Raw genomic sequence first — 121,896 nt, 5'->3', positions numbered from 1 at the left:
ATGGTCATCCAGCTACATGAAGATCGGAGTGGCCAGGTCAGACACAACAACAACCTCTCAGAACCCTTCCCAATAGGCAACGGAGTAAAGCAAGGCTGCATCCTTGCACCGACTCTCTTCACCATCTTCTTCAACATGATGCTCGAAAGGGCCACAGAAGACCTTGATGACGAGGACGGTGTTTACATCCGATACCGCACCGATGGCAGCCTGTTCAACCTGAGGCGATGACAGTCCCACACCAAGACATTGGAGCAACTCCTCCGAGAGCTACTCTTCGCCAATGATGTTGCCCTTATTGCCCACACAGAGACAGCCCTGCAGCGTATAACATCCTGCTTCACAGATGCTGCCGAGCTCTTCAGACTGGAAGTCAGCTTGAAGAAGACAGAAGTTCTCCATCGGCCCGCACCTCAGGAAGATTACCACCCTCCCCGCATCACCATTGGTGAGGTAGAGCTGAAGACAGTTCACCAGTTCAGCTACCTGGGGTGCACCATCTCGTCAGATGCCAAGATCGACAATGAGATTGACAACAGACTGCCAAAGGCAAACAGCACATTCGGCAGGCTGTACAAAACAGTCTGGAACAACAAGCATTTGAAGAAAGGCATAAAGATCAGTACGTACAGAGACATTGTACTGACCACCCTCCTGTATGGCTCGGAGTCATGGGTCACCTACCGTCACCACCTACGACACCTTGAGCGTTTCCACCAGCGCTGCCTCCTCACCATCCTCAGCATCCACTGGAGTGACTTCGTCATCAACATCAAAGTCCTCGAACAGGCGGAGGTCACCAGCATTGAGGCCATGCTGTTGAAGACGCAGCTGTGCCGGGCAGGGCACATCCCCAGGATGGAGGATCATCGCCTGCCCAAGATTGTGCTGTATGGTGAACTCTCCACTGGCCATCGTGACAGAGGGGCACCGAAGAAGAGGTACAAGGACTCTCTGAAGAAATCCCTTGGTACCTGTCACATTGACCATCACCAGTGGTCTAGTCTAGTCTCTGATCATGAAGCCTGGTCATTCACCAGTCTGTCTCCTCCTTCGAGAACACGCGTAGGGCTGGCATTGGGGACAAAAGGAGAAGGAGGAAGAACCGTGACACAGCAGCACCAAACCCAAAACAGAATTTCCCTTGCAGCCGCTGTGGCTGGACCTGCCTGTCCTGTATTGGCCTCATCAGCCACCAGCAAGCCTGCAGCAGATGTGGGCAGCCCCCTTCCTAAATCTTCGTTCGCGAAGCCAAACTATGATGATGTTACATATTTCACAATAGTTTTCACCACATTGTGGAAGGTGAGACACATGTTCACTGTTGCAGCAACATGACCTTCAATAGTTCAACCATTGTTTCACATACCCTATGAGTGCACTCCTATAGCCATCAATGCTTGTAAAAACAGACATTCTGTCTTTCCTGCTCAACCCTGAGAAGTAATAAGATTAACATGTGATGTCGCTTAACAACAGCTTCCCAATGATTAGTCAACTTCTCAAGACAAGATTGAATTTGTAAGACAATTTCTCTAATTTTCATAAGATTATTAATTGATGGCATTAATCTTTTAATTTTGTTCACATTTGTTTCATACTCCTTCCCAAAACCTTAAATTAGATTAGCCTTAGCTATGGCTTTAATTTCTCTTTTGTAGCCCTGACTCCAGATTCGTTGGTGCCAAATCCATGCTTTGATGCACTCATGTTACTTTGTCTAGCTGCCCAACTCTTAATTAACTCTTTGTTCACTCTCAGCACTGGTGATATTCAATTCAATAATTGTAGGCAACAAACAAGTTTGTTATGCATCCACAGTGCTTAAACCAGACCAAACAAATGGCATTCAATTCAAATGTCAGATGTCAGTTGGGGAATTATTTCAGCACTTCAATAAAACAAAACAACGAACCCTTAAGTAAACTCCAGATGATCAAGCAATGGTTCCCAATGGACAGGCAGCACTGACCATTCAAAATTGTATTCAAACCACAGATACACCGCACAAATCAAGAAAGCTCACTGATAATCCTACTGCAAGCAGCTCGAGGTTCCAACATGTTGTTCTCGTGCTGCGATTACAATTTTGCCAACAGGTCCAAAGCAAACCTTTGCCATAGATGGGTGTTCATTTGGTATATCTATTTTTTGTTGACAAAAATGTAGCAGTTACCTTAAAACAAACCAAAACTGCTGAGAGGCTGAAGCCAGGGAGTCAACACTGTATGACGTGCTTCCAAATAATGAAGCTTCAAATTGAAACTTCCTTTATTACAAAACCAGAAAGATGAATGATCTTATAGCGATTAAAAACCTAACAAAACTATATTAGCGATATAGTGATCTTAGCATTCAAATTACTGTAAATAAGCAGTTTAATTAGCAATATAGCAATCTTAATCATCTAATTAGTGGACTTCACGATCTAACTAGAGATATAACTAAGAGATCCTGGTCAACAAAAAAATCCCCAGCTACCTCTGACCAGCAACTAGTTAGGACAAATCATGAAAACTTAACTATACTCATTTGCATCTACCACAGCCCACCCATGCAACAGATTACCATAATAAACGCACCACAAAATACAATACAGGCAGGAAATAGGTACATGGCTCCTAGCAAGAGTTTGGTGGTCTCCCAGAATTCCCACATCTTACACAAAAAACGAAACACAGACCCTGGAGCCATTCTTACTACCCCAACTATACACCAACAGATGAAGAATAAGCAAGAAAAAGCTTGCCAGATACTTAGGTTGCCCACACCTGTTTTTGCCTGAAGCCGAAGTCTCCCCACCCTGACACTGCCCTGCTCCAACAATGCTGCTCCTCTCGCCCCGCCTTATTTTTATTTGACCTTGCTAATGAATCCTGGACTCTGTTTGGCCACTGTTCAAGCTCCGGAAAACCAGCTATGGAGCACCGATTTTTTAAAGCTCTCTCATTGACCTGAGTGAAGACACCATTACATTTGCCTCAAAACTCTGGCTGCTGTTCAAGCTCCGAAAAACCGGCTACGAAGCACTGATTTTTAAAGCTGCTTCCTTGGCCTGGGTGAAGACACTGTTACTTTACCCCTCTGAAATCCAAATGGCCACTCTTCAAGCTCATAATATTCTCCCCCATCAAGATTGCAGCTCCCCTCCTCCCTTGCCTATAGCATCCATATCCAGGGACATTGAGCTGCCAGTCCTGATCCTCTTTCAGCCATGTTTCCATTCTGACTGCAATGTCCCATTCTACATATCAATCCATATTCTGAGTTCATCTGCCTTACTTGTCAGGCTTCTTACCTTAAAATATATGCAGTTTGATCTATCGGCTTACTTGCTCCTGCTCACCCTGCCTTCTGAAGTTGCTCACTTTAACACCTATTTGCTTCACCATGCTCATCTGCCACACTACTGATCGGGGTGTCTTCTAAAAGACATTAGCAGATCTCCCTGCCAGGAGTTCGGTTTCCCTCCCGTGCCCGCTCCCCACCTAGATCAGGGGCAACCCGTCCTGCTCGTCCAGATCACTTGTGCCTCAGAAGGTCCAAGGACTTCAACCCTTCCCTCCTACACCAGCTCATCAGTCACACATACCTCTGCCCTACTTCCCTATTCTCGCCCTCGCTAGCACGCAGTACTGGAAGTAATCTCCTGCTCATCCTCCCCCTTGGAAACATACTGCAACTGCTCAAAGACACCACTGATCGTGGAACCCAGGAAGCAGCACACCATCCTGCAGCCGGGTCTGCGGCCACAGGAGCTCCCGTCTGTACCCCTGTCGTCTCTCTCACTGCAGCCACAACCACCCCCCTTGTCTCCCCCATTCCCTGTCATGCATTGGAGCCCTAGTGATTGTGTCTCTCCCCTGGAAATAAATTCAGCCACCAGAATGCACATTGGCAGTCTCCCTGCTCTCTCACAGCTTGCAGGAGGAACCTGCAACCACCCTGACTGCCATCTCTAAGCTGGTAAGACTGGAGAGGAAGGTGAAAGATCTTACCTGGTTCTACCTTACCACAGCTCAGCTTCCTTGATGAAGCCTCTGAATCAGAATCAGAATCAGGTTTATTATCACCAGAGTGTGTTGTGAAACTTGTTAACTTAGCAGCAGCAGTTCAATACAATACATAATATAGAAGAAGAAAAATAATAATATTAATTGTTTGTATATAAACACACATATTGAATAGATTAAAAATCATGCAAAAAACAGAAATAATATATATTTTAAAAGTGAGGTAGCGTTCTTTAGTCCAAAGTCTCAACACTTATACCTCAAATACAGAACTTTGACCTTAAAAGCAGACACCGTCACCATGGCCTCTCCGCTAAAGCCTCAAATCCTATAAATATTCGCTCTGGGGTTCTCAAAGTGGCCCTACCCCTATATCTACTTCTCCTGTAATAACTCTCACTCACTGTGCACTTTTGGATCAGAAACCAGCTCAGCGCTACCTCTCCTCTGCACAATTACACTTCTTGCTTCCGTATCCACTCACTGTGCATGTTGGGACCAGAAACCATCTCAGCCTTACCTCTCCTCTGCACAATTACACTACTTGCTTCCGGGTGCACCCACTATATATGCTGGGACGAAAACACAGATCAGCCTAACCCTATTTAGGAGCATTTTTTTAAAACAACACTAGAGGTCCTTCTTTGCTAGTTTATACCTAAATTATTTTTGCAGGACCTTATCTCTTTCGTTACCCACGTCATTAGTACCAACCTGGACTATGACTGCTGGCTGTCCCCACCCCACCCTTTCAAAATGTTCTGTACCTGCTACAAGGCACCTTTGACCCTAGCACCAGAGACGAAACATGGAATCTCATCAGTGGCCCACAGAAATAGCTGTCTCTACCCCAGATGATCAAGTCTCCCGCCACTACTATGCATCAAGTCTTGGTCCTTCCCTGCTGCACAACAAAGCCAGTCGCAGAGCAACCCATTTGGCTGCAGTTGCTTTTCCCCCGCAAGAGTATCCTACGTAGTATTGAGAGAGGAATAAATACAGTGGTCTCTTGCACTGCCTGCCGGCCCCTTCAGGCAGATACCTGCCTACTCTTTGGCTGAACCTGCAGTGTGACCACCTCACTGAAACATCTATCTAGAACACATTGCCTCGTGTATATTCCTGAGGGAGTCCGACTGCCCCTCCAACCAATGGATGAGGTCTAAGAGGAGCATCAGTGGACATACTTCCTGAAAAACATAGACCTCGGGGACATTTGACTTCTCCCTGATTGCTCACACAGGAGGAGCTTAGCACTCCACCGGCTGCCATTACTATGCCTTCTAACTTCTGATGTAAGTGCACAGGAATGACCTTACCTTGCATTACTATATCTCCACTCACAGTCCCTCTGAAGATTCATTTATTTATGTTCCAATGAACGTGTGATAACTAAATAAATGTGAATCTGAACAGGTACTGCTGGTCCCATTGCATTCTGCAGCTTCACTTCACTTCCTCCTGCAGTCTTGAGAACCAAACTTACGTATGTTGTAGATTCACTGACCTTTGCCCTTACACTTTGGAGGTTTATGGATCTTTATTCAAAAATCTCTTTCCTCTTTTAACCCATTTAACTTATTAACTTTTAGTGAATGAATTAACCATATTTTTCCATTTTCCAATATTTTCTTCTCTGCAGAGAGACGGAGTTGCAGGTAGCAATATAAAAAGAAACCCAGTTTTTGAAATCAGACCCAAGTTTTGAGGTAATGGAAGCATGTAACTGTTGTCTGTTTTACTTGGGTTAAATATTCACATAAGAATCTAAGTGTCATGGTCCAGTCCGTGAAGTCCACATTCAGGTTCACTGTCCAGTCCATCAATCCTTATTCCAGGTTTTCCTTGTTTTGTTGGTGCCTTAATTGAGGCATACGATTCTCATCTTGGGCTGGCTACATAAACAGCTCCTGGGTTCAGCCTTGGTTGCTGGACTGTTCCCTTCACCTTCTGCCTGAAGCCTTGGCTTGAAGACTTGCCTGTATCTCTGTCAAGTTCTACTGCTGGAGCAAGACCAGAGCCTTGCTGTGCCTAGATAAGGAACTGTCTCTGTGTCCACGCCTTCGCTAGGTAGGTCCGGCCGTTTGCCGCTACCTAGTGTTGGGAACTGTCTCGTTGTGTTCAGCATTCTGTGTATGGGTCCTGGCCCTACGTCCTGTTCCCAAGGAGGGGTCCCGGCTCTGTGTTCCATGTTCCTGTCCCTCCCTTGATCAAGGCTCTGCGTCCCTGTCCCTCCCTCAACCAAGTCAAGGCTTCTTGTTCTCGTCCTGTCCATGTGCCTCGCCCAGCCCAGGAGTACCTCACCCAGTCCGGAGCTGGGGTTCCCTCGTCCTGTCCAGGAGTCTCTCGTCCTGTCCAGGAGTCTATAGTCCTGTCCAAGCCACATCCAAGAACCTCGTCCTGTCCAAGTCAAGGCTTTGTGTTCTTTTCCTGTCCATGTGCCTCATCCTATGCAGGAGTTCCACGTCCTGTTCGGTAGCCACGTCCTGTCCTTGCCAAGATCCTAGTCCTGAGTCCTAGCCTAGACCCGGGTTCCGGTTCCGAGTCAAGACCCAGGTTCTGGGTCCCAACCAAGACCCAGGTTCTGGATCCTTGTCCAGGCTCTGGTTCCGGAGTTCCATGTCACTAGTCCAGGCTCCTAGTTCCCATTTGCTTGTTTCTTGTCCATGTCCTAGCCCAGGCCCTGCATCCTAGTCTCGTCCACGGCCTGTGTCAATGTCCAGTGTCCTTTCTTCCCCACTTCCCTTGCTTGCTAAACTCTAGTCCTTGTCCTGTTCCTAGTACTTCAGTGTCTGTGTCTTGCATCTGGGTCTGCTCCCAGCGCCCCTGTATAACACTAAGCAAATAAACTTTTGGACCATAGGTCTTATTATACCATAGGACAATGTCCTTGTATTCTGAGGCTGTGCTATTATTTCTGTTTTTTGTATGATTTTTAATCTATTCAATATACGTATACTGTAAGTAATTTACTTATTTTTTTCTACTATATTATGTATTGCATTGAACTGCTGCTGCTAAGTTAACAAATTTCACAACACATGCTGGTGATAATAAACCTGATTCTGATTCTAGACTCCACCACTATAGGAAACATCTTCTTCATGTTCACTCTATCTAAGCCTTTCAATATTCAATGAGTTTCATGAGATTTCCCAAACCCCCAACCACACCCCCAGCTCTTCATTCTTCTAAACTTCAATGAGTATAGTTTTAGAGCCATCAAATATTCCTCACATGTTAACCCTCTCATTCCTGGGATCATTCCCAGGAACCTCCTCTGCACCTTCTCGTTTACCACTACTTTTACAAACAACCAAAGAAGGCAACACAGCTTGGTAGTGGTACAACTTACTCAAATTGAAAATGAAAATAGAAAAAAGATTAATGAACTATAAAGGTTAAAAACTTGTGGAGGCTGGAAATTAGAAATAAAAACAGAAAATGCCACAGATGCTTAGCTGGTCAGGCAGCATCTGTCGAGAAAGGAACAGCTAATGAAGGGTTCTGTAGCTGAAACAGAAGAGAAATGCTGGAAAAGCCCTGTCAGTCCTGATGGACGGTCTTGGAGCTGAAATGTTAACTGTTTTCGCTTTCAGTAGATCTTGCCTAACTTGAGTCCTTCCAGCAAGAGAAAATCTGCAGATGCTGGAAATCCAAGCAAAACACACACAAAACGCTGGAGGAACCCAGCAAGCCAGGCAGCATTTACGGGGGGAAAAAAAGTGCAGTCGACGTTTCGGGCAGAGACCCTTCGGCAGGACAGTTCTTCCAGCATTTGTGTTTCAGATGCAAATACTGTGCCTGGGGGAAAACAGTGAACTGTTTTCACGGAAGAGAAGTTCCGGCGCTGGCCGTTTCAATTTGTGAAGTATGGGAGCTCAGCTCCTGTAGGGGGCGCAATGGGAGATGCTGTTGGTCATCCGAGCTTGCGGGCGTATTTCCCGCTGCTCCAGGAAGACCTCTCTCTATAACCTTTAAACACTTCGCCGAGAAGCGATAGCTGCAACCTTATTTCTGACCATGGCTGGATCGTCCTTGAACAATTTCAGACAGTTAATCCGAGGTTTGACAGGAGGAAAGGGCTTCGATCGAATTTTGAGCAAGGTGAATCGCTGACGCTGTGAATTTGTGAATGTAACCAGCATTGCAGGAAACTTCCAGCACTCCACAGCTTAGGCCAAATTTCTGCAAAGATAAGCTTTATGAAAAATGATTTACGCGACATTTCGTCAGATGTTCATAGCTGTTGGTTAGAATTGAATCCGAACCATTATTCCTGTTGTTCTAAATTGATTAAGGGAAATATTAGGTGCAGTAGTTAATATTTTAGTAAAGCGTGTCGTAAACGACAGTACAGGTCAAAGACTATTCACAATTAGTCATTTTTATATCATATTTTAAAGCGCGCTTTGATACTGAGAACGATAAACACAAGTTAATGACATTTGATGAAAGAAAGAATATTTTGCCTTCGAGCTCTGGAATGTGAAATTTTCCCTCTGATGGAAAAATGGCATTGGATTTGAGCAACATCAATTAATCCATTTCCCAATGAGTATGATTTGAGTCTCCTTCAGATTTCATGGCCTTAGGCACTGGCTTCAGTCATTTACAACATTTACTGAGTGTTATATGTGGAAACACTCTGTAAAGATGGTGCAACAGTTTGATTAAACTATCAGCATTTCCACACTGAAATCCCAGGAACTGATGCAGAAAGAATATTAATGCTATAGTGTAATGTTTAAAACAACACATTTTCCCCTTATGAATATGATAAATTAGTTTATTTTTCCTGGTAATAAACCTGAGTAAATATTTCTTGTCCAAAACATTTTGTGTCCACAGGAAGAAATGTGAAAAGCAAGTCATTCAGCTGCTTTTATGTTCTGCCATTCGATTAGATTGTAACCGGATTCATAAGAAATAATATGCTTAGGCTTTTTTACCTGTTACATTCACTAATATCACGGAGGATATACAGAAACTCTGTGATTTGTCTGTATTCCTTAATACTTTTTCTCTAAACCTATCAGTTATTAGGTGTTCAGTTGATCTGAGAGAGAGAAAAAAAGAAAAACAGAGCAGATATCCACCATCCTTTGTCTGAGGGTTCCCTGACTGCTCCTGAATAGCTTAGCACAGATTCTATGTTAATGTTTTCTAGTTCTGGACATCTGTACCAGAAAAAATGGTCATCACTGGTGATCTTGGAAATCTTAGTTAGATCAAGGTTTATAATATTGAAGCAACACATGAGAAGAGAAAACAAAGCAAGGACATACATTATAAATTGAGATTTGCTGAGAAGTTTAGAAGAACAGTAGTCTTGGAGGACATAGAGTCCCATTGGCCTGCACCAGGTCCATAGCCCTCCGTATCCCTACTATCCATGTACCTATCCAAACTTCTCTTGAAATTCAGTTCACATAGACCACTGGTGCTGGCAGCTTATTCCACACCCTCACAATCCTCCGAGTGAAGAGGTTTCCCCTCAAGTGACCCTTAAGCTTCTCACCTTTCACCCTTTAAGCCATGTCCTCTTGTTGTAGTCCCACCCAACCTCAGTGGAAAGAGCCTACTTGCATTTACCCTCTCTATACCACTCACAATGGCCACAGATCTCTGGAGGTACCTAGACAGATTGATAAGATAGCTTTGAAACCACACAGAAACCTTTCCATTGCAGGATAAGGCACTGAACAGAGCAATGTGATCAAATTAAGGTTTCCAGAACATTAGTTAACCATAGTTAGAGTTCTGCAGGAAGGGTATCATTGCATTGAGCATGAAAAATAACTTTAGGTTGCTAGGACTGCTGAATAATAGTCATAGTGAGAAATTATCAAGTCTTGTGTCATTTCCTTTGGAATAAAGGAGTGATGAGAGACATAACTGAAGTCCTTTAGCATGAGTGCCCTGGACAGGGTGTAAATGAAGGCGGATAGAACAAGGACAAAGAAGCATAGATTTAAGTTACACACACAAAATGCTGGATGAACTCAGTAGTCGGACTGCATCCATGGAGATGAATAAACAGCCAGTGTTTCGGGCTGAGAATGTTCTTCAGGACTGAGAAGGAGGGGAGAAGATGCTAGAATAAAAAAGGTGGAGGAGAGGAAGGAGGTTATCTGGAAGGTGAAAGGTGGGTGGGAAAGGTCAAAGACTGAAGAAGGAGAGGAGAAAGGACCATAGGAGAAAAGGGGGGGGGGGGCGGGAGCCAGGGTGAAGTAGTAGGCAGGTGAGAAGAGGTAAAAGGTTAGAGTGGGGAATAGAGGAAGGGTGGAGGGAAATTTGTTTACTGGAAGGAGAAACCAATGTTCATGCCATCAGGTTGGAAGCTATTCAGATTGAATATAAGGTGTCGCTCCTCCACCATGATGGCGGCCTCACCTTGGCACAAGAGGAGACCTTGAACCGACATGTCAGAATGGAAATCGGAATTAAAGTATTTTGCCACCGGGAGATTTAAGTTAATTGGTTGAAAGAGTAAGGGGGACTAAAGAGAAATATTTTTCACAAGTAATTGAGGTCCAGAACATACTACTTGAAAGTAAAGTGGAGGCAGAAACCTTTACCCATGTATAAACAATTTTATACATGAGTATTGGAAGTGTCATGATGTAAAAGGCCATACACCAACATGCATTAATGTAAACAGTAAATCTTCGGCTGGCAGGGACGGTATGAGTTTAATTAGCTCCTTCTGGGCATAAATCTCTATGGCGTTGCAACCGAGTATACAAAAAAGCAAGTGCAATCTTTCTTTCTTCCTCAATTGCATACATATAACATCTGGATGAAATCAGCAGGGCAGAAATACAATTTGCATTTTTGATTCAATTCATTGATTTAACCTGACTTTGTTATGGTTAAGAAGAATGTGTTATTTGGACAAACCTTTGTGGTTGTGGCTATGTCACGGGAGAAACTGGTAGGTGTGGAATGTCTTTGTCGTCATGACAAGCAGAAATTCCTTTTGACGTCCTCTCAGTAAAATCTCCCATAATTCTTTAACTCCTGAATCCCTAAAACCCACAGACTAAATACATAATAGTATTAAACGGATAGTTATCAATACTGAAATGGATGTAACCTATTAACACCAATTTCAATTATTGATAAGGTGCATTATTATTGAGAAATAAGCAATATTTTGTCAGGATTTTGGTCTTCAAATATATGCTAGCCAAGACCAGGCAGAACTTGCCTCATTCCAATGAGACCAGAAAGATAGTTTCAGCTCTACTTTTTATTGGATTCTGCTTCAGAGGTCAAGAAATTTGGTTGCAATGCAATATAATCCCACTTGAAGGCTTCAAGATGCTGGGCACTTTCTCTCCCACGAACTTGAAGATTTATGTAAGTTTATACAAACAATGCATCATGAAATAAGTTGTATCTTGGGTGATAAGAATTATTTCTACCTCAGAGTTAGTAGATTATCCTAGGCACATTGTCAGTAATTTCATTCTTACCGCTTTTGCAAAGACATGGAATTCCTGCCAGCTGCTCAAGTGTGTTGCCAACAATCATTGAATTCTCATGGCGTTCCATTCAAACATGTCAGTATTTTAAATTAGCTTCTCTGTATTTCCCAGAAGTCTCCAGATCTTTACATTTTTTGGTTGCATAATTTTCCCTGGCAAATATATCCACACAGAATAGAGATAGATTGGGAGTTAAGAGCAGGGAGCATGGTATGCTTTGAAATTGGTTTCATTTCCTGTCTAAATAGACACAACTGTATAGAAGTTGGTGATATTTAGAATAGAGCAAGTTTCTTCTATTTGATTGATATATGTGGCCTTCTGAACTCTGTCTACAGGGTTCAACTATTTCTATCTTCTCTTCATTTAAGACATTTACAAGCTAATGTGGTAGCAATAAGGTCTAAGATCATCAGACTTGTCATTCATTAATGTCTTGAACTGAAAGTTTCATAATTTAGGTTGGATACAAAAGTGCATGATTTTCTCCATTATCACAGTATCAAAACATGCTTAAAATTCCCACTAAATCTTAACATGTACCTTGAAGAAGATCAATGACTTCAGCAGTACGTTCCCATTCCCTTTCCACTGCTGATCCCTCGCTGAGGACTGGTGTGCGTGCCCTTTTCTGAAGTCCACAGTCAATTCCTCAGTCTTACTGACGTTGAGTGCAAGATTGTTGTTGTGACACCAGTACGCCCCCTCATCACGATCTGAAATTCTGCCAACAACAGTTGTGTCATCAGCAAATTTATAGATGGCGTTTGAGCTGTGTCTAGCCGCACAGTCACGGGCGTAGAGAGCGTAGGGCAGTGCGCTAAGCATACATCCTTGAGATGTGCCAGTGTTGGTTATCAGCAAGGAGGGATCGTGCTTAGTGGAATCAATAGTTGTAAAAAGATTTCAGAGGATTTTGGTCTGTGCTTAAAGTTTTTCTATCTTCCTGGCCATTTAATTAATTTCCACAGATTACATTTTCTTTAGGTAGAAATCTGGAGGAAATGAAAGGTCCTAATGTACTAGCAGTACTCAGAGTTTTTATCTCTGGGCCTTGTTTTGTGTTAGCTGCTGACTGGACCTCCTGCAAGCAGCCAAATCAGGTAGTGCTTGTCCTGAAGATGATCCTTGAATTTCATGGTGAGTCACCAAGACTGGAACTTGCTCTGAGTGAAATGTGGCATTATTACATACTAGCATTGCACTCACTTGCCTCTCCTGTGCCAAAACTATTCAAGGCCTAATTACACACGGGCCAGCCTCTTAAACACACTCCTTACCAGCCACCATTTTTACTGCAAAAGTTCCAGAAATCTATGCAAAGCCCTTTAGACTTTCACCTCATGATTGCAAGGCTCCATAATGTTTCTTAACATGCTTGTTCTGCCTTTTATTCTAAAAGACCCTCTCCTAGGAGCCTTTATATGCTGAGAACATCCCTTATACTATTTGGCATAATGCAAGGAGTGGCACAGTAGTGCAGCACTCTACAGTGCCACAATCTTGATTCAATCCTCCCTGTCTGTAAGGAGTTTTTATGTTCTCCAAATGACCATGTGGGTTTCCTCCACGTGCACTGGTTTCCTCCCACATTCCAAAAACATACGAGTTAGAGTTAGTAGCTTGTGAGCATGCTGTGTTAACGCCAGAAGCATGGCGACATTTGCAGGCTGCCCTCAGCACATCCTTGGACTCTTGTTGGTTGTAGACACAAATAACATATTTCACTGTATGTTTCAATGCACATTTGGCAAAGAAAGCCAATTATTTAATAATCAATATATTTTAAAATCAGTCTAATTAAGTTACAATTACACTTTTTTCCAGATGGCTGTTGTTACAACTAGCCCTGGAAAAATTGTCTGCCAAATGAAAGTAGAGGAGGAACATGTGAATCGGGCGGGCAACCTACATGGTGGAGTGACAGCAACACTAGTGGATGTGGTATCAACTACAGCCTTGCTTAGCACTGAACGGGCATTACCAGGAGTTAGTGTGGACATGAATATAACGTATGTACAGTTTTTGGTACCTTGGAAATTTAACAAACTGTGTCTAATCATTCAATAGCAGAACCAAATGATGATGCACAACTAAAATCACTGGCAATGATTTATAGGAACCACATGCAAGATTGTTTTCAAATCGTAAACAGTGTTGTGAACTGTTCATTTATAAAGTATTTATCAGCACTATAGAAGAAAACCATTTGATCTCATTTGCCTGTGAGCTATCAATGTTCATTACTGATGTTGAAAATGTTATCGCCAGTTGCACTAAGCAGTGTGCCGAATTAGAGAAAATATAACATTTTGGACTATAAATCATCAGTGACACATTTGCCTTTTTGCAAATAATGCTCCAGGTTGTGTTGTAGTCACTCCAAGGAGAAAAGGAGTCTTAGTTTGGGATTTCACACTAAAGATCATCTTTAAAGTGGAACAGCTCCTCAGTACTGCACTGAGCGTGGCAGCAAATTGTGTCCTCGTATCTCAGGTCTGAGGTTCGTGAGGCATGAACATGACCGGTTAAGCTAATAGCTGGTACTCAGCATGAACATAATTAGAATAGCAAATATGTGCTATGTGGAGATTGACTACTTTCATTTAATCAATTACAGCAGATGGTACTTTGCTGACAATGACAATTCTTCTTCTTCTTATCGTGTCCACAATGACAATGGCAGGGTACCTTAGCCAGAAAAAGAATGTAGATGAAATGTCATTAAATAAATGTCTTTGCTTTTCAGAATGACATATATCCAATTGCAATAATATACTTGATAACTGAAAATGTATGTGACTTATTACTTCTTTTAGGTATATGAATGCAGCAAAACTGGGAGAGGATATTATCATAACTGCTGAGGTGCTGAAGGAAGGTAAATCTCTTGCATTTACAACTGTGGACGTGACAAACAAAGAAACAGGGAAACTCTTGGCTCAAGGACGGCACACAAAATACCTTGGCACTTAAAAAATTTAAACCATTTTTGTACAATTACTTCATTTGAGGAAAATTTAACAAATAAAAGATTTTAATTTCAAATATTGTAAATTGTGCTTTCAATTCAATTATAAGCTGTTCTGCAGATTAATTTTCAACTTGTTTGAGATGAAGGGCAGTGCAATACTGTGTAAATGCTGCATTGTCACAAGTGATGTCTTTTATGGTAAGACACTAAGATCTCATCAACGAACATCACTTACTCTTGTTCAAAGAATATTTGTGTCAGTACTTATAACTATAACCCGCTTTAAATGGTAATGTTTGACATTGTGGAATCTTGCTTATACAGTTACCTATTGCTAATGCAGTCATGGCTACATGCCAATACTTCTTGGTTGTAAAATATCTTTGTTCCGGCAGTAAAGAAAATAAAAGTAATTTGAATATGCATTTTGTTCATTGTTCCAGTGCAAGTTGTTCTATTCCTCGAGTCTAATCTTGATGTTACGTGTGTCCTAACTATATATACAAAAGTATGAGAAAATGAACACAGGAATTTGAAAACCTTGGTCAATAGAAGAATGGTGAAAAATTAGTGATTGGGTCCGTAATTTAAATTTTGCAAGATTTGAGATTTCTTTCATAACTTGATTTTGTCCAATGCTAATTTCATTATGCAGTAAAATAAGGATATCAATATCAAAGTTCAAAGTACTTTGAACTTTGAGATGAGCAATTGAATCTGTAATCTAAAATTCAACCATTTGTCCCTATGCTATCGTGGAATATATTAGATGATAGAATTGTAGAGCTAATCTCATGCAATAGAGACAGGATCCCACGAATTACTGAATCACAGCCACCCTATTTCTGGAGATTATAAAATGACATTATCATCATGAACCATTTCATTGTGGTTTGTGAGATTTCCATATCTTAAGTTTTTTTCATTTGCCTAAAAGTAACTCAGTCTAATTTTATTATTCAGTAAAACTGTACCAATATTAAGTGGTATTAAACAAGATTTAATGCTATATTCAAGACCACAGTTAATTTACAGATTACGTGGTTCCATCGGAAGAAATCTGGAGGACAGGTCCTAATGTATTAGCCGTATTCAAAGCTTTTCTCTCCAGGCCTATGAACCTGAAACCCCTTCCTCCTCGTTTTGCATAGCTCAGGCTAGATCTCCTCTAAGCAGTCAAAACCTGAAGATAATCCTTCCAGCTCATGGTCAGTCACCAAGACTGGAACTTCCTCTGAATGAAATGTGGCATTTCTTTTTACTTTTACATTCCACCCACTTCCTCATGATTACCTGAGTAGCTGAAACGCCTCTCTGTTGATGTTAGCAAATACCGCGCAGGAGTACAAACAAATCCTCATGGGTAGCTAACATGAAAACGTTTCACCCAGCTTGACTTGGATTCTTGATGCTTATATCAGACATGTTTCATTGCTGTCTGCATTCAATTGCCTTGAGGTCTTTTTACTTGGTGGGATTTACTTTGCTAAGAGGTTAATACATTTTCTGGTGTGGAAATGGCAGGTATTTTGTTTTTATTCAAGCATCATTAACTCAAAGTATTGTTAACACAGTTACAGTATTTTGAATGATAAAAACAATTCTGAATATGGATTAAAGATTTATTTTCATTTTCCCAATTTCAACAGAAGGTGAATACAAATTTCCTACTGATTAGCCTTGTTCTTAACTGAAGTAGCAGGCATGCATAAATAAGCTCAGGAAGCTCACAATTCTTACAGCTTCAGAGAAATGCTTTCTTTCCCCCCTTTGATTCATTTTGCAGCCTGCCTTGCATTAATTATGCAAGTTCAAAATCATGTCTTACAAGTAATGACCTTAATAACCCAACTGAAACACTCCAGAATTTTTAAAGAAGCAATTTTAAGTGCATTTTCTTGAACGCAAGTTATGGTATTTCTTCATTATTTTATTAACTTTACAGAGTTGTATCAGCAATCAGCATATTTTTACACAATCAAAAACTGACTTTATACCTTCATCCATTTTTAGTCCCAACCTCCCTTTCTAGGTAAATAAGCTACTTCAGCTACAGGAAAGTTTTTTAAAGATTCCAGTAACATTGAACTTCAGTGACAATCTTGTAGCTGTTTCGCTACTTTAGACTCCAGTTATTTACTGAGTCTAACCTGCCATTATTAACCTGCTAAAATCTCCCCAAAGAATAGAAGAAAAATTCCTTTGTACATTTATATAGCAACTAAGGGAATAAGATCCAAAAAGAACATGCCAGCAAACTTAAATGTAGACTACATGGTGGTGATAGCCTACATTACACAGATACCAAAATGGGTACTAAAGATCCTCCCCCCGCTACCTCTTTTGCTTGCTTGCCATCCTCTTATGAACAGTTTGTGCTCAACAGCTATGCGTGTCGGACCATGTGTTATTCAGGTTTGAAGCCCTTCATTTGTACAACACATCCAAGATGAATCCTTTACTTGAACTCTTTATCAAATGCAGAACTCGCCCAACATTACATCTCAAAACAATGCAGTGTGTCAGGTTACATAACCAGCAGAAACAAGATTAATCATGTACTTTTCAGATATTTTTGCAGTTCAAAACAAGCTTCAAATTTCACCTTTGTTTTCCATGTGGAACTGACAATGTAGATCTAAGCAGCCTATTGGTGAATATGCAGGCAGTAATGTAAAAAAAATAAAGTTTGAGATATGCATGACTAGAAAGAAAATTTCAAGTAGAGTATGCTTTGTAACAGACTGTTCTTTTTCACAAGTAGTTAATCATCTTAAAATCAGGAAATAAAGATGAAATACAAGTTCACTGTTGTTGACACTTTTGGTCTTCCCTATATTGCTGGCCGATGCCCCTAATCTGGCATGTAGGGACGGAGATGGTCCTCAATGGTTCCAACTCCCCAGTGGGTGAGCTGATCCTGTGGCAGGTAAAGACAGACACTGCATAACTTGAAAATTATGGCCTTGGTTTTTGGAGTCTGCAAAATAAAACATGACACCTTCATTGTTCACCATTACACATAAGAAATCATAAGCTGTAACACAGATATGCAATAAATATGAAGCAAAACTGAAGGTACTTTGAAAATGAGTTTTCAAAAGTCAATGCATTCATGCACATCTTCAAAGGTAAAGTATTTTCAATGTCACATATACTGTGCTTACTCAAACTTAGTATGACATGTTTTGTTTTTAAATTTTAAATAGCTATGCATCATGAATCACCCAAAGTTTGTGTTTTTGACTTACTATGGATGGACTTTGAGTTCAAGTTTATCAATATCCACTTTTTCAATATGGGACAATTAACCATGCAAGTCTTATTGGAGATATGAAAAATAACTTTCTTTACTGCTCTGGGTGACATAAGCTTGTCCTTTGAGGGTGAAGAATACCACCTCCAGCCTCAAAAACCCAAGTTTTACTATACCAGTCATCAGAAACTAAATCTCTATCCATGGAGGAAAAAAAGATAGAAGCTCCAGAGACAAGGTGCATTTAGATTAGTTGCAACTGAATGTATTCTATCCAAATCAAAATATGCTTACTCTTTGAACATATACAGATCAACAGTTTTGTGAACTATGACATTTGGTTTCTCCAAACCTACAAAACACTCATATTTTTTCCACATTGAAAGCTCTTGTTTTTCTTCAGGCCACCATCCTCATTAAATTAAAAAAGGTCAAATCTACTGTATTTGAATTAATGCAATAGCACTATTTTTGCATTTCTTTAATTTTGAAATTTGCTTTGAATTGCTAAATGTAGCTACATTACACTGAATTCTTATGCAGTGAAGCATTTAGTTTGAAATTACTTTCAGTGTGATTGTTTCTTCACACTAATGTTTCCAGAAACTGAGACCATCTTCTACTACCTCTTCATCTTAAGAGTCAGTGGGGATGTTGAACTTCAAGGAATCTTGAAGCATGTCCTTAAATCTTTTGTCTGGAAATCTTTTCTCCTGACAGAGCTGTACTACTGCTCTGATCTTTCTCAATTTTTTTCTGGCACAATTTATGCCTAACTTCCTGTGGGATGTATTTAAACTTCAGAAGTTACGGAAAACCATTCAACCAGACTTCAGAAAGAGATCACCAAGGCCTCAGTACTCAAACTGCAGTATCCAGATGAGACTTGTGCACCTGCAGCTAAGCTACGTCATTGATCTGTTCACCAAAGCACAAGGATGGTACTTGTACTCAACATCTGCAACACCAAGAAGCTCTATCTACCGGCCCCTGCTGCAAGATATTCCCCCTCTCAATAATGAAGATTCATTACTGAGACCTTTTCTTCAAGATCAAGATCACAGACCTGAAACAAACCTCATGGTTGGCCAGACAGCTGTGACATCTGCTCCCCATTTCCTAAGATCTGGTTATCTACAGGAAGCATTTTAAGCCACTCTATGCAAAATTTCCAAGTTCACTGGACCCTTAACAATCTTAGGTCAGCATTCACTTCCAAGCCAAGATTCCCAGCACTGAGGCTCCAGTTAGTCTCAGTTCGCAACATCCGACAGATATGTCATTTACACGTTTCACACCAGTACTGCCTCTATAAATGTCACTTTAAGTTAACGGCTTGACTGACTACTCTGGCTATAAACAGCAAAATCTCCCATGGGTGAAAATTGCATTTTTGGTAATATGCCACGTTACCTGTTAAGGAGATTACAACAGACTTAATCTCATCTTGCCTGATGTCAATATGGTGGACAAAGCAAATAATACTGATTTTATTTTCCAACTCCAATAGTATGGAGCTAAGTTCAGGACTAAGTACAGATTTAAGATCCAAAGTTATAAGTAGATTCATTTCAAAAATTTTGAGCTCACCAAACAATGAGTTTACAATGCAATGATTATTTCCATACAATGAGCAAATCTGTACTCTGCAGATTTTCAGAGCATACGATAACTCAAATCAATCAAATAACTTTCAAATTTAACTACCTTGCAATAGTCCTAAAAGTAAATCTACCAAGATCTGTAGGCAGTCGTGCAGAGAGCCAAAGAATCACTGTATATAGCAGTGCACAGTTCACAAAGACTTATTTCAAGAACACAAAGCAATATTAAGTTAGCAGCAAGAAAGGGAAAAATAATCATGCCAAATTTCACCGGTAAACCTCTGGCAATGTTCCACATTTTTTCACCCAAACAGATGGGACCAAATAAGTTTAGGAAAGTAAAGGCCCACAATTATATTCACCTGCAAGTGCTGACGATTAATGAACAGAAAGATGGACTGGGTAGGGTTGTTTACGATGAGTCCTGCCTTATCCTTCCGGCTAATTAAGTGCAGAAACTGTTTCTCATAATCGCCATGATGAAACTCAAACTTGGCCTGCGTAAACAGTAAGAACTTTCAAATATTAGAAAACAAGATTTGTTGCTTAATTTCATGTTCAGCAAGCACTCAGAAATTATCTGCCAAGATCTGAAAGATCTAGTTTTATTCCTTTTAGGTTTATTAGATGCATAGATTTTATAATTGGCCTTGGTAATTCTGCTAAGATTTGACAGGACCCCTGCTATTGGTCCCAATCCGACATCTTCATTATAAGTTCTTGTGGACTCAAGACAATCAAAGGGCTAAGCTTGGTTCTGAAGTACCACAGGCAAACAAAATGCTTCTGGTTTATGCATAAATAACCCTTTTAATTACTGTGCTTGGTGTGTATTGGGTGTCCAGGGAGGGGTAGCACCTTTGGTGAAGGGGCTTGTTGTGTCCATTCTGGGGCAGCTCACTCACTTTTGGTCCCCACCAGAAACTCAGCTCTCACCTATGGCTCCAAGTAGCTGTCTGCATGTGATAGTGGCCACACCCCAGTACACCACTTCAACAGGCAAGGGTGAGGGTAGCCAGCGGCCCTCATACCCGGTGAGATAGGGATATGCCTGTCCTAGCACGCTAAGTCAGCTCTGGCTGACTGGGCAGATGAGATCTACAGTGACATCCAACAGCCAGGAAGGCAGTACTGCAATGCTCCGTGGAAAGCAAAGAGCATGACAAGGCACAGAAGACACCATGGTCATCCACTGCAACAAAAGGAAGACCCCAGTTCGTGACACTTGTTTGTACCACTGAACCCGGACTTCTGGGGTCAAGAGAGGAACTGCCCCAGTGCAGTGGCCTATCCACTTTAAAAACTCTCCCACACAGGTCTCCTGTCATTGCTGCACATGAGAGACAACCACTGTTACTGTGCTAATGCTGACAGTATACTTATCACAATTGATTTGATTTGCAGTTTGCCAAGCCCATTGAGTTTCTACTTTTATGCTGGTTTGGTGATGCACAACACAAATGTGAACCCAACACAATGTTAAGATCGCTAGAGGGAAAAACAAGAAACAAGGCATCCATAAAAGCAAAGAACAAAGCCTATCAAGATTTGTCGTTACACAGATGACTGAGAGACAACTGAAATGAAACCCATATACTACGAATTAATCACAATGTCAAACTAAAAATACATAATGTCTGAACAAAACCAAAGATCCAGGCAAATCATCAAACCAACACAGAACCATAAAAACTATCAACAAGCTTGGCAAACTGCAAGTCAAATCAATTGTGATAGGCATCCAAAAGTTTGGCTCATGTTTATGTACAAACAGTACCTGAACAGGCCTGAAAGGCTCACCATCTGTACCCTTCCACTTGGAGAAAAGGAGACAGACCATCTTCTCTATATCATTCCGTGGCCAAAGGATAAAGTCCATCTCCTGTGTACAGCCAATTACATCCTAAAATAGGTCAGGAAATGAGAGAAATTCCAATAGAGATATTAAATGGATTCCACATCAAGAAACACAAAAACAAAGATTCTGACTTTATGAAGAATGATAATTTTGGTTGTGGATCAAGAGTTACAAGGCATTATAATACAAGGCAAGAAGTCAAAAGAATGTGAACTGCTAACAACTTCCAGTTTCCATACTTACCCTTTGCTCTAAATAACTAAAATCGTCATCTTTCAATGCCAGTCTAATATAGCTTAGAAAGAAAATAACAAGAACTTCTAAAGGCATTAAACCACAAAAGAATATTTGCATTAATGAGGATAAATTGATCCCTGCAGATGATCATATCTACCACAGCCAGATTTCCTTTGTTGCATTGCATTTTCAGCCATGGAACCAACTTTTCTGTATTGCCTTCCCACAACTAAATAAGCATATCTAAACAGTTTTAAAAGCTAATCTATAAAGTAACATTTACAATAATTTGAAATGACATATAGAAGAGAATCTAATAAATATATTACATCAAAACACTTAAACATCAGTTGATTTAACAAATGAGTTTAAATCTAATATTTCAAATCTATGAATCGTTACCAAACCAAAGTCCAGGAGAACCTCTATTATCACATTTGAAGTTCCATCTTACAAGATCCATTAGATCATAAGCTCGAAGGCAAGTAGTCAGCTTTTCAGTTAAAATTGAAGCGAGTGCAAGAAACTATTGGCATCACCAAATTAAGTTTACACGATGCTGATCAGTAAATGGAATAAAACCAGTCACAAGAAAAATGATCAGCCTTAAGCAAGATGATTCCATATTAGTACAAATCAAAAGACCTTAGCATATCAAAATCAGGTTTATATTTAAGCCAATAAATAATTACAAGTCCATGGATATTAATACGTCTGACTGAGGATCTTTGACCTGAAACTGTTTCTTGCTCCCACTACTCTGTTGCCAGACCTTTTGAGTATTTTATTACTTCTAGCGTTTACAGTGTTGAAGAGTATCAATGATTGTTTTGGCTGTGAACATTGCAGAAAAATTGGTTATCTATGTACAAACAACTACAAACCTTTTTCCCTCTTACGATAAAGGAAGTTGCTATTATTAATTGAACGTTTTGATGTGACATATTCTACCACTCTGTGTCATTCCAAGCAAACCTTCAATTTATATAATTCTTCTGAAGTACTTACCCTGCGCATGGATTGGTAGCGTGGTGCATGAAGCTGCACTACATCCTTCTGCAGCAGCTCTGTGGAACTGTCCAGGGAGTAGCTGGACTCCCGTACACCTTTGAGGATATTTTCTTCATAGTTATTGGTCATAACTGGTACAACTTCAGCCACTTCGAATAGTGCCGACTTTTTCTTCTTAAATCATAACATCAGAATCATAATTCTTAACATAAAACATTTTCTATGCTACTTCTTTTAAATTATTACTGCCAAGTTGCATTTAAAAATGTAAGCTCTTCATTTCACAGGACAATAAAAACAGGGACTATACACACTATACCTATTATATACAGGATAATAATTTCTGAAGTGAAATTTCTAAAATGTTGGGGAAAATCTGAAATGCAAGAAGAAAAATATCAAAGCAAGAAATTTTTTTTTTAAATTCAACTTTAAAAATACTTAAAATTATTGAATCCTTGTTAAGCAGAAATCATGTTCTTACAAATTTAAATAAGTTATATTAAAAATATAATGCACACAAGCATGAATATAAACAAATCACCATCAAAAATGATCCAAATGTCAGCAGGAGACAGTCAACTGGGATTAATGTAATTGAAAACTAACAATTAATCAAGCCTTGTTTTGAGGAAGGATGGAATATGCCTCCTAACTCAACTAGCCAACATTAGGGTAGTAGTCCTATTATCAAGTGCCTATTTTCTATTCCCATATTGCTTAAGTTGCCTTTACTTCCAACTACCTACAGATGTCTATTAAAAACTCTGATGTGACCTTTGCCTCAGTATTTAGATCAAATTTTCAAGGGAGCAGATACCTAATCAAATGCTGCCAACAAGAGTCCAATCTAACCAGTATATTCCCCATTCTCCTTTCCTTGAGATCCCCATGAAACCATTGTCAACCACAGATATAGACAGCAAGCAGAAATGAGTGATATTGTAAAAATGATTTGGACAATAGAAAAAAAATCGCAAAGAATATTTGAATGAAACCAACTGATCAATAATATTCATTTTTCATACTGTTCACATGCTCAAATGCATTTCACTTTAACCAAGTAGCATGATGAGGTTGAATAAAATTATTCCAGATACAACAGCTTGTGTTCTTGGTCTCAATTTAAAGTGTCTGTGAAGTGTTAGTGTATACTGAGGAGTGTCGTATAAACATTAATTAGCAACCAAATGACTAAAGGGATATTGAAATGAGGGATAAGAAAAATTAAGGACAGAGTAAAACTTCAGTTCAGAGTTCTAACAACTGTTCAGTTGTTCAGAAATTCAGCTCACACTTGGAACTCGGCAGGGCCCAAGGTCCCACAGCACTTTGAAACATCCATTTCCATTTCAAGCATTAATTTTAAACTCACTTGGTACATTGAAAAATTAATTAGTCCACTACATAACATCAGACAGAGAACTAGAAGTGTGTAGGTGTATAGTATCTGATAGTCCAGAAAACTTGCTTGCCCAACACCAGAGCCCTACACAAACTGGATTACAGAGTTTCACTGGGGTGGGATTAATCATGGTAGTCATTTACAGGATAAGCAAATGTGGACAAGCTAACATTTTACCTCACTTATTGTAAAGATAAAGCAAATAAACTTTCATATCCCTGTCAAATGACAATGCAAATCCCAAAATAATCCGAAGGAAGCAGAGTGAGAATCCTTGGAAGGGCTAACTGTAACTATCAAGTGTGTCATATTAACCTCAGTTTCCAAAGTGATTAAGAAATTCTGTACAACCCTTAAGTTTATGATAAAGAGACAACCACAGCAGTTATTTTCTCAGCTTTCCAGGAAAGTCTGCCCATATCAGAACAGCATAGAATTAAAACAAATGGAGGCCAGTTAGCCCTTTGTGCCTGTGCTGGGTATCCTGCAGTGAATGACTTACCTCCTGACATTCAAGGCCTTTCATAGAAGCCAGTAATGCGATGGAATACTCTCCACATGCTAGACAAATGCAAGTCCAACAACACTCATCCAGGATTATTCTAGGTTTAAATCTGTGCCTTCTGGTTTTGTCTCTTTAGTGAGGGGTATATTTAGGTACCTTCTATTCACCTATCCAAAGCCGTCAATTTCACATTTTTTAGTCTCTCCTTAGCCTCTATATTGATGAAGAAAATAACCCCAACCTATCTAATCTTCCCGTGTTGGCAACAGGTTTCCACTACTGGCAACATGTTTACAAATCTCCTCACTCTCTCCAGTGTAAACACATTTCCCACATTGTTTGGACCAGAACTGTGAACAATAATAAGTCTTCAATTCTAGTATCACTGCCAGTTGTTCTATGTCTGACCGAAAGAAAAGCTTCCCAACTATCCAGAACTGACTATGGACATGCATCCCAAAAATCACTATTCCTCCACACCTGAATGTCATCCCATCTTCTTGCTGCCGTTCCATAAGTACATCTCCTCAGGGATCAGGGATTCTACTTGCCACCTTTCTATTCAGCTAATCCGACCAACTATATCCACCCTCAGGGTGGAGGAGCAACACCTTATATTCTGTCTGAGTATCCTCCAACCTGATGGTATGAATACTGACTTCTTCAAAAGGTGAAGAAAATTCCCCCTCGTCATTCCCAACTCTGACCTTGTACTTCTTCTCACCTGTCTATTACTCCCACCTGGGGTCCCCTCCTTCTTCCCTTTCTCGTACTGTCCATTCCCCTCTCCTATCAGATTCTGTCTTCTCCAGTCCTTGACCTTTCCCACCCACCTGGCTTCACCTATCACCTTCCAGCTAGCCACTTTCCCCTCCCCCCACCTTTTAATTCCGGCATCTCCCCCCACACCCCCAGTCCTGAAGAAGGGTCACCGCCTGAAAAGTTGACTGTTTACTCTTTGACCCGCGGAGTTCCTCCAGTATTTTGTGTGTTTTGCTTTGGATTTCCAGCATCTGCAGATTTTCTCATGTTTGTGATCCACCATAAGTTCCCGCTCTCCTCCTTTCTGTCAATCACTGCTAGTTTTCCTACTGTCTTCAATGTTCTTTCCTCCCAAGAGGACCACAGCCTTGACGTAGTTTGAAGGCTTATGTGCCTCAATGACCCGGAGAGCTATGCTAGCTGAGTCAGGGTTTTATGCTTTGGCTCTTGGTAGGGTCACCCATGCCAAACAGGTCAAAGGGTAGAGGCCGGACTAACAGTGGTCCACCAGTCCTCCGGGTTCAGTTCAGGGCTAATAATCCTGACTGCTAAAACAAAACTGTTACGGAAACAGCAATGAAGAAACCTTCCACATCTGAGTGCAACAGTATTCCTGAGTCTCTATCCTGAACTTGCATGACTGACAGTAGTGAAAGCCAAGCTAATGACACAATGAAGGCAGCCCTGAACACCGCCACAGATGGAGGACCTTCGTTGCTGCGCTAAACGCCAGTGGCGCAACAGGCAGTAAGTAGGCAGATCAATGTTCTTTATCATGACTGTTACATTGAAGCCTAAATGAACTTCTGCCAATGTAGATGCTTCAATGAACCTCAATTACAGTTATCAAGGGACTGCCCTGTAAATATTCTGTAAAGCAACTTCTCACCCCACTACTAGAGAAGAAAGCATTCTACATTTCACCTTTGACAAATATGCCAGGAAAGATCATATCTTACCTTATCTTTGAATACAAAGGCAATGTACATTTTGAAGTCAAACTGATCTGCCAGAGATTCTTTCTTCTTTCTAAGTTGAGCACGCAGTCGATTTAAAGTCTGGTTCTTCCGAGAGTGTGGGTCACCCATTTTGTTTTGAGTGTGTTAACCCTCTTTTTAGCTTATGACAAAGTGACAAAATCTAACATGGGCAATTTCTCTCAAAAGAAAACAGCACAACAGAACATGTCTGGTAGCACTAACTTAAAAAAAACTACCACAACTACTAGTCCAGAAGCTCTAAAACTGTGTTGTGCAAAAACTTAGGATAAATGTTGGCCAGAGTCCAGTCATGATAACAGTCCCTATATATACACGGTCACATCAGAGTGCAGGGAACTAAACTCACTTTTAATTCACATTAACAAAACTTACAAACCAAAGCAATCCAAATTAGAGATAAATTTTAACCTGCTGAACTAAAACTAGATTACAATGATGGATACCAATGGATCTAACCAACAAATTAAACACCTAACTGAGATTCAGGTGTGCCCAAGGATGACACAGAAATGATGTAGCCAGATCCCATGTTTACATACAGGCCAGGTTTTTGCCTTTTTACACAAAAAAAAAACAGCCTGAAAAGTTTACCTGCAGCCTCTGGCACAGTTGTCTTCAAACATATTGGAGTAGGTGATTGTATATTTTTTTTTCCTTTTAAGTTTTTGCTTTAAGGACAGACAATAAAAGACAAAGAGGATTGCACTGGCACATCAACTACATGGCGCGGCTCATTGGCACATGAGTAGAAACAAACAAAATACCAAGCAAAGGGCATTTCTGACTTTACCAAAGACTTGGATTCAATCAACAACATGGTGGTAAACCTTTAACCGGTTTCCTGACATCGCCCTACACAAAGAAAACAAAAAAAAAATCACTTGTTTATCATGTTTGCCTCTATAGATCTGCTCACAGGCTTAACTGTTGGGAGTTCCTGCTGTGCCGCCTTTTGATTGTTTTGGTTTTCTACCTTAACTCCTTTCCTAAGCTGTTTGTATTGAACATATATATAAAGTATATATATATTGCAAACTAACGCTGACTGTCACTCCCCGCCCATGTCAAGAAGAGACCACAAACCCGGTCAAACCCGTCAGTGTGAGCGAGCCGCGCTCTCTGCGCTCTCGGTCACCCATAGTCTTAAAGCGAGCTCCTGGCGTGAGAAAACCGCACAAAACCACGGCCTTCGGCCCGACTACTGCCGCCTGCCTGCCTCCTCTCTCGCTCCCTCACTGCCCCTCGCCCAAGGTCGGCGGCTCCCGCTAACTCTCGGCCTGTCAGACCGGGCCACCGCTCGGCTCGCTGCGCTCCCGTCAGATCAGACGACAGCAAAGATCACCACCGCCGCCGCCTCCACACCAGCGCAAGATGGCTGCTCAACGTCACAACCCACTCACCCCCCTCACAAAATACAGCTTCGGTAGATTCTGTTTAAATCGGCATCTTGCACCTAGGTTAACACTTCAATGCCCTTAAGCAACTCATTTACTTTTCTTTTTTTCAAATTCTAGCTTACTTTCAAACTATGTAAACATGTTTGTGTACGTCACCACTCATCACGTGGTCCATTCCCTCTTCCCCCAACGCCCCACCCCCAAGTGTACTTACCCTTTTAACTTTCTGAGGCAGATTTTCCTGCAGATGTTCGGATTTTTAAAAAATGTTTTATTGAAAACATATCTCATTGTTAAAATAAAATATATTATTAATTGCTCAAGGAAGTGTATAGGAGAGTAAAACATAGTTAAAGAGATGTTTAACTTAGTTTTGGCTGTTCTAATAAATATACAAAAAGGTATCCCTCCCAGATTTACTGGTTAATCAATAGATATAATTACTTGGGAATTTCATTTCAAGTACATGAATTATACTGGACCTTAGACTTGGAAAAAAAACCCACAAAATTCTTTCTAAAATTGTGCGATGTAAAATTTTCCTTTTAATTTAATAATAGACTGAGTTAACAGTTTAAAAAATTATTTATAGCAGAATTCAACTGAAGGTACGTTTAGTTAAATTCAAATAATATAATACAAGCAAGACTTTCAGCAAAATGGTGCCAGTGACCAAATGCAACATCTTGCAGACAGCCTACAATAATACTGAATACTCTTCTGCCAAATATACTTCTGAGCCATGATACATTGCAGCCTCTAATTTTGCTTCCAAGAATGAATTTTTGAGCCAACTGAACAATCTGGCACTTTTGTGATATCCTGGGACATTTAATGTAGATGAGATTCTGTGTCGATTCCTAATGGCGGAACACAAACCTGTGGTCAAATCCATTGCTCTACTCCAAGTAAAGCATTGACCAAGATTAAAATTGCCAAGGACAAGAACAGAAAATGAACAGGGAGCTCGGTGCCATCTACCTGCATTTGACTGGTCTCTCTTGTTGCTGCTGGCTAGAAGAAGTCTTGCATCCCACGCCGCCAGGTTTGGTTCCGCCTCCTTCTACTACCCATTGTGTTTTCCCCTATTCCTTCTTCACCTTTCCTGCCTATCCCCTCCCTGCTTCCCCTCCCCCGCCCCTTGATCTTTCCCCTTACTGGTTTTTCACCTGGCACCTACCAGCCTTCTCCCTCCCACCCTCCCCCCACCTTCTTTATAGGGCCTCTCTGCCCCTTCCCTCTTCAGTCCTGACGAAGGGTTCCGGCCCGAAACGTCGACTGATCTTTTCCACGGATGCTGCCCGACCTGCTGAGTTCCTGCAGCGTGTTGTGAGTGTTATTTTGTGTTTAGGTTTGGGAGCAGTTGTTGCCCGGCAGCCATCGGGCTTCTGGACAGAGTCGCCTCCGTGCTGAACATGCTCCGAAGCTGTGGACTCGTTTTGGGGACTCTGCAGTTTCTTTCTTGTTTACTTTATTTTTATTATTTGCACAATTTGATCAGGGCACTTCAGCACTGAACTAACACTGCAGCAATCAGCACAGCACTGAGGAACCACTTCCAGGGACTCTGCAATTAATGTTATTTGTTTACTTTTTATTGTTTGCATGGATTGTCCTTCTTTTCCACATGTTGGGAGTTTGATGGTCTTGTTGTGCGTTTTTTTTCTTTGAATGGGTTCTATTGTGTTTCTTTGTTTTGTGGCAGCCTGCAAGAAGATGAATCTCAAGGTTATATACCATATATGTACTGTACTTTGAACCTTGACACTCAAGGCCATAGAATATACAACAGTACAGCACAGGTCCTTTTGCCCACAGTTTCCTCCAACCTTCTAACCTACCTGAAGATCACCCTAACCCTTCCCTTCCAAATAACACTCCATTTTTCTTTCATCCATATGCCCATCTTAAATGTCCCTAATAAATCTGCTTCTACCACCATCCTGGCAGTGCAGTCCCTGTAAAAAAAAACACCTCTGACATCCCCCCTTGATACATTTCTCAAATCACCTTAAAACCCTTTCGTATTGGCCATTTCTGCCCTGGGAAAAAAGTGCTGCATGTCCACTTTATTTATACCTCTTATCTTAAACACCTCTATCAAGTCACCTCTCATCTTCCTTCACTCCAAAGAATGAAGGAAGAGGAGGCCCTAGCTTGCTCAGATTTTTTTCCTAATAAAACATAGTCTCTAATCCAGGCAGATTCCTGGTAAATCTCCTCTGGACCCTCTCTGAAGCTTCCACATTCTTCCTATAATGAAAACAATTCTCCAAGTGTGGTCTAACAAGAGTTTTATAGAGATACAATAATATCACAAGATCACAAGACAAAGGAGCAGAAGTAGGCCATTCGGCCCCTTGAGTCTGCTCCGCAGCTCCCCCATGAGCTAAACTATTCACCCATCTAGTTCCAATTTCTGGCTTTTTCCCATATCCCTTGATACCCTGACTAATTAGATACCTGTCAATCTCCTCCTTAAACACCCTCAATGATCAGGCCTCCACAGCTGTATGTGGCAACGAATTCCACAAATCCATGACCCTCTGGCTAAAAAAATTTCTCCTCATCTCTGTTTTAACTGGGTACCCTCTAATTCTAAGACTATGGCCTCTTGTCCTGGACTCACCCACCAAGGGAAACAACCTTTCCACATCTACTCTGTCCAACCCTTTCAACATTCAAAATGTTTCAATGAAATCCCCTCTCATGCTTTTATACTCTAATGAATACAGTCCAAGAGCCGACAAACGCTCCTCATATGTTAGCCCCTGCGTTCCAGGAATCATCCTCATAAATCTTCTCTGAACTCTCTCCAACATCAGTACATCCTTTCTAAGATAGGGGGCCCAAAACTTCATACAATATCTTGTTGTTCTTAAACTCAATCCCCTAACTAATGAAGGCCGACACACCATTGCCCTATCAACTTAATGGCAACGTTGAGGAACCTATGGACATGGAACCCAAGCTCCCTCTGTGTCTTCACACTGCTAAGGGTCCTGCCTTTAACCTTGTATGCAGAGTTCAAGCTCAACTTTCTAAAGTGTGCCATTTCACACTTTTCCAGAATGAACTCCAGGTGCCATTTCTCAGCACAGCTCTGGATCCCAATAATGTCCTACTGCAACCTATGATGACCTTCCACACTCTTCATTGAACCGTCAACCTTAAAAATAGATTTCACATTTCAGATCAACATTTCTTTAGCAGAACACAAAAAAGTTAGAAATAACTGACAAAGTAAGCTTTGTGACTGGTTACCAAATCTATCTGTCCTATCCTTTGGCCTCAGGATGACGGCCAAAGGATTGTATGGATAGAGAACTTAGACATGTCACAGGTCTTAAGTAAAAGCAAAGCATACCTATGAAAAATGAGAGATGCACAAAAGGAACAGTTGACAGTAGGGCATACAGCAATCAATCTGTCTAGATCAATTACAGTATATATATTTTGTATAGATTAAATATCATGCAAAAACAGAAATAATATATATTTAAAAAGTGAGGTAGTGTTCACGCATTCAATGCCCATTTAGGAATTGGATGGCAGAGGGGAAGAAGCTGTTCCTGAATCGCTGAGTGTGTGCCTTCAGGCTTCTGTACCTCCTACTCAATGGTAACAGTGAGAAAAGGACATGCCCTGGGTGCTGGAGGTCCTTAATAATGGACGCTGCCTTTCTGAGACAACACTCCTTGAAGATGTCCTGGGTACCCAAAATGGAGCCAACTAAATTTACAACCCTCTGCAGCTTCATTCAGTCCTGTGCAGTAGCTCTCCCCGCATACCAGACAGTGATGCAGCCCATCAGAATGCTCTCCACAGTGCGTCTATAGACGTTCTTGTGTATATTAATCGACATACCAAATCTCTTCAAACTCCTAATGAAGTATAGTCACTGTCATGCCTTCTTTATAACTGCATCGATATCAGTCAGATGCCTTTAGTTTCATATTGAACACAGACAACCTAATTATCTCCATGATGACATTGCAATTGCCCTCCTGAAGCTGCCAGACATATACTTTATACTTTATTGTCGCCAAACAATTGATACTAGAATGTACAATCATCACAGCGATATTTGATTCTGCACTTCCCACTCCCTGGAGTACAAATCGATAGTAAATATTAAACATTTAAATTATAAATCATAAATAGAAAATAGAAAAAATGGAAAGTAAGGTAGTGCAAAAAAACCGAGAGGCTGATCCGGATATTTGGAGGGTACGGCCCAGATCCGGGTCAGGATCCGTTCAGCAGTCTTATCACAGTTGGAAAGAAGCTGTTCCCAAATCTGGCCGTACGAGTCTTCAAGCTCCTGAGCCTTCTCCCAGAGGGAAGAGGGACGAAAAGTGTGTTGGCTGGGTGGGTCGTGTCCTTGATTATCCTGGCAGCACTGCTCCGACAGCGTGCGGTGTAAAGTGAGTCCAAGGACGGAAGATTGGTTTGTGTGATTTGCTGGGCTGGGCTCATGATCTTCTGCAGCTTCTTCCAGTCTTGGACAGGACAACTTCCATACCAGGTTGTGATGCACCCTAGGAGAATGCTTTCTACCGTGCATCTATAAAAATTAGTGAGGGTTTTAGGGGACAGGCCAAATTTCTTTAGCTTTCTCAGGAAGTAAAGGCGCTAGTGGGCCTTCTTGGCAGTGGACTCTGCTTGGTTGGACTAAGTCAGGTCATTTGTGATATTGACCCCCGAGGAACTTAAAGCTTTTGACCTGTTCCTCTGGCGCACCACCGACGTAAATGGGGTCGAGCGGTCCGCTACTGCTTCTGAAGTCAACAACCAATTCTTTTGTCTTGCTGACATTGAGGGATAGGTTATTGTCTTTGCACCATGCCACCAGGTTCTTAATTTCCTCTCTGTACTCAAACTCATCATTACCCAAGATACGGCCTACAATTGTGTCATCAGCAAACTTATATATTGAGTTCGATGGAAACTTGGCTACACAATCATGGGTGTACAGTGAGTACAGCAGGGGGCTGAGTACTCAGCCTTGTGGGGCACCGGTGCTCAGAGTGATTGTAGAGGAGAGCTTGTCCCCTATTTTTACAGCCTGGGTCCTGTCTGTGAGGAAGTTGAAGATCCAGCTACGGATCTGAGTGCTAAGGCCCAGGTTCCGGAGCTTAGGAATCAGTTTATTTGGAATGATGGTATTAAAGACAGAGCTGTAGTCAATGAAAAGGAGCCTTACGTATGCGTCTTTATTCTCCAGGTGTTCTAAGGAGGAATGTAGGGCCAGAGAGATGGCATCTGACGTTGACCTGTTGCTCCAGTAGGTGAATTGCAAAGCGTCAAGGTTGACCGGTAGGCTGTGGTTGATGTGTGCCATAACCAATCTCTTGAAGCACTTCATAGCAATTGATGTCAGAGCCACAGGTCGATAGTCATTCAGGCATGCCACCTTGCTCTTCTTCGGCACTGGGATTATCGTTGCCTTCTTAAAACACGAGGGGATCTTAGACTGAAGCAAGGAGCAGTTGAAGATGTCAGCAAACACTCCAGCTAGCTCACTTGCACAGGCCCGGAGAACCTGTCCTGGGACGCCATCTGGGCCCGTCACCTTCCTTGGATTTATCTTCAGGAAGGCTCTTTTAACGTCCTCCTTGGTGACGATGAATCTCGATGCCACCAGGTCCAGTTCATCCGGAGGGAGCGGGACGCTCCTCTTCTGTTCGAATCTTGCGTAGAATATGTTAAGTTTGTCAGGAAGAGAAACGCCACAGTTATTGATATTCCTAGCCTTTTCTTTGCACCCAGTGATCTCATTTAGACCCTGCCATAGTCTACTGGCATCCCTTTGGTTAGCCTGGGCTTCCAACTTGGCTCGATATTGCCTCTTGGCGCCCTTAATTGCTTTCTGGAGTTCGCGCCTGGATTCCGTGTAGTGACTGGTATCCCTGGACCTAAAAGCCGCAGCCCTAGCCTTCAAAAGGGACTTGACCTCATAATTCATCCAAGGTTTCCGGTTAGGGAATACCCGGATCATCTTGCGAGACACACAGTCCTCTGTGCATTTCCAGATAAAGTCCATGACAGAGCTGTGAATATGCCAGTGGATGCCAAGTCCACCATTCAGCTTATTCACTGGTTTTCCAAATCTTATCCATTTTACTTGACACAATCAACGCAGCTACTCAATTGCTGGGGGGCTGTAAATCTATGTTCCTCTCAAGCCTCGCGTCAGTGTCCACCCAGAAGCAGCTAAGGGAGGGAGGAGAAGATGGCGGCGTGACGCAGTGCGCGCGGCCGTTCCGAATGAATATCGATATGTGTAACTAGGGGTGCTGTGCACAATCCGGATTTGATGGGGACAGCCATGTGAAAGCACAGAGGAACATCTGGATTAACTTCTGAAATGCCTGCTCCGCTGCCGCTGCCACTGCTACTGTGCGATCGAGAATCTCCGGAGACGAAGGCCCCAAATCCTTGGCTTTGCCTATTGCCTATTGCCGGGGCCGGGGTCGAAGCGCTCGGCAGAGATGGTACTCGGTGCTCGGTGTTGAATAGGTGGTCAGAGGCTCGGAGTTTTTCAGACAGACTCGGAGTCGGACTGTGGTCAGATGCTCCCAGTATGCTGCATCGGCAAGTTGGCGGTGCTGGAGGTTTACCATCTGCGTGAGATGATGGGACTTTCGACAGACTCTGAGGTTTTTACCGTGCCATGGTCTGTTCTTATCAAGTTACTGTATTGCTTTGCACTGTTGTAACTATATGTTATAATTATGTGGTTTTTGTCAGTTTTTAAGTTGGTTTGTCATGTGTTTTCGTGATATCATTCTGGAAAAACATTTTTATCATTTCTTAATGCATGCATTACTAAATGACAATAAAAGGGGACTGCATGTCCTCATAATCATAATGGTCCTCCAAGCACACTAACGAAAAATCGAGAAGCTATTGACTGACACAGTATGCAGTCCCAGAGCTCCCATAACCTCAAGCCCATTATTTACATCTTTAAACTCAGTGTTGAGGGGCTTTCAGCAGATAAGCAACACCCATCGACATGCTATGAATGTTATCTGTATACAAAAGCTCGCATTTCCTCTAGCAAAGCTAACCAATACAAGATAAAAGACTTTAACCCAGTATCTCATACTGCACATCTCTGGCACACATGCTCCAGTTGGCATGCGGCTTGTCAATCATCCTTCAAGTATTGCAAAGTCATTAAGGTGGTGCAAATAACACCCTTAGTGCTGATCTGGGTTGGAAGACTGTTCTGTTTTCACTGAACCCAGGTACTTAAGCGAATCATACAGATTGTGACTACAATGTGGTTAATGCTGACAGGGTAAAATTTGTAGACTGGTGCTCAGAAAATTGTCAAGACATCGTCCCTGATTGTTCTCTAGATGGATTCTTAGTCTTACACAGGGTTTCCTCAACAGACGGAGCCCGTAGCCAGCACTGTGCCAAGTCTTGCTCATCTTACAGAGGCAGCATAGCCCCTCACTGGTAAAGGAAGTGTCTTTCTGCTTGTGCAGTAAAAGCCAACTGGCGACCTGTTCGTTTGAAATAATCGCTGTGCTGTTCCCACTGTGCCAGATGGGAGGAGAGAGCGAAGTCCTGGAGTTTATCCACTAAAGCAGGAATGTAGGAGTTTACTTTGTTATTGTAATGCTACTCGGTAGCCAATGACAACAAGTTGCTTTTTTGCAAATCAATTAGCAATCCATCAGCTTCATAAAAAGCATCCTAGAAAAAAAGAATGAAGTTCAGAGTAGAAAGTTTTTCCAAAGGCAAAGTTTGTTTTGACCCTTTCACACATAACAGCAAGTATAGTCCCATCACTGAATAGCATCTTTCTTGAAGGTTTGAAATATCTCAGTCCACTTTCTCACTCCCAACTTGCTCAGTTTCAAGGTTCACAAATGAGTACTAGCAACAATGTGACACACAAGAAAACTTTGCTTCCTCCTGAAGATCCAAATCTGGAATATCATCATTATATGCACATATGAAGTTATAAAAAAAACACCCAATTCTCCAATAAGTAACAGCAGAGATAGCACATGTCTTGAACATTAAGTAGGCTCCAATATGGCCAAAGCACAAGTCCAAGTACTTACAGTGATATTTACCAAAAAAAAGTTAAAACGACTCATCATGTTTTTGCTGATCAGCAAAGTCAAAGCAACGTTTATTATAATATGCAAAAGTATACATATACACAGGCACAATAACGTACTTGCAACATCTATTATCTAACATTCGCAAGAAAAACAAAATTAAGCACAAAAAACAAGATATCAAGAGTCCTTCTCCAATAGTTTATTAATGTAATTGGGGGAAAAGCTTCTCCGAGGTGGATATGCCAAGAATAAAACACACAAATGCTGGAGGAATTCAGACAGCATTTAAGAAAATCGACAAGCAGTTGACATTTCGGGCCAAGACCTTCCAGATGTATACGAACGAGAAAACTAGTTCTTAGAATAGAGAAAAAAATAGATTGTCTTCATTCTAACCCCAATCCTTCCAATCTATACATTGAATAAACTTGCCACTAACTCAATCACTGACATTTATATCTGTAATTGACAAACGCTGTGGGTCACATTCCTCACTCTTTCCAGAACTGGGCAAGACTCAACTGCAAAGGTAGCGGATGACTCTAAGGCCAACTCCAGTAATGTAGCTGGCATGTAACTCCCGAAGGTGGTCTCGGCCCGAAACGTCGACTGTTTGTTTATTTCCATAGCTGCTGTCTGACCTGCTGAGCTCCTCCAGTATCTTGTGTGCGTTGCCATAGAAGTCAATTTATTTCTTGCGTACACTATTCTGGAATAATACCAGAAGAGATGAAAAAAATCAGTACTTATCACTCTTCCTAAGAAACCTGGAGCAATAGAATGCGAATTACATAGGATCATAAGTTTAATGAGTCATATCACCAAGATACTTCTAAGAATTTTGATGACAAGAGCTAAAAGTAAGATACAAGCTGAAATAGGTAAAGAACAATGTGGTTTTGTGAAAGACAAAGGGACAAGAAACGGAATATTGATGTTAAAGATACTTTCAGAACGAGCTATTCAAGTGCAAAAAGATTTGTTTGTTTGTTTTATCAACTACATAAAAGCATTTGATAAAGTGAAGCACAATAAGTTATTTGAAATATTACAGAAAACTCTAGATTCGAAAGACCTCCACCTAATCAGAAATCTGTACTGGGAACAAACTGCCGCTGTAAGAATAGATGGAGAAGTGAGTCAGTTTACGAAAATCAAGAGAGGCGTTAGACAAGGGTGTGTTTTCTCCCCTGATTTATTTAGTGTGTACAGTGAAACAATATTACAAAAAATAAGAGACATCTTGGGAATTGAAATTGGCGGTGTAAACATCAATAATTTCAGATATGCAGATGACACTGTGTTAATTGCAAGTACGGAGGAAGAACTACAAAACTTAATTGATATAGTTGTTGAAGAAAGTGCAAAAATGGGTCTATCTATCAATTGCAAAAAGACAGGATGTATGGTGATATCCAAAAAGGAGGAGAATCCTATCTGAAGGCTGAGAATAAATGGGGAAGACATAAAACAAGTACAGAACTTTTGCTACTTAGGAAGCTGGGTGACACCAGATGGCAGGTGCAACACAGACATCAAAAGAAGAATAGGGATGGGAAAAGACACCTTTACGAGAATGAAGAGTATACTGACCAACACTAAACTAGGCACGACAACCCGCCTCAGAGTACTGAAATGTTATGTTCATCTGTAATGTATTGTGTGAGTATTCGTAGCATCAGAGTGCGTATGACGTCAGGACGTGGAAAAAGGGTTTTAAAAAAATGGAAGTCTGGTGAATAAAGGTTGGTTGTTCAATCTACACTGGTGTCCAAGTCACATCAATATTACATGGTGTCAGAAGAAAACGCGAAAAATAAAAAGGAAGAGAAGACACGTAAAAGATGTCACAGTTACAGCCCCCGTCAAGTTTAAGCCTACAAGGTAATCTTGCTGAGAACTGGAAAATATGGATCCAGAAGTCTGAGCTGTTTTGCACCGCTAGTGGCCTAGCTAAAAAGACGGAGAAAGTGCAATGTGCTATGTTTCTGCACGTAGCGGGAGAAGAGGCAATAAAGGTTTGCAACACGTTTGTCTTCCAAGATGATGAGCAAGAAAAAAATTGAAGTGTTGAAAAAAAGTTTCAAGATTACTGCGAACCGAGAAAAAACTTACCATTCATCCGACACCGGTTTTTCACAAGGGCTCAAGGACCAACGGAGATCATCGACGCCTACGTAACAGATTTGAAGAGCAAGGCAAAAGACTGTGAGTTCGAACAACTGCATGACTCTTTACTACGTGACAGCATTGTATGCGGCATACGAGATGATCAAGTGAGAGGCAGGCTATTGAGAGAGGCAGATCTTACATTAGAAAAGGCGATTGATGTTTGCCGTGCAAGCGAGATCACGTCAAGTCAGGTCAAAGTGCTCAATGAAGAGATTGAAGTGCATGAAGTAAAAACTGTGAAAACTGACAATAGTAGGACAAAGCCAGCTCCACAGGATGATCAAAAGGAAGTTAATTGCAACAGGTGTGGTTATAAACATGGATACAGAAAATGTCCAGCCTTTGGTCAGACATGCAAATTATGCCAGAAAAGAAATCACTTTGCAAAGATGTGCAAATCGAAGGAGTACGCAAGGAAAATGCATGCTGTGGAACAGAGTGAGGGCAACAGTGACATGTTCATTGGCACAGTTGAAGTGGAACAGGAGGTATGCATCAAGAATATTGACAATGCAGAGATGGAGGATGAAGATGATTGGACCCAAGACCTGAAAATAAACAGGAGGAAAGTGACATTTAGGCTTGACACTGGGGCAAAGTGCAATATAATGTCGGCAGAAACATTCAACTCACTGGACATCAGAGGAAGACTGGAAAAATCCACCTGCGAGCTTGTTGCATATTTCGGCCACAAGACGGCGCCACTGGGCAAAAAAGCACTCACCTGTTTTTTACAAAGGTCAAAAATACAAGATCGAGTTTGAAATAGTGCAGCAACATGTTTCAGCAATACTGGGCAAAGCAACATGCACAAAGCTAGGCCTGGTGAAGCGAATCTATGGTGTTGAAAAAGAAAATGACATTCTCAAAGACTTTGATGACTTGTTTTCTGGATTAGGATGTTTACCAGGGAAACACCATATCAAGATTGATCCAACTATTGCACCAATCGTGCATGCCCCGAGAAAGATTCCAGTAGCTCTCAGGGATCAAGTAGTGGAGGAGCTACACAGAATGGAACAGATGGGAGTCGTAACAAGACAAATAGAACCGACCGACTGGGTGAATAGTATGGTGACAGTGGTCACAGAAAAAAAGACGAGGATTTGCATGGATCCACAAGATCTCAACCAAGCCATCAAAAGAGAGCACTATTCACTGCTCACGGTTGAAGAGGTTGTCTCCCAGATGCCTAATGCAAAATATTTTTCAGTATTAGACGCAAATCAAGGTTTCTGGCAGATCAAGCTGGATGAAGAAAGTTCCAAATTATGCACTTTCAACACGCCCATAAGGAGATATCGTTTCCTGCGTCTACCCTTTGGGATTTCTTCTGCATCAGAGGTATTCCAGAGATCCGTGGCACAAGTGATTGAAGGCCTGGACGGGGTGGTCAATACCATTGATGATTTGCTGATATGGGGCAACACAATTGATGAACATGATCAGAGACTGAGGAAGCTCCTGGAGAGAGCACGTGAGTACAACCTAAAACTGAACAAAAGTAAATGTAAGATCAGAACTACAGAGATCAAGTACATAGGTCATGTACTCAGCGCTGATGGGCTAAAGCCAGATAATGAAAAGCTGTACCACTACCACCACCCGAAATCAAGCAAGAACTATTGAGGGTCATGGGCATGATACAGTATCTTGACAAATTCATTCCCAACTTATCAGAGGTCAACACTCCACTCCGAAAGCTACTAGAGAGCAGCACTGAATGGCATTGGGAAGATGAACAAAAGAGAAGTTTTGACACATTGAAGCAGTTGGTTACCAATGCACCAGCACTCAAGTTCTATGATGTCAATAAACCAGTGACGATGTCTGTGGATGCCAGTTCGGAGGGAATAGGAGCTGTTATACTGCAGGATGGGAGGCCTGTGGCATATGCATCATGAGCACTTATGGACTGTCAATGCCGATATGCTCAAATCGAGGAATTACTCGCCATAGTTTATGGGTGTGAGAAGTTCCACCAATATGTATATGGCAAAGAAATCCAGGTTGAGAGTGATCACAAACCACTTGAGAGCATCTTCAAAAAGCCACTCCACCAAGCTCCTATGAGGCTGCAAAGGATGCTTCTCAGGCTACAGAGGTACACTCTCACAGTCATCTATAAGCCAGGAGAAGAAATGTACATCGCTGATGCTTTGAGCCGTGCTTACCTCAAAGAGCAAAAGGAAGAGTTGCTAGGAAGAGAGCTGGAGGTCAACTGGGTTACACCTCAGCTACCCATCTCTGAGGAGAAGTTGAACATGTTCAGGAAAGTTACTGCAGATGATCCTGAAATGCAAATGCTAAGAGATATTACAATGAATGGATGGCCAACAGAAAGAAAAGATGTTCCAAAGGAAATGCAGAAATACTGGGCATTTAAAGAGGAAATCAGCTATGCATCAGGACTAATGATCAAAACGGCAAAACTCATCGTACCAAACCAAATGAGACAGGAAACGCTCAACAGAATTCATGAGTCACCCCTGGGGATAGTGAAATGTAAAGAAAGAGCAAGGGATATTCTCTGTTGGCCAGGCATGTCAACTCAGATAGAGGACATTGTGTCTCAGTGTGCTGTCTGTAATGAAAACAAAAACAGCAATCAAAGAGAGCCTCTGCTTCCCAACCAATACCAGGAAGACCATGGGAGAAGATTGGCACAGATCTCTTTCACTACAATGGTGCAGAATATCTGCTTTGTGTGGACTACTATTCAAAATATCCGGAGATCACCAAGTGACGCGTCCAGTCGAGGTGTCATTACCGCAATGAAGTCGACATTCGCAAGACATGATATTCCAGATATTGTCGTTAGTGACGATGGTCCACGATATGCCAGTGGTGAGTTCAGAGGGTTCTCAGAAAGCTGGGAATTTCAACATGTTACTTCTAGTCCAGGGCACGCTCAGTCTAATGGACAAGCAGAGAGAACTGTACAAACTGTCAAGAACATGCTCAAGAAGGCACAAAGCAACAACGGTGACCCTTACATTGCTCTGCTTGAATACCGCAACACACCGACTGAGGGTGTGGGGTTCTCTCCTGCTCAGCTGTTGATGGGACGTCGTCTGAAGTCCAAACTGCCAACATCCGCAACTCTATTGACTCCTGAAGGTAATGCTCACGTACATGACAAGCAAAAGTACAAGCAAAAATAATGCAAAAGAGCTACTATGACAGACATACAATACAGTTGCCAGATCTGCATACCGGTGAAAATGTCAGAATACAGAGAGGAGACACTTGGCAACCAGCTGTGGTTGTGAACAGACATCAGCAACCAAGATCCTTCATAGTTCGCACGCCCGATGGAAGAGTCTACGGGAGGAACAGGAAGCATCTGCTGAAGACAGGCGAGAGTGAGTTTCCATGTACAGATGCACAGGACATTTCCACATATACAGACATGGAAACAAACGACACCAAGAATGATGCAGACCACAGAGACACAGAGGTCACTCGTGAGACTGACACGGATGAAGGTCAAGCACAGTCACAGTTGTATCACACACGGTCTGGGAGACAAGTCAAACTTCCAGCTAGATACAGAGACTCGACATACAGTTTGAGGCAAAGTCACACATAAGTTCCAAGGAGTGAATTAAAAGGTTTATTAGTCCATGTTAGTAAAAGAAAATACACTGCTATTAGTATTGTAAAATACAATGCAGAATACAGTACAAGGTAAGATTTTTTTTAGTTTATGTCATAGTTGTTGCACTGTAAGAAGGGCACACCTAGAGGCATTGTTTTGGTAATTCACAGTGTTGTAAAAAAAATCTTGAGAAGGGGGATGTAATATATTGTGTGAGTAATCGTAGCGTCAGAGTGCGTATGACGTCAGGACGTGGAAAAAGGGTTTAAAAAATGGAAGTCTGGTGAATAAAAGTTGGTTGTTCAATCTACACCGAGTCACATCAATATTACATATCCAGTTATGTTATATGGCTCAGAATGTTGGGCGATATTTAGTAACATGAAACGAATTGAAGCAGCAGAGATGTGGTTTTTGAGGAGGATGCAAAGAATATCATGGACAAAACGAATATCTAACGAGAATGTCATGAACAGAGCAAACACAAAAAGAGAAATAATGTATGAGATCATGAAAAGGCAACGTAACTTAATTGGACATGTGATTAGGAAAGAGGAGTTAGAATGCACGGTAATTATGGGAAAGATTGAAGGGAAGAAAGCAAGAGGAAGACAAAGACAAATGATGATGGAGACAGCAGCCAGAGAACTGGAAATGAATGCCAATGAATTGATCCACTTGACCCGAAACAGGAGTGTGTGGACCATGGCAGTCACAGCTCAAAGTGGGCACGGCACCTGATGAGGATGATGACACCGTTGTGTACATTCAAGCTAAGTGAGCAGAGATAGAAAGCAGCAAAAGAAACGCCGAAGTTTTCCTTGTACCGAACTCCAGTGCTGTTTATCCCCAAGGCAGTAGCGCATGCGCATGCGCAAACATTTCCGCTGCCCTCACTCGGTTTAAATTGTACGCGCGAGCACTTGCGTCACTCTCGCGTAACCCGCGGCTTTTCCCTGCCGTTCGTTTTTCTTCTTCTCGGACGAACATTTATAGCGCAGACGCTCTTGCATTTTGTGAGGGATATGCTGCTGATAGCAAGGGCGGATTTAGGAAACGTTGATTTTACCTTTCGCCCACAATGCTCGTCGCCGGGCCCCGCCTCCCTGCGCGCGCGGCTGTCACGTGACCAGGAGATATTTTAAGCTCGAGCCGAAGGCGGCAAGGGGAATTGCTCGGTAGCGTGAAGGTGCCGGTGCGGTCTGACACACGGCCGTGGGCGGGTGAGTGGCTGCTGTGGAGCTCCTTCACCGGTGGTAGGGGACTGAGGGCGGTCAGTAGCTTCTCTTGGGATTAAGGGTGGACCTTTTCCCCCGGCCAGGGTTGCGGGTCCCGGGCCCCGCGCCGGGTCTGTCCGATCCCGACCGGGTGGGTTAGGGCTAGCCTCTTGTTATGTAAACCCTGCGTCGTATTAGATTGTAAGGACTCTCTTTGCATCCTAACACGCCCGACCTAGTGGGTATCCACCTGTCCTGGGCAGCTGGCCGACCCCCCCCCCCCAAACATCTCCGGTTTGTACGTTTGTGCCTGTAGTTGTAATCAGTCTGTAATTGCCTGTGGGTTCGACTAACACGATTTAATGCTGCTGCATTGTTTGGTCGTAGTTAATCCTGTCTGCATCACAGTCGGCATACAGTTAGATGTCCCAATTGGATGGGTTTTGAATGGAGGTAGTTGTGTTGAGGGATGCTCGAAAGGGAATCGTAATAATTCGAAATCGTAATCTGAGCCATTTAACCTCGATGCTTCTAGAATTGTTGGGCTCTAGTGAATTGTATCTATTTGACGATTTCATTGCATCTCCTAATGCACTAAAGTTGTCAATTTGGTGATATTTGAAATTACCATGAATAATTTTTGTTTTGTCCCTGCTTAGAATAGGTTGCAGTGTAGGATGCTTGCTGCTGCTGTTCCTTTGTTCTTTCCTGATGAAGCACTTTCCCTCCAAACGAAGTTTCCATCTGAAGCTATATTGTTCATATCCTGGGACATCAGTACGAAACATTAGATCCTTGAATTGCTCTGCATTTTTAAAAAAAAATATCAAATTGGAGGGACGTTTTCAGTCAGTTTGTACAAGTGCAGCTGGTAACGTATTGACGTACAAAGCTGTTCAATCTGTTCAGTATGCTGTCATGTCTTTTATCACTTAACTTCTGTGATGAGTGTGACATTCCAGCTTGAGTCATTTCTTGAAAAACAGTAATTAGTTCAATTTTTATGGATCTGTTCATACAATTTTAATCACTGGTACCTATCTGGTTTGTGATTGTCCAAGGCAATATTTCACCTGTTGTAGTTGAAATGCTGGTCTGAGCACTAGTAAAATGGTGTTAGAATCCACTGCACCACATTCTTGAAGGGTCTTAAAGGTGTAAAACTGATTGGAAAGCGATTACTGTATTCTGCCTTAATTTTGAACAATATGTGGGCAAAGCACATTCTTTACCAGAAAGAAAACCATTACAACGTTCTGAAAGTGTTCCATTTACTTTTTATAACCCGGATTTGAGGAAGCAGTTGTAAATTTCTTGAGTCCCTTTTGAATGGAGGTGTTTGGAAATAGATTGAATACAAAATGTATGAACAGTATGGAATTCTGTTTCATGGTATACACATTTTTATACCTTAAAACAGCCCTATCATTTTTTAAAATAGTCTTAGTTCAAACTGTAACAGTCATTTAACTCAAGTTTTCAGTATTGAAGTTCCAATTAGTGTAACTTTTTGAAGTTTAGAAAATAAGCTATAGTGGTAAGGGGTAAGAGGATGGGTTGGTCTGGAAGCTAAAAATTTAGTATCTCATTACAAATCTTACAAGGTCCTAATGAGGTCTGAAATCCAAATGCATGCTTTATGACAAAGGGTGAGAAACAAACATGTAGATCAAAGGCTGTTAGGATGCTTTTTCTTTACTGTTTTAATGGGCTATTTGAATTTCATTTTCAGTTCTTTTTGCCTTCTAGGTCTAACAATGACCACAAATATGAAACACAGATTTGATGCTGATAACAGCACACCTTCCATAAAGGTAAATATGCCAGTAATGATAATGGTCTTGGCACACTATGGTATGGATGAACATTTACAATGGGTTTGCTTGCAGGGAAATAAAACTTTCCCATTGGCAAAGTTTTTAAACTGCATTTTGCTTTAAATTGTTGGTATTTAGATTTAATTGTTGGTATTTAGATTTAGTAAATGGCCAGATTTACAGCTGCTTCAAAAGTCAATCTATTTGCATAATATTAAAACATACCTTACTCTTAAAGTTTTTGTACTTCAGGTACTGTTTTATAAGTGATGGGTTAACTGCTGAAGCAGCATTGTTGGCATATGTTCACCTTGAAAAATTACTAAGCTGCATGGTTTAATCTTTAATGATGTCTACAACCTTTTGTGTAGCACTTTCCCACGCTTGGTAAGGTGTGTCCTACACCATGGGAGTCATAATCTGTAGTGAAGTAACTTTACCGTGGGAATTCTGTTACTACATGTAGAATATAAATTATTTTCCCACGCTTGCAATGTAATGCATGAATACAGCTAACATCAATCCTAATCATGCCTTTAATCTACCTTTGTTTTCTATTTTATGGTAGAAGCTTAATCAATCATTAAAGAAAGATGAATCAATTCCAACTTTAGTAAATAAAGCTTTGTACTTGGGTTAGGTACAGTGATAAGGCAGTACTCCAGAATAGGACACTGATTTGGTACCCGCCTTAACTGCTTGGGCTAATGTATTCTGAAGTATACAACTTAATTTGGGCCTAGTAGGTACAATTAATGATTTTTACTGGTTAGAAATTTTTAAAAGTATTGAATGCAGTTCTTATTTCTGTAGTATTTAAAACTTTAGAACTTTGTAAGCCTTGTACTGTCATAGCTGTCAATGGTCTTTCATTTGGATTGTTTATAATTCACTCATTTGATGTAATGTGATTGATGATGTTACCATAGCTGTTTGCATGTGACAGCAGCCACACCCCGGGTAACGGCTTCGACAAGCTGGCTAAACCAGGTGAGGGTAGTCGACGGGTCTCAAACCCTCGGTGAGATAGGGAGTTGTCTATCCTAGCACGTGAAGACAGACTCCGGTGGATTGAACGGACGAGACCGATGGAAGGTCCAACGGTCAAGAAGGCGGCCTCTGCAAGTATCATGGAATGTATAGAGCAGGACAAGACACAGAAGACGTCCTGGTCATCTACTGCGCCTAGTCCCATCTCCAGCCGTCTTGACTCTGTCTTGCCACTGGATCCAGATGGAAATTGGGAAGAGAGTGAGGCTGACACTGTACAACTCTCCCACACTTAAATCCAAATCACACGCTAGTCTTGACACCAACATAATGGTGTTGAGGTCCTCATCGACGTCAACGATGGACGAACACACACAACACAGCAGTATTTCTATCCATAAATGAACTTTGTAGATGCAGCATGGTGCAATTATCATATTTAAATGCAACCAGAGTAACTTTTTCAGAAGGTTGTTAAGAATCAATTATGTAAGCTTGTATAGGGCAGGTTAGGTAAGTGCGATAGATTTCATTCCTGTGCACAAATCTAGGAAGGGAGATCTTTTGGTATTTTAGCAAAATGTTTAGAATGGAAAAGGAAAAGTAAGATCTGCAGGGCTTTGCAAACCATTATGTACTGTTTAGATTTCTACATCTCGTGTACTTGCCTTTGGACCCAGTGTGCTGTAGATTTGATTTCGCATGTGCTGGGTTGCTCTAACTTGGCATTTGAGTTGGAGTATAAGATTTACCTACAATTTCAGGCGTGTGTAATACATGATTCTAGCAGGTTGATAGGGTGGATACCAAGGGGCTGTTTCTTCTAGCTGGAATATCTCAGACCAGGTACACACTATGAGGATATGGCTGAAATGGGAACATATTGGAATTTTTTGGCTCCAGTGCAATCTTTGATTCTGAGGGAAATGTGGGATAAGGGACCAGAAGTATGTTGGAGCATAAAACATCAGAGCAGAATAAAGTCATTTGGCCCATTGAACCTGCTGTGCCATTCCATCATGGCTGGTGTATTTTTCCTCTAAACCCTGTTCATTCTCTTGTCTTTTCTCGGTAATCTGTTGCCAGTACTAATCAAGAATCTATCAACCTCTACTTTAAATCTACCCAATGACTTGGACTCCACAGCAGTATGTGGCAATGAATTCTAGATTCACTGCCTAAAGATATTTCTTCTCCGGCCCCCCCACCCTCATCTGTTCTAAAGAGATGTTCTTGTATTGTAAGGCTAGGCTTTCTGATTCTAGACTCCCACATGGTAGGATACATCCTCTTTTCACTCCCACCCCATTCTTATAAACTCCAGTGGGTACAGCCCAGAGCCTTCAAAACACACCTAATACTATTCCTGGGATCGTTCTGGAGAAGCTGCCTCTAGACCTCTCCAATGTCAGCAGATCCTTGTTTAGACAAGGACCCAAAACTGCTCCGTAGTCTTAAGTGGGGCCTCTGCAATGCCTCGTATAGTACTTGCATAAATTGGGAGACTGCTTCGCTGAGTATCTACATCCGTCCGCCAGAACAAGTGGGATCTCCCAGTGGCCACCCATTTTAATTCCACTTTCCATTCCCATTCTGATATGGCCTCCACTGTTGGGATAAGACACTTAAGTTGGAAGAATAGCACCTTGTATTCTGTCTGGGTAGCCTCCAACCTGATGGCATGAGCATTGATTTCTCAAACTTCTAGTAATGCCTGCACACCATTTCTCATCCCTTTGTCCCTCTCTCATGTTATTTCCTTGCCTGCCCATCGCCTCCTTCCCCCTTCATTCTTTCATGGCCTTCTCTCTTTCACCAATCAGTTTGCTAGCTCTTGGCTCCATCCCTCCCTCTCTTAAATTTCACCTATTGCCTGTTGTTTCTCTGTCTCTCTTCCCCCCCTCCCCCCACTTCTTTCAAATCTACTCCTCAGCTTTTTTCTCCAGTCCTGCTGAAGGGTTTCGGCCCAAAATGTTGACTGTACTTTTTTCCATAGATGCTGCCTGGCCTGCTGAGTTCCTCCAGCATTTTGTGTTGCAAGAATTTGACATTTTCTGTTCTTTTTGTTACTTTTCTAAAGGTTTTATTTAATTTTTTTTCTATCAAAGTCACCCACTTCTCTCCTCCTTCCCCCCTGCCCCCCCCCCCATCCACCTGCCTGTCTTTTTGATATTGTATCCTTGGACATCAGGTTCCCAGTTGTGATTTTTTTTCAACCACAACTCAGTAGTTGTACAATGTCATAATTTTTATTGCACTACAAAATTATCTACCTTGTTTCATATTGCATTCATTCAAAAATAAAAGTCCTGTATTCACCACCCTTTAATTCTTAAGCCTTTATGAACATTTTGTTACTTATTCTGGAGACTTCCATTACTTCTGCATGCTCCTTCCCTTACTTTATCTATACTTTCCATGCTGTTGAATCCACTCCCCTCCTATAGAACTATAGAAACTACAGCACAGAAACAGGTCTTTTGGCCCTTCTTGGCTGTGCCGAACCATTTTCTGCCTAGTCCCACTAACCTGCACATGGACCATATCCCTCCATACACCTCCCATCCATGTATCTGTCCAATTTATTCTTAAATGTTAAAAAAGAGCCCGCATTTACCACCTCGTCTGGCAGCTCATTCCATACTCCCACCACACTCTGTGTGAAGAAGCCTCCCCAATGTTCCCTTTAAACTTTTCCCCTCTCACCCTTAACCCATGTCCTCTGGTTTTTTTTTCCCCCTTGCCTCAGTGGAAAAAGCCTTCTTGCATTCACTCTATCTATACCCATCATGATTTTATATACCTCTATCAAATCTCCCCTCATTCTTCTACGCTCCAGGGAATAAAGTCCTAACCTATTCAACGTTTCTCTGTAACTGAGTTTCTCAAGTCCCGGCAACATCCTTGTAAACCTTCTCTGCACTCTTTCAACCTTATTTATATCCTTCCTGTAATTTGGTGACCAAAACTGAACACAATACTCCAGATTCGGCCTCACCAATGCCTTATACAACCTCGTCAGAACATTCCAACTCTTATACTCAATACTTCGATTAATAAAGGCCAATGTACCAAAAGCTCTCTTTACGACCCTATCTACCTGTGACGACACTTTTAGGGAATTTTGTATCTGTATTCCCAGATCCCTCTGTTCCACTGCACTGCTCAGTGCCTTACCATTAACCCTGTATGTTCTACGTTGGTTTGTCCTTCCAACGTGCAATACCTCACACTTGTTAGTATTAAACTCCATCTGCCATTTTTCAGCCCATTTTTCCAGATGGTCCAAGTCCCTCTGCAGGCTCTGAAAACCTTCCTCACTGTCTACTCCACCTCCAATCTTTGTGTCATCAGCAAACTTGCTGATCCAATTTACCACATTATCATCCAGATCATTGATATAGATGACAAATAACAATGGACCCAGCACTGATCCCTGTGGCACACCACAAGTCACAGGCCTCCACTCAGAGAAGCAATTCTCTACCACCACTCTCTGGCTTCTTCCATCGAGCCAATGTCTAATCCAATTTACCACCTCTCCATGTATACCTAGCGACTGAATTTTCCTAACTAACCTCTCATGCGGGACCTTGTCAAAGGCCTTACTGAAGTCCGTGTAGGCAATATCCACTGCCTTCCCTTCATCCGCTTTCCTGGTAACCTCCTCGAAAAACTCCAACAGATTGGTCAAACATGACCTACCACGCACAAAGCCATGTTGACTCTCCCCAATAAGCCCCTGTCTATCCAAATGCTTGTAGATTCTGTCTCTTAGTACTCCCTCCAATAACTTACCTACTACTGACGTTATACTCACCGACCTATAATTTCCTGGATTACTTTTCGATCCTTTTTTAAACAACGGAACAACATGAGCCACTCTCCAATCCTCCGGCACTTCACCCGTAGACAGCGACATTTTAAATATTTCTGCCAGGGCCCCCGCAATTTCAACACTAGTCTCCTTCAAGGTCCGAGGGAACACCCTGTCAGGTCCCGGGGATTTATCCACTTTAATTTTCCTCAAGACAGCAAGCACCTCCTCCTTTTCAATCTGTACAGTTTCCATGGTCTCACTACTTGATTCCCTCAATTCCATAGATTTCATGCCAGCTTCCTTAGTAAATACAGATGCAAAAAACCTATTTAAGATCTCCCCCATTTCCTTTGGTTCCGCACAAAGCCGACCACTCTGATCTTCAAGAGGACCAATTTTATCCCTGACAATCCTTTTGCTCTTAATATACTTATAAAAGCTCTTTGGATTATCCTTCACTTTGATTGCCAAGGCAACCTCATGTCTTTTAGCCCTCCTGATTTCTTTCTTAAGTATTTTCTTGCACTTCTTATACTCCTCAAGCACCTGATTTACCCCCTGTTTCCTATTCATTTCATACAACTCCCTCTTCTTCTTTATCAGAGTTGCAATATCCCTTGAGAACCAAGGTTCCTTATTCCTATTCAATTTGCCTTTAATCCTGACAGGAACATACAAACTCTGCACTCTCAAAATTTCCCCTTTGAAGGCTTCCCACCTACCAATCACATCTTTGCCAGAGAACAACCTGTCCCAATCCACGCTTTTTAGATCCTTTCTCATTTCTTCAAATTTGGCTGCCTTCCAGTTCAGAACCTCAACCCTAGGACCAGATGTATCCTTATCCATGATCAAATTGAAACTAATGGTGTTATGATCACTGGAACCAAAGTGCTCCCCAACACAGACTTCTGTCACTTGCCCTAATTCGTTACCTAACAGGAGATCCAATATTGCATCCTCTCTAGTTGGTCCCTCTATATATTGATTTAGAAAACTTTCCTGAACATATTTTACAAACTCTAAACCATCTAGACCCCTAACAGTATGGGAGTCCCAATCAATGTATGGAAAATTAAAATCCCCTACCACCACAACTTTGTTTCCTGAAGTTGCCTGCTATCTCTCTGCAGATTTGCTCTTCCAAGTCTCGTTGACTATTGGGTGGTCTGTAATACAATCCCACTAATGTGGCCATACCTTTCCTGTTTCTCAGCTCCACCCACAAAGACTCAGTAGACAAGCCCTCTAATCTGTCCTGCCTGAGCACTTCTGTAATATTTTCCCTAACAAGCAATGCTACTCCCCCACCTTTCATTCCTCTGCCTCGATCACATCTGAAACATCGGAACCCTGGAATATTAAGCTGCCAGTCCTGCCCCTCCTGTAGCCAAGTTTCACTAATTGCTACAACATGATAATTCCACATGTCAATCCACGCCCTCAACTCATCCGCCTTCCCCGCAATACTCCTAGCATTGAAATATATATACTATTTAATTTAAAGCCCTATCCACAGCCCTAGATACACGATTCACCAGTACTCTGGTCTCAGCATGGTTCAAGTTGACCCTGTCCCATTGGAACAGCTTCCGCCAATACTGATGCCAATCTCCCACAAATTTAAACCCGGTACTCCTGCAGCTTTCAGCTATGAATTTAGCATTCTGATCTCATTAATCCTTGATCTGATTGATTGGCAGCATTGATAGATTGTTGATCCTCTGTTCTGATTTTCATTGTAGCTTTTTTTAATGATGTTCTGTGTGCAGATCATCAATTGTATATATCACTAAAGCCGTGAAATGGGTTTGAGGATGTGAAGAGGAGGTTTCCTCTTTGGAAGAGTCTAAAATTAGGATCACTAATTGAAAGTAGGTAATATTTTTAAAGGGTGATTTCCCCCCCAGCCCTTAAAATATTGTTCAAAAGGCAGTATAAGTCAACTTAAGTTTCTGTAAGGCAAGGCTAGATGATGTCTAATGAGCAAGGAAATAAAAGCTTGCTGCTAGGTAGGAAGGCAAAGTAAAGTTGGTCAGACCTATGAATATTAGTAATGGACCAGGCTTTAATAGCCTCATAATTAATGTTTTTATATAAAATGAATCTCCATTTAATTTTGGAATTGAATGTTGTATAACAATATGCTTATGAATATGGTTGAGCTAATAGCACATTGATTTGAAATTGTGTAGTATCGATTTAAAAGTAGATTGTTTCATAACGTCCTATTGTCAAGATTCAAGTTGACATCTCACCTTGATACCATAGTAACTGGGAAAGAATTAATGGTAGTTATCAGGTGGGAGGCTCTTCTGACTCTTCGTGGTGGATAGAACAAAAACAATTAGTGTGTTTATTTGGTGCTATATATTCAATATAATGCCTTGATGAAAAAATCCATTCCCGTTTTCTACATGTTTGCCATCTTGTAACACTGATCAAAGCTTATAGTTGTAGCTTAAAAAATCTGTCGCTGTTGGAAATGATAACTTTTTTTCATGACTTGGGCTTTTCAGCCAATTGAGTTTTTCTGGCTTTAGTATTCTAATAAGCCCCCCCCCCCCCACCTCAGACCACATGCTCTGAAGTACAAATAGAATACTGGAAGTGTTCAGCAGATATGTCATCCATTTGTTGGTGCACGACCAGAGTGCTTCCAAATCTGTTGAAATCCAGCACCTTTGTTACATAAGCAAATACTACATTTGAAAAATTTTCAATGAGTGCCTGTTGAAGTCCTTTGTAAGTATTTAATCTGAGGAAATGATGTGACAATGAGTTCTTTTCCTTTCCCACAAACTGCCTTATATCTAGAACTTGAGGTCTCTGAAAAAGGCAGGGCTATCAAAGTGACTTTGGTTTGCTAGTTGTGATTTGTTGTTGCATTTGAAGAAAATAATTGTCTATACCATTAACTGGACTTTAATGAAAATGGGTATCTGCTCATTTGTCTGTAATCACCATTGATGTTCATTCAGATGGTGAGATTGGGAAAGAAGCTTTAACTCAGTTAATATTTCAGAACAATCCTCAGTGAGTTTTACTTGAGCCCTGCAATATTGCCCAATATACAAAAGGTACCTAATAAATATTCAGCATTGATTTTGTTTCTACTAGAATTTCACCAGTGGAGTTGCAAGTCATACATCACTAAGACGAACATTACAAGTAATTCAACCTGTTGCTACTTCGGATCAGCTTGTTGGCAGGATAAATGAGGTAGGTCACATGCAACTTTCCTCACTTCACCTTAATGTTCATATGCAAGTAATCTAGGTTTGGTGTTTAATTTTGCTTTGCATTAATTTTTTATGCCAAGTTTCCAGTCAGCAATTGGAAATTGTTCATGGAATTGCAATTTCATGGTAGAAATTGATTTGTGTAATTGGCTTTCATTCCTTTTTGTCTTTTACACAAACAAGAACTACGTTATTTGGTACAGGAGTGGAACTTTGGAACAGTGTGTGCTTCTGATGTAGCCCATCCACTTCGAGGTTTGATGTGTTGTGCATTCAGAGATGCTCTTCTGCATGCTGTTGTTGTGACACATAGTTATTTGAGTTACTGTTGCCTTCCTGACAGCTTGAACCAGTGGCTGTTCTCCTGAGATCTCCAAGGCATTTTCATCCACAGAACTGCCACTTAGTGGATGTTTTTTTTTGTTCAGGCCATTCTCTGTTAACTAGAGACTGTTTGTGTGACAACCCCAGGAGATCAATCAGTTTCTGAGATGCTGAAAACATCCATTCTGGCACCAATAATCAGTCCACAGTCAGTCACTTGGATCACATTTCTTCCCCATTCTGATATTTGGTCTGAACAACCGAAACACTTGAACATGTCGGTATGCTTTCATGCATTGAGTTGGCTGATACTTGCATTAATGTGCAGGTGTACCTAATAAAATGGCCAGTGAATTTTAAAGCAAAAGCATAGAATAAAGGTGATGATTTGTCTGCTGAATGGTCTCAACACCAAAGTTGACTGTCAGTTTCCTTGCCTGAACCACTGAGTTTCTCCAGCTTATTTGTGTTGATCATTTGTATTTGTTTTGTAGTCCCACAAGCAGTCTCCTAAAAGAAAGTACTGGAATGATGATCAACCAAAGAGCTGCAAGAAATCACGCACACAGATCCCTCAAGACTTTGCAGGGTGCAACAATGAAAACTCAGGGACTGATATGACAAAAGAAGCTTACCAACTTCTTGTTAAGTGTAAGTGTTCTGGTTCTGTTACAACATTTGGAAATACAAGCATCTTGGCTTTTAACTTTCCACAGCAGATTAAATCTTATGATTTGGCATTTGCAGCAAATCCTAGTTCTCTGTACTGGAAGGAGCTAGCAGAGGAGCGGAGAAAAGCCCTTTTCCAGGTTTTGCAAGAAAATGAAAGAGTAAGTACTATTGATATTATCTAATCAGTCATCTGCCATCTGAATACTAAAATTTAGAAATGATTGAAATGTACTCTTCTACTTATAGTTACACAAAGAAATTGAACTTAAAGATGAAGATATTTTGAAGTTGCAGAAAGAGAACCAAGATTTAATGGAATTAGCAGAACATGTACAGTACATGGCTGATATAATTGAGGTGAGTAGATTTCTGAGTTGGGTGGTTTGTCATTGAACACCAATAGTGGAGTGGTTAATGTAATGCTATTACAGCTCAGTGTCAGAGTTCAATTCCAGTGTCTTCTGTAAGGAGTTTGTATGTTCTCCCTGTGATCATGTGTATTTTTTCAATGCACCAGTTTCTTCCTCCAACAATTTAAAGACCTACCAGTTAGTAGGTTAATTAATCATTGTAAATTATCCTGTGTTTAGCTTAGTGTTAAATAGGTGGGTTGCTGGGTGGCATGGTTTGTTGGGCCAGATGGTTCTGTTCTGTACTCTAAAATAGAATAAATATATAAAGCCTGGATAAGGACATTTGAAGCTTGGTTTTAGCACTTGTACCAGAAATACTTGTTATACACTGATTGGAATTGAACCTGTGGCTTTAAAACTTCATCTAAAATTTTCATCTTTCAAATTTTCAAGTTTATAAATATGAATTTTTCATAATGCAATTTTAATTCCTGGGGTAATTTCATGCCATATGATTGCTGTTAAAGGAATTTTAAATTTAAGTATCAACAGCTCATAAAACAGTTGAAGCAATGAAGTAATTTTATAAAAGTTCTGGATTATTCCAGCATTTAACGATGGCTTGACATTTTTATCATACAATTCTTATTTTACACTAAATTGCTCAGTAACAGTTAAAGCAAATGTCCACTAGTAGAACTCAGGTGCAAATTTCCAGGAATTTGGGAACATCTGGTTTTATTGTACCTTATTATTTTCCTCCCCTCTTATATTCCCTGCTGAATGTTACTTCTAATGCATCCCTGAACAACTAGTCCCTTAACCACTTGTGCTGATCTCAGAATTGGGTGCCTGGGAGGGGGCAGGTACACTCACCATTTTGGCATCTAGATTAGCATTTGAAGATAATAGATCAAGTGCTGATAAGTGGCATTCATATAGAAAGACACTTGATGCTCAGCTTGGATATTGGGCCAAAGAGCCTGTTGCTGCTGTTCTGTAATTTCTTGCTTTGGGGAGATTGTTTCAAGCATGTCTACAATTTGCACTACTGAAATAGTGTGTAATATAAACTCTTCAATGTGTGCATTAATCTGCTATAGTTATTTTATAGCCTTTGAATATGAGTAAATATCCTTAAGAATCTTTGGAGTTTCCTTACTACTGATGTAAGGCTCAAATGCCTATAATTTGGTTTGCCCTGCCTTCAAGGGAACAATATTGGCTATCTTGCAACCCTCCTGAGTATAGAGGATAAGCATCTCCTAAGGCCCCAGCAATCTCCTTCCTGCTTCCATCTTTGGATAGATTTCATCAGGCCCTGGGGACTTGTCCACATTGGGTCTTTTTCAAGACACTCAGCACCACCTTTTATATTGACATTGTGTAGAATATCAACATGTTCCCTAATTTCACCATTCTCCATGTCTTTAGTGAATGCTGATATGAAGCGCTCATTGAGGAGCTTGCAAATTTCTTGTGGCTTAGTACATAAATTCCCTCCATTGTCCTTCAGTGGATTTATCCTTTCCCTAACTAGCCTCTTGCTTGTAACATGTGTAATATGCCTTGGGATTCTCATTAATCCTACGTGCCAAGGATAAGTCCCCTCTTCATCTTTCTAATTTGTTTTTCCATACTTCCTGTATTCAAGGGCCTTTTTGATCTCTGCTTTCTTAGCCTAACGTGCTTCCTTTGATTAAACTTGCAATATCACTGTCATCTATGGTTCCTGAACCTTGCAGCCTTTCCCAGTCAGGAGTTCTGAATTCTGGCCTCTATGATAGAAACATAGAAAATAGGTGCAGGAGTAGGCCATTCGGCCCTTCGAGCCTGCACCGCCATTTATTATGATCATGGCTGATCATCCAACTCAGAACCCAGCCTTCCCTCCATACCCCCTGACCCCTGTAGCCACAAGGGCCATATCTAACTTCCTTTTAAACATAGCTAATGAACTGGCCTCAACAGTTTGCTGTGGCAGAGAATTCCACAGAGTCACCACTCTCTGTGTGAAGAAGTTTTTCCTAACCTCGGTCCTAAAAGGCTTCCCCTCTATCCTCAAACTGTGACCCCTCGTTCTAGACCTCCCCAACATCGGGAACAATCTTCCTGCATCTAGCCTGTCCAATCCCTTTAGGATCTTATACGTTTCAATCAGATCCCCCCTCAATCTTCTAAATTCCAACGAGTACAAGCCCAGTTCATCCAGTCTTTCTTCATATGAAAGACCTGCCATCCCAGGAATCAATCTGGTGAACCTTCTTTGTACTCCCTCTATGGCAAAGATGTCTTTCCTCAGATTAGGGGACCAAAACTGCACACAATACTCCAGGTGTGGTCTCACCAAGGCCTTGTACAACTGCAGTAGTACCTCCCTGCTCCTGTACTTGAATCCTCTCGCTATAAATGCCAGCATACCGTTCGCCTTTTTCACCGCCTGCTGTACCTGCATGCCCACTTTCAATGACTGGTGTATAATGACACCCAGGTCTCGTTGCACCTCCCCTTTTCCTAATCGGCCACCATTCAGATAATAATCTGTTTTCCTATTTTTGCCACCAAAGTGGATAACTTCACATTTATCCACATTAAATTGCATCTGCCATGAGTTTGCCCACTCACCCAACCTATCCAAGTCACCCTGCATCCTCTTAGCATCCTCCTCACTGCTAACACTGCCACCCAGCTTCGTGTCATCCGCAAACTTGGAGATGCTGCATTTAATTCCCTCATCCAAGTCATTAATATATATTGTAAACAACTGGGGTCCCAGCACTGAGCCTTGCGGTACCCCACTAGTCACCGCCTGCCATTCTGAAAAGGTCCCGTTTATTCCCACTCTTTGCTTCCTGTCTGCTAACCAATTCTCCACCCACACCAATACCTTACCCCCAATACCGTGTGCTTTAAGTTTGCACACTAATCTCCTATGTGGGACCTTGTCAAAAGCCTTTTGAAAATCCAAATATACCACATCCACTGGTTCTCCCCTATCCACTCTACTAGTTACATCCTCAAAAAATTCTATGAGATTCGTCAGACATGATTTTCCTTTCACAAATCCATGCTGACTTTGTCCGATCATTTCACCGCTTTCCAAATGTGCTGTTATCACATCCTTGATAACTGACTCCAGCAGTTTCCCCACCACCGACGTTAGGCTAACTGGCCTATAATTCCCCGGTTTCTCTCTCCCTCCTTTTTTAAAAAGTGGGGTTACATTAGCCACCCTCCAATCCTCAGGAACTAGTCCAGAATCTAACGAGTTTTGAAAAATTATCACTAATGCATCCACTATTTCTTGGGCCACTTCCTTAAGCACTCTGGGATGCAGACCATCTGGCCCTGGGGATTTATCTGCCTTCAATCCCTTCAATTTACCTAACACCACTTCCCTACTAACATGTATTTCGCTCAGTTCCTCCATCTCACTGGACCCTCTGTCCCTTACTATTTCTGGAAGATTATTTATGTCCTCCTTAGTGAAGACAGAACCAAAGTAATTATTCAATTGGTCTGCCATGTCCTTGCTCCCCATAATCAATTCACCTGTTTCTGTTTGCAGGGGACCTACATTTGTCTTTATCAGTCTTTTCCTTTTTACATATCTATAAAAGCTTTTACAGTCCGTTTTTATGTTCTCTGCCAGTTTTCTCTCATAATCTTTTTTCCCCTTCCTAATTAAGCCCTTTGTCCTCCTCTGCTGAACTCTGAATTTCTCCCAGTCCTCAGGTGAGCCACTTTCTCTGGCTAATTTGTATGCTACTTCTTTGGAATTGATACTATCCCTAATTTCTCTTGTCAGCCACGGGTGCACTACCTTCCTTGATTTATTCTTTTGCCAAACTGGGATGAACAATTGTTGTAGTTCATCCATGCAACCTTTAAATGCCTGCCATTGCATATCCACCGTCAATCCTTGAAGTGTCATTTGCCAGTCTATCTTAGCTAATTCATGTCTCATACCTTCAAAGTTACCCCTCTTTAAGTTCAGAACCTTTGTTTCTGAATTAACTACGTCACTCTCCATGTTAATGAAGAATTCCACCATATTATGGTCACTCTTACCCAAGGGGCCTCTCACGACAAGATCGCTAATTAACCCTTCCTCATTGCTCAAAACCCAGTCCAGAATAGCCTGCTCTCTAGTCGGTTCCTCGACATGTTGGTTCAAAAAACCATCCCGCATACATTCCAAGAAATCCTCTTCCTCAGCACCTTTACCAATTTGGTTCACCCAGTCTACATGTAGATTGAAGTCACCCATTATAACTGCTGTTCCTTTATTGCACACATTTCTAATTTCCTGTTTAATACCATCTCCGACCTCACTACTACTGTTAGGTGGCCTGTACACAACTCCCACCAGCGTCTTCTGCCCCTTAGTGTTACGCAGCTCTACCCATATCGATTCCACATCTTCCCGGCTTATGTCCTTCCTTTCTATTGCGTTAATCTCTTTTTTAACCAGCAACGCCACCCCACCTCCCCTTCCTTCGTGTCTATCCCTCCTGAATATTGAATATCCCTGAACGTTGAGCTCCCATCCCTGGTCACCCTGGAGCCATGTCTCTGTGATCCCAACTATATCATAATCATTAATAACAATCTGCACTTTCAATTCATCCACCTTATTACGAATGCTCCTTGCATTGACACATAAAGCCTTCAGGCACTCTTTTACAACTCTCTTAGCCCTTTTTAATGCTTGCCCTGGATTTGTCGGCCTGCCACTTTTACTTTTCCCCTTTGTACTTTTTGCTTCTACGCTCACTTTACACCCCTCTGTCTCTCTGCACTGGTTCCCATCCCTCTGTTGTGAACTAACCTCCTCACACCTAGCCGCTTTAATTTGATTCCCACCCCCCAACCCTTCTAGTTTAAAGTCACCTCAGTAGCCCCCGCTAATCTCCCTGCCAGGATATTGGTCCCCCGAGGATTTAAGTGTAACCCGTCCTTTTTGTACAGGTCACACCTGCGCCAAAAGAGGTCCCAATGACCCAAAAACTTGAATCCCTGCCCCCTGCTCCAATCCCTCAGCCACGCATTTATCCTCCACCTCATCGCATTCCTACTCTCACTGTCGCGTGGCACAGGCAGTAATCCCGAGATTACTACCTTTGCGGTCCTTTTTCTCAACTCCCTTCCTAGCTCCCTATATTCTTCTTTCAGGACCTCATCCCTTTTCCTACCTATGTCATTGGTACCTATATGTACCAGGACCTCTGGCTCTTCACCCTCCCACTTCAGGATATCTTGGACACGATCAGAAATATCCCGGACCCTGGCACCAGGGAGGCAAACTACCATCCGAGTCTCTGGACTGCGTCCACAGAATCGCCTATCTGACCCCCTTACTATCGAGTCCCCTATCACAACTGCCCTCCTCTTCCTTGCCCTACCCTTCTGAGCTACAGGGCCAGACTCTGCCAGAGGCAGGGCCACTGTCGCTTCCCCCGGGTAAGCTGTCCCCCCCAACAGTACTCAAACAGGAGTACCTGTTGTTAAGGGGCACATGTTATGACTGTGAGGGCAGTTTGCTGTTCTCGGTGTCGGATGTGGGAGGCCCTGGAGTCTCCAAGCCTCCCGGACGTCTACATCTGCGCCAAGTGCATCGAGATGCAGCTCCTAAGGGACCGCGTTACGGAACTGGAGCTGCAGCTCGATGACCTTCGTCTGGTCAGGGAGAGTGAGGAGGTGATAGAGAGGAGTGGAAGGCAGGTGGTCACGCCGGGGCCACGGGAGGCAGACAAGTGGGTCACGGTTAGGAGGGGGATAGATGTGGATTGTCCCACTCAGCTGCTCCCAATCTACTTAGAATCAGAATCAGGTTTATTATCACTGGTATGTGTCATGAAATTTAACTTAGCAGCAGCAGTTCAATGCAATACATAATAGAATAAATAAATCACCATATGTATGTTGAATAGATTAAAAATCATGCAAAAACAGAAATAATGTATATTCAAAAGTGCGATAGTGTTCATGGGTTCAATGTCCATTTAGGAATCAGATGGCAGAGGAAAAGAAGCTGTTCTTGAATTGCTGAATGTGTGACTTCAGGCTTCTGTACCTCCCACCTGATGGTAACAGAAAAAGGCATGCTCTGGTGCTGGGGAGGTCCTTAAAAGTTGGCACTGCCTTTGAGAGAACACGCCTTAAAGATGTCCTGGGTACTTTGTAGTCTAATACCCAAGATGGAGCAGTCTAAATTTGTGACCGTCTGCAGCTTCTTTTGGTCCAGTGCAGTAGCACCCCGCCCCCCCCATACCAAACAGTGATGCAGTCTATCAGAATGCTCTCCATGGTACATCTATAGAAGTTTTTGAATGTTCTTGTTGACATACCATATCTCTTCAAACTCCTAATGAAATGCAGTCACTGTCTTGCCGCCTTTATAGCTGCATCAATATGTTGGGACCAGGTTAGGTCCTCAGATCTTGACACCCAGGAACTTGAAACTGCTCACTCTCCACTTCTGATCCCTCTGAGGATTGGTATGTGTTCCTGCCTAGTAGTTGTATTGGCCTTCCCCCAAGTTAGCATTTTCAGCTGAAAATCAGTCTTGCCCTTGCACATAAGACTGAACATGTATGGTTGCTGTTCCCAAAATGTACCCTCACTGAAATTTCAATCACCTGGCAAAGCTCATTCTTCAATGAAGTCTAGCACAGCCCTAGTGGGACAATCAGCAGGAAATCTCCTTTATGCACCCAACAAACCCTGTTCCATCTAAATGCTGACGTGGGAGCCCCAGTCAATATTGGGGAAGCTAAAATGACCACAGTAACTGATTTTGCAATTTTTCCATGATCTGCCTGCTTATCTGCTGTGGCTCCTGTGGTCTATTGATGCTTATTCTAACCTCAGCTAGTGAATGCAACTTGTTCCAGAGTTCTACTTGCATGGTCTCACTGGATGAGTCCAAGATATTCTTGCCACCTTCAGACCATCAGTCCTGTGTTAATTATCCTAGCCCTACTTTGCTTGATTTGAATTAGTTTAAATCCTTGAGTAACCATTTTTTTTCTGCGCAGAAATTAACTGGACAGAGTGCTGATGAATTAATGCTGGAGTCAGAACAGGAAGCTGAAGAAGCACATGGTTCTGAAGAGTTGAAGCTGGAATCACAAGAAGCTGAGGAAACAGAGTCCAAGCTGACTATTGAACCTGTAGAAGAATCTGATGACAAATGTTCCTTGAGAGAATCTGAGGAAGAAGATTAGGCACAATCATTTTCTTGACTGCTTGAGCTGCTGACACCAAAAGGGAGGGAGATGTTATTCCCATTAGTCTGGAAGAAATTTCCAGTGATGCTGCAATAAACAATGCCAGATGTACAAACTGCCATCCTTGTCATTTCGTGGACTTTTAATCTTGTGGGAAATGTTTGAGTTGATTGCATATGTTACTTTTTGTAGCAATATGATGGACAAAGTCATTAAATTTGACTTTGGTATGTAAAATGCATTCCAGGAAAGCTGTATATTTAAGAGTAAGTGCTTTTAGTCGATGTTTTAGTATGTACACTAATAAATAACTTGTAAAGTTTTTCATTTCACCTTGGCATTTGATACTAAATGTTTCCTTATTGACGATTTGCAAGTCACTTGCCTGTTTCCAAGAAGTGTATTTATTTTTGTCTCAAATTTTAATGAGAAATAGTTGAAGTATGTAAATAGTGATCCATGTCCATTAATGTGCTGCATTTCATAAATGGAAGTGAAATTGCATTTTAGTGGGTGATAAATTATTGTAATCAAGGTAGGGATTGGTGTGTATGTGGTAGTGGAAGATGCAGAAGAGCATCATGGTGAAATGGGTAGAAAGCACTGCAGATACAGGATGTCAATAACTCATTTCCAGCATATTTCGTTTGATATATTGGTATTCAACATTGCAATATAGTACTGGACATTCAGTTTGTTTTAAATTTATGATGGATATTCAGTGGTTTTGTTACCCATTTGGTTGGTACAAGTTAGTCTACTTGGAGTGAAACTGAGCTGGTATTGCACTCAGAACCATGGGAGCACTGAATCATAAATCACCCTTGAATGCCATAGCTGTTTAGATATTCAGAAAATACAAGAGATCTCATTAAGACTACAATCTAGTTTCAGGTCAAATTATATACAGTAATGCAATACAAAACTAAATTTACATTCTGGTTCAATTTCAGTAGTACTGATCTGGTGCTTTAAAGATAGTAAGTTTTAATCTTGAATAACTTGATGTCTGTATTCACTTAGTCCTCTTGGGACAACTTAGTACATTGAAGGTACAACTGTTAAAGGGGTAAAGGAAATTTCGGTGGCCTTGATTGGAAGAACTACTGCAAGATCAAAATGATTCTTGCCTTCTGATGAGAGTAGTTTGGTTGTGTGCTACAATTTAATTGCAATTGAAGTGAATTCAAATACACAGCTAAGGTATGTGATTGGTTCATCTACCATGGATATAATTATTGGTTTGGATTAATTTCTCAGTTTTGCTTTTTTATAACTTCACTGGCAAAAATGGTTAATTTTCAATTCTGTTAAGTGATTGGCATTTTAACTTGGAAGAATGGCAAAATACTAATGTTAAATTTCCTTGATGTGATCATTGTGAAGTTTGTGTTCTGACTATTTAATGGCAATGATATAAATTTGGGTACCTGTTGTGCCTTTGAAGCAGTGTTTGATTTCTCATAACTTGGTAGCTTAAGAACATGTGGATTGTGGGGACTTCTACACCTGATGATTTATTTGCATTGGATAAAAATGTAGACTTGAGTTTTGATCATCTGCAACACAATTGGCATAGTCCAACAAATTCAGTAACAGGAATGATGTGGTTTCACTCTTGCTTTATATATGCTAATTGAATCATAATACCTTAATTTGTAAGCTTCTAGATAACTAACAATGAAGTAATGTAACCAGTTTTTGCCAGATAGTGGTGTCAATGGAATTTGAATAATGTATTCAGTTTGACTTGCCGGGTATCATTTGTGCTTGACAGTGTCAAACCAGTACTTGGAATGTAACTTATCAATAAGTACACCTTGTCCTTATCTACATTGTTCTCCCAATTTCATGCTAATTGTTAGGCACACTACCAAATGAGTGAATACACATATCCAAATTTGATCCAAAGGCCTTGGTTATGAATACTAACAAGTGTTCACCTACCCACACACTTGATGTATTGCAGTGCAGGATTCCTCAAGTCTTGCTACAGTAATGTTAAGGTAGTAAATATTGGTTGAAAGATGCCATTCAGTGGTGATCCTGAATGAAGAGGGAAATGGATCTGAATGTTGCTCCCAAGTATTAAATGGAACAAAGCATAGGATGTTGTGCTGACCTTTTAACCTGCTACATAGCCCTCTGCTTTTCTATCATCCATGTACCCAAGTGTTTCTTAAATGTTCCTAATGTATCTTCCTCTACCATCACTCCTGGCAGGGTGTTCCAATCACCTTAAAATTATGTCCCTTCATTAGCCAATTCTGCCCTGGGACAATGTTTAGCTACCTGCTTGGCTTGTGCTCCTTATCTCCCTTGTACATTTGTCAGGTCATCTCTCATCCTCCTTTATCCCAAAGCCCTGGTCTGTCACCCTATCCTCAAGTCATGCTATAATCCAAGCAGCATTTTGATGGGGAAGCTAGTGCTGATGCTGCATCTGCTTGAGTCCACAACCCTCTAGCTTTTTTCAATACTGCATTGGAGCTTCTATAGCAGGAGATTATACAACCAATCTGAATGCTCACTGTGCAGCTGTGGAAATATGTTAGTCTTTGGTAACATTAAAAAAAACACTCCAAATTCCTAATGAAGTATAGCTACTGGTGTACTGTCTTTGTGATTGCATCAATATGTTGGGCCCAGGAAGGAGCCACTGAGATGTTGACATCCAGGAACTTGAAGCTACTTACAATTTCCACTGTTGACATCTTGATGACTGGTGTGTTTTCTGACTTTCTTATCCTAAGTCTGCAATTGGTTTTACCATTGAGTGTAGGTTGTTGTGATTGATCAATCTCATGCCTATACACTGTTTCATTGGCATATTTATAGATAGCATTTGAGCTGTGACTAGCCATCATCATTTTATTTTAACTGGAGATAGTGTGGAACAGCCCTTTTGGCTTGGCAATCCACCTATTTAATCCTAGCCTAATCACAAGACCATTTATAATGACCAATCAACCTACTAACTGGTTCATCTTTGGAATGTGGGAGGAAACCCACATGATTTCAAAAGGATGTACAAACATCTTACGGATGGTAACACACACACAAAATGCTGGTGGAATGCAGCAGGTCAGGCAGCATCTATAGGAAGAAGTGGACTCAAAGGGTCTCGGCCTGAAACGTTGACTGTGCTTCCTGTAGATGCTGCCTGGCCTGCTGCATTCCACCACCGTTTTGTGTGTGTGGCTTGAATTTCCAGCATCTGCAGATTTTCTCGTGCTTGTGATCTTACGGATGGTGTTGGAATTGAACTCCTTTGCCCTGAGCTGTAATAGTGCTGTGCTAACTGCTATGTTACTGTGGTGCCCCATGAGTGTAGAGAGAGTAGAGCAGTGGGCTGAGAACATCTTTGATCATCTCCTCCCGGTTTACAAACACCCAACTTGTGTGTAGTCTGCACGTGCAATTGAGCACTCTAGTAGGAGTATGGCAGGATGGATGTGCCACTGCTCTGGAGCTGCAGGTATTTTCTGACATTTTCTGTGTTTGTGCCTCCATTTCTGATCTGAGACCTATTATGGTTATGTACAGTTCACAGGAATAGAAAGTTTCAATAACTTGGGAGTGGGGGGTGGGGATGAGGAGTCCCTATACATTGCTTTCTATGTAATAAAGTGAAATATTATGAGGAAAAACTTCTTCACACAGAGACTGGTGAATCTGGAATTCTCTGCCACAGGAAACAGTTGAGGCCAGTTCATTGGCTATATTTAAGAGGGAGTTAGATATGGCCCTTGTGGCTAAAGGGATCAGGGGGTATGGGGAGAAGGCAGGTACAGGGTTCTGAGTTGGATGATCAGCCATGATCGTACTGAATGGCGGTGCAGGCTCGAAGGGCCGAATAGCCTACTCCTGCACCTATTTTCTATGTTTCTATTACTGTAGATGGCAACACACATAAAAGTTGCTGGTGAACGCCAGGCAACATTGCTAGGAAGAGGTACAGTCGACATTTCAGGCCGAGACCCATCGTCAGGACTGTAGATGGATTGACTTTACTGGGACTGAATATATCCAATCTCTGCATTTATGGATAGTTCCTATAAAACTCTGGTTTCTCTGTAATGCCAAAACAAAAACTTTCCCCTAGAAACATTTCCACTTTCAACATGTGATTTAAAACGGAACAGTACAGTGTGGCTCTTCAGCACATGATGTTCTGCCACCCTTATAACCTACTCCAAGAACGATCAACTCTTCCGCCTCCACATGAGCAGTCATTTTCTAACATTCACCTGCCTATCTAAGAGTATCAGCCCTTACCATCACCCCTGGCAGTGTGTTCCTTAGTAACCACCAATGTGTGTAAGAAACCATATACTTTCTTCCAATCACCTTAAAATTATGTTTCCTCACATTTCCACCCTGAGGATAAGTCTCTGACTGTCCACTCTCTCTCTCTCTCTCTCTATGCCTCATAACATCTTGTACACCGCTATCACATCACCTCTCATTCTCCTTCACTCCAAAGAGAAACGTCCAATCTAACCCTTCACTGCCACATAGGTCTCTATTTTTCTTTCATCCATGTGCCTATCTAAGAGTCTCTTAAATGTCCCTAATGTCATTGCCTCTACCACCAACCTGGCAGTGGCTTCTTTGCACTGTAAAATCTACTTCTTACATTGCCCTCCATACATCCCTTCAATCAACTTAAAATTGTGCCCTCTTATATTAACCATCGCCACTCTGGGAAATAGGCACTGGATGTTCACTCTGTCTTTGCCTCCTTTCATCTTGTACACCTCTATCAAGTTATCACGACTCTTGAACTCCATCCATTGAGTAATGAAGGCCAACATGCCATGTACTTTCTTATCAACCCTATCAACCTGTGCGGCAACTTTATGTGATCTGCAAACACTAACCTACCCTTCTACTTCCTCATCTAAGTCATATGTTAAAAATCACAAAGAACAGGGTCCCAGAACAGATCCCTGCGGAATACCACTAGACATTGACTTCCAGGCAGAATACGTTCCATCTACTACTATCCTCTGCCTTCTTTGGGTAAGTCAAGTCTGAATCTATGCAGCCAACTTTCTGAATAAGCTACCATGGGGAACCTTGTCAAATGCTTTAACAAAATCCGTATGCAACTGATCCGCTGATCTACCTTCATCAGTTTGTTTTGTCACTGCCTCAAAGAAGTCCATCAGGCTCATGATGCACGAGTTCCCTTCACAAAGCCATGCTGACTATCCTTAATCAGACTATGCTTCTCCAAATGCTTGTAAATCCTGTCTCTAAGAATCCTCTCCAATGGTTTTCCCACTACTGGTGTAAGACTTATTGGCATATAATTCCCAGAAATATCCCTACTAACTTCTCTTGAACAAAGGTTGTGAGTGAAAACATAAGAATTTGTTGTTTGTTTCATATTTTGCTTTTAATTTTTCCACTCAAATTCTTTGAGATTTGTACTCTGCATCTTGCATTTTTGGGTGGTAATTTCTGAATTCCATTGGATGAATTTCTAAACCGTGAACAGCTGTAAGGCGAGGTTTGCCTGCACATTGGAATTAGTAACCATTATTCCAACATGTCTTCAGTAATGTTGATAAGCCGATATCCCTTGTTCCTTGGTTTCCAATGCAAATCAGGATGAAGAGCATCAATCGCATCAGTAATTGATTTAATCTCTTTAACATTTCGGCGTATTTCTTACGATTGTTCAAGGAGCAGATTCGACATTATCTCAAAGGTTAATTCAGGTTGTTTGGGATCAAGTTTCTTTTTCCCGTTGCCATCGGCGTCTTTTACAGATTTAGGGTCTCGAAGTTTAGGTTTTGTACTCGCTTCTCTACTCATGTCTCCAAGATTCAGAATCCAAACTTACAGAAAAGAGAAAAGGAAAAAATCTATTGTATGAGTCTTTTAGTGTCGATAAAAATGGATTAAATAAAGGTGCTCATGAACAGTAATGGAGCGAAGCCAAGAAGTAACTTCACTCCAAGAGTGCCTCCTTGAGAATCCGGTAGGGAGTCGACACTAAGATCCAGATCCTTAAGGTCGCTGGCGTAATTCTCAGTGGGGAATGCCTCCATGACCTCTCTGTTGTTAGAGGCTAATATATGTAGCCGGAGGTTGGAGAGAGTACAGAGAAGGTTTACTAGAATGTTACCTGGGTTTCATCACCTAAGTTACAGAGAAAGGTTGAACAAGTTGGGTCTTTATTCTTTGGAGCGTAGAAGATTGAGGGAGGACTTGATAGAGGTATTTAAATTTATGAGGGAGATCGATAGAGTTGACGTGGATAGGCTTTTTCCATTGAGAGTGGGGGAGATTCAAACAAGAGGACATGAGTTGAGAGTTAAAGGGCAAAAGTTTAGGGGTAACATGAGGGGGAACTTCTTTATGCAGAGACTGGTAGCTGTGTGGAACGAGCTTCCAGCAGAAGTGGTTGAGGCAGGTTCGATGTTGTCATTTAAAGTTAAATTGGATAGCTATATGGACAGGAAAGGAATGGAATGGAGGGTTATGGGCTGAGTGCAGGTCGGTGGGACTAGGTGAGAGTAAGAGTTCGGCACGGACTAGAAGGGCCGAGATGGCCTGTTTCCATGCTGTAATTGTTATATGGTTATAACGGCGGCTGTGCCCCTTAACAACAGGTACTCCTGTTTGAGTACTGTTGGGGGGGACAGCTTACCCGGGGGAAGCGACAGTGGCCCTGCCTCCGGCACAGAGTCTGGCCCTGTAGCTCAGAAGGGTAGGGCAAGGAAGAGGAGGGCAGTTGTGATAGGGGACTCGATAGTAAGGGGGTCAGATAGGCGATTCTGTGGACGCAGTCCAGAGACTCGGATGGTAGTTTGCCTCCCTGGTGCCAGGGTCCGGGATATTTCTGATCGTGTCCAAGATATCCTGAAGTGGGAGGGTGAAGAGCCAGAGGTCCTGGTACATATAGGTACCAATGACATAGGTAGGAAAAGGGATGAGGTCCTGAAAGAAGAATATAGGGAGCTAGGAAGGGAGTTGAGAAAAAGGACCGCAAAGGTAGTAATCTCGGGATTACTGCCTGTGCCACGCGACAGTGAGAGTAGGAATGCGATGAGGTGGAGGATAAATGCGTGGCTGAGGGATTGGAGCAGGGGGCAGGGATTCAAGTTTTTGGGTCATTGGGACCTCTTTTGGCGCAGGTGTGACCTGTACAAAAAGGACGGGTTACACTTAAATCCTCGGGGGACCAATATCCTGGCAGGGAGATTAGCGGGGGCTACTGAGGTGACTTTAAACTAGAAGGGTTGGGGGGTGGGAATCAAATTAAAGCGGCTAGGTGTGAGGAGGTTAGTTCACAACAGAGGGATGGGAACCAGTGCAGAGAGACAGAGGGGTGTAAAGTGAGCGTAGAAGCAAAAAGTACAAAGGGGAAAAGTAAAAGTGGCAGGCCGACAAATCCAGGGCAAGCATTAAAAAGGGCTAAGAGAGTTGTAAAAGAGTGCCTGAAGGCTTTATGTGTCAATGCAAGGAGCATTCGTAATAAGGTGGATGAATTGAAAGTGCAGATTGTTATTAATGATTATGATATAGTTGGGATCACAGAGACATGGCTCCAGGGTGACCAGGGATGGGAGCTCAACGTTCAGGGATATTCAATATTCAGGAGGGATAGACACGAAGGAAGGGGAGGTGGGGTGGCGTTGCTGGTTAAAAAAGAGATTAACGCAATAGAAAGGAAGGACATAAGCCGGGAAGATGTGGAATCGATATGGGTAGAGCTGCGTAACACTAAGGGGCAGAAGACGCTGGTGGGAGTTGTGTACAGGCCACCTAACAGTAGTAGTGAGGTCGGAGATGGTATTAAACAGGAAATTAGAAATGTGTGCAATAAAGGAACAGCAGTTATAATGGGTGACTTCAATCTACATGTAGACTGGGTGAACCAAATTGGTAAAGGTGCTGAGGAAGAGGATTTCTTGGAATGTATGCGGGATGGTTTTTTGAACCAACATGTCGAGGAACCGACTAGAGAGCAGGCTATTCTGGACTGGGTTTTGAGCAATGAGGAAGGGTTAATTAGCGATCTTGTCGTGAGAGGCCCCTTGGGTAAGAGTGACCATAATATGGTGGAATTCTTCATTAACATGGAGAGTGACGTAGTTAATTCAGAAACAAAGGTTCTGAACTTAAAGAGGGGTAACTTTGAAGGTATGAGACATGAATTAGCTAAGATAGACTGGCAAATGACACTTCAAGGATTGACGGTGGATATGCAATGGCAGGCATTTAAAGGTTGCATGGATGAACTACAACAATTGTTCATCCCAGTTTGGCAAAAGAATAAATCAAGGAAGGTAGTGCACCCGTGGCTGACAAGAGAAATTAGGGATAGTATCAATTCCAAAGAAGTAGCATACAAATTAGCCAGAGAAAGTGGCTCACCTGAGGACTGGGAGAAATTCAGAGTTCAGCAGAGGAGGACAAAGGGCTTAATTAGGAAGGGGAAAAAAGATTATGAGAGAAAACTGGCAGAGAACATAAAAACGGACTGTAAAAGCTTTTATAGATATGTAAAAAGGAAAAGACTGATAAAGACAAATGTAGGTCCCCTGCAAACAGAAACAGGTGAATTGATTATGGGGAGCAAGGACATGGCAGACCAATTGAATAATTACTTTGGTTCTGTCTTCACTAAGGAGGACATAAATAATCTTCCAGAAATAGTAAGGGACAGAGGGTCCAGTGAGATGGAGGAACTGAGCGAAATACATGTTAGTAGGGAAGTGGTGTTAGGTAAATTGAAGGGATTGAAGGCAGATAAATCCCCAGGGCCAGATGGTCTGCATCCCAGAGTGCTTAAGGAAGTGGCCCAAGAAATAGTGGATGCATTAGTGATAATTTTTCAAAACTCGTTAGATTCTGGACTAGTTCCTGAGGATTGGAGGGTGGCTAATGTAACCCCACTTTTTAAAAAAGGAGGGAGAGAGAAACCGGGGAATTATAGGCCAGTTAGCCTAACGTCGGTGGTGGGGAAACTGCTGGAGTCAGTTATCAAGGATGTGATAACAGCACATTTGGAAAGCGGTGAAATGATCGGACAAAGTCAGCATGGATTTGTGAAAGGAAAATCATGTCTGACGAATCTCATAGAATTTTTTGAGGATGTAACTAGTAGAGTGGATAGGGGAGAACCAGTGGATGTGGTATATTTGGATTTTCAAAAGGCTTTTGACAAGGTCCCACATAGGAGATTAGTGTGCAAACTTAAAGCACACGGTATTGGGGGTAAGGTATTGGTGTGGGTGGAGAATTGGTTAGCAGACAGGAAGCAAAGAGTGGGAATAAACGGGACCTTTTCAGAATGGCAGGCGGTGACTAGTGGGGTACCGCAAGGCTCAGTGCTGGGACCCCAGTTGTTTACAATATATATTAATGACTTGGATGAGGGAATTAAATGCAGCATCTCCAAGTTTGCGGATGACACGAAGCTGGGTGGCAGTGTTAGCAGTGAGGAGGATGCTAAGAGGATGCAGGGTGACTTGGATAGGTTGGGTGAGTGGGCAAACTCATGGCAGATGCAATTTAATGTGGATAAATGTGAAGTTATCCACTTTGGTGGCAAAAATAGGAAAACAGATTATTATCTGAATGGTGGCCGATTAGGAAAAGGGGAGGTGCAACGAGACCTGGGTGTCATTATACACCAGTCATTGAAAGTGGGCATGCAGGTACAGCAGGCGGTGAAAAAGGCGAACGGTATGCTGGCATTTATAGCGAGAGGATTCAAGTACAGGAGCAGGGAGGTACTACTGCAGTTGTACAAGGCCTTGGTGAGACCACACCTGGAGTATTGTGTGCAGTTTTGGTCCCCTAATCTGAGGAAAGACATCTTTGCCATAGAGGGAGTACAAAGAAGGTTCACCAGATTGATTCCTGGGATGGCAGGTCTTTCATATGAAGAAAGACTGGATGAACTGGGCTTGTACTCGTTGGAATTTAGAAGATTGAGGGGGGATCTGATTGAAACGTATAAGATCCTAAAGGGATTGGACAGGCTAGATGCAGGAAGATTGTTCCCGATGTTGGGGAGGTCTAGAACGAGGGGTCACAGTTTGAGGATAGAGGGGAAGCCTTTTAGGACCGAGGTTAGGAAAAACTTCTTCACACAGAGAGTGGTGACTCTGTGGAATTCTCTGCCACAGCAAACTGTTGAGGCCAGTTCATTAGCTATGTTTAAAAGGAAGTTAGATATGGCCCTTGTGGCTACAGGGGTCAGGGGGTATGGAGGGAAGGCTGGGTTCTGAGTTGGATGATCAGCCATGATCATAATAAATGGCGGTGCAGGCTCGAAGGGCCGAATGGCCTACTCCTGCACCTATTTTCTATGTTTCTATGTTTCTATATGGTATGTGGTGGTGCAGAACTTAGCAAATTTATAGCCAGAGAATATAGCTAGTTTTTAAATACACTGCACATGGGGTTCAAAAATTCTGATGGGTTCTGTTGTCAAAAAATCGTTACCAAAAGGATTGTCAGAAGACATTCAGTTTGTTAAAAGTACAGCACAGAAAAGTGTAGTTATTGGTGCTGCTGTAAGCAGACTTTGCAGCTTGCATGTATTGGGATCGTCTAAAACCTGAGGTTCCTTGCCGCCCTCTCCTGGAAACTCCAATTAATTACACTAGATGTAATTTACATTTTACAACCTTCTTCAAATTAAGGGTGGAATTGGACCTCGACATACAAAATACGTTTTAGAACTCACTTAGTGTATATAGGTGGGTTCAATGTGAAATTGTTTTAACTAGAAGTTTACTGCAACTTGACCAACGTGATCTTTTTTTTCTCTGTAGTGGCAGCTGGTGTAATTCATGGTCTGTTTGCTTTTCAGTTTAGTGTTTAATGTGGCTAGACTATGAGCTCAATGGTTATTTGAGTGGATTAAAAACAACCAGATCTGTCCTTGTACTTCAGATTTTAAAAGTCATCTTAAAAACTATTTCTTCAATCAATCTTTTGATTATTCTTTCTAATCTCCTTTATATTGTTGAATGATGTAAGACTCATTTTTAATCTGGTTTCCAAAGTATCCTGGACTATTTTGTACTTTGAAAGCTTCAGATAAATACAAATTATTTTGCTCAGGAAGCACTTCTCCAAATATTTTTTCCTCTTTGAATTAGAAATACGTGCCAAGAATGTATCAGACACACTGCACTGCAACAATCAAATCTCTGTATGATACTGAGGGGATAATTTTGAGTGCAGAAACTGTCTTCCAGATTATGCAATCTCAAATGTGCTCCATCCACAAACTGTTCAGGATTGCTTTGGACTCTAGGTCATATATCATCCTCAAGGCGACCTGGTGTCAGTATGCGCATATCATTTACACATCTGTAAATGGATCCTGGAAACCAATGGGATCAAAAGAATGAGGGGGCTGGCTGTGTTGAATCTTATTAATACCACATAAGTGAAATTGCTCCATTTCGCTCATTTATTTTATTCACAATTAAAATTAAAAAGGACTCCCTTATTAACTTTATATTGACTATTGCAAGTTGTTTGTGCCAGGTAAAAAGTTGGCATAAATTCTGAGTTTAATCAGTTACCATTGATGTAGCACTATAAATCTTTCAGATAAAGGTCTGTAAAATTGCTGACCCATTGCTTTATTTGCTTTTTTAAATGCCAGTTGGAATAAAGCCAAAAAACTATTTATAAGTAAAGCAAAGCTCCAATTCTACTGCGAAATGCACACAAGTTGCAAGAAGTGATACTACAACCAAATTAGGGTATTTTTGTAAGGAAGCTGCAGCCTTTAAGGCCAAAAGATATAGGAGCAGAAGTTGGCCATTCAGCCCACCGAGTCTGCTGTGCCATTCAGTCATGGGCTGATCCAATTCTTCCAGTCATCCCCACTCTCCTCCCTTCTCCCCATACTCTTTGATACCCTGGCTAATCAAGAACCTATCTATCTCTGTCTTAAATGCACCCAATGACTTGTCCTTCTCAGCCTCTCGTGGCAACAAATTCCACAGATTTACCACCCTTTGACGAAAGTAATTTCTCTGCATCTCTGTTCTAAATGGGCGTCCTTCAATCCTGAAGTCATGCTCTCTTGTCATAGACTCCTCTACCATGGGAAATAACTTTGCCATATCTTATCCGTTCAGGCCTTTTAATATTCAGAATGTTTCTATGAGATCCCTCCTCATTCTCCTGGATTGTAAAAGCTTTTATAGATATGTGAGAAGAAAAAGATTGGTTAAGACAAATGTAGGTCCCCTACAGACAGAAACAGGTGAATTGATCATGAGGAACAAGGACATGGCAGACCAATTGAATAACTACTTTGATTCTGTCTTCACTAAGGAGGACATAAATAATCTTCCGGAAATAGTAGGGGACAGAGGGTCTAGTGAGATGGAGGAACTGAGGGAAATACATACAACAGGAATTCTGCAGATGCTGGAAATTCAAGCAACACACATCAAAGTTGCTGGTGAACGCAGCAGGCCAGGCAGCATCTCTAGGAAGAGGTGCAGTCGACGTTTCAGGTTGAGACCCTTCGTCAGGACTAACTGAAGGAAGAGTGAGTAAGAGATTTGAAAGTTGGAGGGGGAGGGGGAGATCCAAAATGATAGGAGAAGACAGGAGGGGGAGGGATGGAGCCAAGAGCTGGACAGGTGATTGGCAAAAAGGATACCAGAGGATCATGGGACAGGAGGTCCGGGAAGAAAGACAAGGTGGGGGGGAAACCCAGTGGATGAGCAAGGGGTATATTCAGAGGGACAGAGGGAGAAAAAGGTGAGAGAAAGAATGTGTGTATAAAAATAAGTAACAGATGGGGTACGAACCTTATATTCCGTCTGGGTAGCCTCCAACCTGATGGCATGAACATCAACTTCTCTAACTTCTGCTAATGCCCCACCTCCCCCTCGTACCCCATCTGTTGCTTATTTTTATACACACATTCTTTCTCTCACTCTCCTTTTTCTCCCTCTGCCCCTCTGAATATACCTCTTGCCCATCCTCTGGGATCCCCCCCCCCGTCTTTCTTCCCGGACCTCCTGTCCCATGATCCTCTGGTATCCCTTTTGCCAATCACCTGTCCAGCTCTTGGCTCCATCCCTCCCCCTCCTGTCTTCTCCTATCATTTTGGATCTCCCCCTCCCCCTCCCCCTCCAACTTTCAAATCTCTTACTCACTCTTCCTTCAGTTAGTCCTGACGAAGGGTCTCGGCCTGAAACGTCGACTGCACCTCTTCCTAGAGATGCTGCCTGGCCTGCTGCATTCACCAGCAACTTTGATGTGTGTTGAGGGAAATATATGTTAGTAGGGAAGTGGTGTTAGGTAAATTGAAGGGATTAAAGGCAGATAAATCCCCAGGGCCAGATGGTCTGCATCCCAGAGTGCTTAAGGAAGTAGCCCAAGAAATAGTGGATGCATTAATGATAATTTTTCAAAACTCTTTAGATTCTGGACTAGTTGCTGAGGATTGGAGGGTGGCTAATGTAACCCCGCTTTTTAAAAAAGGAGGGAGAGAGAAACCAGGGAATTATAGACCGGTTAGCCTGACATCGGTGGTGGGGAAAATGCTAGAGTCAGTTATCAAAGATGTGATAGAAGCACATTTGGAAAGCGGTGAAATCATCGGACAAAGTCAGCATGGATTTGTGAAGGGAAAATCATGTCTGATGAATCTCATAGAATTTTTTGAGGATGTAACTAGTAGAGTGGATAGGGGAGAACCAGTGGATGTGGTATATTTGGATTTTCAAAAGGCTTTTGACAAGGTCCCACACAGGAGATTAGTGTGCAAACTTAAAGCACACGGTATTGGGGGTAAGGTATTGATGTGGATAGAGAATTGGTTGGCAGACAGGAAGCAAAGAGTGGGAATAAACTGGACCTTTTCAGAATGGCAGGCAGTGACTAGTGGGGTACCGCAAGGCTCAGTGTTGGGACCCCAGTTGTTTACAATATATATTAATGACTTAGGTGAGGGAATTAAATGCAGCATCTCTAAGTTTGCGGATGACATGAAGCTGGGCGGCAGTGTTAGCTGTGAGGAGGATGCTAAGAGGATGCAGGGTGACTTGGATAGGTTAGGTGAGTGGGTAAATTCATGGCAGATGCAATTTAATGTGGATAAATGTGAGGTTATCCACTTTGGTGGCAAAAACAGAAAAACAGATTATTATCTGAATGGTGGCCTATTAGGAAAAGGGGAGGTGCAGTGAGACCTGGGTGTCACTATACACCAGTCATTGAAAGTGGGCATGCAGGTACAGCAGGCGGTGAAAAAGGCGAATGGTATGCTGGCATTCATAGCAAGAGGATTCGAGTACAGGAGCAGGGAGGTACTACTGCAGTTGTACTAGGCCTTGGTGAGACCACACCTGGAGTATTGTGTGCAGTTTTGGTCCCCTAATCTGAGGAAAGACATTCTTGCCATAGAGGGAGTACAAAGAAGGTTCACCAGATTGATTCCTGGGATGGCAGGACTTTCATATGTTGAAAGACTGGATCAACTAGGCTTATACTCGTTGGAATTTAGAAGATTGAGGGGGGATCTTATTGAAACGTATAAAATCCTAAAGGGATTGACAGGCTCGATGCAAGAAAATTGTTCCCGATGTTGGGGAAGTCCAGAACGAGGGGTCACAGTTTGAGGATAAAGGGGAAGCCTTTTAGGACCGAGATGAGGAAAAACTTCTTCACACAGAGAGTGGTGAATCTGTGGAATTCTCTGCCACAGGAAACAGTTGAGGCCAGTTCATTGGCTATGTTTAAGAGGGAGTTAGATATGGCCCTTGTGGCTAAAGGGATCATGGGGTATGGAGGGAAGGCAGGTACAGGGTTTTGAATTGGATGATCAGCCATGATCATACTGAATGGCGGTGCAGGCTCGAAGGGCCGAATGGCTTACTCCTGCGCGTATTTTCTATGTTTCTATGTTTCTATGAATACAGCCCAAGAGCTGCCAGATGTTCCTCATATAGTAACCCTTTCATTCTTGGAATCATTCTCTGAACCCTCTCCAATGTCAGTGTATCCTTTTTTAAAATAAGGAGCCCAAAACTGGACACAATACTGCAAATGTGGTCTCACGAGTGCCTTATTGAGCCTCGACATCACATCCCTGCTCTTATATTCTATACCTCCAGAAATGAATGCCAACATTGCATTTGCCTTCTACACCACCGACTCAACCTTGAGGTTAACCTTTAGGGTATCCTGCACAAGGACTTCAAGTCCCTTTGCATCTCAGCATTTTGAATTCTCTCCCCATCTAATAATAATCTGCCCCTTTAATTCTTCCACCAAAGTGCATGGCCGTACACTTTCCAACGTTGTGTTTCATTTGCCACTTCTTTGCCCATTCGCTTAAACTATCTAAGTCTCTCTGCAGGCTTTCTGTTTCCTCAACACTACCTGCTTCTCCACCTATCTTTGTATCGACAAATTTAGCCACAAATCCATTAATGCCATAGTCCAAATTACTGACATACATCATAAAAAGCAGGAGTCCCAACACCGACCCCTGTGGAACTCCACCGGTAACTGGCAGCCATCCAGAATAGGATCCCCTTATTCCCCATCTCTGTTTTCTGCTGATCAGCCAATGCTCCATCCATGCTAGTAATGTCCCTGTAATTCCATGGGCTCTTATCTTGCTAAGCAGCCTCATGTGCAGCATCTTGTCAAAGGCCTTCTGAAAATCCAAGTGCGCCACATCTACTGTATCTCCCTTGTTTACCCAGCTTGTAATTTCCTCAAAAAATTGTAGTAGGGTAGTCAGGTAGGATTTTCCTTTTGGGAAACCATGCTAGCTTTGGTCTATCTTGTCATGTGCCTCCAGGTACTCCGTAATCTTTAGTACCTGGGCATTGCCTACTTTCTGCCATGCTACCTCCACCATAAGTGAAGTTCATTTTGCCAGAAGAGTACTGCAAAAGGCAGTTTAATTTTGATTTTTGTCTATTTGTTTCTCAGCGTGTCAGCAATTTGTGCCTAGCCCTACATACTAGAGCCACCACCTTGTCCTTCTTCCTTCTGGTGAAGTTACTCCCCAGTGGCCGAGGAACGAGTTCCAAGATTTGGACTTGGAACACAAAGCTGTAACCCCCCTCTCCGGGCTCGTAGCAAACCTGGTTTGTTAGCCAGCTCTACTAACAGCCTCAGGACTGGGTGGTGAGAAGGCCACTTTTCCTAAACAACATACATCTAGGGTTGTTATGATTTGGGGTTCAACCAAACAGGAAAATCATGATGTTCTGATTAAAGAAACCTCGATTTGAGCAAATGCTGTGTAAATACTGCTCATACACAAGAAATAACAGATCGTACACTGCATAAAATTATAAAGAAAGTATATTTACAAATTTCAGCTTTATTAGTTAGTAGGAAAAAGAGAAGAAAAAAAGGGCCCATTACAGTTAACTCAGTCCAAGTATGCACATAAGGTTGGAGCTCATCTTGGAGTTGTCTCTTTACTCACGCGCTGGACCCACAGTCTGCGTGAAAGCACACACCACATTCCGAGCCTTGCTGGAAATCCATCTCGAACAAACGGGCTCTCTCTTGGGAGTGTTGGCCCTTCCTCCTTGGAGCCATTCATCTGCACAAAGCACTTTGTGCAATGGAGATGCTCCTTCCCTCAGCACTCCTCCTGTCCTCTCCGCAGCTCCTGTCAAAAAGACCACAAACCCCACCGGTGTTCGTCACAAATCTCTCTCCACCCGGCTCTCTCTAGAACCTTCTCCCAATTCCACCATCTTGAATGGCTGACACAACATTCCTAAGTTGAACATCATAGCCCCTTTTCTTTAGCTGAAACCAAAACATTCTACCAGCAGGACACACTGTTTTTGCAGAATCTGCTAAAATGAAATATCTACAGCATAATAGTGGAAATCTTAACCAGGACATTACACAGCATTCAAAATCGGAATGATGTATGTGACTTAAAGAGGAACTTACAAATGGTGTTGTTGCTATGTTGCTGCGGCCCTGTTTTTGGTGTAGTAAAGGTAGTTGTTTGGAATAGTCTAGAGTATTTTGTAGATTGTGTATTATAGTCATGGAATATCAGTGGTGGAAGAATGTTTAAGGCATGAGAAGTCAATCAAGTGAACTGAATGTCCACAGCATTTAATGTCCTTCAGTGTGTTGACAGGGTATTTTGTCATGGTAGTGCAATTGAGTATCAGGGATAGATGATTAGATTCTCTCCTGTTGGAGATTATCAAGGCCCATCACCTTGGAGGTTTACATGTTTCTTGCCACTTCTCAGCCCAAGCTTGAATGTTGTCTAGGTTTGACTGAATGAAAGTGCCAACTGTTTTATTTGCTAAGGAGTTTCAAATTGATTATCATGGAATCCTGCGTGCATATTTCTGAGTGATCTCCAACAACCACAAGCATCTAGGGTTAACTGAAATTTGATGAATGTAATGCTTATAAATTTGGGAACACCTTTGAAGCAGGTTGAGTTCTAGTACTTAGTATGTCTTGGACTTCCACACCTTTCACTGTAATGTGGAAGTCTGTAACATGCAGAATTCAGATTCCATCTGATCTCTTACAACTTTGCTATTGAATTCTGGATCATACTGAACAAAGGATCAGCAGCACTTCAAACCTAGCCCCTCAACTTTATATCAAATTGGCTGCTGGCTTTCCAGTAAAAGGTAAATCTGATTAAGCTTTATGGTTATTTCTTTATATTACCATGCATTTAAGTAATTTGTAGTTTAATACAATAACTAAATTTCTAATATTGTACTTTTAAATCTACTTGTTGTGTTTCTGGAAGACTCATGGCCATATTAAAACGAAATAAAATATGCCTTTTACAGTGGGCTTTAGTGAAGGGTTGCAGAGCTGCAGCCTCCACTAAAGTAGATCCCACAAAGCTGCTGCAAGATCCGTTGTTTAAATTAGATATGCATGCTCTTTACATCCTGTCTGTGATCATTGCTCAATGGGATTCCTACTCCACCACTTTGATGACCGTCAAAAGCGTCAGATCAATGAATTCTTTAAGTAGACACTGGATAGCAACAAGCAATAGAAAAGGTAAACTTTTTGCCACCAAAGTGAATTCAAGCTAGGCGGTGAATACTGATGTTGCACCTCCAACTGAAAATACTTAGATAGATAGATATACTTTATTAATCCCGAGGGAAATTTGGTTTCGTTACAGCCGCACCAACCAAGAATAGAGCGTAAATATAGCATTATCATAGTTTGTGACCAATTGATAGATTTACTTCAATTTTCCTGAAAATAATATTCCAAAAGCCTTAGGAGAAGAATGCTATCGCTGGCATCAGAACCTGGTGCTGAAGGCAGTGGCAGAAAGTATCCCCTTGGCCGTTAACAACAGTAGGCACCTCCGCTAACCCTAACAGTACATACCTTTGTCAAAGCTGGAAACCAACCACAGCCTCAGCCCAGATCACCAGCAGGCTTGCTCACCGTGGAATCTCACTGGCAACCGAGAGTCGATGTTGGCAAGCAATTAAAGTTCCCTGACTTCATCGCATCATCATCACTGAGGCCTGACATGGTCATTCTGTCAGAAACCTCGAAGTAAGTGGTGATAGTAGAACTGGCCCTTCCTTGCGAAGACCAGATTGAGGAGCTGATTGACTGTAAGGAAGCCAAATACCAGGAGCTGGTAGAGCAGTGCTAGGGACAGGGTGGAGGGCACAATGCGAGCCTATAGAGGAGACCTGAAACACCCGATGACCCCAGTTTATATCACTGATGATGTGTCCCAGCGCATCCTAGGACGTATCTTAGCATCATAAAAATTCCATGCACTGAAACAGTGTGAAGGTTAAGAGTGAACTCAAGGCACAACAAAAATGTGCTGCAGAACTTGGAGGAACCTTATTCCCTATTAAACATCAGGATTTTAAAACATTGGCATCTGTTGGAGCAAACTATGTGTTTTCATTAATCCACGAGAATCAAAGGCTAGATTTTCTGGTCAAAGGGATGGTGCCCAGAAAAGAAGTTGTCTACAGAAATCTGGTGAGCTCTGATGTGTGGATTTCTTTTAAAGTGATTTGTAGTCTGGTGTCTTCCATCTGAGATTTTTAGTGGCCAGCATTTGCTAGCTAGTACATTGAACTTCCAGTCAGAGTGAAAATTACACATATTCATTAAACTGTGAAGTAAAAAGCACTTACTCTAATTCACTTTATAATCAATTTATGGAAAGCAACATTGTTGGAGTAACTGTCGTCACCGATAATAAAATTAAATAACTAAAATAACTGGGCCCAGAACACACGTACTTACGACTGAAGCATTCTATTTCTTTATTTTACTTTTGCACAAGCATGGGCCACTGTCACCCACATTGTTCCGAACTCTGAACAAAAAACTGCTATTTTTATACCGCCAAATCTGCAGATGCTTGAAATCGAAGTAATTAACACGTAAGACCATAAAATATAGGAGCAGAAGTAGGCCATTCGGCCCATTGAGTCCGCCCCACCATTCAATCATGCGCTGATCCAATTCTCCCCTTGCCTTCTCCCCATTCCCCTTGATGCACCGGCTAATCAAGAACCTATCTATCTCTTCCTTAAATGCCAATGACTTCGCCTCTACAGCCACTCATGGCATCAAATTCCACAGATTTACCACCCTCTGACTAAAGTAATTTCCCTGTATCTCTGGTCTAAATGGGCGTCCTTCAATCCTGAAGTTGTGCCCTTTTGTCCTAGAATCCCCTACCATGGGAAATAACTTTGCCATATCTCATCCATTCATGCCTTTTAACATAGTCATAGTCATAGTCATACTTTATTGATCCCGGGGGAAACTGGTTTTCATTACAGTTGCACCATAAATAATTAAACAGTAATAAAACCATAAATAATTAAATTGTAATATGTAAATTATGCCAGGAAATAAGTCCAGAACCAGCCTATTGGCTCAGGGTGTCTGATCCTCCAAGGGAGGAGTTGTGAAATTTGATGGCCACAGGCAGGAATGACTTCCTATGATGCTCTGTGTTGCATCTCGGTGGAATGAGTCTTTGGCTGAATGTACTCCTGTGCCGAACCAGTCCATTATGTAGTGGATGGGAGACATTGTCCAAGATGGCATGCAACTTGGACAGCATCCTCTTTTCAGACACCACCGTCAGAGAGTCCAGTTCCATCCCCACAACATCACTGGCCTTACAAATGAGTTTGTTGATTCTGTTGGTGTCTGCCACCCTCAGCCTGCTGCCCCAGCACACAACAGCAAACGTGATAGCACTGGCCACCACAGACTCATAGAACATCCTCAGCATCGTCCGGCAGATGCTAAAGGACCTCAGTCTCCTCAGGAAATAGAGACGGCTCTGACCCTTCTTGTAGACAGCCTCAGTGTTCTTTGACCAGTCCAGTTTATTGTCAATACGTATCCCCAGGTATTTGTAATCCTCCACCATGTCCACACTGACCCCTTGGATGGAAACGGGGTCACCGGTACCTTAGCTCTCCTCAGGTTTACCACCAGCTCCTTAGTCATTTTCACATTAAGCTACAGATAATTCTGCTCACACCATGTGACAAAGTTTCCTACCATAGCCCTGTACTCAGCCTCATCTCCCCTGCTGATGCATCCAACTATGGCAGTCATCAGAAAACTTCTGAAAATGACAAGACTCTGTGCAGTAGTTGAAATCCGAGGTGTAAATAGTGAACAGAAAGGGAGACAAGACAGTCCCCTGTGGAGCCCCAGTGCTGCTGATCACTCTGTCGGACACACAGTGTTGCAAGCACACGTACTGTGGTCTGCCAGTCAGGTAAGAAGGGAGCAGTTACTCTACTGGGGGTATTCTATAGGCCCCCTGGTAGCAGCAGAGATACAGAGGAGCAGATTGGGAGGCAGATTTTGGAAAGATGCAAAAATAACAGGGTTGTTATCATGGGTGACTTTAACTTCCCTAATATTGATTGGCACCTCATTAGTTCCAAGGGTTTAGATGGGGCAGAGTTTGTTAAGTGTGTCCAGGACGGATTCCTGTCACAGTATGTGGACAGGCCGACCGGGGGAATGCCATACTAGATCTAGTACTAGGTAATGAACCGGGTCAGGTCACAGATCTCTCAGTGGGTGAGCATCTGGGGGACAGTGATCACCGCTCCCTGGCCTTTAGCATTATCATGGAAAAGGATAGAATCAGAGAGAACAGGAAAATTTTTAATTGGGGAAAGGCAAATTATGAGGCTATAAGACTAGAACTTGCGGGTGTGAATTGGGATGATCTTTTTGCAGGGAAATGTACTATGGACATCTGGTCGATGTTTAGAGATCTCTTGCAGGATGTTAGGGATAAATTTGTCCGGTGAGGAAGATAAAGAATGGTAGGGTGAAGGAACCATGGGTGACAAGTGAGGTGGAAAATCTAGTCAGGCGGAAGAAGGCAGCATACATGAGGTTTAGGAGGCAAGGATCAGATGGGTCTATTGAGGAATATAGGGAAGCAAGAAAGGAGCTTAAGGAGGGGCTGAGAAGAGCAAGAAGGGGGCCTGAGAAGGCCTTGGCGAGTAGGGTAAAGGAAAACCCCAAGGCATTCTTCAATTATGTGAAGAAAAAAAGGATGACAGGAGTGAAGGTAGGACCAATTAGAGATAAAGGTGGGAAGATGTGCCTGGAGGCTGTGGAAGTGAGCGAGGTCCTCAATGAATACTTCTCTTCGGTATTCACCAATGAGAGGGAACTTGATGATGGTGAGGACAATATGAGTGAGGTTGATGTTCTAGAGCATGTTGATATTAAGGGAGAGGAGGTGTTGGAGATGTTAAAATACATTAGGACAGATAAGTCCCCGGGTCCTGACGGAATATTCCCCAGGCTGCTCCATGAGGCAGAGAAGAGATTGCTGAGCCTCTGGCTAGGATCTTTATGTCCTCGTTGTCCACGGGAATGGTACCGGAGGATTGGAGGGAGGCGCATGTTGTCCCCTTGTTCAAAAAAGGTAGTAGACATAGTCCGGGTAATTATAGACCAGTGAGCCTTACATCTGTGGTGGGAAAGCTGTTGGAAAAGATTCTTAGAGATAGGATCTATAGGCATTTAGAGAATCATGGTCTGATCAGGGACAGTCAGCATGGCTTTGTGAAGGGCAGATCGTGTCTAACAAGCCTGATAGAGTTCTTTGAGGAGGTGACCAGGCATATAGATGAGGGTAGTGCAGTGGATGTGATCTATATGGATTTTAGTAAGGCATTTGACAAGGTTCCATACGGTAGGCTTATTCAGAAAGTTAGAAGGCATGGGATCCAGGGAAGTTTGGCCAGGTGGATTCAGAATTGGCTTGCCTGCAGAAGGCAGAGGGTGGTGGTGGAGGGAGTACATTCAGATTGGAGGATTGTGACTAGTGGTGTCCCACAAGGATCTGTTCTGGGACCTCTACTTCTCATGATTTTTATTAATGATCTGGATGTGGGGTTAGAAAGGTGGGTTGGCAAGTTTGCAGACGACACAAAGGTTGGTGGTGTTGTAGATAGTGTGGAGGATTGTCAAAGATTGCAGAGAGACATTGATAGGATGCAGAAGTGGGCTGAGAAGTGGCAGATGGAGTTCAACCCGGAGAAGTGTGAGGTGGTACACTTTGGAAGGACAAACTCCAAGGCAGAGTACAAAGTAAATGGCAGTGTGGAGGAGCAGAGGGATCTCGGGGTACATGTCCACAGATCCCTGAAAGTTGCCTCACAGGTGGATAGGGTAGTTAAGAAAGCTTATGGGGTGTTAGCTTTCATAAGTCGAGGGATAGAGTTTAAGAGTTGCAATGTAATGATGCAGCTCTATAAAACTCTGGTTAGGCCACACTTGGAGTACTGTGTCCAGTTCTGGTCATCTCACTATAGGAAGGATGTGGAAGCATTGGAAAGGGTACAGAGGAGATTTACTAGGATGCTGCCTGGTTTAGAAAGTATGCATTATGATCAGAGATTAAGGGAGCTAGGGCTTTACTCTTTGGAGAGAAGGAGGATGAGAGGAGACATGATAGAGGTGTACAAGATAATAAGAGTAATAGATAGAGTGGATAGCCAGCGCCTCTTCCCCTGGGGACCACTGCTCAATACAAGAGGACATGGCTTTAAGGTAAGGGATGGGAAGTTCAAGGGGGATATTAGGGGAAGGTTTTTTACTCAGAGAGTGGTTTGTGCGTGGAATGCACTGCCTGAGTCAGTGGTGGAGTCAGATACACTAGTGAAGTTTAAGAAACTACTAGACAGGTATATGGAGGAATTTAAGGTGGGCGCTTATATGGGAGGCAGGGTTTGAGGGTCAGCACAACATTGTGGGCCGAAGGGCCTGTACTGTGCTGTACTATTCCATGTTCTATGTGTGACGAGAATACACATAAAATTAAGATGTTTGCTGGCCTGGGTTAGCATCAGTGACATCAGCAAGTGGTCTGCCACCTGCCCTCAGGGGAAGGAGAGATAAGGAACGATGGAGCAGCGTCTGGAGATGTGTAATGAAGGGACGTGGGAGAGAGAGCTGTCTGGAGCGGCTCCCCCCTTTGAACCTTGAACTGTTTGAAGTGATGGACAGGCGATACCCCAGCAGGGGGATAAAAAGGGACCGGTTCGCTAAGGCGACACACACGCCACCCGAGGTAACGAGACCCTGGAAGCGGTACGCTTCTCACGAGTCGGTGGGAAGTACCAGACAACGGCCAGGGTGGAAAGGTACGATCAGCGGGAACCCGGTGTGTGTCCGCCCTTGCCTGGGTGCCGGGTTCACTGCAGAGGATCGACCGCATCTGGATGAGGGGTCACAGTCGGTGCCCTCAGGTGACATCACCAAGGACCTGCCCAAAAAGCTGCTTGTGAGCCATATCGTCGGTCTGTGAGTGAAGCCGTGTCTGAATGATCAGTTGTTCCTGTTCTCTCTCTCTCTCCCCCCACGTTGTCCATCGCCATGGCAACGATTACTGCGAACTGAACTACTAAACTGGACTGAACTTTGAGTCACTTTGAAATTTGGTCATTTACCCCTAGACAACGGTAGAGCTTGATTGATGCTGTTATCTTAATTCTGTGCACATGTGTGGTTATCATTGCTGAACTGTTGCATTTATTATCCTTTCGATTACTGTGTTGCTTGTTTCTTTAATAAAACTTTCTTAGTTCTAGTAATCCAGACTCCAACTGAGTGATCCATTTCTGCTGGTTTGGCAACCCAGTTACGGGGTACGTAACATATGTTCTAATCAAGAATCCATGAAACCAGGAAAGCATCCACCTGCATCGCTGTCAGCTTCTCCCCCAGCAGAGCAGGGCGGATGGTGTTGAACGCACTGGAGAAGTAAAAAAACATGACCCTCACAGTGTTCGCTGGCTTGTCCAGGTGGGCGTAGACACGGTTCAGCAGGTAGACGATGGCATCCTCAACTCCTAGTCGGGGCTGGTAGGCGAACTGGAGGGGATCTAAGTGTGGCCTGACCATAGGCCGGAGCAGCTCCAGAACAAGTCTCTCCAGGGTCTTCAAGATGTGGGAGGTCAATGCCACCGGTCTGTAGTCATTGAGGCCGCTGGGACGCGGCGTCTTCGGCACAGGGACGAGGCAGGACATCTTCCACAGCACAGGAACCCTCCAGAGCCTCAGGCTCAGGTTGAATACATGGCGAAGTACTTCACATAGCTGAGGGGCACAGGCTTTGAGCACCCTGGTACTGACACCATCCGGTCCTGCAGCCTTGCTTGGTTTGAGACGTTTCAGCTGTCTTCTCACCTATTCAGCTGTGAAGGCCACCGTGGTGGTTTTGTGTGGGGAAGGGGTATAGTCATGAGAGCAGGGTGGGGGACTGTGAGGAGGGGTAGGAGGGGAGAGTGGAATATATGTTGGTTGGGGGCTGACAACAGATGGCTCATGTGGGGGATGGGCGGGGGCCACAATGTCAAATCTGTTAAAGAACAGGTTAAGTTCATTGGCTCTGTCCACACTGCCTTCAGCTCCTCTGTTGCTAGTTTGCCGTAACCCAGAGATAGTCCTCATCCCACTCCAGACCTCTCTCCTGTTGTTCTGCTGGAGTTTCCACTCAAGCTTCCTCCTATACCTGTCTTTAGCCTCCCTGATCCTGGCTTAGCTCCTCCCAATTTCCACCTCTAAACGCCCTCTTTTTAGCTTTCAGGATGTCCTTAATGTCCCCCTCATTATCCTGAATTCCAGGGAATAGACCCCAAGAGTTGCTAGATGTTCCTCATACAGTAACCCTTTCATTCTTAGAATCATTCTCTTGAATCTTCTCTGAACCCTCTCCAATGTCAGTATATCCTTTTTTAAAATAAGGAGCCCAAAACTGCACACAATACTCCAAGTATGGTCTCACGAGTGCCTTATAGAGCCTCAACATCACATCCCTGCTCTTATATTCTATACCTCTAGAAACGAATGCCAACATTGCATTTGCCTTCTTCACCACCCACTCAACCTGGAGGTTAACCTTTAGGGTATCTTGCACAAGGACTCCCAAGTCCCTTTGCATCTCTGCATTTTGAATTCTCTCCCCATCTAAATAATAATCTGCCCGTTTATTTCTTCCACCAAAGTGCATGACCATACACTTCCCTTTTTTTTGTAATTTATTTTTTATTGAAGTTCAGCCTCAAACAAACATTTCCATAAGATGTATTTCAGATATTGTACATATATATCATATAGTCATATATGCCACAAATCTCCATATAATATTTATCTGAGGTATACACTTATAGAAAAGAGAGGAAAGAAAGAACAAGCAAAAGGAGAAAACTATATACAAGTAGGGAGTGATTTTTTTAAAACAATATGTTCGTTGATTTGTGAAAATAAAATCAGGCCTATGAGGTGTTATGTAGTTAAACTATTTTTCCCAGTATGAATCAGATTGTTCCAACTTATGATTAACAGATGCTGTTAATCTTCTCTATTTTGTAAATGTCCATTGTAATTTCCATCCATACATTTAAAGTTGGGCTGTCCTGTGATAACCATTTCCTGGTAAGAGTCTTTTTACCAGCTACCAGCAGTATATTCACTAAATATTTATCTCCTTTCAACCATTCTTGAGGTATATACCCAAAACACATGGTCTTACTTTCTAAGGGTATTTCACATTTAAAGATGTCTTGTAGGGCATTGTGTATCCCAGTCTTTGATAACAGGGCATTCCCAGAAAATATGATAATGGTTTGTATTTTGGTTTCTATGATTTCTCCAGCAAACAGGGAGGTTACTATCACAATGGAATTTCTGAGAGGGTGTAATAAAATATCTAATCAAGTTTTTCCATCCAAACTCCCTCCATTTTTGTGAACTGGTACACTTCCATTGATACCTCCATATTATTGTCCATTCTTCCTCAGATATAATTATCCCTCCTTCCTTCTCCCATTTATTTTAAAATATGAAGTCCAATGTGTTTTAAGATTTGACAAACCCTTCTACATGCTTGAAATGATTCTACTACCATTATCTGAATTATATGCTTTTCTAAATAGCTCTATCAAACATGTACTTGCCTTGGTTACATTTTTAACCGTCCTATTAACATACTGTCGCATCTGTAAATACTGATAAAAATCTTGTTTTTCTAATAAGTATTTCTCTTTGAGCATTTCAAAACTGAGCAGTGTTCCTTCTTTCATTATATTGCAAAGAACTGTTATTCCTTTAGCTGTCCAATCCTTAAATCTAGCATTCAGTTTATTTGGCATAAAATCCGAGTCATATGCACACCATTTTAGAATTGCAATATTCTTTTATAATAGTTTTCCGTAGTTTAAGAGTCCATTTCACCCAAGGGTTATTAATAGTATTTATGTACCTTTGTAGGTTGTTATCAGCCAAAATTGCCTGAAAGGGGATGGGAAGTATCCCCTCCTCAATGTTTTCCCATTGAGCGTCATATGATGGGTTGCACCAACATATCACAGCTCTCAACTGTGCTGCAAAATAATAATCTCTAAGAGACGGTAGGCCCCATCCCCCTCCCCTTTTCCTTGGCTAATTGCAAAGTTTTGAGAAGAACTCTCGGCCTTTAACCTTGCCATATATATCTTGGCGCGTGGCCAAGTGGTTAAGGTGTCGGTCTAGTGATCTGAAGGTCGCTAGTTTGAGCCTCAGCTGAGGCAGCGTATTGTGTCCTTGAGCAAGGCACTTAACCACACATTGCTCTGCAACGACACCAGTGTCGAGCTGTATCGGCCCTAGTGCCCTTCCCTTGGACAACATAGGTGGCATGGAGAGGGGAGACTAGCAACATGGACAACTGCCCATCTTCCATACAACCTTGCCCAGGCCTGCGCCCTGGAAACCTTCCAAGGCACAAATCCATGGTCTCACGAGACTCATGAGCCTATATATCTTGATAACATTTTGTTCCATTCATTGAATTGATTTTGATTAATCTCTATTGGTAGGGTCTGAAAGAAATATAATAGTCTGGGCAGTATATTCATTTTAATAGATTCAATTCTTGAACTGAGACTAAAAAAAGGAATTAGATTCCATCTTGCTATATCTTCCTTAATTTTTTTAATATACTGTATAGGCTGATAATTGCATTGACCATACACTTTCCAACATTGTATTTCATTTGTCACTTCTTTGCCCATTTCCTTAAACTATCTAAGTCTCTCTGCAGGGTCTGTATCTTCAACACTACCCGCTCCTCCACCTATCTTTGTATCATCGGCAAATTTAGCCACAAATCCATTAATTCCATAGTTCAAATCACTGACATACTTTCCAGTCACCTTTGGCCAGTTCCCCTCTCACGCCACTGTAATTTCCTTTATTCCACTGAAATACCAAAACATTGGATTTTAGTTTCTCTTTCTCAAATTTCAAAGTGACCGATCATATTCCCGAAGGGTTCCTTAACCTTAAGCTCTCTTATCACCTCCGGAACATTGCACAACACCCAATCCAGCACAGCCGATCCCCTAGTGGCCTCAACAGCAAGCTGTTCTAAAAAGCCATCCCTTAGACATTCTACAAATTCTCTCTCTTGAGATCCATCCTGATGAAGGATCTCTGCTTGAGACGTCAACTGTTTACTCTTTTCCACAGATGCTGCCTGGCCTGGCCAGTTCCTCCAGCATTCTGTCTGCGTTATTTTTATACAGAATTGGCTTATCGATCATAGGTATTTATTATTGTAATTTGCACATGTTTGAATTCCTTACTCACAAGACCAATCGCCGCTCACAATAGAGGTGGTAAAGTCAATCGAAACTTCGAGCAGACAGCTGATGATATTTTGAAGTTATAGTAAAGACAATTGAGCCTTGTTGGGTATGCTTCACGTCCTCTTGTTACCCCGTCTATCTCTGGCACCCCCAAGGGAAGCTAAGTTTTAGGAAGACCTTTTTCGAAAAGCGTTACGACAGAGGATTCACTTGTCTGGCTTGAGTACACACTGGCACAGTCTATCTCATCTGTAAAATAAGCAGAGGTGTCTCCAGCAGTCTCACTTGACTACAACTGCCCCAGACTATTGATGACTTTACTGAAACTTCCACAAAAAGACTTGAACATGTATATTGGATTAAGGTTGAAGCCGAAAGAACAATCTTTTAAAAGTACTGTACATAAAAGTTCTTCACTTCTTGAAAAAGTGCATTCGGTTTTGCAAGATAAGACGCAATAAGTTGTGTGCAATTGAAAAGATTCTGCATGTTTTATACACTCCAAGCATAGAGCAAGCAGGTAAATCAGACCTAGGCCATGACGTGATTACAGGAGAGGGAGGTACGAGGGGCAGAGTGTTCCTGGAGTCGGAGACGGATACTGAAAGTGGAAAGGGGGTCAATTTTGGGAGAACTGGGGTTCAGGTTTGTGATTGCAGCAAATGCAGTTGTTCAGCACGACTATGATTTAATTCCTTGTTAAACTCTCAGTTGCACCTTAGTTCACAATGCCTAAAATTTTCTGATTTTGCCCACAGTGAGAATAATGCATCAAATATTGATATTCAGGTTGAATTATTGATTTTGTATTTGTTGACTATAACAGCAAGCTCTGAGAGGTATGCCATGACTCGACAGCAACCAATTTATAAATTAAAAACGGTGGCTCAAAATTCCCTAGCTCATTTGCTGCTTGATACTTTTACAAGTGCCTCATGTGAATCTCCCAGTAATAACTTCCCTTATCAAAGACACCTGGGTCCCTGTAAGAGCCAGAATAAGCAGTGCCTACCTAACATTGATATCTATCAGTCTAAAGCCTGTTTCTGAAAGTTAAACTGTAAATGATTTTAAAAAGATAATTAAAAATTATAATTACAGTTCATATAAATGTAAATATATACCTGTATGGGATGGGAAATCATGAGAGCTCCCTGAGCACGCTTAACCAAAAGTTAGCAAATGGGACTATAGTTATCTCCAAAGACAATGGAGTTGCACTTATAAAAGGTGGTTCACTTCAGGTGGGAAGTCAATTTCAACACAATTGTATATTTACAATGGGGTTTCAGTTCAGCTGGGGAAATACAAACTCAAAACTCCTCACACATCTATAATTCTTCGTGTAACAAGCTGACTGCACACTGATCTGAAACACCATATGTAAACAAGTCGATGTTTAATATACAACGGGGTTTCCCATCGTACAAATAACCGAGGTGCACTTCTAACTTTTATCGTTTCCACTATTAGCATTTCCTATACTTGACCTATTGGCCGGGGGCGGGGGAGGGGGTTATAATTACTATTTTATTGTATATTTAAAGTTTAGCATATGGTTGAAAACCACAGGAATTTAGAAAAAAATATGATTAAACTCACCTCTCGGTCTGTACACGTACAGAGTCCTTGGTTACATTATAGCATACTGGGCTAATAAAATTATGTCAGTTTCTGGGTGTAAGGGCGACAAATTTCTTGCACAGCGGCCCACTCTGCTAATGTAGTTACAGTTTGTCACGCTTAGAATATGCTCCACTAACATCAAGTTTATCTGCGTGGCTGAGCAGACATTTTCAACAGTTAATGTAGAATGAATGAAGCTATTGCACACAGGGCGATGCTCTGAAGCTCAGCTTGACCGCTCGCTACCTCGGTCATGTGCGAGACAGAGCCGGAGCCGGAATCCGGCACTCGCCAGCGGCACGAGCGCGGAATGTTTGTAACAGGCGGTGGACGTGATTGGAGGGCCGGCGGGAGGTCGCGGCCGGTGATTGGCCAGTGGAGCCGCACGGGGAACAGCTGTCAATCACCGCGGAGGTGGCCGGAGCCGTGCAGGTAGTTAAACGCATGGGGTTTACGTGTCGATCAGCGAGACCGTGTCTCCCAAGTACTATATAGTGCCGACTGTATCTGCACCCAATACAACGGCCCTACTTCAAATGGTGCAGGTTAGTGTATACTTTAAAGTTCGCACTTTGTCGTCAGACTTCAGCATCTGCTCTATGCAGTTGCACAATTGCATCTGATTTACTTCTGAGAAATTGCTTAACAGACGGTTCCTTCCGATACCAGTTACACCGTGGGAGGAAAAAAAAACAGACTAAGGCGCCGAACGCACTTTAAGTGGATGGGTTCGGGTTCCCCTGGCGGATTTGCCCAGGGTGAAGACGAGTTCGGAACTCTTTTTACCGGTTTGAATACTTCCAGAGCCTCGCACGTCGGCATCATCTAAATTCGATGTTCACGAGGATGATGTATTGATGTTGATCTGCCGTGTAGATGCGGATCTGGAAACCTCCCCGGTGATGGGGTAAAGGTAGAACGAGTTTCTGCAATATTAACACTGGGCATTGCGGATTACTGTTTTGCCTTAAGTTTGTTGTCTCACAATCCTGCAGAGAGGAAATCCCTTGGAACACCCTGTGGTTGAGCGGCTGCTTTAAAATGACTAATCTTCGCATATCCTGGAGAGCGAAAACTGATATTTTGCATATCATTATGCAGCACATTGGGCCATTTTAAATAATCTTGTTAGTTGATTTTTTTTGGAAGCTTGTTATCCCTTATTTATTGGAAGCTTTGTTTCTTTGAGAGGGAAACGGCCTTGGTGAGTAACTGCAGTGCATCTTGAAGGGGCCAAATATTTAGTTAGGTTGGCTTTCCATGCAAACGGCTTGTTTTGATATGGTTGGTGAGAGGTTTCACAACGTATCGCATCACACTCCTGATCGGTGGCTTGTAGATGATGTGCAAGCAGATGACATTAGTTTAATTTGATGTCATGGTCAACACAGATGTGTTGGATTGAAGAGCACTGTACAGTTCGTTGTTTTTCAGTGAAAGGCTTTGGAGTATGAGAAGGTGGATACCCAGCTTCTGAGCAAATGGACGGTCCACATCTTGGGTGGAGACCTTTCATTGTTTCCTAACCTTGAGTGCAGTCTGTGTGAAGTCTGCATCCTCCCTGTGACCTGGTGAATTTCTTCTCACTCCAGAGACTTGCTGAATAGTTAAGGGGTTACTGTAATGTACCCCAGTGTTTAGGTAATAGTCAAAGGAATCTTATGGAACTTAGACATTGGAGAAGGAATAAGCTAGAGGGTGATGGGAAAAGAAGGAATGATGCTGGTGGGATTGCTCTAGGGCCTAGTACAGACTTAATGGCCTTCTCTGTTGCAGTAAGAAAATAAACTGTTTTGATAATGTGAGAGAGACTGGCTGAGCATGGTTCTGAACAGTGGTGACCTCAGGCAGGGCCAGATTAAGCCAGTGTGGGGCCTGGAGTATATGTTATAAAGGGGCCCTAAATTTAAAAAATGCACATAAGTATTAAAACATTATTTATTTGCATAGTAAAGTAATTCAATTTTTTCATTTGCTATACAGCCAAATAATACGACAAATGTCTGACACTTCAGTTTACTTGCGTGTAGGTATCAATTTCAAATGTCAAAAGTAACAAAGCTACAATTTAAAAGTTACATTTTCTAGATTCAGCATGAGCAAATTTGTTGTTGATACTGGGATTGTCTACTTCACGGAGAAGCTCATGCTCAATGCTCATTAGAGTGAGATTGTTCAATCTGTTTGGACCCATGATGCTCCTTAGTTCATTTTTAATCCTTTTCAGTTTTGAAAATGAGTGTTCTCCACTGCAGTTGTTAACTATGTGTAGCAAATAGATGCGCAAGAGATTTTCTACATTTGGAAAACATAACTCCAAAGAATTGTCAGTTATCAAATGGTACAACTGTAACTCTATAAGGTCTTGTTTGGTGCCAATATGAGAAGCAAGATCAGTTTTAAACAGTTCAGTAAACTGCACAAATTCTTCATCAAGACTTTCTTCCAGATCTTCCGGATATGATTTAATAAGATTTGATAGCCGCTTTACGATCTCTTCAGGTGTAAGTGACTGTAACTGATGAACGAATTCAAAAACACCATTCCCCTTCAGATAAGCTTTCTACCTTTTTGACAGGGCAGAAAACAAGCTGTCAACAATGGCAAGAAATGTTCGGCTTTTAAACTTCTGAGAAGGCGTTTGAGGTTCAACAAGTGGATCAAGAGTGCTGGAACCACTGAAATCATCATACGCGTGATCTTGCTGGTGTTTTCTTTGAGTTTGCTGTTGATGATCTTCACAGTTAGTCAGATCCGTGGCTTTTTGCTCAATGTCTGAAAAAATAGACTGCATAGCTTGAATATATCCATGCAAGGATTCATAGAGTACACAAGCTGTGTTCAAGTCTTGGCCAGAAGACTGCAAAGTGCACTAGTCATTTGAAAACACTGTAATACTTGATCCCACAATATGACCATTCTTCCTGTTTCCAACTTCATCATGGTTGAAAGTAGTCCACGAGTCTGTTGTTGACACTCTGCCTTCTGATCATTGTTATCTGAAATGTCATCCAAGACTTGCTTTATTGCAGAAAAGTTGTGTAAAAGTGCTTTTGTTGCATCTGCACGAGCTGACCACCTGGTATCTGACATTCCTTTCACAATGGGCGAATGAGCACCACCATCAGATAATGCAGCAGAAAGGAGATCCCACTGATAAGCAGAAGGAGAAAAAAAATGTGTACAGGCTTTCTACAAATTGAAAGAAAGTTAATGCTTCATGACAACATTTAGCAGCACATTTCAGCTAAGTAGCTGTATCAACAAAGACTAGTGAACAATAACACATTTATGTGACGGTTGTGGCTACGAGCATCTGTGGATCACATGCACTCAACAGCCAAGTAGAAATAGTGTTCTGAAAATTATCTATTTAGTTGCTTATTGAAACTCATTTCAACTGGGAAATACAGGTTGAAACTCAGTGTAATCTGATTTTATATGTTCCTGAGCTGGCTCGGACTACCTAAAATCAGGGGAAAAAAATGAGGAATCATGAACTGGGTCACATAAAACTGTTAAGTTGCACATCCCTTGTCGCAGGCTCACCGTGGGGGTCACCCTCCAGTGGTGCAGCGGCTTGGGAGCGTGGGAGATGGCACAAAGGTCACCACGACACAGCAAGGAGCCAACACACGCCTGCACACACATACCATGCAGCATGCAGCTCCCCCGACATGAAAACAACAGCGTTGCCAGATCGTCGTGAGAATACAGTGAGATGTCGATTTCACCAGACTGCAGCTTGCAAGCATTTAGTGCGGGGCCCTCGAAAATGCGGGGCCTGTAGCACATGCTACTTTTGCTACTAGGTTAATCCGGCACTGACCCCAGGGTGTCGATTGTGAGGGAACTGGTGATAATAATGTCTTTGAACGTCAGTGGTGGGTGATGCACTAACCTCCTGGTGGGAAACCTTGTTTGAAGGAAGTGTAGGTTGGAGAACTACACTTCAGAATTTTAAATAATTGTTTCCATCGCTACCTTTTATGGTCCTGTAGCCACCAGCATTTGGTTCAAGGCGGTGTGCCTCATGTAAATCTAAGTGGATAGGTACTCATTTTGCATGAAATTTGGAGTGTTTGGCTACAGTTGAGCACGATCAGGTTGTTGTGTACTGGTGATCAGAGCCTGTCTGGTTGGTTCCATAACCTGTGCATAGTTACTCCAGCTACATGAGTAACAAAAGCACAACTTGCTCAGATTGGAGAAATGGGATCAGCACCTCTAAATACAGAAAAGGCAATGAGACCTAAACAGGTAATGATGGATTGGAGAATGGTGGAGTGGGTGACTACAGTGTATATCTTGAAGATGACCCAGTGTTGGTGGATAATGTTATTTAGAGTTATATGCAAGTAATGAGGAAGAAAGAATCAATGGTCAATCCTCTAATAATTTCAGTGGTAATTTGGAAATTGAATTTGCCTGATGTCAATGTCAAAAGATATGGTTGCATCACTGAGTGGATATGAAAGACTTGCTTTTGATGTCCTAGCTCAGACAATCAGGTAATAAAGATCAGCAATTCAAAACACTGAAAATCAGCATGTGTGAATGGTCAGTCGTCACACTGCATGCAGTCATAAATAAGAAATTTTAAACTTGCCGCTGAAAGATAGGATTGAGGCCCTTGCTAGCACTTTTTAAAATAGTTCTGCATGAGCCACGGAATTTGGAAATATGGAAAGAAAATGTTTGAAGGCGAGGTGTTTCACCTGAAGGTAGTAATTTGCATGCAGGGGCTCTTTAAATTATCTTTTCCAGTTGATTGCTTTTTAAAAATAATATAGTCAGAATATGTCCTGTGGTTTCCATCCTTCACAATGAATTATAGAAGCTTCATTGTCCCTTGTTAAATCATACCTGTTGCAGTTCGTGATGATAAAGTATTTGAAGTTAAAAGATGAGGAGATAAATCTCATTTGGGACACAATGCAAAATACCTCACTCAAGATTTTTGACATTTTCCTTTGTTGAGAAATCTCTCTTAAATGGCTGAGTGGCAAGTTAAAAAAATTCTCCCTTACAATGGCGTGCAGCATGGCGATAGACTATTCATACATGCTGATTTTCACTCCATTGAATTGTTGAAATAGATGTGTTTTATGAAAGCTGAGACAATGTTACAGACTCCCCTGTATATATGCAGTACATCTTTCTGATGACACATCCATGCTATTAAAAGAAAATTCAAAGTGAAAAATAGATTTATTATTGAAGTATGTATCTATTACCTTGAGATTTATTTTCTGAAGCAGTTGAGATGTGCTATTGTTTATGCACTACATATTTTCCTGTGCTGCTTTTGATGTCCTGATTGGAATGCCACTTTCATGGCTTTGACCCCTCTGGGACACAGAAAACAACAAAGAGCAGTTCCTTCTGTAAAATATTGCTCAAATCTGGGATTATTCCTCTGGATTGTAGGTAGGGCACTTCATAGTCATTAGTCCTTTTTTAGAAATTCTCAATGACAATATTATATCACAGCACCATTTTAAAAAATCTGAGAAGTTCTGTGCTGGTGTTTCAGTCCAAAAGCTTTTGAAATCAGGTTTAATTGTTGTTGAATTGAATTGAATTGACTTTATAACTTGCATCCTTCATATACATGAGGAGTAAAAGTCTTTACGTTGCATCTGTCTAAATGTGCAATTATAATAATTTATAATATGTACAACAAGATAGTCAATATAACATAGAAATACAGTTGCATCAGCATGAATTAAGCAGTCAGATGGCCTGGTGGAAGAAACTGTCCCGGAGCCTGTTGGTCCTGACTGTTACGCCGCGGTACCGTTTCCTGGATGGTAGCAGCTGGAAGCGACACAGTCATTAATGCAGATAATGGGATTATTTAAGACATAGGAGCAGAATTAGGCCATTTGGCCCATTGAGTCTGCTCCGCCATTTCATCATGGCTGCTCCATTTCGCTCTCAAAACCATTCTCCTGCCTTCTTCCCATAGCCCTCATGCCCTGACTAATTAAGAATCTGTCACCCTCCACCTTAAATGTACACAGTGACCCGGCCACCACAGCCACCTGTGGCAGTGAATTCCACAGATTCACCAGCCTCTGGTTAGAGAAATTCCTCCTCTTCTCCATTCTAAATGGACGTCCCTCTATTCTGAGGCAGTGACCTTTGGTTCCCCCACCATAGGAAACATACACTCTATCTAGGCCTTTCTGCATTCAAAACGTTTCAATGAGATCCCTCCTCATTCTTCTAAATTCCAGTGAGTAAATGCCCAGAGCCATCAATTGCTGCTCTTATGATAAGACTTTCATTCTCAGTACCATTCTCATGAACCTCCTCTGAATCCTCTCCAATGCCAGCACAGCCTTTCTTAAATAAGGGGCTCCAAATTGCTCACAGTATTCCAAGTGATGCCTCCCCAATGCCTTAAAGCCTCAGCATTATATCCTTGCTTTTATATTCCAGTTCTCTTCAAATTAATGCTAACATTGCACTTGCTTTCCTCACCACCAACTCAACCTGTAAATTACCCTTTAGGGACTCCCTGTGCACCACTGAGGTTTCAATTTTCACTCTCTTTAGAAAATAATCTATGCTTTTATTCCTTCTACCAAAGTGCTTGACCATACACTTCCTGACACTGTATTCCATTTGCCACTTCTTTGCCTGTTTTCCTAATCTGACCAAGTCATTCTGCAGTTTCTCTGCTTCCCCAAAACTTCCTGCCCTCCACCTATCTTCATATGCAATCTTGGCTGCAAAGCCATCAGTTCCATCATTAAATTGTTGATTTACAATGTAAAAACAAGCGGTCCCAATACTGACTCCTGGAGAACACCACTAGTCACTGGCAACCAATCAGAAAAGGCACCCTTTGTCCCCTGCCAATCAGCCAATGCTTTAACCATGCTAGTATCTTTCCAGTAATACCATGGGCTCTTATCTTGTTAAGCAGCCTCATGTGCCGTACCTTGTCAAAGGCCTTCTGAAAATCCGAATACACAATATCCACTGATTCTCCTATATCTATCCTGCTTGTTATTTCCTCAAAGGATTCAAACAGATTTTTCAGGCAAGATTTTCCCTTAAAGAAACCATGCTGACTACGACCTATTTTATCATGTGCCTCCAAATACCCTGAAACCTCATCCTTAACAATCGACTCCAACATCTTTCCAACCATTGAGGTTAGGCTAATAATTTCCTTTCTTCTGCTTCCCTCCCTTCTTGAAGAGTTGAGTGACATTTGCATTTTCCTGTCCTCCAGAATTCTAGAATCAAGTGATTCTTGAAAGATCATTACTAATGCTTCCACAATTTCTTCAGGTACCTCTTTCAGAACCCTTGGGGTAGTCCATCTGGTTCAAGTGACTTGTGTACCTTCAGACCTTTCAGTTTCCCAAGTACCTTCTCCTGGGAATAACAACCACACTCACGTCTGCCCCGTGACACTCTTGTACTTCTGGCATACTGCTAATGTTGTCCACTGTGAAGACTGATGCAAAATACTTCAGTTTGTCTGCAATTTCCTTGTCCCTTATTACTACCTCTCCAGCATATTCTTCCAGCAGTCCAATATCTGCTCTCTCCTCTTTTACTCTTTATATATCTGAAAAAACTTTTGGTATCCTCTTTGATATTGTTGGCTAACTTGCCTTCATATTTCGTCTTTTCCCTCCTTTTATGGCTTTTTACATTTGTTTGTTTTTAAAAGCTTCCCAATCCTCTAACTTCCCACTAATTTTTGCTCCATTATATTTTCTCTCTTTTGCTTTTTTGTTGGTTTGACTTTGCTTGTCAGCGCCAGTTGTGTGATCCTGCCTTTAGAATAATTTATGATGTACCCATGCTGCCAATCTACCCTTCTGAATTGCTCCTAGAAACTCCAGCCTTTGGTGCTTTGCCATCATCCCTGCCAGTGTCCCCTTTCAAGCAACTTTGGCTAGCTCCTTTCCCATGTCTCTGTAATTTCTTTTACTCCACTGTAATACTGATACTTCTGACTTTAGGTTCTACCACTCAGATTGCTTGGTGAATTTTTTTCATTTTATGATCACTACCTCCCAAGGGTTCCTTTACCTTAAGCTGTCTAATCAATTCTGGTTCAGTGCACTGCACCCAATCCAGAATAGCTGATCCCCTAGTGTGCTGAACCACAAGCTGCTTTAAAAAGCCATCTTGTAGGCACATTACAAATTCTCTCTTGGGATCTGGCACCAACCTGATTTTTTTTTCCCAATCAACCTGCATATTGAAATCCCCTTTTTACTGTTGTCCTTTGGACATGCCTTTTCTATCTTTTGTAGCCCACATCCTGGCTACTGTCTTCAGGCCTGTGTATAACTCCACCGGGGTCTTTTTACCCTTGCAGCTTCTTAACTCTGTTCACAAAGATTCAACACCTTCTGATCCTGTGTTGCCTTTTTCTAAGGATTTGATTTCATTTTTTACCAACAGAGCCCCACTGCCTACCTGCCTGTCCTTTCGATACAACGTATATCCTTGGATGTTAAGTTCCCAGCTATATCTCTTTCAGCCACAACTTGATGTCCAAATGTTATACCTGCCAATCTCTAACTACACTGTAAGATCATCAACCTTTTTCTGTATGCTTTCAAATATAACACCTTCAGCCCTGTACTCATCGCCCTTTTCAATTTTGTCCCCATTTTACACTGCAATTCATCCCGCTGACTGCAAATTTGCCCTATCAGCTCCCTTACCACCATTCAGGGCCCCAAACAGTCCTTCCAGGTGAGGCATCACTTCACCTGTGAGTCGACTGGGGTGATATACTGCGTCCGGTGCTCCCGATGTGGCCTTTTATATATTGGTGAGACTCGACGCAGACTGGGAGACCGCTTTGCTGAACATCTACGCTCTGTCCGCCAGAGAAAGCAGGATCTCCCAGTGGCCACACATTTTAATTCCACATCCCATTCCCATTCTGACATGTCTATCCACGGCCTCCTCTACTGTAAAGATGAAGCCACACTCAGGTTGGAGGAACAACACCTTATATTCCGTATGGGTAGCCTCCAACCTGATGGAATGAACATTGACTTCTCTAACTTCCGCTAGGCCCCACCTCCCCCTCGTACCCCATCTGTTACTCTTTTTTTTTTATGCACACATTCTTTCTCTCACTCTCCTTTTTCTCCCTCTGTCCCTCTGAATATACCTCTTGCCCATCCTCTGGGTCACCCCCCCCCCGTCTTTCTTCCCGGACCTCCTGTCCCATGATCCTCTCGTATCCCCTTCTGCCTATCACCTGTCCAGCTCTCGGCTCTATCCCTCCCCCTCCTGTCTTCTCCTATCATTTTGCATCTCCCCCTCCCCCTCCAGCTTTCAAATCCCTTACTCACTCTTCCTTCAGTTAGTCCTGACGAAGGGTCTCGGCCTGAAACGTCGACTGCGCCTCTTCCTATAGATGCTGCCTGGCCTGCTGCGTTCACCAGCAACTTTGATGTATGTTGCTTTCTATTCTAATAGGTAAAATGGAAAGAGCAAAGTCATTAGATTGATTACCCTTATAATATGTACTGTAGCATTAGGGATGGGCATCACTTCAGAAAACTCAAGCCACTGTTTCATGAGCGTTCTTCTCTCTTATAATATAATGTGCAAAAGCATACTGAGGGAAAGGTACAGATATCCATATAATTTTAATGAGTTTTGTTGTTTTTAACTTGTATAGTCTGTTCAATCTGAGGTGTACATCGTCGAAACCATGTTGAATCAAGCACTCCAGGAAGCGCATTATTAACTTCACAATGGAACTTGGGCTCTATGACACAACTCAACTCCTTTGGTCAAATTAAGAATTACCATTCTGAATACATGGTTTTGTGGACGGGAAAGGGAAAGGGGGAGACTTGACCAGACAGGTAACAGAGAAAGCTGGTTTCTGTCTCAGCAGTAATGTGGGGAATACTCATCAGAACAGGCAGTGTCAGCGTGGATCTGAACTGCACTTTGTTGGCTGGTCCCTCAGTGAAAAGTTGAGATTATGCTAACTAGATTTGAGCAATATTCCAATTAAGAGAAGCTGTTTGAAGTGAAGGTGAAAAAAGGCGTGGTGCTCTTTTCAGGAGAGTAGCAAATGTCTTATCGTTCAGTGGTCAACATGTATCCTTTAGTTATCTCTGCCTTTTGTGTGTGCATATGATCTTGCTATGAGCAGAACAGCAACTAAATTGGCCCATTTGGGACTGAAGTAGAAGGTGCAATGTTCCTGTCAAAAAAAATCACCAAATGTTGGTAGTTCCAGTCATAGTCAGATAGATCTCTCTTTGATACTAGGTTTTCATAAATAAAACACCAAAGGCATTTTAAGTTTAAGGAAAACCGTAGCAACTAGCTTTATTGTCAACCAAACGCAGAACTTCAAGTTCGGTAGCAACATTCACATCAATACGTCATCACATCAAACATAGCCTCTTAATGTGAACCCCAACTCAATGTCAAAGCTTGTGAGTTACGCATATGTTTCCACCCATTACATAACTACAATGGGCCCAACAGTGCAATGAGGCTGAAACCACAGTGGAGTTTGTGTATGAGTAAGGGGGCTGTTGGTGTTTTGATGCTTTTGCACTGATGTTATTGTTGCTTGTGTTGAATATTGTGCACTTGCTGTGTTGGCACCAGAATATGTAGTGATACTTGGGGGCTACCCCAGTTCATTCTTGGGTTGAGTTGGTTGCTAATGCAAACAACACATTTCACTGTATGTTTGATGTATATATGATAAAAGACTCTGAATCTATAATGCTGATGGTGATATGTGAATGCGTCCTCAGTGTTGGCATTGCTGGCATGAAATCCATGGAATTGAGGGAATCAAGTAGTGAGACCATGGAAACTGTACAGATTGAAAAGGAGGAGGTGCTTGCTGTCTTGAGGAAAATTAAAGTGGATAAATCCCCGGGACCTGACAGAGTGTTCCCTCGGACCTTGAAGGAGACTAGTGTTGAAATTGCGGGGGCCCTAGCAGAAATATTTAAAATGCCGCTGTCTACGAGTAAAATGCCGGAGGATTGGAGAGTGGCTCATGTTGTTCTGTTGTTTAAAAAAGGATCGAAAAGTAATCCGGGAAATTATAGGCCGGTGAGTTTAACGTCAGTAGTAGGTAAGTTATTGGAGGGAGTACTAAGAGACAGAATCTACAAGCATTTGGATAGACAGGGGCTTATTGGGGAGAGTCAACATGGCTTTGTGCGTGGTAGGTCATGTTTGACCAATCTGTTGGAGTTTTTCGAGGAGGTTACCAGGAAAGTGGATGAAGGGAAGGCAGTGGATGTTGTCTGCATGGACTTCAGTAAGGCCTTTGACAAAGTCCCGCATGGGAGGTTAGTTAGGAAAATTCAGTCACTAGGTATACATGGAGAGGTGGTAAATTGGACTGGACATTGGCTCGATGGAAGAAGCCAAAGAGTGGTGGTAGAGAATTGCTTCTCTGAGTGGAGGCCTGTGACTAGTGGTGTGCCACAGGGATCAGTGCTGGGTCCATTGTTATTTGTCATCTATATCAATGATCTGGATGATAATGTGGTAAATTGGATCAGCAAGTTTGCTGATGATAGAAAGATTGGAGGTGTAGTAGACAGTGAGGAAGGTTTTCAGAGCCTGCAGAGGGACTTGGACCATCTGGAAAAATGGGCTGAAAAATGGCAGATGGAGTTTAATACTGATAAGTGTGAGGTATTGCACGTTGGAAGGACAAACCAAGGTAGAACATACAGGGTTAATGGTAAGGCACTGAGGAGTGCAGTGGAACAGAGGGATCTGGGAATACAGATACAAAATTCCCTAAAAGTGTCGTTACAGGTAGATAGGGTCGTAAAGAGAGCTTTTGGTACATTGGCCTTTATTAATCGAAGTATTGAGTATAAGAGCTGGAATGTTCTGATGAGGTTGTATAAAGCATTGGTGAGGCTGAATCTGGAGTATTGTGTTCAGTTTTGGTCACCAAATTACAGGAAGGATATAAATAAGGTTGAAAGAGTGCAGAGAAGGTTTACAAGGATGTTGCCGGGACTTGAGAAACTCAGTTACAGAGAAAGGTTGAATAGGTTCAGACTTTCTTCCCTGGAGCGTAGAAGAATGAGGGGAGATTTGATAGAGGTATATAAAATTATGATGGGTATAGATAGAGTGAATGCAAGCAGGCTTTTTCCACTGAGGCAAGGGGGAAAAAAAAACCAGAGGACATGGGGTAAGGGTGAGGGGGGAAAAGTTTAAAGGGAACATTGAGGGGGCTTCTTCACACAGAGAGTGGTGGGAGTATGGAATGAGCTGCCAGACAAGGTGGTAAATGCGGGTTCTTTTTTAACATTTAAGAATAAATTGGACAGATACATGGATGGGAGGTGTATGGAGGGATATGGTCCGTGTGCAGGTCAGTGGGACTAGGCAGAAAATGGTTTGGCACAGCCAAGAAGGACCAAAAGGCCTGTTTCTGTGCTGTAGTTTCTATGGTTTCTATGTTAACAAGTGCTCTATACGATGCAGCATCTTGTATTGGTTGCCTGATGAAATAAATCTCATCAATTCAACATATTGACAGAAAACAGTATGCATTCCTTTTACCTTAACTTGAAGAAGCCTCTTTCAGGGTTAAAGTCACAGAAATTAGTTAGCAAGCTCGCAAATTTGGACTGAAGTGCCAGACTAGATTATGAAATGCAGTTCAAAACCCATGCTTTTCTTGCATTTTCCCATTTTATTTGTCATGATGGTTTCCCTGTTTATGCTCTTTTATAAAGATTGGGTAAATGTTTTAAAATTTGTAAAATAATTTTGCCCAACTTGTGTCTTCAATTTACTAATCTTGAGAAACACACTGTCAAGATTAGATTCTTGTATCTTCATGCACCAAACAGTATGTTAATATTTTCTTGAGCTGTTTTTCAGTAGTGAGGGTAAAGGTGAACATCCCATTGTGAGATCTGTTCTCTGACTAATCCTCTATTTGGCTTAAAATTCTCATGATGCATTTTGTTTACTTTGCAAAGTTAAGTCCCCCCCCCCCCCAAAAAAAAATCATGTCCTGATAAGACCAACTGAAATCATCAATTGAAATCTGGCTTTTCCAAAACTACCACGCCTTGCCTACGCTGGTAAGGATTTGACTGGCTCTGATTCATTGTCAATACAGTGAAATAAAGTTTATTTGCAACATAAGATATCTTACTAGACCTGTGTAATGTACCTCTCCTCTATACAAAAAGATACACTTGCATTAAAGGCCAAAATATTGTTTTCATTCCTACTTGTTTGGTTATCTGCATATTAATTTCTAACAGTGCATGTATAAGAACATCTGAATATCAACATTTTAAAATTTATACATGCCATCATTGATATTGATTATGAATAGCTGGGGTCTAGCATCACCCTTGTAGCAACCAACCAACCCTCCCAACCCAAAAATGAAGTGTTTGTTTATATTTATGTTAATGAGTCAACACTACTTCATCATCCCAAATTGATGTCTTATAATTTTGCCTAATAACCTCCGCTGTGTCATACTATCAAAATCCTGCTGATCGTCTGAATACGCCACATCAACTGGTTCACCCTTATTTAATCTGCATGTTACAACATCCTTTTGTTTGTCCGTGTTAACTTTTTCTCCATCCTATTACTTTTTTTTCCCCCACATGTTCTATTACAATGTCTTTTTAACAGACAAAAAATGCTGGAGGTATTCAGCAGGCCAGGCAGCATCTATGGAAAACGTACAGTCAACATTTCAGGCTGAAACGTCAACTGTACTTTTTTTTTCTATAGATGCTGCCTGGCCTGCTGAGTTCCTCCAGCATTTTGTGTGTTGCTCAGATTTCCAGCATCTGCAGATTTTCTCTTGCTTGTACCATGTCTTATTAATAAGTTTAAGCCATTTTCTTCCTCCAAATGCCAGGCTAACTGCAATTCCTTGTTTTCTTTCTCTCTCCTGCTTTCCTTAAATAGTGTGATTAAATTTTGCCTCCTTGTAATCTATTGGAACTGTTCTACTGTTTGTTATTTTGCAATGTAATCTTTGTCTAGGAAGGCTCGGTCTCTGTCTACATAACTTGATGGTTCTACTATTGAGATGTAGCTCAGTGCCAAACAATGAAAGGATTAATGATTTCTTTATGTGCAATAAAGTTCTGATTTTTAAGCAGTCAGATATTAACTGAAATTCTTCTCCTTTGTGCCTGCTTTCCGCTAACACTTGGCTGGTGGCACCAAATGTGTGTGCCAGGACTGAAATAATTTTTTAAGCTCAGTCTGAGGAGATGCCTCTGTAATCTAAAATGCTCTTTTCAGTTTGGTAAGGCGAAGCAAAGCACGTAAAGGGGAAAAATAGTTAGTTGAATCAAAATAGTAAGTTGGTAAGCAGTTCTAAACAGTAATAGAGGTTCCTTTGATCACGAAAGGAAGCTACGTTGAGTCAGTTTGAAATCTAGTTTGGTCACAGTTGTATTGCATCCAATTCTTGTTACTTGCTTTGAGAAAGATATGAATATCCTAGCATGTTACTGAATAGATCCAAGGGTGTGGGGTTACAGTTTTATTGTTAAATGCGAAATTGTTGTCAAGGCAAAGGAGGTTAAGAGGAGATTTCGTAGAGCTGCACATGATCATGATGTCTTGAGATGGGGAGGGTGGTGGGAAACTTTTCTCATTAGCCAATAACTCAAAAACAACTTGATGCAGTTTTAAAGATTTGGGGTAATATACAGTACTGTGCAAAAGTCTTGGGCACAGTTATAAATAGTCAGGGTGCCTAAGACTTTTGCATAGTACTGTAGTAATTTTGTATATTGCACTGTTGTGCAAAAAGAAAACTAATTTCATGACATATGAGTGATAAACCAGATTCTGATACAAGTCTCTATTGTGGGCTGTGGGTGGGAAGGGGAGAGGGAGAGGGGAATCATGGTAGGGAAAAGGGGAAGGGAGAGGGCAAGGGAGCGGGAGGCATTGGAGAGACATTCTGTAATGATCAATAAACCAATTGTTTGAATCAAACGACCTTGCCTGGTGTCTCAGGGTTGAGTATGTCTGCACACATGCCACCCCTCTCCCTCCCCCTTCTCTGTTACCTGTCTTGCACCTCCCCCACAGCACTCTGCCCTTGCCATTCCCATAATCTTTTGCTCCCGCCGGATTTACATCTCACTCTCTGCTCCACATTGACAATACGGTACTGGGCAAAAGTCTTGGGTGTCCCCGCTACATACTGTATATGTGCCTAAGACTCTTCCCAGTACTGTATGTGGAGTATAATCACGAGCTTCACTTTGCTTTCTGTAGTGATAGTGGAAACAGAATCAATTAAAGCTTTCAAGAGAGAATTGGGTGGACGTTTGAGGAAAAGTCATTTGCATGGCTTGGAAACAAGTAGGGTATAGGATTGGTAGAATTGCTTTACCATGAGCAGTTATAGATGTTGGATCAAAATGCCTTTTGTTCTGGAATAAGCGGAAAGTGCAACACTAAATCCTTAACAAAAGTTAAACTTATTCACTTATTGACGTACAACGCAGAGAAGGCCCTTCAAGGAGTGCTGCCAGCAATCCCCCTCCCACCCCCCCATTTAATCCTAGCCCAATCATGGGACAATTTGCAATAACGAATTAACCTACCAACCAGTATGTCTTTAGATTGAGATGGGAAACCGGAGCACCCAGAGGAAACACACACAGTCGTGGGGAGAATGTACAAACTCCTTACAGACGGCTCGGGATTTGAACCTGGGTGATGTGCTAACCACTACGCTGCCCAGTTAGTCAACTTCTATGGTAAATCCTTTCAGCTTGTCAGAACAATCATGAGATGGTAACTTCCGGGCAAGAAGTGCTGCAACTATGATTATTGATGTTTACACATGTATGGCACCACAAAAGTTAAGCTTATTGGGAAAATAACTATATTTTGACAGATATAACATTTGCGGTGTGTGGTTTGAGGGTATATGTAATGTAAGAGGAGCATCTTTTACACAATATGGTGAGATTGTGAAACGCTTCGTGCAGATTAGTGTTTGAAAGTGAACCAATGCAGTATTAAAGACTATATTAGTTGGCTGAAGGATGGAGCAAAAATGACAGATGGGGTTGATGGCAGGCAGGATGGGTTAAGGCGAACTCTTGTGTTAAGCACCGCTGGAGTATTATAGTATTTATCCACTCAGTGGCCACTTTATGTACACCTGCTCATTAATGCAGATATCTAATCAGCCAGTCATGTGGCAGCAATTCAATGCATAAAAGCATGCAGATCTGGTCAAGAAGTTCAGCTGTTGCTCAGATCAAACATCACAATGGGGAAGAATGTAACTTTGACCATGGAATGATTTTTGGTGGTGCCAGATGGGTGGTTTGAGTATCTCAGAAGCTGCCGATCTCCTGGGATTTTCACGCCCAGCAGACTCGAGAGTTTACAGAGAATTGTGCAAAAAAAAAAACCACAACAAAAAAAATTGATTCAATGTGTGGTAGTTCTGTGGGTGAAAATGATTTGTTAATGGGGAAGGTCAGAGGAGAATGGCCGGACTGGTTCAAGCTGACAGGAAGGTGGCAGTAACTCAAATAACCGCAGGTGAAGTGTGTAGAAGATCATCTCTGAATGCACAACAAGTTGAACATTGAAGTGGATAGGTTACAGGAGCAGCAGATCATGAACCTGCATTCTTTGGCCACATTACTAGGTACAGGAGGTATGTAGTAAAGTGGTCACTGAATGTGTTTCTTTGTTGTAACCTTGGTCTTTGGAGAATTTGTATCTAAGGCAGTCTATCAGCATGTATTGGTGAAAGTGTGGAGGTATAAGGTGCTAGTGTTACATTACAACAGTGATATGGATTTGTTTGTAGAAAATGTGTGATGGCAACTTGCAAATCATACAACTTGGAATTGAGATCAACTTTGTTTGGAACTCCTCATAAGTGGCAAGAAAATTGTGCCAGGGAAATTGATATACAGGCTGAGTACCCCTTATCCAAAATTCCAAGATCTAAAAACCCCCAAAATCCAAATTTTGAGTGCTGACATGATGTCACAAATGGAACATTCCACAAGGTAAACAACAGGAATTCTGCAGATGCTGGAAATTCAAGCAACATACATCAAAGTTGCTGGTGAACGCAGCAGGCCAGGCAGCATCTATAGGAAGAGGCGCAGTCGACGTTTCAGGCCGAGACCCTTCGTCAGGACCTGGTCTCGGCCTGAAACGTCGACTGCGCCTCTTCCTATAGATGCTGCCCATTCCACAAGGTACTGGGAAGGTTCCCGGGGACACGCAGCTCTCTGCATGCCACAGACCGGTCTGAGAGGTGACCTCACATACATACTGAATAGAAGTTAATGAAGAACAGAAAAACACTGCTTAAAGCAAAAAATAAATATCTTGATCGTGTATTGAAATGGTCAGTGTTAGAGTGAACACATGCCAGTTAGTGTTATGTTGATCATGATATAGGGAGAGATTCAGCAAGCTGGTGGCAGAAATTTAAGAAAAGGCACAGCATTAATGTTTTAAAGCGTCTGCTGATCATGAAGAAGCAGAGAAATTACTGAGTTTGCCAAGATCGTCACTGATGAAAATCTAATCCCAGAATAAGTCCACAATAGTAATTGTTTTTATATCTTCGATAAAACCTTAAAAAAATATATAGTGTACTGTAACCTTTTAATCAAAACGCGCATCGTGGGTGGAGACTGAAAGCCTGTCGTTGTTTATCGTTGTTCAACAGTTGAGTCAGGTATTCTCCTGATGCTATTGTGCTGTATTTGTTACCCTGCACACATTATTCTTTCATTGTTTTAATGGTAATGTAATAATTTTATGTACTGATATGTAATAATGTGTGTGATGAACAAAGTCTGCTTACTGAATCGGAAATTATGGTGATCCCAATCTATCTCATATATTCCAAAATCTGAAACGCGTCCAGCATTTTGGAAAAGGGGTGTTCAACCTGTAATGTTCTATTCAGACAGTGAAAGGCCAAAACCTTGAACTATTTTCAGCTTTAGTTTTTTCTGATGTACAGAAGTTCCATTACATTTTTTTTGCCCATATTCTGCAGACTTTTTCTTGATACTGTACCAATGGTGGTGAGATTTTGCTATATTGTGGAGAATGGGGCTGTTGGGAAATTACAGGATTAAAGTAAGTCATTAAAGCACCCAGATTGTGCCTATTGGACCCATATAGTTTATGCTTGCTCTCATGTAATCTTGTGCATCTTATTGATCATAGCAGTACAGATTTATTTTCCCTCATGAGCTTGTCAAATTTCCCCATTTGAGCATCTCTTTACTATCATATGTAAGAATAATATTTATTAATTGCATGCATCTTTAAGTCCTTAAAGTGTAACATCAACCATATTGACTTTAATTGTCAGTAGCTGGAAGAGTGAACACTGCAGCTGAAATCTGCCCTTGTCAACATCTTAACCAAATATTCTTATATAGGTTGTCTGTTCTTTGTCCTCAATAAAATTTGTGGTGTCTCATTGATGTATATGGATTTTGCCATGCATTTACAGAACCCTATTTCCTATATTACAGCCTTATATTTACAACTCATGATGTGGCTGTCACTACCAAACTCAAATGGCCTGAGGTTTAACGTGCACAATGTTCCACAATTCAAGAACTGTGATGCAAAGACAGTGATCAGTGTATTTCAAAGCCAGGGTCTATCATATATTTGGAGAGACCTTGCGATACGGTTTGTCTCCTGGTTTTGGAGAGAAAGCAAAATAATTCAGATGCTGGAAATCTGGAACAAAAGTGGGTAATGCTGGAAGAACACAGCAGGGTTCATCATATCGATAAAGTCAGTGGTCCAAGTTTGTGACTTAACACCAGGCTGATGTGGATAATGAGCAGTGAATTGGGAGATGGGATTGGGTAATTAGAAGCTTACTTGAATGGATGGATTTTCAGAAGGTTTTTAAAAGCAGTGACAGAAAAAGAGCTCAATATGATGACTCAAATTTCATAATTCATAATGAAAAGATGAAATAAAACCACCTTTCAATGGAAAGGAAATGCCGCCTTTGTCATTTCTCAGAATTTTGCCACGGTGTTCCTGGAATGCTTCATTTATTAGCAGAAATGTTAATAGCTCTGCTACTGATGTCCGGATCTTTTTAATATATGTATTTTTTAAAGATTTAGTTTTGCCAAGGCCCCTCATTGTGTTTGTATATCGGTGGCGGGCCATCTTCTTATCCCACCTGGGATCCGTTCTGGTTCCTGAGGTTACTATTCTACTTTTGACGGGGAATGTGGATTTGGAACCAAGTGAAAGGGCCATGTGACATGAAGAATGTACTGAACTTTGTACCTACAACTAACCTGTCAAACGCTTACAATAGTAGTCACCATCCTTTTTAAGCCCAAGATCCCCTACCTCAACCTTAGTGAAAGGCAAGATCTACCTACTAAATCATTTAGAGAAAAAATAGCTGAGATTGTACTGCCAATTTGAGGCCTTTTGTTTGGGCTAATTGTAGTTGAATTACACAAAATACTTTTGTCAAACTTTCAAATTAATTCAAACAAGAAAACACTGTAACTAGCATATCAAACAGGCCATAGCTGTCTTTCTTTAAGAATATTACAATACTTCACACCTTTAATTCTAAGTTTCATTATTTAATTTTATTTCAACATGAAAAGTAAATGAAAAAAAATTGACTGTTGCACTCAGTGTGATGACTGGGGCTGAATACTTTCTGCTAGTTCCCTGAAATTTGGCTCATAACTACAGACAGCCAGTCTGAGACAGTCTGTGAGGTGTCTGTCAGTAAGATGGCTCTTGTACTTAGATTTAATAATTTTCATCTGTGAAAATGCAATTTCACATAGATAAGTTGACCCAAAGTAGGCACTGACTTTTAGTGGTATAAAACCAACGCGCACACCGCGCATTGCTGGGGCCCATCAGTAGTAATTGCCACCAGTTTATGAATGGGGATGTCATTTTCATGGACATTTTTTAAAACTCATTGTAAATATCCTCACCTCTTGTTCTCTCCTTTCATTGCAAAAGAGTGAGGAAGTCCTCCTTTGTTGTAAAATCCTGGAAAGCTATTCTGACAAATACAACAAGCTGAGCTGTTTGCATTACATCCAGGGATTCATCGAACTGTGGTGAATATTCAGAGTGGCAAGTCCTTTAACACTTGTCGATCCATGTCCTCTGACTCTACCCTCTTTGTCACTGTTGCAGGGCCAAGCGGAATATTATGTATTGCAGTTGTGATGTTGTTTTTGTTTCTAAAGTCATTAAAAACAGCCTCTGCGGTAATGGCCATTGTTTCCTTGAATAAATTGCCATCTGTAAAAGGCTGCTTGTGTTTAGCCAAAAGGTGACTTACATGAAATGATGCTTCAATAGCAGCCTTATTTTGAGCAGCATGTTTTGTGAAAAATGATTGCTGGGCCTTCAACCCCGATTTCAGCTCCTCAACTTTCCTGGCATGAATTGCGCTCTTTGGTGGGTAGGTGTCTTTAAATTCCTGGTGGCTGGTGTTGTGGTGCCGCTCCAGATTCCCTCTTTTAGTCAGTGCTTGTGTTTGGTGGCACAACATGCATACACACTTGTCTTTCACCAAGGTAAATAGAAATTCCTCTTCCCATTCTGGATGGAATTTGTATGTTTTTGCCTTCTTTCGTGGAGCCTCCGCCATGCTGTCAGGATATCACAAGCGAGTGCAGTGTATCAGTGGTCCCCAACCTCCGGGCTGCGGACCGATACATTGCCACGAAGAATGGAGGGGTGCAGCGATGGCCGGAACGCACCCAGCACATCTTTAAGAAAAAAGCCGAAATAAATCAAGCTAATTAATTAGGTGCCGATTGCGTCGTCTCTGATCTGGGCCGACATTTATGTGCCGGGCGGCACCTAATCAATTAGCTTGTTTATTTTGGGTTTTTTCTTAAAGATGTGCTGGGTATGTTCCAACTACTGCTGCATTCTTCGCGGCAATGTATTGGTCCGTGGCCCGGAGGTTGGGGACCACTGCCGTATATTGATGTTTGCAACAGTCTGTACTCTTATCTAATCTAATTGGTCACTTTGATGCAGCACAGGCTACACTGAAAACGTGGTGCATGGCGGAAGAGCTACACACATGCGCACTGGGCAGAAAGAACAGAACTAAAACGTCGCAACCCGGAAACAATCTCTCTTTACAAACAGCTTTCAGTAGCGAAAGTATTGCTATATTACCATTATCCTAATTAGTATTACTTATTTGTGTTTTTATTTTTGATTTTTTTCGGGATCTACTGGGGAAAGTCTCAAAGAACGGCCGGTTGATCGCAATTGATGGTACGGCGACCACTACTTTACAAGAAATCTTGGTGTACTATGTTCCTCTGACTGAGAAACTAGGACGAGGGAGTACAGGTTATGTAATGGGTGTTAAGCTGCTTAGGACAGAGATGAGAAGTTTCTTTACTTTAAAGGTGATGAATCTTCAGAATTCTCAACCTGGAGCTCACTCATTGTGTTTGTTCAAAGCAAGGATGGATGGATTTATGGACATTAAGGGAATCAGAGTATATAGGTGTAATTCTGGAAATTGACACTGAGCTAAAAGACCAATCAGGATTTTGATGAATATTGGAGCAGGTTCAAGGATACCTATGGCCTAATATATTCCTGTTTCTTATACTTGAGTTTCTTGGCAATTGCAGCGGGTCGATGTAGGTAGTATCTTGGTGTTGTAGATTTTTGAGGGTTTTTAATCTTCACTTTCTAATTAATATGCTATTGAAACAGTATTTAGCAATTGAGGAAAAAGTGCTAGATTTAATAATATGTTTAATACTGGTGCGATCATCATTTATGCATGAACATCTTCAATTGATCAATTTTGAAGTAAATTTAATAAATTTGGGATTTTGGAGCTCTTGCAATGTGCATTTGATTTATTTAAAGTAATTAGTTTGGTTTGCTATTATATCTTGATGACACTGTATTTTTGGGGCTATTTTAGCTTCACTTATCCCAGGATCTCCAATAAATTAAGGGGGAGACCGTTTACCAGTGGTGAGGACAACAAAGGTTGGGAGGTGGAAGAGCACTTGCAGGACTGTCTTGAGTTGGTGGACTGGACAATATTCAGGGATTCGTCTTTGAAAATGAATGAATACACGGCAGTTATCCCTGATTTCATCAAGTCCTGTGTGGATAAGTGTGAACCTTCGAGACCATGCCTAACACCCAACCCAAAAACTATACGTGAACCAGAAGATTCGTAGAGTGCTGAGGGCTCTCTCTGTGGCATTCAAGACCAGTGATCCAGAATTGTACAGGAAGTCCAGAGACACGCTACAGCAGGCTATTTTAAGAACTCAAAAACTATTCTGATTGAGGTTAGAGATGAAATAGCATGCACGTCAGCTCTGGCAGGGTGTGCATGGCATTACTACTTACAAGGCGAAACCTAACATCATGAATGTCTGTGATGCTTCATTCCCAGGTGAACTCAACGCCTTCTATGCTACTTTGAAAGGGAGAATAAAGCTACATCTGTGCAAATCCCTGCAGCATCTGGTGACCTTGCGATCTCTGTCTTAGAGGCCGATGTCAGGACATCTTTCAAGAGGGTGAACCCTTACAAGCCGTCAGGCCCTGAAGAGGACCTGGTAGGGCATTGAAAACCTGTGCCAACCATTTCGCAAGAGTGTTCATGGACTGCTTCAATCTCTCACTGCTGCAGTCAGAGATTTCTAACTGCTTCAAAAGGATGACAATCGTACCAGTGCCCAAGAAGAGCTGAGTGTGTTGTCTCAATAACTGTCGCCCAGTTGCACTCACTTCTACTGAAATGAAGTGCTTTAAGAGGTTGAACATGGTCAGAAGCCACTCTTGCCTAAGCAAGGACTTGGACCTGCTGCAATTTGCCCACTGCCATAATAGGTCCACAGCAGATACAATTTCACTGGCTCCACCTGGGCTTGGATTATAGTAGTACTTACATCAGGCTATTGTTTATTAATCAATGCTCAGCGTTCTGGAAAATCATTCCCTCAGTTCTAATCAAGCTCCGAAACCTGGGCCTCTGTATCTTTTTCTGCACATGGTTCCCTAACTTCCTCACAGTTAGTGCAGATCAGAAATAACACCACCTTCTCGCTGACAATCAACACTGGCGCACCTCAGGGATGTGTGCATTGCCCACTGCTCTTCTCTCTCTACACCCACGACAGTGCGGCTAGGCACAGCTCAAATGCCATCTATAAATTTGCCTATGACACAGCTATTGTTGGCAGACTTTCAGGTGATGATGAGGAAGCGTACAGGAGTGAGAAAAATCAGCTGGTTGAGTGGTGTCACAACAACAACCTTGCACTCAACGTCAGTAAGACCAAGGATTGATTGTGGACTTCACAAAGGGGAAGTCAAGGGAACACATACTAGTCCTATTCGAGAGATCAGTGTTGGAGAGGGTGAGCAGTTTCACGTTCGTGGGTATCAACATCTTTGACGATTTATCCTGGGAACAACATACTGATGCAATTACAGAGAAGGCATGGCGGTGGTTATATTTCATAAGGGGTTGGAGGAGAATTGGTATATAAGCAAAGACTTGCAAATTTCTACAGGTGTAGCATGGAGAGCATTCTAACTGGTTGCATCACCATCTGGTATGTAGAGACCTCTGCACAGGATCAGAAAAAACTGCAGGAAGCTGTAAACTCAGCCAGTGCCATCACTGGAACTGGCCTCCCCAGCACTGAGGACACCTTCAAAAAGCGATGCCCCAGCAAGGCGGCATCCATCATTAAGGACCCCCATCACCCAGGGCACATCCTCTTCTCATTGCTGCCATCAAGAAGGAGGTACAAGAGCTTGAAAATGCACACTCAGTGTTTCAGGGGCAACTTGTTGCCCACTGCCATCAGATTTCCTAATGGGGCAATGTACCCATGAACACTATCAGTATTTTATTTCCTCTTTTTTCCCCATTTACATTTCTTATTGTAATTTATAGTAATTTTTATTGTAATGTACTACTACCACAAAGCAACAAATTTCATAACATATGCCAGTGATATTAAACGTGATTCTGACTACATAATCATTGTGGTAATCAAGTCCGAAACCTGTACTTGCAGCGAGAAATGCCATTGATGAAATATAGGTCTTGATGTTCAGGTTTGGTTAATGTGCTTAATGACTCACTCATGTGATCGTAAGATAAATGGCGCCTTTTAAAATCTTGAGGCACGTACCTACAGAAAGAATCAGGAGATTTCTTGAAGCAATGACACTGCAAAGTAGTAAGTTGTTTCTTCTTCTACCCTGCTGCTTAATAAAATAGGTTTCAGAATCCAAGGAAGGTGAGGTCACTGTCTTGGTTCCTTTCCCTTGCTGAGGGATGGAGTTTTTAATGGACCAAATGTGTAATGAAGTTAATTATAACTAAACTATAATTTGAAAGGAAGAAAATTCTTGTCTTGGGTATGCCATGCCCTTCTTAGACTATAGTGTGCACATTCTGATAACTCTACTGTTTAATTAGAATGCTTCAATTTAAAATATAGGGATTTCATGGATTGTATTCTCTGGCATTTGGAGAACTATAAGATTGATTATCTGATTGGGGCTTAGTAGAACTTTGAAAGGATATATTGTCTTTTTGTGGAAAGTCTATGACTTCAGGATGTAAAGTTAAAATGAGAGAACTCCTTCAGATGAAAAGTGAGGGTGAAAATTTTTCTCTAAGTGTGGCAAGTATGCGGAACTTTTTTTTGCCAGATAAGTGTTTGCTACTTATCAATTTATGATTTTAAATTTGAGTGCATAAGTGCAGTTAATATGGACTAAAAGATATGGAGCAAAGATGGATTCTCTGGACTGTTCTGTTTTTTGTCACCAAATATGACTGTATCTGTACTTGGTTCAAAAATGAAAAAGTGCTAATATCCTGTCCCAATATGCCTGCTTTACTTTTGAGGCATGAGGTGATGTGCCTGAGAACTTTGATATTTATCTGACCATGAAAATAAAAGTTGCTGATCATGTGCAGGGCCTTGGGATTGGGTGAGGGGTAGACGAATGGGCCTTTGTTCATTTGCAGGAACTGCTGTGTTCTTCCAATTCACGTTTGGATTGGATTGAAGAGAGAAGGATAGTAAATGCTTTGAAATAGATGAGTGTTTTGGTGTTCTTTTACAGGACCTCAGCTGAGCCAAAGTCCTGGAACTCCCTACTTATCATCAGTCTATTAAACACAGCAACTATAGTGGCTCAGGAAAGGAGTTCACCCCCAATTTTATCAAGAGTAGTCAGTATTGATGATTTTGTTAGCAGCTGCTGTGATCAATAATTAAAAATTTATGGCTGTGCTATTTGCATCATCCAGTGCAGATAGACAACAAATGAGAGCTGTAAGGACTGAGGTACAGGATTTTCCATTGTCCTTTAAGAAGCACACACACAATGCTGGAGGAACTCAGCAGGTCAGGCAGCATCTATGGAGAGGAATAAAGAGTTGACGTTTCAGGCAATGATTGTTTGTTATTCTGGATTTCCAGCATCTGCAGAATCTCTTGCGTTTTTCCTTTTAAGAAGTGTGGCGGTTTACCTTTCTGATGAGGTGTCTGTTGCAATGATTCATTTTCCCAATTTATTTGCCACTACATTACCTTGTTCCATGCCACCGGTCTTGCCAAGACTGAAATTGCAGGGCAGCGGGGGCCATGGGAGTTTGTGAAGCCTCCTCCATGTTTTGACAGTCAAAGTGAGCGTAGAAAGCACTGAGCTCATCTGGGATTGAAGCCATGTTGTCACCTATGTTATTTGATTTCACTTTGTTAGAGGTAATAGTATTCAAGTTCTGCTACAGCTGTTGAGCATCCTTCACTGATTCAAGTTTAGTCCAGATTGTCGCTTTGCTCAAAGATGACCTTCTAGAGATCATACCTGGAGTTCTTTTATCTTTCTTGGTCACCAGACCGGAATGCTTCTGATCTGGCCCTTAGCAGATTGCCAATCTCACTGTTCATCCAGGGCTTCCAGTTGGGGAAGACTGAATGATTTTGTGAGGACACACTTGCCTAGGACTTTTTGTAAAGTCTGTGACAACCGTGGTGTATTCATTCAGATCCACTGAGTTCTTGAACACGGTCCAGTGCACCAACTTGAAGCAATCCCATCTCTGCTGCTCTGCCTTCTGTGACCACCCCTTTGTTGTCCTTAACTCTGGAGCCCCGCTCTTTAGTCTCGGCCTGTATGCAGGTAGGAGGAGGGCAGCTAAGTGATCAGATTTCCCGAATTGCAGTTTGGGCCTGGAACAGCAGGCATTCCTTGTAATAGTATAGCAGTGGTCCAGTGTGTTGGGACCCCTCGTGCTACCGGTCATATGCTGATTGTAATTAGGCAGAGATCTCTTCAAACAAACCCCAGATTGTGATTTGATATGCATTGTGGACTGTTTCTTGTTTGGTGATGGTGGACTACAGTATCCCAGGTGTGTGATTACAGTCGGCCGATGGTGGTAAGCAAACTTCAAAGGAGAACTCGCTTGGTAAATAGAACAGTCAGCACGTGATCGCAAAGTGTTCCAGGTCAGGAGAACATGAGTATGACAAAACAGACATATCAGTATGACACTTAATGCTTTGACAAACTTCTATAGATGTGTGGTGGAGAGTATATTGACTGGTTGCATCACGGCCTGGTATGGAAACGCCAATGCCCTTGAACGGAAAATCCTACAAAAAGTAATCTACCACTGGTAAAGCTCTCCACTCCACTGAGTGCATCTACATGGAGCACTGTCACAGCATCCATCATCAGGGACCCCCACCACCCAGGTCATGCTCTCTTCTTGCTGCTGCCATCAGGAAGAAGGTACAGGAACCTCAGGACCCACACCACCAGGTTCAGGAACAGTTATTACCCCTTAATCATCTTGAACAAGAGGGGATAACCTTCTCAACTTCACTTGCCCATCACTGAACTGCTCCCACAACCTATGGACTCACTTTCAAAGACTTCATCTCATGTTCGCACTATCTATTGGTTACTCATTTGTTGTTTTAGTTTCTTTGTACTGTATTTGCACAGTTTGTCTTTTGCACATATGTTAGTTGTCTGCCCTGTTGGCTGCGGTCTTTCACTAATCCTATTATGGTCCCTGTAATTACTGAGTATGCCTGCAAGAAAGCAAATTTTAGGGTTGTATATGGTGACAAATATGTATTTGATATTAAATTTACTTTAAGCTCTGAACTTTATTATCAATAATCCGAGGAAGATGCTATTTTCCTTGCCTGCATTATAGTTGTGTAGTGCATGCAAATGCAGACTTTGGGTGTTGAGAGCTGGAAGCGTGTTGCGTTAGTAAGCATTAAAAATAACTTCACCCACACCAATCTGCTTCACATCAGGAGGCTGTAGACGTGGAAGGAATTCCAGTTTGCCATTTAGAAATGTGGGATGTGCTTTTTTTTAAGAAACCAAACTTCTTTGGCTGCGTTTCGATCTGAAATGTCGGCAGGTCCTTTCTGCTGACAGGTACCTGCTCAACCTGCTGAGTTCCTGCACCAGATGTTGTTCCCTTTGCTGATGTTGTGACGAAGTGTTGCCAGACTTCCTGTTTAAGGATCTCCATTCCTTTGCAAGGTTGGTTATGATCAGTCATGCAAATTTCACAGCAAGGGCTGCTTTGCACTAAGAAAATCACTCTGATTAGGATAGTGATGATTGTAATGGGTACCTTGGTGCTTTTGGAGTATTTAAGATTTTCCTTATTTACATGTGTCAAGCATAGCTAGCTCACTCTTTCCCAGAGATCAGTTTGTTTCCTTCAGTGTATTCACCAGGGTGCTGTACCTAGGAAAGATGGCCTAGAAATTGTTCCGCATTGACTTTTTGGTATTAGTACAGTGCAGTAACCACTTTAATGCTATCGATGTAAGTTTCTGATAAAGAGCAAGAAGTTGAAGTGCAGAATTGTGAAAATGTGGTTTCTATTTGAATGCCACGTTGAAATTGAATTGCTAGTTTCAAGTCCAGGGTTCTGTTTTGATGTGTTCCAAGTTTCAATACTTGTGGTATAACACAGTTGGAGCAATCTATCCAGACAGCTCTTAAAAGGACTGCTACTCTTTCTGCTACAGGGCAGCATGGGCAATGAAACTGTCTCTGAGAAATTATTAATACCGGTGTTCATGGAATGATGTGATGCCATTAGCTACCCGTGGTAGTTTCACAAACAGATCTTGTCAGTTCAGCAAGAGCTGATGTGCATGAGCAAAGTGTCACTTATCTGCAGAGGTGGGAATGGTAACTTGGCTCATACATATCATTCAAATCAACGTTCCTGTGCCAATGAAAGATGTTTTACAGGTGTCAGGGAATGATATTTTTGTTCAGGGAAAGTTTTGTAAGATGGATGAATCATAAAATGTGTTGGTATTTTTCACTAAAATTCATTCAGTAACATGTTTAGTGTTTCATTTTTATTCATCGCTGATCCTTTTAAATTGTGTGCCACTTGACATCACAGTTAATAGTTAAACATATTGTTGTGGGTTTGGATCTCATATAGACCTGGCTAAGTTAGATCAGTAAGTCTACTTTCTCAAGAATGTTGTTGGCCTTGATTCCTACAATAATCCAATTTACTCCAATTTGTTTAACTAAATTTCTATTTCACCAGTATAACCTGATGGAAAACAGATTGGTCTGGGTAAAGTCATATTGAATGTCCCTCTGACATGATTGTAAACACCATGTTAACAGCCAGCAGCGCAATGTGAGTCAAACCTTAAGCCCTGAAAGAGTGAACTACGAGAAGCAACAATTATTTTGTATGGAGAGTTGCATGATACTCCTAATTACAAATGGTGGCCTAGAAGATTGAGGTTCTCCCATACAGGTTACTTGTATTCCCCATGGTTGTGTGCTTAATATATCAGTAATATTGTAAATATCCTGTTTGATTAAGAATTCTTTGTTTACATAGTTCATTACGGGTATATGTAAAAGTATGTGAATAGCATACCTTATCATACCACCACGTCTTATGTGTGCGCCTCATTTAAAAAAAACTAAAGTAAGACACTCACCTCACAGCTCTGTGTTTATCTTTCAATTAGCTTTATGTATTAGAGTTATAGAACATAACAGTGGTGATGAGGGTAGTTTTAAATGTACCCGAGATTACTACCTACCTGTTAAAGCACCCATGAGATGTTTTTGGTGAAAAAGTTACAGTGAGGTGTTTGATTTTTATTTAAAAAGCGGAGTGAGACCTTTGAGTTTAGAAAAAGCAGAAAATGGATGAATTCAGAGATTCATAAATAGTCTTGGGTGAGAATCTTAAATTTAAAAACAGAAATGACTGGCTAGATCTGAAAGATTGATGCATTCGATTACAAAAAAACTGGCTAGTGTATATTGGACGAATTGAGCAATATTTTAAAACAAATGGCAGTTTTGCTGAGTGCATTGGGCGGAAAAGCATAGAGTTTGCTTAGAAATGTGACTGCTTCAATCAAACCAGTTGAAATTAGCTTGCCTGATATCATGAGAGTAATGAACGAACATTTAGAACCGAAACCATTGTTATTTGCAGAACAATTTGGGTTTCATAAGCAGAATCAAAGGGAAGGGGGGTCCATTTCAGCATACGTGGCTGAATTGAAGTTGTCTGAGCATTGTCAATTTGGTAACAGGCTTAATGATGCACCGAGAGATAGTTCAGTTTGTGGAATCTTTAAATAAATCATTGAAAAACAACATGCAGAAAATGCAACAAAGTCGGACACATACAAAGAGCATGTTGGGCAGAAGAAAATAAGAGATAAAGATAAAAGTCAAGTTGCAGTTTCAGAAAGAGCTGATGATCAAATGTGATAAGGATGAGAGTGACACTGTCGGGGAGGGTTAAGAATTATAAAGTGAAAACTAACAAGACTTGGCTTACACCATAAATGGAATTGGATACTGGCTCAGCTGTTTCAGTCATTCTTCAGAATGAGCTTGATCAATATTCAAAGATACTGCGAGAATCCAACTTGTAGTGAAGAAAAGATGACTTCTGTGGGAATGACATTCTTAATAGAAATACAACCACCACCAAGCCACACTGGGCTTGTGTGATTTAAAAACAGGAAGGCCAGCATTGTGGGGACATGATTGGCTGCGATAACCACAACTTATTGGAAATCCATCCACTATTTCAATGCTGTACCCCCTCTCCGCCCCCGCCCCCGCAGTAGAGTCAACTGGAAACAAATTAAGAAAGATACTGAAGATGTCTTGAGTATTCAATGATGGCTTTGAAAAGCACAAACATATCAAGAGTAAAATGGTGTTAAATGAAAATGCCACTCCCAAGTTTTACAAAACCCGGACAGTGCTGTATACCATCCACGATAACGTAGCGAGTGAGCTAGATTGCATGGAGACTGAAGGAATTCTTTCCACGGTTGAGTGGAACCTGTGTGCAAAGCCAGTAGTTTTTTAGCCAAGAAGGACAGGTCTTGTCAGGATCTGTGGTGATTTTTAAGGTCACCATCAACCCAGTACCGAAAGTAGATCAGTGACCTCTGCCCAGGATAGAGGATATCTTTGTAAACCTTTCTGGAGGAGAACACTTAAGCAAAGTGGACTTGGCTGAGGCCCACCTACAGATGGAAATAGAAGAAGATTTCCTACCATAAACACCCACAAAGAGCTTTCTTGCTATAATAGTCTTATTTTTGAAGCAGGACCTGTGCTCTGGCAGAACGCCATGGACCAGGTGCAGCAGAGCTGCCCGAGCACTCAGTGTTACCTGGATGACATCTTTGATACCAGTGAAGATGACGAGGAACACCTCCAAAATCTCAAGACAGTGTTTGATTCAAAGCTGGTGCCGCTGCCTGATGTGTTGTGGGAAACAGAAGATTGTAAGCAGCAAGCAGGCTGTATGCCCAGAGACCCGAGTTCCATGAGCTTGGAAAAGCGACACAACAGACTGTTAACCATAAATCAGCCAGTTGCTTTGTGTCTCCCCTCTCACTGTGAAACGGGGACACCTCTTTTTCCCTTATTAGGGA

General features: G+C 41.9%; 4 protein-coding genes and 1 pseudogene across 6 annotated transcripts in view; 4 read left to right on the top strand and 1 right to left on the bottom strand.

The window, feature by feature from the left end:
- The first annotated feature begins 7,926 nt into the window (after positions 1-7,926).
- acot13 (acyl-CoA thioesterase 13) lies at positions 7,927-14,924 on the top strand. Its single transcript, XM_063069355.1, has 3 exons — positions 7,927-8,120; positions 13,334-13,518; positions 14,326-14,924. The coding sequence occupies exons 1-3, from the start codon at positions 8,037-8,039 to the stop codon at positions 14,480-14,482; spliced, it is 426 nt and encodes a 141-aa protein (XP_062925425.1). The 5' UTR covers positions 7,927-8,036; the 3' UTR covers positions 14,483-14,924.
- Positions 14,925-16,088: 1,164 nt separating this feature from the next.
- c17h6orf62 (chromosome 17 C6orf62 homolog) lies at positions 16,089-27,545 on the bottom strand. Of its 2 annotated transcripts, none has more exons than XM_063069867.1 (5): positions 26,078-27,545; positions 22,444-22,617; positions 21,118-21,243; positions 19,703-19,837; positions 16,089-17,460 (listed from the first exon to the last, which is right to left on the bottom strand). In XM_063069867.1, the coding sequence occupies exons 1-5, from the start codon at positions 26,204-26,206 to the stop codon at positions 17,335-17,337; spliced, it is 690 nt and encodes a 229-aa protein (XP_062925937.1). In that variant the 5' UTR covers positions 26,207-27,545; the 3' UTR covers positions 16,089-17,334. The 2 variants fall into 2 exon arrangements, with proteins under 2 accessions (XP_062925937.1, XP_062925936.1); XM_063069866.1 differs by having other exon boundaries at positions 22,444-22,620; positions 26,078-27,530.
- A 14,950-nt stretch (positions 27,546-42,495) lies between these two features.
- gmnn (geminin DNA replication inhibitor) lies at positions 42,496-62,991 on the top strand. The gene is made up of 7 exons (XM_063069865.1): positions 42,496-42,602; positions 44,346-44,410; positions 52,344-52,445; positions 53,284-53,440; positions 53,537-53,619; positions 53,708-53,818; positions 60,855-62,991. Exons 2-7 carry the CDS (start codon positions 44,354-44,356, stop codon positions 61,041-61,043), a joined length of 699 nt encoding a protein of 232 aa, XP_062925935.1. The 5' UTR covers positions 42,496-42,602; positions 44,346-44,353; the 3' UTR covers positions 61,044-62,991.
- A 28,274-nt stretch (positions 62,992-91,265) lies between these two features.
- The window catches only part of eepd1 (endonuclease/exonuclease/phosphatase family domain containing 1), a 143,520-nt gene continuing 112,889 nt past the window's right edge, over positions 91,266-121,896 (top strand). Inside the window, exon 1 of one of the 2 annotated variants that reach the window (XM_063069856.1) lies at positions 91,266-91,380. The gene's annotated coding sequence lies outside the window, so the exon portion shown is untranslated. Of the gene's footprint in view, positions 91,381-91,616; positions 91,749-121,896 lie in introns of those variants that run through there. The other variant, XM_063069855.1, reaches the window with a different exon arrangement.
- Positions 121,590-121,896, top strand: part of LOC134358014 (copine-3-like) — a 5,975-nt pseudogene continuing 5,668 nt past the window's right edge.

The sequence above is a fragment of the Mobula hypostoma genome, chromosome 17 (assembly GCF_963921235.1).
Source record: "Mobula hypostoma chromosome 17, sMobHyp1.1, whole genome shotgun sequence".
Classification (NCBI taxonomy): Eukaryota; Metazoa; Chordata; class Chondrichthyes; order Myliobatiformes; family Myliobatidae; genus Mobula; species Mobula hypostoma.
Note: the sequence above shows the minus strand (reverse complement) of the source record. Positions and strands in the feature narration are given on the sequence as shown.

Excerpts from the sequence above, each read along its gene's own strand:
- acot13 (XM_063069355.1), top strand. The coding sequence starts at position 8,037 with ATGGCTGGATCGTCCTTGAACAATTTCAGACAGTTAATCCGAGGTTTG. Across the intron at positions 8,121-13,333 it reads TCGATCGAATTTTGAGCAAG|ATGGCTGTTGTTACAACTAG; the intron begins GTGAATCGCTGA and ends ACTTTTTTCCAG. Across the intron at positions 13,519-14,325 it reads AGTGTGGACATGAATATAAC|GTATATGAATGCAGCAAAAC; the intron begins GTATGTACAGTT and ends TACTTCTTTTAG.
- c17h6orf62 (XM_063069866.1), bottom strand. The coding sequence starts at position 26,206 with ATGGGTGACCCACACTCTCGGAAGAACCAGACTTTAAATCGACTGCGT. Across the intron at positions 22,621-26,077 it reads CCTTTGTATTCAAAGATAAG|AAGAAAAAGTCGGCACTATT; the intron begins GTAAGATATGAT and ends TTATGATTTAAG. Across the intron at positions 19,838-21,117 it reads AGCCTTTCAGGCCTGTTCAG|GCCAAGTTTGAGTTTCATCA; the intron begins GTACTGTTTGTA and ends CTGTTTACGCAG.
- gmnn (XM_063069865.1), top strand. The coding sequence starts at position 44,354 with ATGACCACAAATATGAAACACAGATTTGATGCTGATAACAGCACACCT. Across the intron at positions 52,446-53,283 it reads TTGTTGGCAGGATAAATGAG|TCCCACAAGCAGTCTCCTAA; the intron begins GTAGGTCACATG and ends TTTGTTTTGTAG. Across the intron at positions 53,620-53,707 it reads TTTTGCAAGAAAATGAAAGA|TTACACAAAGAAATTGAACT; the intron begins GTAAGTACTATT and ends TTCTACTTATAG.